The 144,179-nt window shown below is 37.1% G+C and overlaps 1 protein-coding gene across 1 annotated transcript; it reads right to left on the bottom strand.

Annotated features, from left to right (window-relative positions):
* Positions 1-25,696: 25,696 nt before the first annotated feature.
* Positions 25,697-141,656, bottom strand: FCHO2 (FCH and mu domain containing endocytic adaptor 2). Its single transcript, XM_082650906.1, has 26 exons — positions 141,584-141,656; positions 125,923-126,014; positions 112,526-112,600; positions 109,446-109,587; positions 109,208-109,360; positions 101,564-101,668; positions 95,467-95,565; positions 94,647-94,743; positions 81,476-81,520; positions 79,711-79,783; positions 76,577-76,601; positions 69,032-69,089; positions 68,568-68,743; positions 67,136-67,147; positions 66,771-66,795; positions 64,512-64,554; positions 62,216-62,310; positions 56,375-56,478; positions 53,526-53,652; positions 49,140-49,251; positions 45,492-45,647; positions 44,819-44,951; positions 32,959-33,158; positions 32,151-32,215; positions 28,383-28,547; positions 25,697-28,065 (listed from the first exon to the last, which is right to left on the bottom strand). The coding sequence occupies exons 1-26, from the start codon at positions 141,614-141,616 to the stop codon at positions 28,043-28,045; spliced, it is 2,433 nt and encodes an 810-aa protein (XP_082507032.1). The 5' UTR covers positions 141,617-141,656; the 3' UTR covers positions 25,697-28,042.
* Between the last annotated feature and the right edge of the window lie 2,523 nt (positions 141,657-144,179).

The following is a 144,179-nucleotide window of genomic DNA, read 5'->3' as shown; positions in this document are numbered from 1 at the left end:
CCAGGGAAGCCCCCAAAATGTAGAGCTATAAGCAACAAAGATTTATTCTCTCAGTTTCTGAGGGTCAGGTGTCTGGGAACAGCTTAGCGGGGTTGTTCTGGCTTGGGATCTCTCATGAGGCTGCAGTCAAGCAGTTTGCTGGGGCTGCATCGTCTGAAGGCCTGACTGGGGCTGGAGGACCTGTTTCCAAGGTGGCTCTCCCCCATGGCTGTTGGCAGGAGGCCTCAGTTTTTCACTATGTGAACCTCTCCACAGAGCCGCTTGAGCGTTCTCATGATATGGCAGCTGGCTTCCTCTAGGGTGAGTAATCCAAGAGAGAGCAAATGAGGAGGAAGCTGTAGTGCTTTTTATGACAGTCTCTGAAGCCCCACACCATTGCTTCTGCTTTATTCTAGTTCTTAGGATTGAGTCACTAAGTCAAGGAGAGAGGGATTAGGCTCCACCTCTTGAAGGGGAGAGTATCAAAGAATTTGTGAACATATTTTAGAACTGCCACAGAGAACTGTGGTGATATTTGGGGGAAGAGGGGAAGAGCACTTCAGGCAGAGAAAACAGCAAGTGCAAAGGCCCTGAGGCAGGAGCAGGCATAGCATATTCAGGGAAGAACAAGAAGCCAGGGTTGCTGGAGTAGGTGAGCAAGGGAGAGTGGAATAGGAGGAGGTCAGTAGGGCTTGGTGGGCCACTGTAAGTCCTTTTTTATTTCTGGCTGTGCCACGCCACTTACAGGATCTTAGTTCCCTGACCAGGGATTGAACCTGGGCCCTCAGCAGTGAAAGTGCGGAGTCCTAACCACTGGACTGTCAGGGAGTTTCCTGTTGTAAGTAACGTTGAGTAAGATGAGCAGTCTTTGGAGGGTTTTTTAGCTGAATGTGATGTGATCTGACTTATTTTAAAAAAGAAAACAGAGGCTTCTGGGTGAGCATAGCCAGAGGAGGAGGAAGTAGAGATGAAGAGACCATTTAGGAGACTATTATAAATAACCTGGGAGAGAGATGATCGTGGCTTTTGTTTGAAGGTGATAAACACAATTGGATTCTGTATATATCTCATATAATACATCTCGAAGATAGAGTCAACGGGGTTTTCCATGGACTGAATGTGGGTTTTGACTCCAAGGTTTTTGACCTGAAGAACTGGAAACATGGTTCTGGCACTGACCGAGACTAAAGGCAGGACAAGTTTGAGGGGGGAGCTTCACAGTTCGGTTTGGGACATGTTAACTTTGAGATGTCTCCTAGACACCTGAGTGGAGAAGCTGAGTAGGCAATGGAACACATAGGCCTGGAGTTCAGGGATTCTGGAAGGAACAATTTCCTGTGGTCTGCCAGTGACGTTTATTACAAAATCAAGAGGGCTGGGCCCATCCTCTGGAAGAGTTTACACATGTATATGTGGCTACTGAGGGCTCCAAGCAGGCACAAAGCAAGGGGCAGACTGATGCCTGACACTCCCTGGGGCACCGCCAACCTGGAGAAGCAGCTCAGGACCAGTGATTGGCTCAGGGTTCTAGAATTCAGTATGGCCATTTTTCAGGACTCACAAGACTGCAGAAAGACAGTCCATCAGTTGAGTCTGCCAGCTTCTGGTTTCTCGTTTCTCTTTTGGTTGTTCTCTGGTTCTGCCCCCAATTAACCTTGGCACCCAGAGGCATGCATTCCTCTCTTCCAATTCCTGACATCTCTTGAGCCTCCCACGGGGCTGGTGTACAGGAACTTGCTCTCGAGTGCTTGGTCTTGGATCCACGTGCCAGCTGATATTCCCAGGACTCCCAGGGATGCCTTTGAACCGTGCTGGGCCCCCTCCAGCTGCCTGACCCTGCAGAGGGCGCTGCAGTCAGGGGAGGCCGAGGTTCTCGGGGCATCTTCTTCTGCCCCACCCTGATGTTGGATGTAGACCTGGGGCCTGAGAGCTGTGTCTGGGGTGGGATTGACTGATTTAGCAAGCTTGAGTTGAGAGTTTCGATTTGGCCCCTTAGCTGACCTCAAGTGCAAAGATGAATTTTTGGCAGTCATTGTATTGCCTGGATTGGTGCTGTTGATTTTGTGTGGCTGATAACAGCTCCGCTTGAGTGTAGCTAGTCAGAGCCCAGGGTGTGGAGCACAAGGAGTTGTTTGAGACAGAATGAAAGTGAGGATTTCCCACTTGGTCGTCAACAGAGGTGGCAGCATCTGGGCAGCAGACTAGAGGAGACCAGTGTGTTGACAGTAAGAAGTCTATGGAAATGCAGTGGTCTCCTGTCTCCTGGCATCTACTGTTGGCCCCATCAAACACCTACAGCACACTGGGTCCCAAAGAATGAATCATTCCTCCCGGTATTTATAAAAAGGGGATGAGTCAGACCCCAGTTTAGATCTTGGCTTTGCCGTTTACTAGCTGTGTGACCTCAGGCAAGTAAACAACTTTTCTGTGCCTCGGTGCCCTCTTCTGTAATAAGGGAATAAACCGACCTACCTCAAAGGATGCCTGGAGGAGTAAGTTTCTGGCACGTGGCGGGCCGTCAGTGGACGTATTGCGACTAGTCACCTCGTCTCCCATCTGCAGTTCCTCCCCCGTAAACTTCAGGAAGGTTGATCTGATGACGAATCCACAGAGAAGGTATAGAGATAGAAGAGGGAGGTCCGCATACCCAGTGAGAGCAAAGTGAGTTGTGTTGACTTCGAATGCTCAGTTTGCAATGGTTTGAGTCACTGCCAGCTCAGCTCACTTCTTCCTGAAGCATGTCTCCCAGTTATTTCTCAGCATCTTGCGGGTGTGTGTCACGTGATCTCAAAACACTAGCCGTCCAGGTGGTCACCCTGTGTTATCTGCCCTGTCGTTCTGCCTCTGCTCCACGACTGTCTGCAGCCACCCAAGCTTCTGGAAGGCGTCTTTGCTGCTGGTGTCCCTGGAGGGATATGGGGACCCTGCCAGGTGCTCCCCCAGCCAGCCAGTGGCGGGAGTTTGGGGTTCTAACTGCCTAACCTCTCCCAGGTCCGTCTGCATGTCTCAGCCCCATCACTGTGCCCTTGGTTCTGCCCTCCACTTCCTGGCTGCCACTTACGATTCCAGAAAGGATTCAAATCAGTTTACAGTGTTTTGAAAATATAGCCAGATGGAATAAATATGAAAATAAATGAGAAGAAGAAGAGTGAAAGAAAAGGTTAAGTGTATTTCCTGCCTCGTTCAAACAGCTCGCTGCTAATGTGCAGGGCGGGCTGGAAGCCTTTCGATGTTAGGCACTCAAGTCATTTACCCATTTTAGGATGAGATCTGGAAACTTGTCTGAGACACTTAGAGATGGCTCTCCAAATGGCCCAACCCAGACCCCTGGGAGTGGGCCATCTGACCACTGACGGTCCAGCAGGCAGGGTGCAGCCTCCCTGGGTGGCACTGGTCATCGCCTCACAGTCACACACCTGAGCCCTGGCTTCTCCTGCAGCCACTGCTGGCCCAGAAAGTGAAGCAATAAGAATTTGGACACCTGAGAGCCAGGCATCTAAAAAATTCAAGGTGGTTTGGCAGGAAGCCACCTCCTGAGTGCCCCGGTCCCTCGTCAGTCACAGCCACAGGATGCAGGTAAAGCTAGTGTTGATTCCAAAAGAAGGAAAAGAAAGCTGCTCTTTGGGTATTTTCTTGTGACCCTACCTCACAGGGTTATTGAAAGGATTAAGTGAATAGAGAAAGACCTACTGTAATTTGTGCTTGGATGCAATTCGGGGAGAACTATTTCCTCCTGAATAGTGACAACAGCGAACCCCTCCATAAAACCTGCTCTGTGTTTTCGGTGATGTCCATGTCTTAACCCACTTGCCTTTCATGATAAGCCGATGAGGTAGGTATTGCCGTGCCCCACTTTACAGACTCACAGAGAGGTGAGCAGCTCCTGCCTTGCCAGGAAATGGTTGAGCTGGGCTTGACGCATCAAGTTTCTCCCCTCTCATGGTTGAGCCTCAAGAGCTGCCACAGCATCCTTCCTTGCCGTGCGCGGGAGGTGAAATGGCTGTTTTTCAATGTCAGTTTAGAGTCATTCAAGGGCAAGCTAACAAACTCCCATTCATTCTTTAAGTCTCCAATTAAAGGTCATTTCCCCAGAGAGACTTCCTCATCTGAAGCAGCCCTGGTTCCCCACACTGTCTGTTATTTTCATAGTACCTGGTATTTTTCATTCAGGGCACTGATCACAAGCGTAGTTATTTACTATCCCTTTGGAACAACTTCTCCCCCGCCCTTTGCTGTTTAAACCACTGTGTCACCTTCTGTCCTTCCTGTCCCTGTCATTGCTGATCTCCCAAATCTCCTGTCGTCTAGCTAGGGTCTTGGCACCTGGCACTCAGTTCTCCTCCATTTCTAATCCCGCCTTAATCCTGGATGCTTTTACCCTCACATGGATGACACCTGGCCTTCTCCTCTCCGGTTCTTTCTGTCCATCCACCTCAGGGGATGCCTCCCGCCGGCTCACACCAGACCACAGTTGACCTGAAACAGCTCCTCCTGCAAATGCAGGCATTGGACCATTCCTGCTACTACCGTCCTGCACGCGCGCCCGGACCCTGCGCCTGCTCCAGCGGACTCCTCTCCTTTCTTCATGTCTTTCTTGTGTAGTTAGATTCCAAGGCCTGTGAGGTCAGTGGCGCTCTTTCTGTTGCCCTACATTTCCAGGCCTGCATCTTTTCATACACCGTCTGCCAGCACGGCCTTTGCTCACCTGTGTGCTTTGCTCAGAGCCTGCACCTCTGCAGATGAGTGCTGCTGGTGAAAGAACAGCTCTGGACTCGATTGCTATCGGTGTCCCCAAAGCCAAGGGCCCTCGGCAGTGCCTGGCAACCCAACCACATTTTGCTCCTAGATTCACTTTCTGACGACGGTTTCAGCAGGTGGCCCAAGACCCAGGGAGCCTTTTCCTCCCGTCCAGTGACGCCTCTGATGGTCCAAATTCCTGCCTGGCCAGCACGGTTCTTCAAGAGAAGACAACCACGGGTAAACCTTTGGCCAAACGGGCTCCACCTACGACGCCCCTGGCGTGGGGTCCCGGGGTTATAGCTCTTGAATTTGCTCTCAGGTGCTTGGTTCCTAAAGCAGGATGGCTTCTAGGTCAAGTCAGGGGCTTCCAGCCCTAGCCTCCTGCTGTGCCAATGCCAGTTCCCTTCACAGTGACTTTGCCCTGACCCTGGACCCACGTCACCATTCTAGGCTCCCCTCACTTGGATGAGTTCTTCCTTGAGGGCACTAGATATTTCCAGTCGAGGCCTAAGTCAGAAGCACCTCCATCCAACAGCAAGATGTAAGAGAGGAAAGATAATTTTCACTCTACTCTCCTGAGTTCTTGGCTGAAACCCTGTAATAAAAGAACATTAACAAGAGAAAAACAAACAGACGTCTACTATCATGGATACCTCACGGATACATGGGAGATACCCAGGGGAAAATGAGTAAGTCCCCAAGGTGGCCTAGAATGCAGGCTTAAATGCCATCTTAGTAGGGAAAAGGGAGGGGGAACGGTGGCTTCTTTGGGGAGAGTAAATGGTTTTTAGTGGGAGTGAATGGGCCCTTAGAGGAATAGATGGGAGGTGTGATAGTTTGTGACAAAGTTGGTTGGGTTGTGGTGTTAAAAATTCTGGAATTTCTCTTCTATGGTAAGAGTCAATCTTCCCTGACTGATGAAACTCCTGGAAAGGGGATTTATGACAATTGAGTTTCGTTTGGAAGATCTGTCTTCAGGGAGACCAGGGGAGTTCAGAGAAAGCCTCTCTGCGTTTGCTGTTTTTCAAGTGCCTACAGCACTAAGAATGATTTTTACACTTTAAATGGTTGAAAGAATGTTTGAAATGAGAATATTTTGTGATGTGGAAAAATATATACATATGGTGTATATTTTTGCAAAGCAAAATATATTTATTTCAAAGAAATATAGTACGGTGATTAATAAGAAATGCTCTTGTATAAAAATATTACATTAGGATAAAATTCTGTGGGGAGGAAGTATATGGAAATAAAAGTTTACAATAACAAAAAGCATGTAAAATGTATTACTATTAAAGAAAAACTGGGACTTCCTGGTGGTGCAGTGGTTAAAGAATCTGCCTGCCAAGGCAGGGGACACGGGTTCAATCCCTGGTCCGGGAAGATCCCACATGCCACGGAGCAATTAAGCCCGTGTGCCACAACTACTGAGCCCACGTGCCACAACTACTGAAGCCCGTGTGCCTAGAGCCCATGCTCTGCAACAAGAGAAGCCACCGCAATGAGAAGCCTGTGCACCACAGCGAAGAGTAGCCCCTGCTTGCCGCAACTAGAGAAAGCCCGCAAGCAGCAATGCAGACCCAACACGAACAAAAAAAGTAAAAATAAAAATTAAATTTAAGAAAAGAAAAGCTGGATAATTTTTACTAAGAGATTATGATCATGTCATGAACTAATAAGCTAAACCAACTTAATCATATACGCCTCTCAGGTTTAGCTACCAAAGATGTCTGAGGTACCCGAAGGCTAGCTACTCCCTCACAATCCCACTAACAGGTGAAAACAAAGGTCTCAAACATGTCGGATCGAGTTCTGTGAGACATACAGACGCTTATTAAACATTGTTAACAGTCAGGCACAAAGCAGTTTATGCAGCTGCCCACCCATGGGCGTGAGGACACTGACCTCTGGAGGTGGCACCCCAGAGCCAGGATTTTCTGTGCTCAATGAGCATCAGGCCATCGGCCATCCTCGTCCATCGGCCGCTGGCTGCCTTGTCAGGGGATGAGCCTCTGCTGCCTTCCCTCTGGGCACATCGACCTTGCCTGGGTTCACTCTAGGGTAAGGGGTACCTCTAAAATCATAGCCACCCACAGTCCTGCATACCTCTAATTCCCCAAAGAAAAAGCCCATCATCAACATTCATCGTGCCAGTTAACAGGCCACTACTTTCACCAATAAAACCACACTTCGGACCTTTATGCTAATTAGCTGAGTCCAGGTGTGGATTGAGATGAGGATGCAGATACACTTGTGGAAGCCTCCTGGCCTGTGGCCTTTCTGATCTTAGCTGACTTTCTGGTACCCTAGCTGACCTGTTGGAGTTTAACCTGAGTAGCACACACACAGTATCACACTTAACTGCAGAATTTTAAAATAAATCACAGACATTTATCAGTGAGTGTCAAACCACTGATAAGTGTATCCTCTTAGGGATCTTTAAAAATGAGGTATATTTTTATGTTTAAATGTCAATAATTTACAACATGACATAAGTAGAAATCCTGTCTATTTAAATTTATGATGAAAAATTTACATGCCAACTTTAAAGGAGCAAGGGGGTACATAGTTTTTAAGATGACTTCATGGTGACCCTAGGCAGGGCTCTCTTTGGTGGTGGCGAAGATGTCTCCTTGGCCTTCTTGTCCTTTGTTCACCCTCTTCCTGGAGTGCTCAGAGCTCTGCGTTCCCAAAATCAGGTGGAACAGACTTTACAACACAGCCAAGTTCCTGGGACACCTTCTCCCAGCAGAGGGGCCCTTCTGGCCTTACAGTTCACAGCTGAGAGAGGCTCCTTGGCAGATTCTTCCAGAATGAAGATCTGTCCTATGTGGTGTGCTTCCTCCTCTTAAACTGAGTGGCACCGATCACTTAAATAGCAGCTTTTCTCTTTAAAAAAAAAAAAACGTTTTACTTTACCAGTGCCCCCTTCACAAGGCAATTCTACGTGTATTTGTTTTGTTTTAAAGATATATGTGCCTTATTAGACTATAAGCACCGTGAGAGCAGGGATGTGTCCGAATTGCTTCCCACCATATTCCCAGGGTAGAACCATGGTAGGTGCTCAATGAATATTTGCTGAATGAAGAATGAGACGAGGTGAGATGAGATGATGAGATGAGATGGAAATGAAACAGAACCAGGAGATCCCCTGTGTCAAAGCTGACAATGAAGGAGGAGCTAGGCCAGCAGTCAGCCAACCAGATCTGGTGGTTCTAAGGAAACTGGATAAAAAGCCTCTGAGGATGGAAGACAGAAGACAGGCCAGCCAGTCCTGGACCCAAGCAGAGCAGATCAAGAATCCTGGCAATTCATGAGGCTGAGTCTAGATATGAATTTACGTGAATGGCTGAACGGCTTGTGACATAAATAATAATTCCTTCTTACTGGTCCCTCGTCTCCGGGCTTCCGCGTTCCTCCACTGCTCTCTTTAGCTGCGACGGTTCATCTTTCATTTCCTGCTTTCTTAGCCTTACCATGAGCTCCTGCTTGTCTTCATTCTGCTCTTGTTTTATGAAGGTCATGGCTTCATCAAATTTTTAAATTCATAATTTTATATTCGGTCTCATTTTTCATGTTTCTCAAATGTGTTTCATGGAAACCTATTTCAGGTGTCTATACTTCACCTGCTATTTGTTTTCCCTGCCATGCTTCTCAATATTTTGTTCTCTCTCCTTTTTGTTTAACTATCACTACAGAGACATTTTATCTATTTTTATTTTTTTAAGTTAATTTATTTAATTTTAACTGTGTTGGGTCTTCATTGCTGCACACGGGCTTTCTCTAGTTGTGGTGAGCAGGGGCTACTCTTCCTTACGGTACACAAGCTCTGATTGTGGTGGCTTCTCTTGTTGTGGAGTATGGGCTCTAGGTGCACGGGCTTCAGTAGTTGTGGCACGTGGGCTCAGTAGTTGTGGCTCAAGGTCTGTAGAGCACAGGCTCAGTACTGTGGCGCACGGGCTTAGTTGCTCCACAGCATGTGGGATCTTCCTGGACCAGGGCTTGAACCCGTGTCCCCTGCATTGGCAGGTGGATTCTTAACCACTGTGCCACCAGGGAAGTCCCAACATAGAGATTTTAAATCATTACTCTCATTTGGATAAGGTGAGTGTTTCACGGGCAAGATATTTTTAGGAGTTATATATGGAGAGAGGACAGGGCTGTGCTCCAGACGGTAACAAGTATTCTCCTATGACATGATGTGAGGGGTGTGAGTTCATTCTTTTATACTTTACTCCCCCCAAACCAACCAAGATTGCAACTATAGAGCTCAGATGGAGACTTCTGTGCAAATACGGCTTGTACATGTGATTCTCCATATGACCCTTCTTCTCCACATATTCTTGGAGACAAATCAGGTCAGAGAAACTCCTGCTGCCAAGGCACTTGCTTGTTCGCATTGCTAAATATTTCTTTAGTTTTGTCCTCTGAATGGTCGTCACCTGCTTTTGGAGAACCACATATGATCAATTTTATTTGGGAGTTGCACTTACAATCCCAAAGGCACCCTTCCCACTTGAGATGTTTGCTTTCACCTGCTAATGAGGTGATGGGGGAGGAGCTAGCCTTCCCTCACTTCAGCGGCAGGACTATCTGGGATATTCTCATTCTCTGGCTGTAATTGCACTGATAGCTCTTTATTATGTTTTGTGATTTTGAGTTATACGTGTCCTCTAGCTTTGTCAAGGGGGTAATTTGCATTTCTGTTTCTCATTGTCATCACTGTCTGAGGACAGTTTTGAAAGGGAGAAGAGGGCAGCATTTGTTGTGAAGTAGGCATCTCCTTGGGTGGGTAGGGTTTTGAATGTCAGCGATGGAGGGCGGGGAGAGAGAGAGAGAGAGAGATCACAGGTAGAGCAAGAGACCGTGATGGCCAAAGGTCAGGGGTTTGAAGAGCGCTTTGGAGTCAATGACCAGATTGCTTTAGGCTAAAGTATTGCACGAGGTCAGGGGAAATGTGAGAGAAATTTCCTTGGAAAAAGTCAGAGGGATGATACTTTGGAAATCCCTCCCTGCCAGACGTGATATTTTTACTCAATTCTATAGGCAAAGGAGAACGATTGAAAGTTTATAAGTAGTGCATTAGCAGGTGATAGCTTGTAAGACAGATTGAAAGTGGAGGGGGCACCTGGCAGCAGAGACCAGTGATGAGTTGTCGCTGACACTTGGAAGAGAGGCGCTACGGAAGCGACCTCCCGTCCGCCACACACACACACACACACACACACACACACACACACTTAAGAGTTTAACTGATTTATTCACACTATATAGTTCAACAAATATTTAAGCTGGTTTACAAGACATATAATCCGACCATATAAAGTGAAATGACAAATGCCACGCTGTAGTATAGAATCCTGTCCACCCTACCACCCTCCACCTGACTTGAGTTCTTGAAGACCAGACCAATGTGTCTTGTATGTCTTTTTCCTGCCTTGTGGGAGGAGGATGCGTAAGAATGAACGGAGGAAAGCGAGAGCTAGCCTGACAGAAAGCCGCCTGCCGTCTCTCTCCTGCACGGACCTTAGCGGACTTAGCAGGTCAAACAAGGGCCACGGAAGGAGACACTGAGGGAGGCAGTGGACTCCCTTTCCTGGGAGGGACTTAAAAATGAGGCAGCGGAGTCCTCATAGCATCTCCAGGTGCCATTCCATGAGGATGTCTCTTGGACTTGTGGAGGCTGCTCTCGGGTGTTTGAGTTTAGGGGGAGGTGGGCTTAGGGACGCTGAAACTCATGCTTAGCCGGGAGTAGCACACACTGAAGGTGATGGGGTGGAAAACACCTCTCTTCTTGGCCCTGGCCTGCAAAAGGAGCCATTTCTGTGTCTTTTATGCAAACAGATAAATTTCATTTCAGACGTTATCTCTCCACCCCCGCTGGTAGATACTTATCCAGTGGGGCCTGCTTGCCTCAGCTGTATCTTGACCTGCTTAGATCTTTCTGGCCTTTTCAAATTAGGAGCCATTGTCTTTTCCCACGTGAAAACTCTTAGGTGGGATACCAGCGGGGCGGGGGGGAACATCAAACAAACTTGTAAAACCTGTTTCTCTTTGGAGCTAATAAAAGGAACATGGATGGGCCCCAGAAGATGCAGGTCTCATCCTGGCTCTGAGCAGGAGCCAGGGAATTTGTTTAATCTTTCCATGCCTTACTTTCTTCATCTGTAGAGTGCGGGGAGATGATCAGTTTCCTTGTCAGCCTCTACCCTGAGGCCGTGGAAGAGAAGAACGCTTGCTGGCGTGGGAGGGGTGGCAGGAGCCCACCCAGCAGAGAAACCCTCACTGGTCCAGAGACTTTGAAAGGTGGGCCAGGTAGATCCAGGCTTGGGCCTCAGTCCTGTCTGCTGACAATTTGAAGTCATATCAGGAAAGAAACAGAGGGCACCAGTCATGCAGACCATGAACAGAAAGGAGCAGAGGCTCAGGACCCCTAATCCCAACTCTGCTGCTGCCTCACAGGGCGGAGGGGCAGGAAGGGCCCTGGAGCTCAGGAGTGGAAAGTCTTTTTTCAGCCCCAAACCATTTATTCAAGCTCAATCTTGAGTATGGACTACCAGGAAGGCCCAATGTGGAAAACAGATCTTGGGCTGGACTCCTTTGGAATACAGCTCGGTCCTATCTGACCTGCCCTTTTTTACTACACACAAGGAAACTGGGACCCAGAGAAGGCAACGCTTCCCTAAGCTCACACAGCTGGTTCATGACAAAGAACAAAAGAGAAACAGTCCAGACGTCTCCATGTTGATGAAGACAGATTTCAGGACCAGCCAGGAGAAGTGGGAAGACGAACTGAAGAGGCAGCTGGAGGTAAGAAAGAGTGAGGGAAACCTTGCCCAGGGAGGACAAAGTCCTGAGGGAAAGAGGTGACTTGACGGGTCCCTCAGGAAAAGGGGGCCCTGGGAATGGGGCCAAGTCCTTTGAAAGGGGGTGGTGGCAGGAAACAGCTCAACTTTTGCTATCAAGGCAGCTCTGTACTGGGGAAAAAGCTCCAGGACTCTTCCAACTGAGGGTTCCTTTAAGTGCGGGGCTCTTGGAAATTGCAGGGACTGGAGTTTACTATATGATATGCATGAGTTTGGTGGGTCATTAAGTATTATCATGCAAGTAAAGGCTTCCTAGTAGTTAAATACATAAACTTTAATTAAAGCTATTGAGAATTCAGGAAAAGTAAACAAGATCAAAATAATAAATGTGATAAAAGCCATAGTAGGGCTAACACTTATTAAGCCTTGCTCCTCCAATTAAATGAATTAATAGGTGGCCAGCAGTAGTGCTGGCTGTTAGGTATACAGCTAAGGCTGTTGGTTGAATAAACAGCCTAATGGGTTAGATAGTTACTAATGTAGGACTGAGTGGGATGGTTGTCCCTTGGGGCAGGAAATGGGCCATAAAGATGCTTCTGTTTTGTGGGGGAAGCGGTAATTACTGTTCCTGTTCATAAAGGAATAGCGATTCCTAGATTTATTGAGAGCTGTGTAGCAGGTATAAACGAATGTGGTAGAAGGCTTAGTAGATTTTTTGAGCCAATACATAAAATATTGATAAGTGATGTATGAGGGATCACCTTTACTTGCATGATAATGCAGAGTGACCCACCAAACATGCTTATCATGTAGTGAATCCCAGTCCCTGCCCACTTAGCGGAGCCCTGCGCTTACAAGAACCTTCATTTGGAAGCGTCCCGGTGCTTTTTCCCAGTGGCAGAGCTGCCTCGATGGCGAAAGTTGTGCTGCTTCAGACGGCCATTATTTGTTTTGATGTAAGTTGAATTCGTCCTTGTTGGATAGAAATTACGCGGTTATTAATTAGTTGGTGAAGTATGGGAAATAAAACACTTGGGAAACTATTGAAATAACAGTAGGTAATTCTGTTATTGTTTGGGTAGTGAAAGAGGCGAATAAATCTTTGTTCATTTTGTTTCTCAAGGGGTGTAATGTTTTGATGGTTTGTTTGTTTGTTTGTTTTGCGGTACGCCGGCCTCTCACTGTTGTGGCCTCTCCCGTTGCGGAGCACAGGCTCCAGACGCGCAGGCTCAGCGGCCATGGCTCACGGGCCCAGCCGCTCTGCGGCATGTGGGATCTTCCCGGACCGGGGCACGAACCCGTGTCCCCTGTATCGGCAGGCGGACTTTCAACCACTGCGCCACCAGGGAAGCCCTGTTTTGATGTTTTGTTTTCAATTCTGAGTTGAAAGATAAGAATGTTTTGAAAGTTTTAACTGAAATATAAATAGTACTATAATTATAATAGTGATGAGTCAGGTTAATGTTTCTAGTTGTGGAATATCCTCAAGGGAAGGTTAAAATTCTCAGTCTTTAACTTAAAAGGTTTATGCTATTTAGCTTCTTAATGATTTTATAATTTGATGCCGATCATTTTTGAAATATTTTAGTGGAATTAATTCGAGGTCAATAGGCATGAGGCTATGACATAACCCCCAGATTTCTGAATGTTGTCCACAGTATGAGCCTGGTCATGTAGAATTAGGGTTGTTTAAGGTGCCCTGCAATAGCATCTGTCTTGAGGCCTACGGAGGGAATAGCTCATGAGTGTAGGATGTTTTCGGGTGAAATTAGCATTTGGACTGTTATTTCTGTAGGTGAGACTGCTCCATTATATATTTGTAGCAGTTGTACTGGTTTTAGCTCTGTTGTAGGAATTACATAGGAATCAAAATTTAGAACTTCATATTTTGTGCATTCACAGCTTCATTATCATTGGTCACCTGAAGTTTTGACAGTTAGGGAAGGATTATTAATTTCAACTATTATATAAAGAATTTGTGATGATGGTAGAGCACTTAAAATTAGAATAATAGCAGCTAGAATAGTTCAAACTGTTTCTACCTCTTGTGCATCTATTGTACTTGTGTGAGTTAGTTTAGTTGTTAGTAGTGATGAAATGATGTAAATAACCAAAGAACTAACTGGGAAAGCAATTATAAGTGTATAATCGTGAAAATGTAAACGTTCTTCTATAATAGGCAATGTTGAGTCTTGTAAGCTTAGTTGGAATGGATGTGGCATAGAGATGTAAAAGGTTTGAACCCATAATTTAATTTGACAAAGTTATGTAGTTTTTACTAATATCTCACTTATCGAGAAAGACAGTGGTTATGAAGTTGGCTGGAAACCAGCTGGAGAAGTTTCGATTCCTTCCTTTCTTAAATTTATGTAAGTAGGTTCTTCAAATGTATGATATGGTGGGAAATATCCATGCAATCATTTAAGATTGGAAGTTGTTAACTCCACTACTGATACTTCTTGTTTAGATGCGAAAGCTTGTAGTATTATAAAAATTACTGGTATTACTGCTGTTGATGAAAGGAACCTATGGATGAGACGGTATTTCATGTTGTGTATGCATCTGTATATTCAGAGTAACATCTCGGTAGTCCTGAAAGGCCAAGAAAATGCTGTGGAAAGAGATTTATATTAATGCTTACAAATTTAATTGTAAAATGAAGCTTTGCTCAGGCTGAGTTGAGTCTATAGCCTAAAAATAACGAGAATCAGTGGACAAAGCCTCTTATAATGGTGAATACTTGCTTCTGTTGATATGATGTAGTGAAAGTGTCCTGCCGCATAACATGTATCATGAAAAACACTGTCTAAGGATGAATTAGCTAGGACACTTTCTGTTAAACCTCCTACTGTAAATAAGAAAATAAAACCTAAGGCTCATAATATGGCTGGTGATCATTTTATTATCACCTCCATTAGTTGCTAATCAACTAAATACTTTTACTCCTATGGGGATGGCAGTAATTAGAGTAGCTGATGTAATACATGCTCATATCAACATCTGTTCTTACTCTGGACATGTGTTGAGCTCATACAAGAAAGCCTGGGGAGACATTATGGCTCAGACTACTCCTATATACCCCAAAGTTTCTTTTCTTCCCAAATAATATTTGTATTAACATAATTTTTATATTAAGGATTAATTCTACTATTTTATATTTTGTTTTCTGTTTGTTCTATATTTTCTTTTTCCTGCCTCCCTGTGAGTTACTTGAACATTTTTTAGAATTCCATTTTAGTATATCTCTAGTGTTTGTGAGTCTTTCTCCTTGTATCGTTTTTTTAGTGATTGTTTTTAGTATTACATTATATATACATGATGCCAAAATCTCACCCTGTGTACACTGGTGCCAAGTCAAATATCAGAGACAGAGTTTTGGGTGAAGTAGAAAAGAATAGCTATATTGCTTTCCCAGGCAAAGGGGGACACAGCGGGCTCCTGCCCTTGAAAACTATGTGTCCCCCAAATAATATTTGATGGTATGTGATGTTATCCTGAAGCCAGGTAAAAGAAGGATGTAAAAATCTGGGTGGCCAAAGAAATCAGAATAAATGTTGATATAAAATTGGATCACCTCCACCTTCAGGATCAAAGAAAGCTTGATAGACTGTGGTTATTAACAATAGAGTGATTCTGGCTGCTAGAAGTGGGAGTGACAATAGTAATAGTGTGGCCAGAAGTAGGATGGATCAAACAAACAGTGGTGTTTGGTAATGAGATATAGCTGGAGTTTTTATACTAATAATTGTGGTAATAAAATTAATAGAACCTAGAATTGAGTATACACCTGCTAAATGTAGGGGAAAAAATGGTTAGGTCAACAGAAGCTCCCATGTAGGCTAGACTAACAGCTAAACATAGATATACTGTTCAGCCTGTTAGCCTGTTCTAAAAATGGTGGTGGAAGAAGTAAAAAACTTATTTATTGGGAGAAATGCTATATCAGGTGCTCCAGTTATTAGTGGAACTAGTCAGTTTCTGAATCCTCCAATTATAGTGGGTATAACTATGAAATTAGGTATAACTATGAAATTATTACAAATGCATGGGTGGTACAGCTACATTGTAGATTTGATCATCTCCTAGTAAAGCTCCGGGCCTGGTTTGGCATGATTAAAAGGCTTAAGACAGTACCTCTATTCTGGCACCAAAAAAACAGATGCTCAGTGACTATAACTTTATGGTTTGTTGAGAATAATCAGCAGTTTATGAACATAGTGAAATGGCTGAGCAAGCGTTAGACTGTAAATCTAAAGACAGGTTGAGACCTCTTTTTGCCAAGCCCTGTGGTGAATGACATATTGAATTGCAAATTCAAAGAAGCAGCTTTAATTCTGCCTGGCTTCTCCCCTGAATGGAGACAGTAGATTGAAACCAACTGACTAAAGTATTTAGCTGTTAAATAAAATTCTGTGGGGTGAAAGCTCGTCAAATCTAGTAAGAATTTAGTTTAATAAAAGAGTGTGATTTGCATCCAGTTGATGTAAGAGAAAGTCTTGCAATCCTTATTTTCAGGAATTCAGTAAATAATACTTGCTTAGGACTTTGAAGGGTCTTGGTCTGTGCTAACCTAAATTCCTAATCCAGTACTGATAATATAATAGTGAGAATAATTATAGCAATTAAAGGTGTTTAATAAATTAGGAGAAGGATAGCATTGTGGTGGATGAATTATATATAAATAATGTAACGAGTGTTATTATGATATAAGTATAGGATTATTATAGTTGGATTATAAACTATAACAGCTGTTATTCAACCTATGTAACCAATTGATGAGTAGGCTATGATTTTTTGTAGTGGGGTTTGGTTAAGACTTCTTCATCTTCCTCCTATGATTGATTAAAAATATATAGCTCTAAAGAAGATGTGGCACATATATACAATGGAATATTACTCAGCCATAAAAAGAAATGAAATTGAGTTATTTGTAGTGAGGTGGATGGACCTAGAGTCTGTCATACAGAGTGAAGTAAGTCAGAAAGAGAAAAACAAATACCATATGCTAACACATATATATGGAATCTAAGAAAAAAAAAAGGTCATGAAGAACCTAGGGGCAAGACAGGAATAAAGACACAGACCTACTAGAGAATGGACTTGAGGATATGGGGAGGGGGAAAGGTAAGCTGTGACAAAGTGAGAGAGTGGCATGGACATATATACACTATCAAACGTGAAATAGCTAGCTAGTGGGAAAGCAGCCGCATAGCACAGGCAGATCAGCTCGGTGCTTTGTGACCACCTAGAGGGGTGGGATAGGGAGGGCTGGAGGGAGGGAGACACAAGAGGGAAGAGATAGGGGAACATATGTATATGTATGACGGATTCACTTTGTTATAAAGCAGAAACTAACACAGCATTGTAAAGCAATTATACTCTAATAAAGATGTTAAAAAATATCTATATATATAGCTCTAATTAGTAACATGTTTAGATGAATGGATGGTGAAACTCGATATAAAATTGATAGTGGTACAAGTTTCTGTAATGTTAATAAAATTAGGACAGATATTAGTGGAGCTTCGGGCATTCAAAAGTGGAATGGGGAAAAGTCCAAGTTTTATGACAAGGGCTGTTGTGGTAAAGGATGCTGCTGGATTAAACACTTTTATCATTGTTCCTTGGCCAGAATATATTAGAGTAACAAGTACAGATGTGAGGGCTCGCGTCAAAAAATATGTAGTGGATGCTTCTTTGACTCATGGGTTGAATTTTTTAATTAAAACTAGAATAATAGCTAATATGTTTATTTCAGAGCCAATTCAGATTATTAATCCATGTGAGCTTATCATAACAACTGTAGTTCCTGAAATGATAGTGAAATGATAATAAAAATAGGGGATTTATTAGCATGGGAAGGATATAAACCAACATTTTCAGGGTATGGGCCTGATAGCTTACTTAACTGACCTTACTATAGAATATGGTGTAATATGGTAGCATAGAAAATTCTGAATTCTTAGGAGTAGGTTCAATTCCTTAATACTAGAAATAAGAGGATTTAAACCTCTATAATTTACTCCATCAAAGTAACTGTTTTGTCAGACATATTATGTTCAGTGGGATGCTTGATATAATGATCAGTAATGATATATTTCATATTCAAAGAGCTAGTGTTAGTAGTAGGAAGTTTTTCATAGAAGATGTATAAGTTGGTCGTATTGGAATCGTGGATAGAAGGCTTGTACTCATAGGGAAAAAAGGATAGGAAGATGATTTTGATAATAAAATTGAGTATAGTTCTGGTACGTAGGAATAGAATTGTTGTAAAAAATATTTATTATAATAATGTTGGCATATTTTGCTAGGAAGAATAGGGCAAATGGGCCTGCTGCATACTCAACATTGAAGCCAGAGACAAGTTCTGATTCTCTTTTTGTTAGGTCGAATGGAGCTTGGTTGGTTTCTGCTAGGATTGAGAGAAATCATATCATGGTCAGTGGCCAAGATGGAAAAATTAGACATAAGTATTCTTGAGTAGTGATTAACGTTGAGAGGGTAAATGATCCATTAATTAATACAACTGATGATAGAATGATTGCTAGTGTTACTTCATATGAAATTGTTTGCGCTATTGCTCATAGGGTCCCAATTACTGCACATTTTGAATTTGAGGTTCAATCTGACGAGAGACTATAATACAGCTAATAGTATGCCTAGGTTTCTATTGATTAATGGATATGGTGTGGGTAATGGAATTCATATTGTTAGGGCCAATGTAGAGGTGAGGACTGATGCAATAATATAGATATTGATGATGTCAAGGGTCCTTTAATGAAGAGCTGGCCAGCATTGGCAATGGGTTGGAGCAGGCCAGCACATCCAACAATGTTTGGTCCTTCACAGAGTTGTATATAGCCCAGTACTTTTCACTGGATTAGGATAAGGAATGCCATAGCAAGTAGAATGGGAATAATTAATAAAAGAATGTTGATTATAACCAAATTGTTAAGGAAAGTAGTTAAATCTCTGGTTATACAGGTTTAAGTTTTATGCAATTACCAGGCTCTGCCACCTAATAAACCCTGTTCTTGGGCAGGGCTGGTGTAAATTAAGATTATGTCATCCATTAGTTTTGTAAAGTAGGCCTGATTTCTCTTGTCCTTTCATACTGGGAGAAATATGAAATATATAGAAATTGATCTGGATTACTTCAGTCTGAACTCAGCTCACGTAGGACTTTAATCATTGAACAAATGACCCATTAATAGTGGTTACACCATTGGGATGTCCTGATTTAATGAGGTTGTAAACCCTACTGTTGATATGAACTCCAGAATAGGATTATGCTGTTATCCCTAGGGTAACTCGTTCCACTGATGAAGCTTTTGGATCAATAAATGATAAAATACTTTGATTAGTTGGTCTAGGTTTTAATCACTTGTTTTACTCTCCAAGGTCACCCCAACCAAAATTTTAGTCCATTTAAAGTTTTGTTATCCCTTGATTTCGTTAATTTTGGGGGAGGGGGTGTTGGACTAAATTAGTGCTCCATAGGGTCTTATCGTCTTATTCTGTCATTACGCTTCTTCACAGGAAAGTCAATTTCTCTAATTAAAAAGTAAAATACATTGCAACTCCCGCTTTCTTTTCATTTCTGTTTGAATGGATAAACAAGAAGGTCCTACTGTATCGCACAGGGAAATATCTCCAATCTCCTGGGATAAACCATAATGGAAAAGAATATTTTAAAAAATGTATTAATGTGAAAAACTGAGTCCCTTTGTTCTACAGCAAAGATTGGCACAATATTGTAAATCAACTATACTTCAATTAAAAAAAAAAAGTAAGAGACAGTAAAACCCTCGTGTGGCCGTTCATTCAAGTCCGTATTTAAAGAACAAATAATTAAGTTACCTTCGTGTGGTCTGGATACCACAGTGGCTATTAAACATTTGTCACAGAGCAGTCAGTGCCTCTAATACTAGAAATGCTAGAGGTGATAGTTTTGGTAAACAGGCAAGGTTTGTGTTTGCGAGTTCCTTTTACTTTAAAAAATCTTTCCTTAAGCACATACCTGTGTTGGGTTAACAACTGATTTATTAAATAATTATTAGGTTAAATTTATATTTAACTATCAGTGATTATCCATTCTGATACAATCTTATGTGAGGAGAAATAATTCTTGTTATTCATATTAACAGTATTGCTTCTGTTGATAGATTGATCCAGTATTACGTTAGGAGTTAGTTTTTATTAGTGGAATTAAGATAAGTAAACTGTTGGACTTGAATGCTTTCTTATCTGGTGGCTGCTTTTAGGCCAACTATGATATTATTAATATGACAATAACTATGATATTAATAATGATAACAATATTATTAATATAATAATAACTTCCTTCTAAGGAAGTCTGTATCCTGTATGTAAAGAGCTCTACCTATTTAGATTAATATTTAAATTTATGTTAGAATTGTTTCTTAGGTAAACTTAAAGTTGAACCAAAATTCTGTACTGGATAACCAACTGTCACCAGGCTCATTAGGCTCTTCGCCCCTGTCTACAAATCTCATAATTCTGCTACACAGATGAGTCTGTTCCTGAAAAACTATTCATAGGTTTCATCTTACTTCGGGGCATTTGACTTCTTTCTCTTAAATTGTTCTAGTTAAATCATTATGCAAAAACTAAAAGGCGTAAACTTTGCTATTTAATAATTTAAATACTTCTTTCACCATTCCCTTATGGTACTTTGTCTATAGCACTAGTTAAAATCTCTATCGCCTATACTTTTGTTTGTAAATAAATGTTTAATTTATATACTATAATTGAACTTGATTAGTTTGGGCTAGTTTTGGTTCAAAGTGATCATTTAAGATGAAAATCTAGTGGGTGTAAACTACATGATTTTAAGCTACACTTAGATCTGTCCAAGCACTTTCCAGTATGCTTACCTCTGACTGACCTGTCTCCTCTTAGATGTTAAATAGTTATAAATAAGTTGTATACATAGGTTTCGGTATTTGAGGAGGGTGACCATCTATGTGTGCATGCCTCATGGCCTGACTCAAGCCTATTTTTAAATTTACTGCTAAATCCTCCTTTAGTTTTTAATTTTATAAATACTTTTGTGTAAAATTTAATGTTCTTGAAGTAGAAAATGTCGCCCATTTCTTTCTACCCCATAGGCTGCCTACACCTTGAACTCATAGTTTTATGTTGATGTTTGTGCTTACTATGCCTCCTTTTTAGGGTTTGCTGAAGATGGCGATAGTCTGTATTAGCAAGGAATGGTGAGGTTTATCAGAATTTACATCGATAGATTATAGAAAAGGCTCCTCTAGAGGGATAAAAACACCACCAAGTCCTTTGAGTTTTACGCTATTGCAAGTAGTACTCTGGCATATAATTTTGTTCTAATTGTTTGGGTTGAGGGCTAAGCATAATGGAGTATTGGATCCCAGTATGAGTCTCAGCTATCGTGTAATCAGGAATATTAAAGTCATTTTTGTAGTTTATTTTAGCTGCAGCTTTTTACAGCCTAATTAAAATTTAACTTTATTAGAATATCTTTTTTTTTTTTTTTTTTTTTTTGCGGTGTGCGGCCTCTCCCGTTGCGGAGCACAGGCTCCGGACGCGCAGGCTCAGCGGCCATGGCTCACGGGCCCAGCCGCTCCGCGGCATGTAGGATCTTCCCGGACCGGGGCACGAACCTGTGTCCCCTGCATCGGCAGGCGGACTCTCAACCACTGCGCCACCAGGGAAGCCTCCATGAGCTACTTTTTAATGTGCCTGATGCCCGCTTCTTTTAATCATTGCTGATCCAGAGGGCTTTCTCACTTGGATGTGGAATACTTGCATGTGTAATTTTATTAAGAATTAATAGAAAGACTGGGACCAAACCCATGTGTTTATGGACTTAGTAAACTCATCTAGGCATTTTCAGTGCCTTTATTAATTTACAGTAACAAGCTAGATGTAAGGGGATCCCTGTCCATCAAAATTCTGTGAATTTAAGTAGCATGCTAGTGTTTAGTGGAAGTATTTTAAACTACTGGAGAGGGAGTAAGTTTTTCTAGTCCATAGGTTTAAAGTCAGAATTTTTGGTGTTTGAAATTTTCATTTTGTTAAAAATCTTGGCTAAAATATGTCTTAATTTGTGATTTAGATATTTCTTATAGAATGAGGGAAAGTAGGCTTTTGTGTACTGTTATATTTTAATCTTGTTTTGGAAATGTCAAGATTGATATTAAATATATACACTTTGAGGTCTACAGGGGCTAAGGGGAGTTTGCTAATTTTTATTTGGACATGTGAAGGTACACGTGTTTAATCAATTTTCTTATGTATTTTAAGCACTGACTAATACCTTATGGCTGTTGTTGCTGTAAAATAATATTCAGTATAGGCTCAGCTAGATGTTGACTGGCAGTGTTAAGGCCTCAGATGGCCATTGCTGGGTCACAGCGTGCCCCCAAATTTAAAAATATCAAATGTATGATACCACAGTTATGTGTGCACATGGGCTGATTAGTCATTAGTCCATCAAGATGTCTTATTTAAGAGGAAAGCTTGAGAGATTTTAGGTGAGATGGTCTTGAAGTTAAGAACCAGATGCCACATACAGTTCAGTTCTAGAAACCCCCATGTTATGGGCCCAGATTAAGAAGAGCATGTTTGTGGGATAAGCTGCCTATTTCTCAAAGCTTGGGATTAAGGAAAGTCATTGGTTGTGATAAGTATGGTGATTAGAGTTGGTTTGACTTAATGGAATTTGTACAATATTTTGTTCTACATAATCATATAATACTCATAGTTTGTACTCATACACATGGAGTAAACAGTGTATGATTATATATACAATGTATCATACAAGCAAGTATGTATGTACTAATTGTAATGGGGCAGGTCATTTAATACACAAAGTACACAGCAATGGCATCCTCTAGAATTTGTTTTTAATACTGACATAGCACATAACAATAATATTTTACTATTTATGTGCAACTTTCAGGGAATAGTTTAGGAAGACTTTCTGATGGCGGAGTTGGAGCTTCTTCCTTGATGTTGTAGGGAGGTTTTTCTCCTTTTCTGGTTTATAAGACCAGAGTGATAAACTACAAACACTCTTCATTTTAGAAGATTATTTCCAGTTAAGGTTGTGAGTAGCATAAGTAAAGAATAAGAAAATAAAAGATTGATGCTAGTTGACCAATGATAAATGGGTGTTTAAATGGTTGTCCTCCAACTCATGCTAATGTTAGTAGGTCTGCTACTAGTAGAATAAGCATTGGCTGAGGGGTCAGAATACTATGCTTTGATATATGAACTACTGAGATAATTGCTAGAATGAGGATAGAAAATACTAGAGCTTATATACCACCTTATTTATTGGGATGATATTGAGGAGATAACATCCAAGTTTCTGAAATTTAAAAGGCTCTTAATTTTGCCAAAAGCTACCCTGAAGACAGCCTTAACCACATCATACTTACACATTTCCTCTGTCCCTTTTCTGGATCATACTTTTTAAAAGACATTAATTTGGGCAGAAAAAAGAATTGATACTATATTCACTTAGGCAAAAGAAATCAAGGCATTGAGCTTTGAGACCAAAAAAAAAAAAAACAAACAAAAAAAGTAGAGCAGAAATCTACTTCCATACATTAATAAGCAATACAGAACAAAGTAGTTATGTTGGTAGAACCAAGTGGAAGGCTAAGGCAGTGATCAAAATGGGAAGACCCTCATGTAAAGAGATCCTTGTACATTATTTACATCAACAGAAAGTTCATCTTGCACTCTATTTCTAAAACTGTTTTTCAAAATAGAAAGTTTTTATTGTAAATGTAATACCTACCCATTATAAAAAATAAAGTGAAATTTGGACATTAAAGATCCTGTGGAAAGTAAAAATCCCATCACCCAGGAATTACAACTTGGTGCATATTTTTTACAAAGGTTTTTGCGTTAGGTGTATGCACTTTAAAACAAAAAAGAATTACCTTTTACCATCTAACAATCTCATAGCAATATTCCGTATCAATGACTATAAACCTTCATGATTATTTTAATTAATTGAAGTTGACTTACAATGTTGTTAGTTTCTCGTGTACAGCAAAGTGATTCAGTTATACATATACACATACTTTTTCATATTCTTTTCCATTATGGTTTATTACAGGTATTCCCTGTGCTGTACAGTAGGACCTTGTTGTTTATTCATGATTATTTTAAATACCTACATAGTATATCACTATATGGGAGCTATCAACTCATTTAATCCTTCTAATATTTTCATATAATAAACACATCTTTGCTTTTTTGTATCATTGTTTTCTTATGACAAATTCCCAACAGTGATGAATTACTAGCTTAAATGATAAATAAGGTTTTTAAAGGTTTTGAATTCAAATTGCTCTCTAGGAAAGTTACACTGATTCACTCTTCTAAAGATAGAGAAGATTTAGAATACTTTCTCAAGTTCACCCTGCTCATTGCTGGATTAAAATTGTCAAATAAATTGATTGGGCTAAGTGCAGAGATTTAATTGGAAATATGCTATAAGGAAATACGCCTGTACTAGTCAGAAATCTGGTGGCTGACCTGCTGGCCAATTCACCTTCAGCCATTCCCAGCCCCTCTCCTTTACTCACTTAAAAATAAAGGCTACTTGGCTTTCTCTGCCTCTTACACAATTCTGGCCAATAGGAAGCAAGCAGAAATGTGCTGGAAAAGCTTTAAATCTCCTGACAAAAAGGACAGATATACCTGGAACTGCCCCCCTCCCAGCTTTGGATGTAAATATGTAGTTGGAAGCTGTGGCAGCCATATTGCAACCATAAGGAAAAAGCCAAAAGAATCACTTGTTCTGTCCAATACCAGCAACAGATAAACTTGCAGACTTCATGATGCGGGGAAAAAACTTGTGTTTATCTGTTTAAACCATTCTTAGTTTTGTTTTCTGTTACCTGCAGTTAAAAAATTACTGACAGATGAAACACTGCATGCTAAAGATAAGCAGTGGTTTCTGAGTTATCGTAAGTAATCATAAATATCATATATGATTAGAGGAAATATGGAAATAATCAGATATATTTTAAAATAGGGGTAAAATATGTACATATATAGCAAGAGAGGATGGAATGAACCTTTAGTACTGAAAGCCACAGACAGCATTAAACGCACATTTAGGAGAAGGAATAACGAAAGATGACCAAATGGAGAAAGGGCAGGATGCACGCCAGAGGATTACTGTGTTTGTCAAAATATGCTTTCTTTTCCTCCTAGGCACACAACCACACTATGTATTTCCCATCTTTCCTTGCAGTTAGTTAGTTGGAAGCACAGATCAAGTTCTGGCTAGAGGAATGTGAACAAAGGTCATGACGCCAGCTCTGCGCCTGGCCCACAAACTCCCGGTTTCCTTCCTTCCCCATCCAACGGCCAGATGGAGAGGCTTTTGAGTGGAGTCACAAAAATGGAGGGAGCCTGTGTCCTCGAATTACTGTATGGAGCAGAGCTCCTCCTCCAACCTCCTTAGAACCGTGACGTGAGCAACATGCTAGTTCACAGTGTTAAGTTCCCGGGATCTTATTTATCACAGCAGCTAGCATCGTTCACTCTGAACAGGTGGGAGCAGTGCAAGTGGAAATAGAGAATAAAAGAAAAATGATGAGCCTGTGGTATGAATGGTAAGAGTGCTACCTGTTTGGTACACAGGTTCCCCAACCTGACCTAGATGAACTAAACTGCTCCTTTTCATGACACAGATTTAGCAAAATTTTCAATATTTAGGATGAAATCTTTTTTCCAATTCCTTTTTTTTGCTCCTTTCTCAATCTGCTGGTTTTTGAGAGGCTTGATGTTCCTGATTACCTCCTTGAAAGAGTATGGTTTTAAAACTGTGTGATGCTGTGTTCCTAAGCAACTTGTCAGGAGGAAAGTCTTTGCTAAAGCTTAACATCAATATAAGTATATTTAGAAACAAATAAAAATAATCCTTATTAAACAATTTATATACTTTGGGTTATAGTCCAAATGAAGTTTTCCTATATGATCAGTTAAAACTAAATAAGAGACCAATCTATATGTCTGTCTAAATGGTGATAACAAAGTTCAACACCAATTATTCTTTGCTTACCTAGCTTGCCTTGTCCTAAAGTCTATGAAATAGCTATTATTACTATAAACAAGAGTACAAAAACACACAAACCAACTGATAAATTATATATTACATGTTTATTAAGGGCACAACTTTTATGTAAAATTTACATTTTTATGAAAAAATCAAAAATATTTACAAAATTTTGTAAGATTTGCCTTGTTCTAATTACAATTCAAAGTAGTAAATAACAATTCTTAAAAACTCACATTTGTTAGAGTTCTGTGTTTACAAGTTCTTGGTTAAAGAGGCAGCTACAAAGTTTATCACTATACATAAGCAAGAACCAGCTTGCTAAATACATTTCCGATTGAAAATCTATTGGTCTTTTTTACATCATTAGTGGATTTTTAAATGAAAAAATCAATATAAACTCATATGGCTTCAAAATTGTAACCTGCACCCAATACAAATTTATGTATCAGCACTTGGTATGAAGACAGTGGTAATTAGGAAAGTGCAGAAGTTTAACCATTTCACTAGTTTGTACATTGTAAGGTAATACTTGATTAAAAACAAACATGGTGAGTATAATGGTGTCTGAATTCCAACAATAAAGTATTAACTGCCCAATAAAAGCAGTTTGACTGCAAAGCAGTTACAGTTAAGATTCCAGTAAGGGACTGTAATTGGCATTTAAAAGAGTACAATGTAAGTTAGAAATTCTAATTTTTGTCCACTATTTAGTAAAGATGAAAATTTTAGCAAATTCTCTTATGTACTGCTTTAGTCAAATCTAAATTTAGAATTGGGCTAACATGGATATATTAAAAAGCACATTATTGTGTTATATATATTACTAAATGAGTAGATTTTCTGCTGTATTTAATATAGCAAGATGTTACATAAACGTCTAGTAGGAGGGGTTTTATTTTCTGTAAAGCTTAACAGGACAATTAGTGGTTTTATATAAATTATCATATATAACACATTTTATTGCTTCTATGCAAAATGCAGGACACTGGTACTTACAAATAAATTTCCCATTTGTAAATTATGAAACTGTGTCCAAAATATTTAATTCCTTCAATTAATCAGGATTTGCTATAAAGTTAGGATTTTTACTATTTAATATTAGTAATATTAAGAAATGCTTAACCCAATCCATCATTTCAAATAATTTTCCTATTTTTAGCAGGTAGCAATTAAGTAAGAACAAGAACATACAAATTGGTAAATTTTTCCAATTGTTGAAAATGCCAAAACTAATCTTTTCTAAAGTGTTCCTCACAAACTACTACAAAATTCATGCTCACAACACATTCAGGAAATAAATGTACAGATTTCCAATAATAGAGTGAAGGGAAATGTTAAATGGAGAGTTAAAATACCAGTTACCAATTTATCATTACAGTTTTGCAGAACTTTCTGATGAGGTTAAGGTGGAATATCTGAAGGTGATTTTTTCCCCCTGTAAACATATGCCATTAGTTATTTCTCTAGTGGCTACAGTGTATCACTAAAGAAGCGAGCCAGGGTTCTTAAGTATAAATTGTCCTTTAGTTATTCTGAACTCCCTTCCCAATTGTGGCCAAAGGTATTTCTGAAAATTGCAATTATCTTGTAAAAATCCTTGACTACTCTAAGATTCCAAATAGAAGATCCAGACTGTTAGGAAGAAAGTGAGGCACATTAATGAACACAAACTAGATAGGCACATTTCTGGGTTTTGTTATTGTTTTACAAGGCACACATTATGCAATCCATATAAAAATAAATTAAATCTACAGCATTAATTTATCAAAACAATCACAACTTCTATAAAGTTAACTGCAGAAGTAAATTTCTCTGCTGTCTTTTGCAAGCTTATTTTAAAACACATTGCACTTGAGGATTAAAAAAAATCATATAAAACACCATTTACACTTTATTAATATGTTTATATGAGAATCAAATTATAGATTTTGCAAACACCTTGGACTCTGGTCTGATTACCTTATGGCACAAAACTCAATTTGATTGAGTGTTATAAATGAACATTATCCCAAACTTAGAATTCACGTTCTGTCTGTATCCATTCGATATCAAAACTTATAAAATTTCAAAATTATCTCTGACTCGAAAAACTTATGGAAAGCTAAATTATTTTGTGCTTGCTCTCCTGAAATTTCAGGCCTGATATTACACTATAACCACAGACACTGAAGATAATTTAAAATTTCAGCCTATTAAAACTTCACTTTACTGACAATCTGAATAAATGTGTTTCCTGAATATTGCAGTTTATCATTTACAGCCTTGAAAATCATCAGTGCTATTTCTGTCGACGACTCACTTCAAAAGTGCAATTTAATGTTTGTAGTCAGCTCTTAAAGACATAATACAAGTTAGAATAGTGTTTGGAAAGAACAGATAATGCAGAATGGCAGGTCTGTACTACTCCTTTGAGCCAACCACTTTCCCAGGTCCATCAACAATCTGCCAAGTATCGTCCTGAAAAACACCAAGCAGACCTTTGCAATTATAATTTCAAATGAACTCGAAGGAGAATATTTTCACTGTGGTTACAGATACAAACCCCAGTTCCCATCTGCTGTTTACAATACATTAGAATCAGATCACAGGTGTTCAGCTATACTGACCATGAGTACTCTCTCTCCCAGGTGTGTCTCTATCTGGCACCTTGTACCAAAGGTCAAAGAAAAAATTTCCATGCCTTTAGACTATAAACTACTTGACAGTCGTTTAGTAAATGTTAGAATACAAATGTTTCCCATGTACATTATAAAGCTTGAAATCTCCCAACTTACCAGTGGCAAACCGCTTCTTTACTAAGGAAAGCCTATAGCCAGTGCCTACAAGTTCAATATCTACTCCTGAGAGGGTACTTCCCTCGCTGAGGAATTGCACTGCAAGTGTTGTGGGTTTACTGGGTCCTTCTGAAAGATCAAATTTTGCTCTGAGGGACCCAGAACCTACAAGGAAAAGAACAAAGAACTTATACAGGATAATATATTTCACACCAAAAAAGGCAAATGAGCAAGTAAGCTGAACTGTGTCCTATGCCAAATTCGTGAAATGTGTACAGCAAACAAATCAATGTCCTGTTTCCAAATCAGACTTTATTCAGTGAATCTGAATTTTCGTTAAGTAATCTTCATCCATGCTTCTCTTTGACCTAATTAATAATAATCTTCAGAGGCATTTACTATTGAGATTCCTATGCTATATGAATGTTGAAATGAGTCAAAAGACAAGTCTGAGGGCAGCTCAGAAGGAAGCCCTAGCAGGGATGAGTGGGAATAAAGTCAAAAGGAAAGGACTGCTGAGTACCATATCATGGGCGGGAGAGGTAAAGAAGCTAAGACAGCTAAGATTGGGAAGAGCTGTATCAACATTACTATTTTGTATTCACCCTTCTTTTTTTTCCCCGCCTATATATATATATATATATATATATAAACATCTTTATTGGAGTATAATTGCTTTACAATGGTGTGTTTCTGCTTTATGACGAAGTGAATCAGCTAGACATGTACATATATCCCCATATCTCCTCCCTCTTGTGTCTCCCTCCCACCCTCCCTATCCCATGCCTCTAGGTGGACACAAAGCACGGAGCTGATCTCCCTGTGCTATGCAGCTGCTTCCCACTAGCTATCTATTTTACGTTTGGTAGTGTATAAATGGATAAAGAAGATGTGGCACATATATACAATGGAATATTACTCAGTCATAAAAAGAAATGAAATTGAGTTATTTGTAGTGAGGTGGATGGACCTAGAGTCTGTCATACAGAGTAAAGTAAGTCAGAAAGAGAAAAACGAATAGCATATGCTAACACCCTTCGTTTTAAAATTTAACTGGTCTAACATGCCAATTATGTCTGAGGGGCTTTCTTTTCAATATAACCATTTATTCAACATAATTCAGTCTAAAAGTGTGGCAGAAATAGTAAATAATTATGAATATTACAAATGCTGTTAAGAAAAAAAAAAAAGCTATGGGCACATAAAATGGTGTGGGGATGACAGGCCTGTATCTCAGGCAAAGGTGACTACAGGTACAGAGATGGCAGACCTGACAGAGCATGACGCATTTAAGGGAGCTACATCTACACCAGAAGAGCTGGAGAAGAGGGTACAGGTGGAAGAGAGTGGCAGAAGAGGAGACTAGACTGGCAGCAAGGAACGAGCTCTAAATATCTTTACAAACCACCGGAAGAAATAACCATAAGGAACCACCTAAGATATGGAAGACAAACATTTCAGGTAAGTCTCTTAGAAGGGCAGAAAGGTACAAGATGCAACGTAGGGAAACCACCTGAAGGTCAATAAAATAGTCTAGGACTCTAGGTGACAGGAAAAGGGGATCTGAACTAGGCTAAGGGAAAGGAAAGAAAGGAATTAATTTGAAAGATATTTAAGAGTTGAAATCAAGGGGTGAAAAGGAGGAGGAGCCTAGGAGGATTCCCGGGTTTCTGGCTGGGGAAAGGAGAACTGCTGGATAGTAGGAGTGACATTCTGTGATTCCCCGCATAGAAGCTCAACACTACAGAGAGAAATCTGTAAGAAAATATAACAATGACCCATCCTACACTATTGTACCTGGTGGCACAGATCAATTGGGAAGATGAACTGCTGTATAATTCTTAACGCTTGCTCAAGCCCTCCTTAAACTTTTACAGTTCTTGATATGCAAAATTCAATTCTGTGAAAGTTCCACCACAGGCCAAGAGCAGCCACCTTGGCAATCCTTAGACTTTAGAATTATTTCCTGTCCCTCTTCTGGGCATAAAGGCAAAATAGAAATAGATTTCTGTTTTACAGTATTCTAATTTGGAGATGTTTTTTTTAAAGGCTGACTAACAAAATCAGAACCACATTTATAAGATGTTTCCATTTCCTCACACAGACACTCTGATACCTGAACAGCAGAGGGAAACTATTAATATATCTGGTGAGAAAATCTGTGTCTTATTTTTAAGAGAACAAACTCCTTTCTTGGTAAATATTTACAATAATACTGTTTCATTAAATATGGGGAAAATATACCCTTTCTTCCTTGCTAACTGGTTGTAAACCCTCAATTCAAGTAGCATTTCTGGTTTACTTCCAGTTTCAACTAGGAATTTCAGTTTTGTCTCCCATAGCCATACAGTTAGAGTAAAAATCAGTACAGTTTACCACCTGAAAATAGGCAACCTTTAAGTACCAAACAGGAACAAAGGAACTAGAGATTAGCTAGGTTATTTCATACAATGTGTTGTTCTCTAGTAGTAAAAGTCTGGTTCAGCACAGCAGGTCTGAATGAACAGACAATACAAGGTATGTTCCTGGACTTTTATGCAGAAATATCTATGAGAAAAACTACTGATGATATGTTTTACATTTTGATCACATTATGCTTAAAATGTTTAAAAGGAAAAAGCTGAGCAAAACTTGAAACGCCAAAAAACCCTACTTAATAGGAAAAGTAACTGGAGATTAATTAGGCATTCAAAAGAGGGCAGGAGAACTCTCCTTTGATTAAGAGAAACTACAAATAAAATGTTAAAGACTTGGGCTTCTCTGGTGGCACACTGGTTAAGAATCTGCCGGCCAATGCAAGGGGGACAAGCCCTGGTCCGGGGAGATCCCACATGCTGTGGAGCAACTAAGCCAGTGCGCCACAACTACTGAGCCTGCACTCTAGAGCCCACAAGCCACAACTACTTAGCCCACGTGCTGCAACTACTGAAGCCTGCGCGCCTAGAGCCCGTGCTCCACAACAAGAGAAGTCACCGCAATGAGAAGCCTGCGCACCGCAACGAAGAGTATACCCCACTCGCGGCAACTAGAGAAAGCCCGTGCGCAGCAACAAAGACCTAACACAGCCAAAAATAAATTTTGAAAAAAAGTTAAAGTCTTGACTGTCCTGGGAATTGCATTCTAAACTGAGTTAGGGGATATACTAGGAGTGATCAACTAACTCGCAGAGACTTTTTCTTTGCATTGGGAACATAGATGCAGACATGGTGGGAGGAGGCGATTAACTTGCTTCTCCTTAAAATAATGATCACAGAATTAAAGGCTGTTGATGGTTAGTTTTAATAAGGGGAAATGACCAAGGTAAGGTTGTCCTGAGAAAGAAAAGACAGAGGGGCTTTTTAAGGCCGGGAAGCTTCTGCATGATTTCTGGGAGGCCAGGAGGACTCCAAGAATGAGCTAAAGAGTGTGTTAATTAGTATCAATTAGTTTTCAGTTTCAATTATCAGGTTACCTAGACTTCTATAAATTTACTTTATTAGGTATCTTCTCTTAATGGTAGCAATGTGAACATAAGAAGCATTTATATAATATTTATAAAGCTATAGCAAAACATTATTTTTCTCAGAGAAAGCATATTCAATCTAGAAGAAAAAAAATGTGTTCTGAATCTCAACTGGTCCACTCTTATTATAAGGTATTAACTTCCACCTAGTGGTCAGTTTTAGAACTGAAGGCATGAAATTCCAGGAGAAAATTTTCCATAAACATGCCTAAAAAATCCATGTGACATCACATTATAAACAACAAAAAAACCATGCACACACTTACCTCTATTTTCTGATTTTTCTGAAATACCAGAGAGTTTCCAAAAGGCTTTCATCTGTTCTGCATTCCTGTAAGAACAAATGTTTTCAGATAATGTGCCTAGTACAGTACCTTGTACATAAGTGAACACTCAATAAATACATTTTAAATATTCCACTAGAACTATGGTGCTAGATTTACTTTGAATAGTATCACCTGGTGAAAATGTGTTTATGAGTAATACAAATATAGTATTGTCTTTATAAATGGATATTTACCAAATTATGTAAATTCTTTTCATTTCTACTGATCAGAGAAAGGAAAACAATGCATAGGTGACCCAGTACCTTCATTGCTCAAGGAAAACACAGTTTTATTACTAAACGGTGAAGCAAATATCAACGAAGAGTGGTTAGAGTCTATACTAATATTAATGGAGGGAACAAGAGAGGTAGTTAAGAGATGTAAAAAATAATACTAAAGACTAACCAGATAGGTGTTCCTATAGATATGCTAGATGCTATATTTAATCCTATAAAATAATAATTATCTTTATTTTTAAAATGAAAAAAAAAGAAAGTTTAGAGAAATTACATACTTTGCCTAAGGGTAAAGTTGTATTGAATCATTCGAGTCTGGGTGGGGACAGCAAGACTAGTTTACTTTGGGTTGCGGCTACCGTAGTGTGACTAGTAAAATGTACAGTACCTTTTATAGCATGGTTTCTTTGGGAAAGTACACTAACTTATAAGACAACTTTCAGAACTTAGGTTCTAAGACTGAGGGATTGCAACAGAAACTTAGTAGGAATTCAGAAATCTACTTAATTTACCATATTGCAGGGGGAAGGGACTGCATGTTTGTGACTCCTCCATCCACTGGTACCACCACCTGTACGTTGGAAAGCACACTTGGTGTCACCATAGCTTCTGGGTTGTACTTATAATCCACTCTAAGATCTGTGGTGCCGGCACTACATTTCCAATATGTTGCGAGATTTAGAGGAGTGGACTGAATACCATTTGATGATACCTTTAAAGAGAGAAGAAAACAAACAATTGCCTTTGACCTAAAAAAGTAAACAAGTCATGTTAATGACATATACTTGAACACAAGAGCTCACACATTCAAAAATAATAATGAGGGAGCTGTCTTTTGCTAGGCGGAGTGAAGCAGGCTCATCTCACAGGCATAAGTGTGGACCTGGGACTATTTACATCAAAATTTCTGTGGTGCTTGTTTAAAATGCACATCCCACTGGCTCCAAATGCAGAAAATCTGGAGGCACTGGTGATATAGGGGTTAGTATAGCTGCCTTCCAAATGCAGAAGATCTGATTCAACTGCTTAGGTACAGGGCACAGAAATCAGCGTGTTATGTGATTCTTATTTATGCATGTAACGTTTGAGAACCTCTCAACATTCAACATAGAATTCTAAGATTCTTTATAAGAATTCAGATTTAAAACAGTTAGAAAAACTGGATCGCCATGCAGTTCTGCAAGCCTGGAGTTAGAATACTTCCAACTTGAAATGTTTAATTTTAATCACATGAACCACAGTAAATGGTGCAATTCCTTCCAATTCTTCAGTTCCTTGCTCAAATGACTTACTCCTTTTCAATGAGATTTATTATATTGAAAACTGTATTTTCACTCTTCCTTACCTTACTCTACAGACTTTCCTTTCTCCATAGCACAACATACATTATTTACTTACTATGTTTACTGTCTATTTCCCTATGCTACTCACAGCAATTAGCAAGCACTGAATAATAAATATTTGCTGAATGAATGATAAATACTTGGAATAAACTTTAAGCCAACGTTAAGTGGCAGCACTTTTTTATCCTTTAAAGTATTTATTTACTAGAAACATAAGCCATTTTAATACAATTACCCTATTAAAAATTCAAATAAGACATAAATATATGAAATAGGAAATTCTTCTCTTGGCATTCTTACTCCCCACTGTTTTTAATTTTTAAATTTTATTTTTACACAGCAGGTTCTTATTAGTCATCTATTTTATGCACATCAGTGTATACACGTCAATCCCAATCTCCCAATTCATCCCACCACCACCACTTCCCCCTCTTGGTGTCCATACGTTTGTTCTTTACATCTGTGTCTCAATTTCTGCCCTGCAAACTGGTTCATCTGTACCATTTTTCTAGGTTCCACATATGTGCGTTAATATACAGTATTTTTCTCTTTCTGACTTACTTCACTCTGTATGACAGTCTCTAGATCCATCCATGCACGTCTCAACAAATGACTCAATTTCGTTCCTTTTTATGGCTGAGTAATATTCCATTGTATACATGTACCACATCTTCTTTATCCATTTGTCTGTTGATAGGCATTTAGGTTGCTTCCATGACCTGGCTATTGTAAATAGTGCTGCAATGAACATTGGGGTGCATGTGTCTCTTTGAATTATGGTTTTCTCTGGGTATATGCCCAGTAGTGGGATTGCTGGGTCATATGGTAATTCTATTTTTAGTTTTTTAAGGAACCTCCATACTGTTCTCCATAGTGGCTGTATCAATTTACATTCCCACCAACAGTGCAAGAGGGTTCCCTTTTCTCCACACCCTCTCCAGCATTGGTTGTTTGTAGATTTTCTGATGATGCCCATTCTAACTGGTGTGAGGTGATACCTCATTGTAGTTTTGATTTGCATTTCTCTAATAATTAGTGATGTTGAGCAGCTTTTCATGTGCTTCTTGGCCATCTGTATGTCTTCTTTGGAGAAATGTCTATTTAGGTCTTCTGCCCATTTTTGGATTGGGTTGTTTGTTTTTTTAATATTGAGCTGCATGAACTGTTTATATATTTTGGAGATTAATCCTTTGTCCACTGATTCGTTTGCAAATATTTTCTCCCATTTTGAGGGTTGTCTTTTCACCTTGTTTATGGTTTCCTTTGCTGTGCAAAAGCTTTGAAGTTTCATTAGGTCCCATTTGTTTATTTTTGTTTTTATTTCCATTACTCTAGGAGGTGGATCAAAAAAGATCTTGCTGTGATTTATGTCAAAGAGTGTTCTTCCTATGTTTTCCTCTAAGAGTTTGATAGTGTCCAGTCTTACATTTAGGTCTCGAATCCATTTTGAGTTTATTTTTGTGTGTGGTGTTAATCTTACTCCCCACTGTTAACATCATGGTACATATACTTCCAAACTTTCTAGGGATGCAAACATAGATCTGTCTCATTCTTTTAAATGGCCACAATAATTAATTTAATCAATCTCTTCCTCTGTGGATGTGTACTTAGGTGGTTTCCAAGCAATGCTGCAGTGAATATCCTTTCTACCTTCCCCCCACCACCTCCGCCCTCTAATTTGTGTGATTTCCAAAGAACAGATTTCTGGAACTGGAATTGTTGAGTTAAAGGTTACATATACTCAATGATCTAACAGAGTTACCTTCTAAGAGGTTCTATTAATTCGTACTCCTATCAACAAGTGGTCACACCTCTCCTAATAGAGCAGTCTTTTTCATTTTTGTCCATCTAATGAGGACTAAAACTTGTATCTCACTGTTGTCTTAATATTCATTGTTCTGATTACTACTGACATGGAGCATCTTTCCGTAAGGTAGCTACTGAGTTATTCATCTTCTATTTCTAATTTATGAGGGCTCTTCGGTCTATCTTGCAATATTACACATGCTTTTCCCTCAGGTTAAATACTGATTCTGTTTAAGGGTTTGTGTGTTTTAACCAAACATCTTATAAACACACGTATTTCTTTCTTTTTGTCTCAAGTATCTCATTCTCTTATTGCATGACTTCTGGGTTTTGTACTGTATTCAGAAAGGTCTTCCACACTTCAAAATTAAAATATGTAATAAACATTTATAACACATATACAACACACATGCATACATACCCACAGACATATATATATATATATATTCATCCATGCTTTATTTTCGTATCTTTACGGCTTCATTTATTATTATTAAACCTTTGATACATGCAGATTTTATTTTGGTTAAAGGTATAAGCTAGGGATTCAGCTGAATTTTTTTCCCCAAATCTCCAGCCTGCTGCCCCAGTATCATTTACTGAAAAATTCATCATTTCCACATTGTCTTGAAATGCTACTTTGTCGTAGCAAGAATTTTCCATTTATTCTTAGATCTATTTCTGGATACTCTAATCTGTTTCATTCATCTGGCCATCTATTGTTCCAAACTATTTTAAATACTGTTGGCTTACAAAGTTTTCCCATTAAAACTAAAACATTACTCCACACTGCTGTTTAAAACATTTCTTAACTTAATTTTCTGAGCTTTATTCTTCTGAGAACTTGAAAATACTGTCAAGTCTCCAGACACAAATATATAAACACCTCCACTGAGTTTCTGATCAGGATCACATTAAATTTATAAGCTAATTTAGAAACAGCTAAGCTTTCTAGAATATGAGTCTTCCTTTAAATAAAGTATACCATTCTAACTATATTCAAGGCAGCAGAGATGATGTTACGTTTCTTAACCAGTTTAAAAAAATTTTTGTGTCTTCATTGTAGCTACAGGAGAGGATGCTGTAATACATCTTTAAAAAGATTTTTTTTAATTGAAGTATAATTGACACGTAACACTATATTAGTTTCAGGTGTACAGTGTAGTAATTTGATATTTATATACATTGTGAAATGATCACCACAGTAAGTCTAGTTACCCTCTGTCACCATACATACAAAGTATTTTTTTCCTGTGGTGAGAACTTTTAAAATATACTCTTAGCAACTTTGAAATATGCAATACAATATTATTAACTTTGGACACCATGCTGTACATTACATCCCCATCACTTATTTATTTTATAACCATTAGTCTGTAACTTTTGACCCCCTTCATCCATTTCACCCACCCCTAACCCCCTGCGCCTCTAGCAACCACCAATCTGTTCTCTGTATCTATGAACTTGGTCTGGTTTGTTTTTTAGATTCCACACATAAGTGAGATCATACCGATCTCTGTCTTCCCTTTCTGACTCATTTCATTTAGCATAATGCCCTCAAGGTCCATCCATGTGGTTGCAAACGGAAGGTTTCATTCTTTTTTAATGGCTGAATAGTATTCCATTGTATATATACAGCAAATCTTATTTATCCATTCATTTATTGATGAACCCTTGGGTTTTTCCATATCTTGGCTACTGTAAATAACACTGCAATGAACACTGGGGTCCAAAAATCTTTTCAAGTTAGTATTTTCATTTTCCTCGGATAAATACCCAGAAGCGGAATTGCTGGATCATACGGTAGTTCTATTTTTAATTTTTGGAGGAACCTCCAAACTGTCTTCCATAGTGACTACATCAATTTACAATCCCACCAACAGTGCACAAGGGCTCCCTTTTCTCTACATCCTTGTCTTTTTGATGACAGCCATTCTCACAGGTGTGAGATGACAGCTTATTGTGGTTTTGGTTTGCATTTCCTGATCATCAGTGATGTTGAGCAACTTTTCATGTATCTTTTGGCCATCTGTGTGTCTTCTTTGGAAAAATGTCTATTCAGATCCTCTGTCCACTTTTAAAATCAGATTGTTTGTTTTGCTATTGAGTTGTATGTTCTTTATATATTTTGGATATTAACCCCTTATCAGATATATTGTTTGCAAATAATCTTCTCCCATTCAGTACACTGCCTTTCCGTTTTGTTGATGATGTTCTTTGCTGTGCAGAAGCTTTTTAGTTTAATGTAGTCCTGCTTGTTTAATTTTGCTTTTGTTGCCTTTGCTTCTGAAGTCAAATCCAGAAAATGATCACCAAGGCTGATGTTAAGAACCTTACCACCTATGTTTTCTTCTATGAGTTTCAGGGTTTCAGGTCTTGCATTCAAGTCTTTAATTCACTTTGAGTCAGTTTTTGTGTATGGTGTAAGACAGTAGTCTAGTTTCATTCTTTTGCATGTGGCTATTTAGTTTTCCCAATACTATTTTTTTTTTTAACATCTTCCCAATACTGTTTATTGAAGAGAGTGTCCTTTCCCCAATGTTTATTTATTCTTGGCTCCTTTTGTCATAAATTAATTGAGCATGTATGTGTGGGTTTATTTCTGAACTCTCTATTCTGTTCCATTGATCTATTTTTCTATTTTTTTGCCAATACCATCTTTTGATTACTATACCTATGTCATATGGTTTGAAATCAGGGAGTGTGATGCTTTTTGTTCTTTCTCAAGATTGCTTTGGCTATTTGGGGTCTTTTGTGATTCCATACAAATTTTAGGATAGTGCATTCTATTTCTGTGAAAAATTGCCAGTGGAATGTTAACAGTTATTGCATTAAACCTGTGATTGCTTTTGGGTAGTATGGATATCTTAACAATTTTAATTCTATCGATGAGCATGGAATATCTTTTCATTTAGTTTTGTCTTTATTTCATCACCGTCTTATAGTTTTCAGTGTACAGGTCTTTCACCTCTGTGGTTGAATTTATTCCTAAGTATTTTATTCTTTTTGATGCAATTGTAAACGGGATTATTTTCTTAATTTCCTCTGCTAGTTCATTAGTTCATACAGATTTTTATATATTTTGTATTTTGCAACATTACTGAATTCATTTATTATTCAGTTTATTCATTATTCATTATTCTAAGTTTTTTTTCTTATGGAGTCTAAAGGTTTTCTACATATGATATGTCATCTGCAAAGAGTGATAATTTTACTTCTTCCTTTCTAATTTGGATGCCTTTTCTTTTTCTTGCCTAATTTATCTGGCTAGAACTTTAATACTATGTTGAATAAAAGTGGTGAGAGTAGGCATCCGTGTCTTGTTCCTGATCTTAGAAGAAAATCTTTCAGATTTTCACCACTGAGCATATTAAGCTATAGGCTTGTCATATACGGCATTTATTATGTTGAGGTATGTTCCCTCTATACCCACTGTGTTGGGAGTTTTTATCATAAATGGATGTTTATATTTTGTCAAATGCTTTTTCTGTAATCCACTGAGATCATACGATTTTCATCTTCATTTGTTAATGTGGTGTATCATGTTGCTTGATTTCTGGATGTCAAACCATCCTTGCATCCCTGGAATAAATCCCACTTGATCATGGTGTATGACCCTTTTAAAGTATTGTTGCAGTTTGTTCGCTAATATTTTGTTGAGGATTTTTGCATCTATGTTCATCAGGGATATCAGCCCATAATTTTTTCTTGTAGTGTCCTTGTCTGGTTTATCGGGGTAATGCTGGCCTCATAAAATGAGTTTGGAAGTGTTCCCTCCTTTTCTATTTTTTGGGAAGAGTTTGAGAAGAATTGCTATAATTCTTTTAATGTCTGGTAGACTTTGGTAGTTAAACCGTTTGATCCCGGACTTTTGTTTTTGGAAGGTTTCTGATTATGGATTCATATCTCCTTACTAGTAATCTATTCATATTTTCTACTTCTTCATGATTCAGTATTGGAAAACCGGCTGTATGTTCCTAGAAATGTATCCATTTCTTGTAGGTTGTTGGCAATTTGTTGGCATATAATTGTTCATAGTAGTATCTTATGAATCTCTGTATTTCAGTGGTATTAGTTATAACAGCTCCTCCTTCATTTCTGATTTTATTTGAGCCCTCCTTTTTTCTTGGTGAGTCTAGATAAAGGTTTGTCAATTTTGTTTACCTTTTCAAAGAACCAGCTCTTAGTTTCATTGATCTTTTTAGTCTCTAATTATTTCTGCTCTTATCTTTGTTATTACCTTCCTTCAACTAACTTTGGGCTCCGTTTGCTCTTCTTTTTCTAGTTACTTGAGGTGTAAAGTTAAGTTGTTTGAGATTATTCTTGTTTCTTGAGGTAGGCATGTATCACTATGAACTTCCCTCTTAGAAATGCTTCTGCTGCATCCCATGAATTTTTGGTATGTTGTATTCCCATTTTCATCAAAGTATTTTTTGATTTCTCCTTTGATTTCTTCATTGACCTGTTGGTTACTCAGTAGCATACTGTTTAATCTATCCATATTTGTGATTTTTCCAGTCTTCTTCTTGTAACTGATTTCTAGTTTCATACCACTGTGGTCCTAAAAGAGATGCTTGATATGACTCCAATGTTAAATTTATTATGACTGGGCTTCCCTGGTGGCACAGTGGTTGAGAGTCCGCCTGCTGATGCAGGGGACATGGGTTCGTGCCCCAGTCCGGGAAGATCCCACATGCCGCGGAGCGGCTGGGTCCATGAGCCATGGCCACTGAGGCTGCGTGTCCGGAGCCTGTGCTCCGCAGTGGGAGAGGCCACGGCAGTGAGAGGCCCACGTACCGCAAAAAAAAAAAAAAAATTTATTATGACTTGTTTTTTAACCTAATATATGATCCTGGAGAATGTTCCCTATGCAGTTGAGAAGAATGTGCACTCTGCTGCTTTTGGATGGAATGTTTTCTGTATATCTGTTAAGTCCATCTGGTCTAACATGTCATATAAGGCTGATGTTTCCTTACTGATTTCTGTTGGGATAACTTTTCTATTAATAAAAGTGAGTATTAAGGTCCCCTACTATTACTGTATTGCTGTCTATTTCTCCCTTTAGGTCTCTTAATATTTGCTCTATATATTTAGTTGCTCCTATGTAGGGTGCATAATTATTATTTTTTTTGGGGGGGTGCATAATTAATAAATGTTAAACATCTTCTTGTTGAATTGACACCTTTATCAATATGTAATGCCCTTCTTTGTCTCTTATTACAGTCTCTGTTTTAGTCTGTGTTTTTCTGGTATAAGTATAGCTACCCAAGCTTTCATTTGGTTTCTGTTTGCACGGAACATCTTTTTCCATCCCTTCAACTTTCATTCTGTGTGTGTCCTTACATCTGAAGGGAGCATCTTATAGGCAGTATATAAATAGGTCTTATTTTTTTAATCCATTCAGCCACTCTATGTCTTTTGATTGGAGAATTTAGTCCATTTACAATTAAAATAATTATTGACAGGTATGTATTCACTGCATATTGTTAATTATTTTCTGGCTGTTCTGTTCTCTTTCTTTGTGGTTTGATGACTTTAGTGGAATGGTTAATTTCTTTCTCATTATCTTTTGTGTATCTGCTATAGTTTTTGCTTGGTTGTTACCATGAGGCTTACATATAACAACCTACATAACAGTCCATTTTAAGCTGCAAACAACTTAAGTTTGAATGCATTCTAAAGGTCTGCATTTTTACTCCCCCTCTATTTTCTGTTTTTGATGTCACATTTTACATCTTTGTATCTTGTGTATCCCTTCACTAATTATTGGAGTTATTTTTACTATTTTTGTCTTTTTCCTTTTACTATTTTCACTCTACGTGATTAATCCACTACCTCTACTATATATTTACCTTTACCAGTGAGATTTATACTTTCATACTTTTGTTACTAATTGGTGCCCTTTTCAGCAAAGAAGTCCCTTTAACATTTCTTGTAAGGCTGGTTTATTGGTGATGAACTCCTTTAGGTTTTGCTTGCCTGGGAAACTCCTTATCTTTCTTTCAACTCTGAGCAATAACTCTGCCAGGTAGAGTATCCGTGGTTAGAAGTTTACTTTGAATATATCCCTTCTGGCTTGCAAAGTTTCTGCTGAAAAGTCTGCTGATGGTCTTATGAGAGCTCCCTTGGTTTTTCTCTTGCTGCTTTTAAGATTCTTTTTTTAAACTTTTGACATTTTTTTTTTTAATGTTGAGCCTTCTTTTAATTCATTATTATTTTTTTAATTTTTGACTGTGTTGGGTCTTCGTTTCTGTGCAAGGGCTTTCTCTAGTTGTGGCAAGCAGGGGCCTCTCACTGTCATGGCCTCTGTTGTTGAGAAGCACAGGCTCCTGACGCACAGGCTCAGTAGTTGTGGCTCATGGGCCTAGTTGCTCTGCGGCATGGGGGAGCTTCCCAGACCAGGGCTCTAACCTGTGCCCCTTGCATTAGCAGGCAGATTCTCAACCACTGCGCCACCAGGGAAGCCCTAAACTTTTGACATTTTAATTATAATGTGTCTTGGTGTGGGTCTCTGGGCTTCCTGGATCTGAATGTTTGTTTCCTTCCCCAGGTTAGGGAAGTTCTCAGCCATTATTTCTTCAAGTAAGTTTTCAGTCCCTTTATCTCTATTCTCCTTCTGGGACAGTTATAATGTGTATGTTAATTTGCTTGATGTTGTCCCATAAGTCCTGTAAGCTATCTCTGCTTTTTAAAATTCTTTTTTCTTTTTGCTGTTCGGATTAGGTGAGTTCCACTGCCCTGTCTTTGAGTTCACTGATCCTTTCTTTGCTTCATCTAGTCTGCTGTTGAACCCCTCCAGTATATATTTCAGATCAGTTATTGTATTCTTCAGCCCAGTGACTTCCATTTGTTACTTTCTTAGGTTTTCTATTTCTTTGTTGAAGTTCTCACTGTGTTTATCCATCCTTTTTCCAAGTGAGGTGAGCATTTTATGACCATTACTTAGAACTCTTTATAAGGTAAATTACTTATCTCTGTTTCGTTAAGGTGTTTTTCTAAGGTTTTGTCTTGTTCTTTCTTTTAGAATATATTCCTGTTTCCTCATTTTACTTGATTTTCTGCACTTCTTTGTATTAGATGAAATAGCCACCCCTTCCAGTCTTGAAAGAGTAACCTCGTGTAGGAGATGAACCTTATTGTTCAACCTCGCCTTAGCTCTTGGTTGCCTCTCAAACCTCTGTGATCGTCCAAGCAGACTATTTTATATTTAATAGCTCCTAATTGTCAAGGGTGTGCCAAGACCTGGCAGTGTTTCAAAGCAGGAAATCTGCCAGCACATAGATTCAGACTGACTAGGAAGCTAGACCCTCAGGCAGCAGCTTTTAAAGTATGCAAATACATATAGTTCTGTGAGATTGAATACAAATGTTAGCCCTGCTGGCCACCAGAACAGGTGATCTGGAGGTGTCCCCTGGGTGACAGTCATAAAAATCAGGGCTCTAGACGAGTGTGTAAGTTCCTTTCTGGGAGATACTGATGAGCTGTAGCAAGGCAGAGGGAGAGTGAATTGACTGCATTCCCCCAGGCTATGTTCCCTAAGAGCATATCTGGAGATCCCTAGATGTGTGTCAGACCAGAAGCCTGCCCCTTAGGCTGCTGCCCCAGGCCAAGCAAATGGGTCTCTTTCACAGAAACAGTACGGGTGTTTTTCAGTCTGCTTTCTGTGCATTGCCCTGGGGGCAGTAGCCTACCAAAAACTGTCTCACTGATTGTTATAGTCCTGTGGGACCCAGAAATGCAAGCTCCCCTGGCCTCTAGAGCCAGGAGATCAAGGGTGTCCCCTGGGCTGCAGCTGCAAAAACTGGGGCACCAGACATCTATAAAAACTCCCCTCTTGGAGATACTGGTGTCACAGAAGAGAGTGCAAAGATGACACCCACTGAGGAAGGGGGAAAGAGGTCTTGAATAAAAAGCCAGTTTTAGCATGAGAGAGGGAGAGCCCACTGGTTGGAGTGTAAAGATGGCATCCACCAAGAGAAAAGGTCTATAGTAAAAAAATAAATAAAGTGGTGCTTGCTGGCTTTAGCAAAGTAGATGGAGCAAGTAAAAGAGGTGCCCTCCAGCACCTCACTCCCTGGAGAGTATCTCAACACGCCCCGGCCCCTCAAGCCCATGCTTTAAGATCAGCTAATGAATCTCTTTCACATGCAGCCTGTGCACTTCTCAAATGGCCGCTTGCATGCTGGGACCTAGGGTGCTTGAGTTTGCATGCAAGCCCTTTAAAGCCGTTTCTCAGATCTCTACAGCCCTCTGGTTCCTGTGGATACGAGCTCCACTGGTTTTCAAAGCCAGATGTTTTAGGGACTCGTCTATCAAGTGCAGGTCTCAAAAGATGGGGTGTCCATGCGGGTTACAAACTCTTTGTTCCTCAGGGAGAAGCTCCAGATTTGTGAGTTCCATCCAGATGGTGGGTTGCCATGATGGGTTGAAGCTTATGGTGAGACCGTGTCTCAGCCTCTCCTACTCGCCTCAGTGTGGCCCTTTTCTCACTGGCTGATGTGAAGGAGCTGTTTAGCTATCTTTCAGGTCCCTTTCAGAGGGAACTGTTCCACATGTATCTGTATATACACCATGTTGGTGTATCCACGGGAGAAGGTGAGTTCAGGATCTTCCTATACCATCTTGGACTACCTCTCCAGATCTAATTAGTTTTTTTATTGTGAATATCTTTCTCCATTAGTTTTCCTAACTGGTTGTTTTGAAAGCCATTAATTTTTGTATTAATTTTTTAAATGACCACTTTGCTAAATTCTCCTGCATTAGTTTTTCAGTTGATTCTCTTGAGTTTTCCAGAAATATATCACCTGTAATTAATATTATTTTTATATCTTCCTTTCCAATATTTATCACCACTTATTTTATTCTCCTGTCTAACTCTACTAACAAACACATCCAGAAAAATCTTATACACTAACAGGAATAATGACTGTCCTGACTTTCAATGCTTTAGGTATTTCATTATTAAGACTGATATGCTGGTCTTTTCAGGTGAAGGACATTCATATATTTATATTTGCTCAGTAGTTTAATTGGTAATAGATAGACAGTGAATTTGATCAAATTGGCCAAAATCTCCAGAGGCTTATTAAGAGATTTTTTGATTTTGAAACATCCTTGCATTGCTGGAATGAACTTCACTTGGCCATGACATATTATTCATTTAATGATATGCAAGACTGTTTGTTAATATTTTAATTAAGGATTTTTATAAGATGACACTCACCTGATACTTTAATACATCTACATTATAATAAGAAGCAGCTGGATTCTGCTCTGATAGCTTCTTGAGGTAGATAGTAAGAGCTTGCATGTTCATCCAAAAATCTTTTGTGTTAGAATCACATTGTGATGGATCACTGTATATATAAGAAATATTTTCATTATTATTTATTATTATTTCATATTTACTTATTTATTTATCTTTATCCTCTGCCTCTCTGTAGTAATTTGGTGACCTGGCAAAGACCAGTAGAAATGAACCAAAAGATGGGATGAGGTAAAACTAAACTTAGGGGATAAAGAATGGAACATAGCAGAAAGTTGCCTTAAAGATGAGAAGATGTACAGCAGAGAAGGATTTAACAATGGCTACTACCACCCACCAGCACAAACAAAACAAAGACAGCAGAATCCTATTTAATCATAATAAATAATTTTGATAGTCTTCAAATTGAATCACTGTTGCTTTGAAGAAGAAAGAAAAAATTTCTTAAAAAGAAATTTCACCTTCAAAACAAAAGTACACAAGCCTGGGGATTTCCCTGGTGGTCCAGTGGTTAAGACTCTGAACTTCCACCACAGGGGACACAGGTTCGATCCCTAGTCAGGGAACTACAATTCCACATTGCCCCACAGTGTGGCCAAAAAATTTTAAAAAAACTGAAAAGTACACAAACCTGAACACAAGTTGTGCATTTGGAAGAATCTGTTCTAGTCTGTTGATATTTTTCACCCTGAAGCAGAGCACAGCTGGGGATGGATTACTAGTGAAGACTTTAATAACTCCGCTTGGAAATGATATTGTCATGTCACCAGTGATCTTCACAATACACCTGGAAGTAGGCATTTTGAAAAATTTAAATAGTTTAAATAAGGCATTTTAACCTCCATTTAAAGCATATTTAGTTTTAAAAGGGCTTTATATATATAACCTTTTATCATAATTACCATGAATTATTTTTTCAATTATAAAAAATGATTCTATGTGAAATGATATATTCATCTAACACCAGTTTTTCCTAGAATTAAATTCCAAACACAAATGGAAGCACACTGATAATACTCCTTCACTTGTTTGCTAAAACCATCCCTGGCTGTCTCATAAGGACACTGTTTCCCTAGTAACACTATCCCCATTTTTCCTCCAAACCCCACAAAGCACTGAGCCTGATGGTGGCAGTGGTAGATGTCCTCCTTGCTTCTCATTGCCTCTTACAACTCTATATTCCTTCTTCCTTCTGAAAAACCACCAGCTTCATTTGAAACTCACACCATCAGATTACACTACTCGCTATCCCAACCCTCCAAGTCATCTTCAACATTCCCTTTCATTTTCTGAAAATTATAGCTCCTGGCCCACTGTCAGTCTGTCTCTGCACAACTACTCCTATCATAAATTTTTAGTGATTTCAATATCCACACAGATAATCCTTTCAACACCTTGGTCACCCAGTCCTTCAGCCCCTTGCCTTCAATGATCCTGCCTTCCAGCCTACCTCAGCCATACTTCAGCCCCTCCATCATCTCAGCCTGATTCCCCACTCATCGGATAGTCTCTTCCTACTTCTCCAACTCATTCTGTCCAGTACTGCATCTCCAATCTCATCAAAAACCTCCATAATCCATTGTTCCTACCACCTTTTTCACTAATTTTCACTCTTCCTTCATATCCTCACTTCCCCCTATCTTGGGACTTCATGGTCCATCAATATACATACTCCTTTGCATAAACCCTCCCCTTGGTTCTCCCTCACTTGACTATGCTTGTTTGGCAAAACACAGTCTTAGCTAAATCCAGCTCCTCACCTACATCTATATGGCCGAACATGACTAGAGAAAAACATATAATGATATAGCCAAAACTCTCAGTTGGGCCCCCTTAGTATTACCTGGAAATTCTACATCCCCTAGCTCTTTTCATACCTTCTCCTTTCTCCTCTAACTAACTCTAACCTGCAAAATTCCCTCCCCCACCTGCAGTCAACGACTTTCCTTTAAATTTTACGGATGAAATAAAATCAGAAAAGAACTTCCTCATACTCTCACTACTAAAATCCTAATCTCCCTGACTCTAAAGGCATCCATACCTTCTGCCTTCCCTCCTGTTTCAACAGATAATCAGTCTATGCCCCTAAGGTTAACTGTACTGAAGCACATCTCCTCTTACATACTGAAGGACTTCACTCATGCAATTGTCCCCTTTCCTGTAGATTCAGTTTTTTCCATAAATATTGGATTTTTCCCATTAGCATATTGAAATGTATATCATCTTTAAAAAACCCAAAAACTAAAATTAATAAAGGCCTCCTCTGATTCTCCCATCTCTCTCCTGCTACCACCCTGTTTCTCTGCTTCTACTTAGAGCAAAATATCCTAAAAGAATTGCCTAACATTTGCGCTCTTCAAATACAGTTGTCTGTATTTGCATCATCTCCTGCTCCTGAGCGCCCTCGAAGCAGTCTACTAGAGCTGCTCTTGTGAAGGTCATTAATGACCTTCACGTTGTTAATGATCAATTTTTCTTGACCTGACGGATAGCATCAGATACAGCTTCACACCTTCTTTCATGGAAGGGTTTGTTCACTTAGTTTCTGGGACTCTGCTCTACTGGTTCTCTTCTCACCTCTCTTGTTGCTTGCTGTCCCAAACTCCATTGCTGGATGATTCTCATCCTCCTGTTTTTAAACACTGAAGGGGGCCAGGACTTAGGTTCTCATCAGATCTCTTCTCTACACCCTAATGCCCCAGGCTTTAAGTATCATGTACGAATTAATGACTACCAAATATTTTAGCCTGCACCTATCTCTGAACTCCAGAATCATGTATTCAACTATCATCAACTCAACATCCCCACTAAATTGTGTTAATAAGTACTTCAAATTTAACAATCTACTCCCTCAACAAATCTTGACAAATCTGTTTTCAAAATACATTCAGAATCTCATTACTACTCACGATCTCTTCTGCTAATACCATTATACAAGTCACCATCATCTCTCACCTGGACTTCAGTGGTTAACCCTTTCTCTCTGCATCTACTCTGGCTCCTTCTAGTTTATTCTCCATATAGCAGGCAGAGTGCTACTTCAAAAACATAAGTAACCTCATCACTCCTCTACTCAAAAGCCTCTACTTGCTTCCCACCTCACCCACAATAAATTCCAAACTCCTTACCATGGTCTACAATGCCCAGCCTGATCTGTTCCCTCTGTGGACTTATCTTTGACTACTTTCTTCCTTGTTTACTCCTACTCAGTGACATGGTGCTCTTTGCTATTTCATGACTATGCCAAGCATGCTTCTACCTCAGTCCCTTACACTTACTGGAATGCTCTTCACTCACCTATCTGCATGGCTTGCTCCTCCCTCAATGTCTTTCAAAAACAACCTCAAAAAGGTTTTCACTGATCATTCTATCTAAAATAGTAGCCCTCTGTTGTAACTGTCTATCCCCTTACCCTGGTTTATTTTTCTTCATAGCATATATCAATACCTCTCCTTTTCCTAAGTAACATTATTCATTCATCAAATATTTGAGCGCTTACTATGTGTAAGACTCTGTTGTAAGTGCTGAAGGTACTTTAGTAAACAAAAGTTCTTCTCTACAGAGCTTGCATTATCTTAAGTGAAAACTAAGAAACTTTCACAACAATGCAAGCTTATAACAGTCTTACACATATTAAGCACTCAAATATTTAATGAATGAATAATGTTATACATGAAAAATAAGGGTGGGGTGATGGTGGTGGGATGAATTGGGAGATTGGGATTGACATATATACATTAATATATATAAGATAAATAACTAATAAGAACCTGCTGTATGAAAAAATAAAATAAAATTCAAAAAAAAAAAAGAAAAATTAAGGGTGGTCATTCACCCAAAGATCATTTTCTTAATAGAAGGAGGTTAAACCAATCCTTCAAGAGTCTCCTGTAAATAGACATGCACTCTAGGTCTCTCTTGCAAACATCACACTTTCACCAAAGATATACATTAGGCCAAGATTCAGAGTTCTATCCCCATCTACGTCAGCTGCCACAATCCTGTTTTACAGACATGTCAAACAACAGATTTGTCATACTGGTCGTAAAGCCTGGGCAAAAACGTACATAAACTTAGAAAAAAGCCATCACTACTGATTATAGTGACTTCTTAAATTCGAAAGACAATATCTAAATGACTATAATTGACAGCAAAAAGCAGGTAAACAAGTAATAGAAAACTCTAATAGAGAATCAAAATGTAACTCTTAAAATTTACCACCAAGCCCCCTGCCCCTGAAACACACACACACATATACATGTATCTTTTAAAAACTAACTTGGTGGGATCTGCCCCTTTAAAGTAGGCATTAACAGATTCTGTAAGGGCGACTGCCACAGGTAAGGTGTCCTGATTTCCAAGGCTGACAGGACTGGGACCTCGTGACACACCTAGAATAAATACAATTCATTTGTTAAATCCTACAGAAAGATATTTATTAAATACCAAGACAGAGTAGACTCAAAATATTAGCTTGTCACAAGTGACTCTATTACTGGTTTCAAAGATGCCCCAAGTATAAATCTGGTTAAAAAATGGAGCATAAAACAAGTTGGACAAATAAAATATGACAGGAAAATATGTCACAGTGACTTCAATTTTAAATAGAATGACAAAGAAGGGTTGGGTTAAGGAATGTCAGAAGGAAAAAGCCCTTCAGCGGAAGAGCTAAAATTACTAAAATATGGCTTCAAAACCATTCAGATACTAAATTCTTTCAGATTCTACTAATTCACATATGTAAGATCATTAAACTGGATTTTTCTATTTAAGGTATTTCTATACATTAGCTATTTCTAAATTAGCAGTGTAATGTAATCATGCACTACTCATTATTACTGTAATTCTCCTTTACCTCTTCTTTGTCTTATGCTTGTATTATATTCCCATATTACCTTTCCTCAATAAACATGACTAATAACATCATTTTGAGGTAACATTCCTGACATAAAGTTAACTCAGTAAGATACCTTTAGAGTCAAATCATAGAAAGAGCAGTGTTTTAAAAGAGTAATAAAATGTAAACAAATTTAATGTGTATGTTCAGGTGTTTTTTAAAACCTAAAATCTGGTTTATTTCATAACAGACAAATCCCTTAAAACAGTGCATTGCCTTTTTTTTATTTACAAATGTACTCTCTCCATTTATGCCTTACCATTGTTATCGATTGGAAAGTGGAGCATTTCATTTAATATACAATATATGATGAAATTTTGTAAAAATAAGTCAATTGGGTAGTTAATGATGATTATTCATTCTTAAAGAAAAATATGTTGACCTAGGTTATTCATTTATCTCTGAAATCTGAATGTATGTTTTTTGTTACATAAATGTTACACCATGTTCATAGCCATCAGATATTTTTATTTCAGATGTGAGCTACTTTTGAGATACCTAGAGTATTGTTATTTCTAACAAAAATCAGTACTAGCTTTCTTTGCCTCACAACTAAACCTGGGCTCCTACAAATAGTGAGAAAGAGCTTTTGTTACCTTTGGAGGCCAGGAAGATTCTGTACTGTTCAAGATTTTGAAGAATTCTGATTTAGAAGGTTCTTCATAGTTTAAAAAAAAAATGACTCAGTGATTAAAAATACATGGAAACAGGAACTGCTGTTTCTAGGCCACTGGGAAAAGTAAACTCTCCCAAACAAGACAAGTTAAAATTTCATATGAAAATAAACTCAATAATAAAATGTATTCACAAAATCACAACAGCTACTATCTACTAATCACCAATATATACCAGACACTTTGCCAAAGAGGCATGAAAGAAATGGTGCCTTTCTGAACCACAAGTAGTTTTTTTCTGCAAAGCAGGAACATACTTTGTGGGTGATGGGCTGCAACAATGAAAGGACATGAAAATGTGTCTGGAGAAGTGTTTATAACCCAGATCAGGACATGGAAGACCTTTAATTTTATCCTATTGGCACTAAAAGACACTGAAAATGTTTAAAAGAAACATGATTGTGTTTTTCATTTTGTAAGATCACTGAACACAGAGTGAATCCTGGATTGAAAAGAAAAATGACTTGGCAGGGATTCAAGTTTGGATCAGGTGAGAGATAATTAAATGAAAGCTAAGGGCTTGATCAAGAGGCAGTAGTTTCTAGGATATGTGATTACAACTATGCAAATACATGTTTGTGCAGTGGGAAAATTTCACTATAAATCTAAATTAGTTCAATTTTTTAAAAAATATATTCTATACTAGGGTCACTAGAAATTCAGGAAAGCATATTTTCAGAGAAAGATGAAGGCTATAATAATCTTTTATTAGAAAAAATTCTATGCTCTTAAATCTGAAATTAATCTTTTCCCTTAGGTAACCTACACAAGTGGATATCTACACACAGTCATGGGTAACATTAATGCCTGCTAGGACTTTGACATTAAAAATCAAAAGAAACCTACAAAGTTATTCTTTTCAATTATCCAATTTGGGCATATAAAATGAGAATTCTTGAAATAGTTTCCCTGTAAATTGCTAAGCCTGTTACTGAAATATTGGCAAGAAGAAAAAAGTACTGGAAAGTTAGGAAAAAAACTCAAAATCCACTTAACATTTTGGCATATCCCCTTTTGTATATTCCATTGTTTCCAAGATCATATTGTATATGCATCCTTCAAAAAAATGTTTGACACAGGAAATATGTGCTTAAGTCCCTAAAAAAGTCTAAGTGTGTACTATATTATTCAGAATAACTCATTTTTTGGAAAAAATAAATTCCTTGGATGTTCTTCTTTATAAGGATAGTATGCATGCATTCTAATTTTGGTTTAATTGTTGCATATTTACAATTGTGTATGTTTTGAAAATGCAGAGACATAAAGCTGAAATAAAAGGTACCTACCTTTGTAACAATCAGTGAATATTTTTGTGGAATTCCTTTCAGCTCCGGAGTAAAAAACAGGGACTCACCCCCAACTATTTCCTACCTCTTTGCTTCTAACTTCAGCTCACTGTATGAATGGTTTTCGTATGATTGATAGCCTTTGCTTTGTGGTTTTTATATTATAGTTTCTTTTTTTTAACTGACATATTCTTTCTGGTTCTTTCCTAATCACTTTTTCTCTGCTTCTAATAGCTTTAGAGGTAAGATTTGTTGATATTTCTTAATGTTAAGGAGAGAAGAGCAGGAGGGAGATGGAAGATAATGCAAAAATAATGTATGTTTTTATAACTCATCCACTGCTATCAATGGATCCTGTATAGAAACTGGACATAATTAGTACAAAATTGAGACAGTTAAACCTTAGAGTTATTCTTGATTTCTGAGACACCATAAATTGCTGGAAAAGGAAAAATTAGATAACAGAGTATTTTAGATACACTTTAGGGTCATTAGTTAACACATACATCTGCTTTCGATACAATACCTTGTGAAGTCTCACAGTGCTTTTCAATTTCAGAGAGTGTCCCAATCAAATTATCATCTTCTATCATATTTAAATAAAACAAAATATTGCAGGAAAAGAAAATACTTTCAAGAACAAGAAGAATCAAAAACTTAAATCTAAACAGGGAGTTGAATAAACATCACAATAAAGAAAGAAATTTTTAGGAAGATTTAAAGAAACTTTGTCCTATAAAATCCACATTACATCACATCCTGCCTGCCTGTATCATCACCGTCACCTACTTGTCGTTCTCCTATTGCCAGCACTGGCCCAAACTACAAACAAATATGTACCAACTTAATCAAAATTAAAGTTTCCATCACAAATAGAAAACGTTCTGAATAATCTGGAGATAATGGGAAACGACTAAAGCAATTTTGGTTACCAGGACCTGCCTGATTTCTAACAGGACCCATCTATGTTCTTTATGATTAAAATACAGATTCTGTGGAAACAAAAGGTAACAAAACCACATATACAAACAAAATGTAAGAATAAGGTGCTTGTTACAGCAAACAAAAAGACTTATTGAATATATTGTTTACATAAAGTCAGAAGATGGGAAAAACAGTATGTTCACAAAAGTATATAAAATAAGATGGTAACATCACGTTCAGACATTTAGAAAGAAAATCATTTATCTCATTTTAGCCTATACCACTCATGCCGTTTTTACAATGGCTACATACAGAAGGCCCATTTCTCCTGCGTGAGTTTTGACAAATCAAATTAAGTATAATTAAATCAGCTTAATTAGGGCTGGGATTCTTAAACTCAACATGCATCAGAATTGCCTAGAAAGCCTGTTCAACGATTGCTAGCCCCACTCCAGAGTTTCTGCTTTAAAAGGTCTGCATTTCTAGTAAGTTCCAGGTGATACAGACAGATGCTGCATGTCCCAGGACCACACTGCAAGCACAAAACCCCTTCCTTTCACTGAATCAGTTGCTTTTAAAACAAATTTTCTTAGGAATGTAAGTACCAATTCACAGTAGAAAGTACTGCATCATATTCTGCCTTCAACTATTTATATTGGTCTGCAGTTTATAAATTTGATGCATTCTTAATAGTGCTAATCATGGTTAAAATTCTCTATTCAGATAATATAAAATGTGAAAGAGAAAAGGCAAATGTGGCTACTTTGATAATGCCAGGTGTGTTTCCAGAAAACCAAAATGTCTAATGCTTAATTCTTCACTACCCTCAGCCTGATCATATTTTGGATGTTAAATTTTGCATGTAATTTATGATAACCACTTACCTACTGGAGTATTGGCAGCACTTAGTGACGCAGAAGATGAGATAGAGGAAGAACTTTCTGCCCGGGCTAACGGAGCAGCAGGAGGTGGGCTGGTATTGGAAGTTATAGGTGGGCTGAATGGCCTGGGCTTAAAAACAAAATGTCATTTACCAAAATGCTAAAACAATTCCCCAGTTATCAGAAAAGATTTTTAGGTATCAGGAATATTAATTTTAAAATACTAAACCAAATTTATTGTGTTTCTTAAAACTCACAGTTAGAGATGCCTAGGTCAAATCATTTTCAAGAATATATTAAAAGCTGAAAAGCCTATTTTAAAATAATGCCGTCAAGAGAATCTTTGTATATAAAACTTTTTCCGTATTTCAAAAAGTATGCTTAAGACAGATTCTCAGAAGTTAAACTGTTAAACATTATGAAGGCTTTTCATAAATAGTGCCAAACTGCTTCCCATTTGGGTAACTCACTTTACCCTACTGCCTGTAAATATATGAGAATATTTCTCTGCCAGCAATGAACAGATGAGCCTTAGAAGAAGGAAAAATAATAAAATTTAAAACCTTTTAGCTAATTCCGTAGATAAAAATAAAATTGGCATTTCTCTTTTATGAGTTGTCTGTTAGCTTTGCCTGATTTAGTTTGGGGAGGTCTTAGTATTATCCGAGCTTTCACTCCTTTTCTTTATTTGATGCAAATATTTTCTTCCTAAATATTGCTTTACTTTTGGCATTTACAAATCTGTTCACACTTTCCTTATAATTCATTGTAATGCTTCCTCATTGAGAAAGTTTACCCCATTCAGAGGTTTGAGAAAATCTTAATTCTACTGTCTTCCCACTTTTCTGGTTGAAAATAAAAACAAATATGAAAAATATGATTCCAATTCATTTATCTTTTACTTTGGTGAATGTTTCTTTTCCTTCCAAATTCCTAATTGTTCCAATAATACATTAGCAACACTTCCTGAGGTGTTTCATTTTTAAAATATGGAATATTGAGCTTAATTAAAGACAACCTTTTCCTGCTTATAAAAGTTATAAGTAAATGCAGTATTTATTTAGTGCCTATACTGTGTGTCAGGTCTTGGGTACTAGATACAAAGCAGTGAATTAGACACTGTTTCTGTCCCCATCTATTTGAGGAACATGAAAAACAGAAGGCGAGAAACAACCAACAAAACCCTATAAGCATTCATACACTAAAATTATTCAACTCTACTCGCATGAATATAAATTTACAGATATACACTCTTATAAAAATTAGATTATACTGCCCAAAATATTTTACATTTAGTAAACCCTCGTGCCCCCAATTAATTATTTTTAAAGTATTAGTTCCAGAGAATGGCTTTTGGATGACTCATTATTATGGACAGCAGGTTGAAAAAACACAGCAAGGTGTAAAATGTGGCTGTGGAAATATACAGATGGAGGTGGTACAGGACATGAGGTGACAGGCATTATGTAAACTATTAAGGCATTAGCAAAGTATTAAGGATAGAAATTGGCTAAAGCATAGTCCAGTGAAGGAAGCACACACAAAAACAGTACAGTCATCCCTTACACTTTAAATCATCTCTAGATTACTTACAATACCTAATACAATGTAAATTCTATGTAAAAAGTTGTACATGCAATGCAAATACTATGTAAACAGTTGCTAGTGTGTGGCAAATTCAAGTTTTCTTTTTGGAACTTTCTGGACGCCCCCCCAATATTTTTAATCTGTGGATGTGGAACCCATAGATACGGAGAACTGACTGTGGGTCAACTTTATATACAATGTGATTGATGCACTAAAAGAAACACGAGCAAGTGTATGGATATAAGGAAGAGAATGACAGAGGATGATTAAGTCCACTGTGGGGTGGAGAGGAGGAGTAACCATCAAAGAGGGGTTCACCTAGGTGGTGATATGTAGCCGGGTCTTAAAGTGAGCAGTTTCCTACATAGAAAACTGAGCGGTATTTCAGACAAGAGGGAGTACAATAGAGACATGGATATGTAAAAGAGCATGATGTGTTTGGGGAACAGTGGAAAGTTTCAAGTGGCTGGAACCTAGGTTGCAAAGAGGAGAAAACTGGACAGTTAGTATGGTAATGCAGGTTGCTGAGTCAACTTTATGAAGAGTCTTGTAGATTCAGCTGAAATATTCAACCACGTGGATTATAGGTGTACCACTGTAGATGTATATCAGGAGAAAAAGATTAAGCTTGACATTTAGAAATTTAATTCTGGCAATTAAACTGGCAAGTGAAAGATGAAAGTAAACCAGAACAGACTGAAGGAAAGAAGACTGGTTTGGGAGAGCCTGACTCTCAACAGAACCCATATATTTTCTTTCGTTAATCTGACAACTTTCGAAGACCAATGCCTTTTTCTTTTTTTAAGCAATGTGTACTTTTACAAGTCAATTAAGTGATGTGAACTCCAGAATGCTTATGTATAAAATAAAGAAAGCTGGACTAGATGCCCATCAGGACTCCCCTGGCAGTATACTTCTAGGTCTAAGAACAGGCCACCATTTTTTCCTTAATATTTGACTTTAAGCAAAATTATATGAAAATTGCTTCTTAATTATGAAACAATGGGTACTGAATTGTATTTTTATAATGTGCTAACTTTCTCAGGAAATCTCTTTCCTCCTGAACAACGGTCTTGCTCCACAGGTATGATCACTGAGATAATATGGGGAAGTGAAGGAAGTATCAGCAGGGAAAACTTTTCTGTACTTTGAAGACTTGAGTAGAAAATTCCAAGCATTTAGCAGTAAAGGGACATACAGAGAAATATCATTTGCATATTAAATCAAAACAGTTATAATTTTAAAAAAAACACCTGAGTACATACTATTTCATTAATCCCACTGAGTTTTCCTGAAGTAAGCTTTGGTCTGGAAGCAGGCCTTGGAGGTGGGACAATGGTACCTACAGAAAGAGGAGTTGTGGGCCTGGCTGGTGGGTGGAAAAAGAGAATTTGAAGAAAATCATTAGTATGTACCAATCCCTAGATAAAAACATTCTATTACAGAGAAACTATTAGGATTCAAAGCTCATTTTTCAGAAGTTCTTTTTCTTTAAAATGTAATTATAGCTATTTGTGAAATGCTAGGAATGTATCAAGCATGCTTTTTTCGAAGCTACCAATAATATTCCTGAAAAAAAAAATTAACTTTTCAATAAAACTGACATAAATTGTATTCCTGTTTCAATTATTTATACATATAAAAATTAAATCTAATAAGTAAGCTGGTGAAAACCAGTTTAAGGCCTAAGGTCTTTAGTTTACTGCCAATACTTCTACTTTACAGTTATTTGCAAGACCAAGCCTTTGAAGCAACATCTTCAAAATAATAACATGAACTCTAAATAAAAACATTTACCTTAATTAAACTTGTAATCTCACTGTTAAGTTGAAACACACTGTGCCATTTTTTAGTGACAATCAAACATATCTTTATAGTTTACAAAAAAAATTTCCACAAATCACTATAATTAATTTTTGGTAAATATAGAAAATCATATATTGACTTCATAAATCCTACATAAATTTAGTGTTCAATGTTTTTCAACACTATTTGCAAATGTTGCAATTTTAAAACCAGAAATACTAACCTCAGTATTCCTAATTAAAAATAACTCTCCAGGGACTTCCCTGGTGGTGCAGTGGTTAGGAATCCGCCTGCCAATACAGGGGACACGGGTTCAAGCCCTGGTCCAGGAAGAGCCCACATGCCACGGTGCAACAAAGCCCGCGAGCCACAACTACTGAGCCCACGTGCCACAACTACTGAAGCCCACGCGCCTAGGGCCCATGCTCCGCAACAAGAGAAGCCACCACAATGAGGACCCCACGCGCTGCAACGAAGAGTAGCCCCTGCCTGCCACAACTAGAGAAAGCCCACGCACAGCAACAAATAACCAACGCAGCCCAAAAAAAAAAAAAAAACCTCAGCATGGTAGAAATTAATCAGTGAAATTCAAGTGTATATCATCAAAAGTCACACATGTATTAACATAATCAAAGCAAGAGTGTAGAAGCAAATACATTTAAATGATCTTTAATTAAAATGATCCTCAAATTCTTTTGGTCCATTCTAAAAGATAAGTCTATAATTCAGATTGAAGAATATAATATGGGTGTGAAGAAATATGTTTCAGTAAGTTCTATAAGTTTACAGATGTGCAAAGTTAAAAATATAAGAATGGGCCTAAGTATGTACATGGGAAAACAAACAGTAAAGCTGAGGACCCTTGGTCAGCAATGGAGGAGTGAAAGGAAGGAGCACGGAGGTGGTAGCAAGAGACCTAAAGTAAAAGGTAGTCACACCGGAGTGAAAGCAAATGCATGGGGGTATGGAATCATCTAGAAAGCAGATCATATGAAGAGATAAAAGATGCAAGCACCATTCAGGTTGCTTGAAGAAAACAGTAAAAACCTGGTAAGAAATCAAGTTTAGGTTCTAAGCCTGCTGCCTTCTTCCAGTCAGCACCAGTTCTTTCATGCTGCGCCCCTACTTTAAGCTGTACGTTGGAAGAAATGCGCACTAACCTGAAGACTGTTACACTTCCCTGTGCTATGACACATTTACTTTAACGATAGTTCATTATCAATGAAACCAGCACTGACCAATACTCAAGTTATTTCAAGCTTCTGAGGGGGCTTAACATGGTAGGGACGTTTACACCTGAAGCTTCATTACTAATCAAGTGGCCTGTCCAAATGGCATTCAGATTGACTCAATCCAAGCCTGGTAGAAGTGTTAAGTTCACCTTCTTCAAATAATCAGAATTTGCTTTTTGAGAAAAAGTAATAAAAATGCTCATTAATATCACTGTTTATAAATGAATCTATTAATTATAGTAATACATTTATAAATTATAAACAAATCTATCTCCACATGCCAATTAGATACTGCTTCTAGATGCTTCTGAAGGAGATGACTACAACTGTTCACAGGTTTAAGTATCTTAATTGTGTTTTGTGGTGGTGGTGGTGCTCACTTCAAATAAATGTCCACTAGATGCAGTATTTCAAGAACATGAAGTGACTTGTAAAGTATAAAACACAGGCAAAAAGAGCTAACCGGGCTTCCCTGGTGGCGCAGTGGTTGACAGTCCACCTGCTGATGCAGGGGACACAGGTTCATGCCCCAGTGCGGGAAGATCCCACATGCCGCGGAGCGGCTAGGCCCGTGAGCCATGGCCGCTGAGCCTGCGCTCCGCAACGGGAGAGGCCACAACAGTGAGAGGCCCACGTACTGCAAAAAAAAAAAAGCTAACCTACATCTGCTCTCTGACACTACCTAAGAGGAACAGATAAAGCATGTTTCCCATACCACCCTTCATCTGAATAAAGGCACAGACTAATCTAGGATACAGAAGCAATGATGATGATGCAGAAGAAAAACGAGCAGCATTGCTAGCTGCTTCTGTCAGTAGCTTTTCAAAACATTTAATATTATGGCAAAGGTCACGCTGATCCTCAGAGATGCAGCTGTTGGAAAAATCTCTCATCCAAAGCACCAGGGAACCCAAAGGTATTTTCAGCTTTACAATGCAATCTCTGGAATGCCTTCTGAGCTCCACTGGAGTCAGTAATTTTAACAAGTTCATCAGTAAAGGAAATCCACTGACTCTGCAACCATGAAGCAAAAGGACACTTATTGTGCTCGCTGGTGGTGTCGTTACAGCAGGATAGCAGAGAGGCTTGGTGGAAAAGTCTGGTAATGGGTTTTCTAGACCTAAAATCTGACCTGGTTTCAAGTAAAGAACCAATTATCACACCCCCAGACAAATCAGTTTGGGAGAGAAAAGCAGAGTTCCTATTCTGTTCACTAAGGTCAGCGGAAGAAGAATAAAGAAACTGAAAACTAGAAGCAACAGGAAAATTCTAAAACTAAAATATAAATCTGCAGAGCCAAATAGTTCTTATTTCAGGTTAATATTATTTCAATTACTCAAAACTAGAAAAATTTAATAATACATGGAACAAGAGCATGAGCTCAAACTTTATATTAACTGAGGAAAATAATTATGAAAATAAGAAACTTAAAATATGTATGAGTAAAATTTAAGGTCCAAAAATATATAAGGCCAGAATTATTCCTGATTTTCAGAGGAGCAAAAGGTAATGCTAACAGTCAGTAAAAGTCTAAAGAGGTTTGACAAGGTGTCAAAGTGATGCTGCTGGGTACATGTGTTCCTTAACAAAGTGCCTGACTAGTGATAAAACTTAAAAATGTCATAGGAAGTAAGACAGACTAAATCAGTGTTGGAGTTAATATAAAAAACCAGCCTAGTATTTTCAAAAGATAATTTTACAGGGGTTTTACAGAGCACAAGTGCTCAATTAACCCATGGGTAGAGAAGAAATGGTCTATACTAGCACTTATCAAAGGGAAGGAAGATATGAGCTATTTATATTAAATTTTATATACATATACTTTATTACATATAATTTATGTATATGTAAATTGTACATATATGTTTATTTTAAGAAGCAACTGAAAATACTTCTGTACCAAACTTTAAGCATGCTTCTTAAACATATAAAAACACTGAAAGGTTTAACATATTAGTTACTAACTGATAGGAATTATTTTCTTAGACTGGTTTAGCTGAGATGGAGTGATTAATGAATTAAGATTCTGAAAGGGACAAAGGAGAGCAGGGAATAATCTGACAACCTGGCCATTTCTAAAATGTGAAAATGGTACCAGTGTAGACGATGTTAAGGGAGACATGCACTGTAAAAAGCAGTGGAAGAAAATTTAAGACAAAATGGCTATTTCACAATTTCACTTAGGGCCAGTCTTACAAAACAGGAGAATCATCATAATGTATTCATCAGTTTTATCAATAATTATATTCTGTCCAAGTGAAGACTTAATAATAATTACCACACAGCAGAATGTCTCTTTTCAACATGACTAACATTCTTTGAAGGGCAAAATAATCTGACATTTTTAGACTTAATAGGAAGTTTTTAAAAGGCATAGCAAAATAAATTTTAAAATAAGCAAAAAAGAAAAGAAAGTTTTATCATTCCCTACCTACTAAACATCAAATGACAACTAAATGAAACTATCATTTTTTTACCTGAAGTTGAAAGTGATATGGGCAAAACATTCTTTAGATAGGTAGCAAGAGGAAAAGAGAGCACTTTTTTGAAAAGGAGATTGTGCTAAAGAAAATAGAAACAAAGGGTGGAGTTATGAAGAAATTTCTATATAACTAAAACTTCTGTGATAACAAAGTGAAAATTTTTACTAAAGATTAATAAAACCAATTCATAAAAGAATATTATCAAAATTAAAACCTTCTCCATTCTAAAAACAGAACAAAACAGTATTCTGACATTTTTACTAAACAAAAAAAGAGACCTTAATACAACTTCAGTTTTTCCTATACAATTATTTTACTTATAAAATCTATTACTAAGATTAGTTTCCTAAAACTAAATAGTAAACAAATGCCAATTGAGAAAGGCTATAATGCCACTTCAGAATATGTGCAATTACCTAATGACTGCTTCTTGCTGTTCAAAACTCCCAATTGTTTCAGGTTAAGGTTGCCTAAAATCCACTTATAATTTCTTTTTAAAACATTAGTTTCTAAACAGTCCAATTTTAAATACTAGTGTTTATTTTATTATTAACAGTAAAATGTTTCAACATGGCTTATTGTTTTGTTAATCTGCCAGAGTATGACGAATTGAACAAAGATTTTGGAATTAGTAAGATCCAGGTTTGAATCCATGCTTCATTTCCTAGTTATGTGGTGTTAGAGAAGTTCCTGATCTCTCTCAGCTTTACTTTTTCTATTTATAAAACAGGGACAATAAAAAGGACTTCATGCAGCAGTTAATGAGATGAAATCAAACAGAACGTGCATATATCCCAGCAAAGACACAGCAAGAACTGAATTCAAGTTCTCTCCCCAACATTCAAGCATTCCCTTAACCCCAAGTACTGCACGGCATTTCTGAAATCCCCAAGAAGGCTAAGATCAACTTAAAGTGATTTTATTTTCGTTTTTTGAACAAGCAGTTTTATTAAACATGCTTTGATGGTTGACTAGTGGGATTTCATATTTTGAAGAAAAGAAAAATTTAATATATTCTTGCCAAAAGAACAACTAAAACACATTCATAAAGTTATTTCATGTTGGGAAGTGCTAAAGCCTTTCTGGAAAGCAGTTTGGCAAAAAGTAACAATGGGCGTATCTTGTGACTCATAAATCTTGTATTAATAAATTATTATAAGGATATGAGATGTGCACAAAATCTGCTGTATCTATGGATGTCCATAATACTAAAAACTAGATGCAACCTGAATGTCCATCAAGAATGGACTGGTTGTATTAACGCACATCTATGATGTTGAATAATAAAAATTATTATTTGGGCATTGATATAGGAATGATGCCTAGAAATAAATATATTAAGGGAAAAAAAGTTGGTGTTTGATGAATTTTTGTTAAAGCCATATGGTCTTTAAGGTAAGTTAACAAAATCAGTATAAAATCACTTTTATATGGCAATATGATCAGAGGACAAGTTAAATTTTTGATCATTAAGTACAACATACAAGTAATGGATAAATCAATTAGAAAAAAGTAACTACTGCATTCCTTTACAGTTACAAAAAAAAAAAAAAATATATATATATATATATATATATATGTTTACCTGATGATGATGATGAAGTTAGTGAAGTTGAAGAAGATGAATCAAGAGATGGTCCAAACAGGGGGTCCCAAGCAAGTAAATCACTGGTCCCTTTCCTACCATAACATTTTAAAAATAAGGATTTTAGCAAATGAGTATTTTATTAGTATAAAATATAGTAACTTATCTTTATTTCATAGAAAGCTCAATATATATGATTAAAGAGTTGGACATTGTGCTTCACATATGATTGAATATGTGAAGAACTTAATTAGCAGGTTTAATAAACTGATATTTGTTAACTGCTATAAGCAGAACCCACAATAACATTAAGTTCGCAAAGGAGAGGAGATTAATCCCCACTGATTAAACCTTGTTATATTCTAATAAACGTAGGGGCTGTCAGAATAGAAATAATTTCAGTTTTACAAATGAAAAGCAGCATGGAGAGTCTATGTGAGCTGCCTAAGGACACACAGCTAATTAATTCTGTGGCACTATCAGATGTGCTAATTCACATCTGGAGCCCAGTCTTGGACAGATAATTTCTGAAGTGATATGAAATCAGATAGAATTTTTATAAGGCCATACTTATTATCAAAGATGAAGAAAAAGGGTAAAGGATTTTTTTCAAAGTACTTTTTAAGTACAGGATGGTGGCTTAAGCTCCATGTATATAAACGACTGTATACAAACTTCAAAGATCTGATCACTGCAGTAGATCATGCACAGGAGGAATTCTCCCTAGGTAACCCACTACATGGGCTACTAAGGTTGGCTCGCAAAATGTATGGGTCATACATGTCTCTTTATGAGAGGTTACCAAGACTATGGACAAAATCAAGAGCATGAACATTCTCATTTCAAAAAACTCAATGTGCTGCATAACCAAAGATTTTCTTCCACTGACCTCTTGGAATCCTTCAAACTAGTTACTCTCAGGATTCAACTCTTGGCTCTTTAATGCAAACATACATGTTTCTCTTTTCCATCTTAGTCATATACCCTTTTAGGATGCTTAATCTCTAGGATCTTGAGGACCTGACCTTTGCCACCCCGTCTTTTTTTCAAGTTAACTGCCCCAACTTTATTGAGGTATGTTTGACAAATAAAAATTGTACATATTTATGGTATAAAAAAAGAAAATCCCCATTTAAAAATAATCTAATGTATCAAACTACCATTATTTAAAATATTTTTTAGAAATCCTAGAAAACAGGCCCACTATAATGAAAATATTACAATTACCTATAAGCACATATCTAGTATCTCAACATGCACCCACATGGAAGCACACTTACGATAAAGTATAGAATCACAACTGTATAAATGATTCCTAAAAACAAAGTCTTAAAACACTAAACTTATCTTTAAAAATGATAAATCAAATGAATGCCTCCACTCTGCTCGATTAGTGCTTAGCTTTCAAAGTTTCCATTTTAAACTATTCATTTAGTTAAGGCTACTTTTACTCATACAAAAAACATTAAAATAAAGTATTCTTGTTAATAAATACAGAAGTGAAAAAGGACCCATGCAACACTGGCTTAAAATATTTTTCTCTTTTTAAGAAGAACTGGCAACATGTCTTCTAGACCTCTCCTTTTTCAATTAAGTTGAAAAGGTTCATAAAGTATACAGTCTACTTTACAAGGTCACAGACAAAATTGAAGGAAAACAGTGAGAGAATTTCCATGTGAATAACTAGTTGAAATATAGACATGTATGAATTTGGGATACTATCATTTATTTAGAAGCAGTGAGGACACCAAGGCCAAATACAGCTAAATGGATTTTTTACAAATTATCATAGAAAGAAATACTGTCAAATGAGAAAATAATTTAAAACTTCTAAAAACTCTATATGATGTTTCACAGCTTAGGAAACAGGATGATTAAAAACAGTGTACTGGAATTAAAACTACAGAGATAATACAACGAAGGATACTTAAAATTTAAATGTAGTGGGGAGGGAATAATAAATAGGTGGAGGACACAGGATTTTTAGGGCAGTGAAATTATTCTGTATGATACTATAATGGTGGACACATATCAATATCCGTTTGTCAAAACTCATAGGATATAGAACACCAAGAGTTAATCCTAATGTAAACCATGGACTTTGGGTGACAATGATGTGTCAGTGTAGCAAATGTGCTACTCTGGTGGGGGATTCTGATAGTGGGGAAGGTTTGGCATATGTAGAGGCTAAATGTATATGTAAAAATCTCCATACCTTCCACTCAGTTTTGCTGTGAACTTAAATTTCTCTAAAAAATAAAGTCTATTTAAAAAAAATTTTTAACGTGGAACTTACTCATTGGATGCAGCAGATGGCTTTGATTTTGTTAACTCTTCACCTAATTAAAAAGTTGAAATATTATGAAAAAATTAATAATCTGAGTAATAAAATATTTTAATGTAAGGAGAACTACTACACATACATCAATTTTTAAATTCTGGCATTAATAACATATATAAACAATTATGAAGAAAAGGAAAATAAGCCTTTAACAAGTCTTCTACCATGCTTAAAAATATAAAAATAGGGCTTCCCTGGTGGCACAGTGGTTGAGAGTCATCCTGCCGATGCAGGGGACACGGGTTCGTGCCCCGGTCCGGGAGGATCCCACATGCCGCGGAGCGGCTGGGCCCGTGAGCCATGGCCGTGAGCCTGCACGTCTGGAGCCTGTGCTCCGCAACGGGAGAGGCCACAACCGTGAGAAGCCCGCATACCGCAAAAAAAAAAAATTTTAAAAAAAATAGCTGAATTTCTGTTAAATATTCATTTCTTCTAATATCTTTGATGAGAAACAACTTAAGTCAACTAAACTAATGAATAGTCAACTATTCATTAAACTGCTGTTCATAAAAAAAACGGGCTACAACTTTAAAAATCAGAACAAATGTTTAAATACTTATGTATTTAAATAATGTATGTAATAACTCAAGAATTTTAACTGATGAATCATGAAAACATTTTTCAAGTTCTGATGATATTATTAATGATTATTTTATTGACCAAAAGTAGTTATTAATTCTTGAAGGACACCCTATTTTTTTTTTTTTTTTTTTTTTTTTTGTGGTACGCGGGCCCCTCACTGTTGTGGCCTCTCCCGTTGCAGAGCACAGGCTCCTGACGCGCAGGCTCAGCGGCCATGGCTCATGGGCCCAGCCGCTCCGTGGCATGTGGGATCTTCCCGGACCGGGGCACGAACCCGTGTCCCCTGCATTGGCAGGCGGACTCTCAACCACTGCGCCACCAGGGAAGCCCTGGGACACCCTATTTTGAAAAATAAAATTTTTATAACAACAAAGGTCTCTTTATAAGGTAGTCTATTTTGCTACCTTCTGCATTTATAACATGAATCATTTCATAAGCAATTGGTACATGGAGGAACAGTGTCAGTAATACAAAAGTCCTGCTGGTTAGTAAGCAATTTTCATTGCATCTTAATGTTTTGCATCACCAAGCAATAGCTGATGAATGCAAAATACATCAACATGGGTAATTACAGCAAACTATGAGGAATACAACAGTGTACATAATGCCCATTCACATCACATTCTCCCATTTGGCTCATTTCAGCTGTTTGTTTTGCCTCATGGTGCTTACTGTGGTGTCTGTCATCTTTTTGCATTTTGCCCTCATCTTGATAACTCAGTAGCCCCCTTTTATACTCATTTTCCTCACATCCCCTTATCATCAAGCTACTTACCATTTATGTTTTGAAAGTAAAAGCCTACTTTTAGTTTGGTATTTATTATGAATTTAATAGGTCTTTTTAATTGTGCTAGAATTTTTAATTACAATTGATGTCATGGTTTTTATTAAGCACTGTGTTCACAAAATTGCATAGCTTTTGTGTGGGCTGCCTCAACTCTATTTTCCCCACAACTCTTGTTATGTTTAATACATGATTCTGCAAATGGTGTTAATACCCCAAAAACATTTTTAGTATAATTTGAGTTACTGTACTAAAAATCTTATACTAGAAGTTGCAATTGTGATACGACTTAAAAATAGATCAAGCTAAAACTCATCTTTCTGGGGACTTCCCTGGTGGTCCAGTGACTAAGACTCTGTGCTCCCAATGCAGGGGGCCCAGGTTCAATCCCTGGTCAGGGAACTATATCCCACATGCCACAACTAAGGGTTTGTATGCCACAACTAAAGATCCCTCACGACACAACGAACACCCTGCATGCCGCAACTAAGACCTGGCGCAGCCAAATAAATAAATAAATATTAAAAAAAAAAAGTGCCTTCTGGCTCATGAGGATGAGTTATGCTAATTAAACAGTTTTACGTGCTTAATCAGAAGCTGCTCTTTGGCTTTGTTGATTTCTGAAAAACGTTGTAGCCACGTATTCAAGTTTAAAGCATATCTCAAAACTAAAAGAAATAGTATAGATAAGTTGTCTTCTGTTGCAAAACAAGTATCCTTCTAGTCTGTCGTTATGGCTCATGATGAAAAAAACCATTTCTACAACTACATATGTTAGGCTACAAGCTTAGCAAATTCCCTGATAAATTTTAATAGACTTAAATAACCAATTTAAATGTCAAACTTACTAGATGAATTCCGATTCATCTGCACCTGAAATAGAAATGCAAAAACTAAGTATCATTAAATAATTTAATGCGGTAATAAAATATTTGATAAAATGTTAATACTGGGAACATAATTTTAAGTTTTTAATATACCTGCTCAATTATAAACCGTATTTACATAAAAAGATTACAGAAAAAACTTTTTTGTAGTCAAAAAAATAATACATGTACCTTTAAATCATTCAATAAAATGCTTTAAAATACCAGTATCTACAGCAACATACTATGACTTGCTGATTTAAAAACACAAATATTTTGAAAATCAATGTTCAAATATACAATTTCTTTTTAAGTCAATAGGTAAAAATATAAAATCTTGCACTTACTGGGCTGTGTCTCTAGTAGTACATGGAAGGAAAAAGAAAAACATAGTGTTTAAAAAAAAGGAAAAAGAAAAACATAGTATTTGCTTTAGAATTTAAAATATATTTCCTTGCTCTAATAAGCATGTCTTAATCATGTCTATTGATAAAATCTATATACCTTAAAACACATACACTGTTGGAGGGAAAAACAACTTAAGCTAGATAAGCGAACTGGGCAACAAAATATACTCTCAAGACCCCTCTTTTCAAATATTAACAATTAAAAATTTTCTGATTATTATTTATTTTCTGAGTATGAAGTTAACACGTTTACTTTTTTAAAAAAAATAGAAAAGAGCACAAAGCATCAATTATCTTACTACCCAAAGACAGATGCTTAACATTTTGATATATATATGTCCTCTAGGCTTTTATTTATTTACATATATATTTTAAATTAGTTATGCTCTTTACACAATAAAAAATGTTTAATGGCTTCACAACTTCCTACTTCAAATATAAACCATAATTTAATCTTGGCATTAATGTTAAATAGTAATGGTAGAATAAAACCTCACTTCAGAAATTTGGTGGAAAAAAGTTCTCAAATTAAATTCAACAAGTGTATGACTGGGAGAAAAACACTTTTTCTAAACAAATACATAAAGTCTACTTAAAATATGTAATTAAATAAAATACAAAATGGTGAGAACTTTTATTCTCCATCAGCTACAATAAGTATGTGCAGATAAACTAAACTGACATTCTAAGACATGCTTTTTTCCCATCATTTAACATTTCTAAATTTAAGAGTATGACATCGATAGAAAGATTACGGTGATTTTTTTCTCCCTCAAAAGCTATCAAGTTTAGTATCTCAGAATTGAGGAATTAACCACTACCACTACGAATTCTTCTTTGCCTTTTCCTGTATGAAAAGTATGGAAAAACAACCATTAATTACAGTGACAGAAAAAAAAAAAGCAAAGATATAATTTAATTTCACTTGAAATTGATTTTTATGGAATTCCTTTTACATAAAGTTCACCAAAAAAATGGATGAAAAACTTTAACATTAGATGAGGAAAAGGTTAATACTGTAGTTCACAAAACTCTGCCTGAGACATACAGCACTATTTATAAAATACATCAAATGGCAGAAATAGTGCATTTTCCACATTTTTGTTTAAAACACATTCAAAAGGAAGCAAAACTAAACCAAACTCAAAAATTCATCTGCCTGTATAAAAATTATAAACTGTGTACCTCAATAAAGCTGAAAAAATTATAAGTATTTCCTCAGCCAACATGCTTAACTATTTACTATGTGATGTTTTAATTTTCGTTAGTCCTAAAATTAATCAGATGCAGGTAGATGAGGTTAAAAAACCAAAAAACAAAACCCCAAAGGCTTCTGTATAATGAGTGCAAACTTGCTTATTTTCTTACTTACAGATATTGCTGGGGAGAGCGTTATATTTCCTATAGATACTTTTAATTCATCCAAGGAAGCCATTGTGTGATGTGAGTTATTCGGATGCATAGGTTTGATTTCTATCCGATACTTCTTTGGTTCTTCATCTTCAGAATCAGAATCACTAGACGAGTAGAAATGGTTCTCTTTGGTATGTGAGTATCAGTTAAAGAATTGAGTTTTTAAATTATCTTAATGCACAACCAGTTTTTCACACATTTATAAAAAGGAACAAAAAAACTCTGAGATAAGATGGACTTTATCAGAAATGTAACTACTAACTTTTATTCATAGCATGTCAAATAAAGATCACAGAGGCACATTTTATTACAATTAATTAAAAATTTGAAGAGTCTTTATTAAATAATAGATTATTTTGTTTTAACTGTCTACTTATATATGCCAACACAATCCATAAGACTATCCAGATGATGAAAGGATATCATTCTGATTTGCTTCTGGTTTTATACTATAGCCTTCTTCATCCACATCAGGAATGTTCTATGGGGAAGAAGAAAAACTTTACTGTAACAATGCCTCCAACTGCAAAAACATTAAAGGTTAGCAAAACAGCCTTAACTATTACCGAGGAGCTTTATCATTTATCAAATATCACAGATTAACAAAATTATTAACACTGGGAAATTATGTGTTTTTAGATAATTAGCTTCAAATGACACTCCACGCTTCAGACGTCTGAAAGAGAAAAGCACTGCAAAACAAACAGGATAAACACTGAAAGGAAGAGAATAGGTGTTTGGCTAGGCATGCCAGCAGTTCTGTGAATAACCAAATTTTTACCTAAATCTTCAAAGTGAAGAAATAAAAGCAAAAGATTGTATGCATCCACGGAAGACAGGTGGTAAAACCAGAGGACTGACAGCTTAAGTAAATGGAAAAACATATCAAAAATATAGAACAGGGCTTCCCTGGTGGCGCAGTGGTTGAGAGTCCGCCTGCCGATGCAGGGGACACGCGTTCGTGCCCTGGTCCGGGAAGATCCCACACGCCGCGGAGCGGCTGGGCCCGTGAGCCATGGCCGCTGAGCCTGCGCGTCCGGAGCCTGTGCTCCGCAACGGGAGAGGCCACAACAGTGAGAGGCCCGTGTACCGCAAAAACAAAAACAAAAACAAAAACCAAAAAAAATATAGAACAGGGACTTCTCTGGTGATGCAGGGGTTAAGAATCCGCCTGCCAATGCAGGGGACACGGGTTTGAGCCCTGGTCCTGGAAGATCCCACACACTGCGGAGCAACTAAGCCCGTGCGCCACAACGACTGAGCCTGCGCTCTAGAGCCTGCATGCCACAACTACTGAGCCCACATGCTGCAACTACTGAAGCCCACACGCCTAGAGCCCGTTCTCCGCAGCAAGAGAAACCACCACAGTGTGAAAGAGTAGCCCTGCTTGCTGCAACTAGAGAAAGCCCATGCGCAGGAACAAAGACCCAACACAGCCAAAAATAAATTAATTAATTAAAAAATATATTGAGAGAGAACAAAAAAAACAGAAATAAAAGACTACCAAGGGGCTTCCCTGGTGGCGCAGTGGTTGAGAGTCCGCCTGCTGATGCAGGGGACACGGGTTCGTGCCCCGGTCCGGGAAGATCCTACATGCTGCGGAGCGGCTGGACCCGTGAGCCATGGCCGCTGAGCCTGCGCGTCCGGAGACTGTGCTCCGCAACGCGAGAGGCCACAACAGTGAGACGCCCGCGTACAGCAAAAAACAAACAAACAAAGAACAAAACAAAACAAAAAGACTACCAAGAAAATTTAAACTATACTAAAATACCACCTCTTTTCCATGAGACTGGCAAAAACTCAAGTTAAAAAATATACTCTGTTGGCAAAGCTGTGAGGAAATGTACTCTTATACTTTATTGGTATACATACAAAATAGTACAATTCCTACAGAGATAAATTTAGCAATATCTAACAAAAAATTTACGTGTTTACCCTTCTACCCAGGAGTTCCTTTTCTAGGAATTTACTCTGAAGATATGCCCCCAAGAATTAAAAAATACATATGCAACAAGGTTATTCACCAGAGATTATTTGTAACTCAAAATTATTGGAAAATACTAAATGTCCAAGCATAGCTGAATAAACTATGGTGCATACACAAAGTGAAGTACTATGCAGCTATTTAAAAAAAAAAAAAAAGAGAAAAGTTTCCATGAACTGATAATGGAGTGACTTCCAGGAAATACTGCTAACTGAAAAAAGCCAAGTACAAAAGAATATATATAGTATACTACCTTTTAAGTAAGAAAGAAGGGGAAATTTAAAAACCATATAGATATCTGCTATCTTTATGAAAAAAAATTAAAAACAAAAAAACACTGCAAAGATAAATCAGAACACAATAAAGCTGGTTACCTAAGAAGGAAGGGTGGTGGAGCAGAAGGGATACAGAAGGGACACTTCTCTAAAAATGCTTTTGTGGTTAAGTAAGAGAATATAAAATTTATGCTCAAATGGATCAGAAAAAAATATACACATGCACATACACAGGGAGAATGGAACTGTTAAAGCAAATGTAGTAAAAAGTTAAAGGTATACAAGTGTTCTTTATACTATTTTATTCTTGTATTTCTTTGTAGGTTACAACATATTTCTAAATAAAAACATTTTTTAAATGGGGGAGAAAAAGAACTGCCAAGAAAAGACAGGGTGTACCAGTTGGATATAACTGGGCAGCTAGTATCATTCTACTCCTAGAGTTTCCCATTCTTCCTCCAATCACTTGCTAAAGCTCAGCAAGAGAAATATGAAGGAATGCTAACCTGACAGGCACAGCACAAGGTTTACATAGTTATAGTTTCCAAGCTGAATAAACAGTCTAACGTAGTTAGCAGTGAGTTAACAGACTGGGTTAAAGTTTAGAAGTGAAATATCTAATATAGGGTAAAGAACAGATTCCACAGATAAAAAGATGACAAGTGATGTAGTTATGACCCTAGAAGTAGAGCACTTTCTTTGAGTTCTATATGCTGCTTACTAATATGCAAATAATACTTTAAAATACTTAAAAAATAAAGAAACTGGGGACTTCCCTGGTGGTGCAGTGCTTAAGAATCCGCCTGCCAATGCAGGGGACACGGGTTTGAGCCCTGGTCTGGGAAGAGTCCACATGCCGTGGAGCAACTAAGCCTGTGTGCCACAACTACTGAGCCTGTGCTCTAGAGCCCGTGAGCCACAACTACTGAGCCCACGTGCCACAACTACTGAGCCCATGCTCCTAGAGCCCGTGCTGCACAACAAGAGAAGCCACCTCAGTGAGAAGCCCTCGCACCGCAACGAAGAGTAGCCCCCACTCAAAACTAGAGAAAGCCTGCGCACAGCAACGAAGACCCAATGCAGCCAAAAATAAATTAATTAATTAAAAAATAAAATAAAGAAACCATTAGAAATCAGAATAAAAAAAGTTTTTTTCAAAATACTTTCTTCCTATTCCTGGTACCCTAGAACATACCAGATATTTAATATCCTAGAGGTTCTTTTCATTTTGGCCACACCAAGTAGTATGCAGGGTATTAGTTCCCTGACCAGGGATCGAACCCATGCCCCGTGCAGTGGAAGCACAGTGTCTTAACCACTGGACCGCCAGGGAAGTCCCTCTCCTAGAGATTCTATCTGGGATCTGCTACTGACACTATTTTTAAATTTGTTTACAGTACACTGTACTATATGTTGTACTAATTTAAAATAATACTGAGCTGTTTTCTGTAAGACCAAATAAACTGCTTTTGAATCAATCTCCTGCAGATTACATCTATAAACTCTGGTCAAAATAAACATAAACAACTATCTGAACTTACTGGAGAGTGACCCACAGCGACTATCTAAAAAGATATACAAAGTTATATACTCAAAAAAACAAAAAAAAAAACCTATAAATAAATCAAATTCTAAAAAAGGTTCAAATAACCCACAGAAAGGCAGGAAAAATAAAACAATATTCTGAGAGGGAAAGAGAGAGAGAGGAACAAATAGAGAACAAAAAATTAAGTGGCAGACAAACCCCAACATGTCAATAATTACATTAAATATAAATGGTCTATGTATAACAAAAGACAGATTGGCAGAATGAATTAAAAAAACATGACCCGGCCATATGCTACGTGTGAAAAACTCATTTCAAACATAACAACATAGGTAGGTTGAAAGGAAAATGATAGAAAAAATATACCATGCAAACATTAATTTAAAAAATAAAAGACAGTGACTACCTTACTATTAGATAAAACAGACTTCAGAAAGAAAGTGACCAGTGTCGCGAGTGACCTTATGCCCACACAAAAACTTGTACACAACTGTTCAAAGTAACTTATTTCTAACAGCCAAAAATTGGAAACAACTAAACGTCCCACAATAGGTGAACAAATTTTGGTATACCTACATCGTGGAATACTATTCAGCAATAAAAAGGAATGAACTATTCATGTATGCAACAACCTGGAATAATCTCTAGAAAAGGGTGCTGAGCGAAAAAAGCCAATCTCAAAAGGTTACATACAGTATGATTCCACTTAAATAACATTCCTGAAATGACAAATATATAGAAATCGAGAAAAGAGTAGTGGTTGCCAGAGGTGTGTGTGTGTGTGTGTGTGTGTGTGTGTGTGTGTGTAGGGAGGGGGCGGAACAGAACAAAAGTGACTGAAAAGGAGCAATCAAAATGAAAGATCCTTCCAGCAATCACAGTCCTAGGTATTTACCCAGTTGATCTGAAAACTTATTTTTGCACAAAAACCTGCACACAAATGTTATTAAGCTGCTTTATTCATAATCACCTAAAAGAAGAAGCAACCAAAACATCCTTCAATAAGTGAATGGATAAGTAAACTATGATACATCTATACAATGGGATACCCTTCAGTGATAAAAAAGGAATGAACAATCAAGTCATGCAACAATATGAATAAATCTTAAATGCATATTTAATATTCCTGGTAAAGGAATCCAGTTTGAAAAGGCTATATCCTGTATGATCCCATTTATACGACATTCTGGAAAGGGCAAACATATAGAGGTGATAAACAGATCAGTGACTTCCAGGGATTTGAGCACTGGGAGAGGGTTAAATAGGTGAAAGGAAAAAAAAAAAAAAAGATCCTTGGTTAATGGAAATGTTCTATTTTGACTGTGTGAGTATCAATATCCTAGTTACAATACTGTACCAAAGTTTTGCAAGATGTTACCATCAAGAGAAACGAGATGAAAGGTATATGGGACTGCTCTGTACTATCTCTGTAATGTTCTGTAAATTGACAATTATTTCAAAATAAAACGCTTTTTTGGTGTGTGTTTAAAAAAAAAAAAAAAAGCAATGATGCTCACTGTACCAGGTTTTCAATGCTAGAACTATTCATGATATTAATAAAAACTTACACATTACCTGTTTACATCTTTGTCCATTCAATCCATGGTTTCTATATTAGGGCCCCATACTGCTGGAGCAAAGCATTAAGTCAAAAGCAGTACAAGAAGAAGAAAAGAGCATGTAACTTCAGCCAACAATCTTAAAGGCAGTTTTGGTGGATAGTGGTGGTAGTAACTTTAACAAAATATTGGGATAGAGCTTGCAAATCAATGGTATGTTTCTCAGTCTCAGTTTGGAGAGAGGAAATTGGTTAAAACTAAGAGAGCGATTTACACTTCCTTGGTCAACTTTCAAAAGATGTAGTCACTCAAAATAATTTTTTTAAATTACATACATAGACTTTTTAAAAAAGGAATAGAAAATGATGGATAATTTCCCTACCAAAGTAGCCTGTTGATGTTTGAATAATAGTAAGACTAGCCATGAACAGGCCATAAATAAAAGGAAACAACAAAAAATGAAAGCCTCCTTTCCCTGCTGACCCCACTGTAATCCTTCTCCTCAAAGGTAACCACAATTCAGTGTCTTGTAACTCATTCTTTTAAAAAAAGAGAATACATATAATAGACACACATTTATTTATTTTAAAAAACAGTTACTTAAAAGATCACACTTGCTTTTATTTAGTAAGTTCTTCCCATTTCAACCGACACGAGCAACCTAGATCTATAACATCTATTTATTCAAGTGAATGTTTAATAATTTAACCAATCCCCATTTTAATGGATGCTTTAGTGTTTCCAATTTTTTGCTAACATAGACAATGTTGAAATGAACATCTATCCCTGTCCACCTTTTCTCCCTCCCCCTCTATATAAGCATATATCTTGGTCAAGCATACACACACACACATAAAGTTTGTGAATATAGCTGTAACAGTAAAGCCCTAGCAGCAGGATTGCAGAGTCAAAAAGAATATACATTTCTTATTTGGGAGATACTGCCAACTATCCACAAGACAGATTATACCAATTTACATTCCTACCAACAGTATGAGTGTATCAAAACTTTTGCCAATATGATAGGTGAATATAGTAATTTCATTCTAATCTGCATCAGAATTAGGCTACTATTTTGAACAACATTTATGATTATTCACTACAACCTTTTATTTCTTCTTATGAAAATTGCCTGTTTTTATCTTAATGCCCTTTTCCTACTAGGATGCTTGCTTACCTTTTAAACTAATTTGTATCAAAACTTTACAAAGGAAAATAATTAGCCCCTTGTTAAACATCTTGCAAATACACTCTGCCCAACTATCTTTAGTGATTCAACTCCTTCTATGGTGTATTTTTTCTAATTCTGTAAGTTTTTCATTTCTATACAGTCAAATTTATCAATCATTTCTTATATAGCAGTAGAATTTCGTGTCCTCTTTAAAAGTCCTTTTCTAATTCCAGATAAATACTGGCTGAAGTTCAAAATTGTTTAATATTGATCATTATAGAATAGTATCAATTAACTGAGAAAATTTTAAATATTTTATTTAAAGGAGTGCATATAAAACATGAAGTATTAAAATTTTTATTCAATTTTGCAATCAAATAAATGCTATAAATAATTCAGAAATAAAATGCATGATGAACACTAAAGTAAATCCCAAACACATCTGCTGACTTTTTCATTAATTAGTAAACCAAGGGTATCAAAACATGCAAGTGGTAAGGTAAATGTTACAACTCCAAAAACACTGATGATTTTAAGCCTAGAACTCATCAGAAGTCTATTTCCTTATTTTCATTATAAATTTATTAATGAATAGTAATTTTCTTACTTTAAAGCTGAAATATGAAAAAAAATACTAGTTTTATCTTAATTAACATAAAACATAATGTTTTACAAAATATGTAGTTCTTTATTTTGGTACACCAATATGCTGTAAAAGACCATAATGTTTTGGAGCCAAAAGAAACAAGTTACACAAGTAAGAACAATAAAAGAGACAGCCTGACTCTACTACACTTACCAACATGATCAGTGTTTAATGACCAATCTGCAAAACATATCTGTCTACACACTACTTCCATCATTTGGTAAATCTATTCTCTCACTGTAACCACAGGGAGCTCCATTTGATGTCTTCTTTCATTATATATGAAGAAATATATTTAAACAAGAAATATAAACAAACTTTCTTTAAAACAAAACAAAATAAAAAGCACAGAAAAGTACTAACCACGGTTGTTGCTACTTTTTCTAAAATGACAGTCCCCTAAACAAACCTTAAACACATGAACAGTTATAGTAGTATTTTAATAGATCTAAGAATCAATTAGTAAGAGCACATTTTAAAATAAAGTTGGCAGGTTTGAAATCTGACATATTTCCCAAGAAAAAAGCAATACGCTATGGCTCCACTCCAATTTTAAAAGTAAAATGTCCACTTTTCAAAAGTAGTTAGAAATACCTTCTATTTAATAGGAAAGCATCTGGCAATGTAAAGCCAAAAATACATTTGTAAAATAATTTTAATAGGGAATTTCTAATAACATGGTTAGTATTTTTCTTGGAAAGATTTGTAAACAAACTCAACCCAAATATGCTGGGTATTTCCTAATGAAAATAGCTAAACTGTTTATACCAAAGTAAAATCTACTTACAAGTGAATCTGCATCAGGGCATTCCCTATTAAAACAAACAAAATATCAGACATATTCAACTATTAGAACTATCTGGTAAATATACTATATCAAAAGTGTTTGCCTTGGTATTTAAACATAACTTTCATTTAAACTCTATAAAAATATTTAGAGAAATCAAATCATGAATATTAAAATATACCAAATGATTTTAAAATTCAAACAAAGACATTCCCCTATACTGATACTGCAAGACAAAATAAAACAAACAGCTTATAAATATTTGTAAAACTACTTTCAAAAATAGTTCTTTTCCATGAATATACACGTGTCATGTCAAGGAAGCTGTCAGTCCTACGATTTCTAGTGGCTTTTAATCCTTCAGGTAGAGAAAGTTAAAAAAAAATTTTAACGTATTTCCTTTGAGGTACTTTCCATAAGCTAGTATATATAGAAGTGAAACCACTTTTTTCCAAATATGTTAGGTGAGTAGCTAGACTTCCAGCTGGAATAGTTGTTAGTCTAATGTAATATGCAGTTGAGCACTGATACTTTATCATTTCACTGATAAGCAAATACAAATTTGGACATAATCTATTGAAAACTATTATTTTAAAAGTAAAACTAAAACATAAAGAAGACCAGCCTTCTCAACTAACCAAATAAAGCACTAGATATATAAAATTAAAGGCATTGAAGCCATGAGGAACAAGCTTAGAAGAATATATATGTATACATTCTAAAAGAAGTTCACAAACAAAAATTAGCATATTTAAAAGGCATTGGATTAGGTATACTCTTTGGCTTGAGACAGTTATTACATACAGTATCAAATTCTGCCACTTTAATAACAGCCTGAAAACACACATATTAGGTACACCTTAAGAGCCAAATGAACAAAATAAAAAATACTAAATTAATACTAAATTATATAAGATAAACAGGTAATCTGTATCAATCCAGATACAGGTAATCTGTATCAATCCAGATATAGGGAAATCTATAAATTAAAGAACTTTGTTAAATATAGGATGGAATAGACTGAAAAAATGAAAAAAGAGGGAGATGACTATTCTGCCCTTAATTCAAATGGGAGCACCAGGGTAAATGCAAACCCCACATGTCTTTATAGCTACTTAAAATTGCAAATTTTGAAAAAGAGCTTCCTTATAAGGAATATTATGTCAAAAAAACCTATGCATACGCTGAGGAAATGATCCAGAAAAGCTACTGTAATAATATTCAATCCCTGTACAGAATCAAATTAAGATGTTTGAACATTTCTTTCTTCTTTTTTTAAAAGATAAAGTTTAAATATAAAAGTAAGTATAGGAGTTCCAAACCATTTATTCTCTGGCTTTAAGCCAGAACTCTCCAGTCTTTGTGGTAAAGCACTCATCTGTTTGCCTTCACAGTGCGCAGTATGAGACCTGCAGATGAAGCCCCAGGAAGACCAAGCTCTGAGCAGGACCCCTTGTCCACAATTGCTGGCATTTCAAAAACCTTCAGGCTATGAGAAGAAGCATGCCAAGAGCCTCGAACATTTCAAGCAAAGTGAATTCTAACATTTTTCCTGCCAGGGAGTGTTGAAAGAAGGCAATAATGATGCAGTGATTTAGGCATTAGTTTTCTGACCTAGTATTCTTATTGGTTAAAATATTCCAATATCCAAGTGCCCTAATGATCATACTGGGAAATTACTGATCATGAAAAGCTATTTTAAAAACATGGAATATACAAAAATATTATAAGCTCCCTAAATGAACAGCTGTGAAAACCATCAATTATAAAAACATCTTAACTCTTTATAATGTAGCCACTAACAGATAAACTGGCTACATTTTAAAAATTTACTTACAAATCAATTGTTCAGACTTCAATTTCCAATGTTATAAAAGAGCTATTAGGTTCCATTCCCTTAGCAAAATACCCCTCTTCACAATGCTCAAAAAAGACATCTGCAGAAGAGACAGTAGCTATAGGCATAAATCACTTTGCAAACAGTCTTAATTTGTTAAACCAAGTATCAATACAACTAGGGAGGAGGAAAGAAAGAGACATTCAGAATGGCAGAAACTCCAAGAAACTCAGATGATAAGCGTATAACCAGGGAGGAGGCAAGACCACCCAAAGCACAAATTGTTCTCTTATATTGAAAATATGAATGGCCATCAAAATATTAAACCTCGTGAGAGTTCTGCTGATTATGCTAGAGAAGCAGGGACTTGAAACAAATTTTCAGTCAATGTTACTGGGTCAACAAATCACTCAAGACTTTTGATTAGTGCCTCTTCATTCTAAATGGGTTGAATAATTAAGCAAAGAAAAGTTCCTTTATTTCCAATTTGTCTCCAGTTAATCACAGAGTTCAATGATTCTCAACCCCAGGTGTATATTAAGAATCACACAGGCTGCTTAGAACAAAACAAAAACTATGCTGGGGCCTCCCGCCCCAAGAATCTGATTTAATGGGTCTGAAGCAGGGCCTGGCATAGATATATTTAATTTCTCAGGTAGTTCTAATGTATAGCCAAGGCAGAAAACTTGACTTAGCTAATACTAGTTTAATTCTTATATTCTAATTATATTTCTTTGTATACCAATTTATTTTTTAAAAAAGGTAAATGATATTTATACTCCATCTTCCATCTAAAAATGACGAATTAATATAAATGTTTAAAATATGTTAGGACTTCTTTCTCCCCCACTTAACATTTTCCATTTATGTACACATATATCACTAATTTACTATATGGTTAGAGTTGTCTTGAAAGATTTTCATCAAATTGCTGACCATGGTGTTTTTCTTAGGTTATTAAGACTTAGAACAATTTTTAGTTCTCTCTGTACTTTTGCTTGATTTTTAAAAATATGCATGTATCACTTTATAAAATAAGAGTATCTTTAAAGTTTCAATTTCAAAACGCTAAAGCGTTCATCTTGAAATTTTAAAATAATAAGAAAAGTTAACACTTTTAACTAAAACTAGAGGAGCTGGCAAATGTTCTCAGAAAAGTTTGTATTTTTCACATCTTAGCCATATGTACTTTGGGTTATTTCCAAAAGAATTTTTTCTTTTCAAATTCATAACAATAGTCTTATTCTTAATTATTTATAACCATAGAAAGGATTTTGACAATATTTAATATACTTACACAGACTCTGTATCCTTTTCCTTTTTAATTATTCCTGGTAAACCAAAAGTCTTTCTTTTCCTTGGTCTTATACCTTAAAATAAATGTATATTGTTACAGAAACATAACTGTTCCTGATAAATATATTAAACTTATGAATGCATCTTGTATCTTGACACACAATTTGCTCATAACTGTTGATACTAAATTTGGATGAAAGAAAGTATCAACTGCTAAACCCTAATATTTAAATAAGTCATAGTCTGTTTAAATTTTTCTTATGTTGATATAATATAGCCTTTTATTCACCAAAAGGTTATACACAGAACATTGATTAGATCAGTGAAATTCTCTCTTCCCCTAAATCACCTCAGGCAAAATAAGCACTTGCAGATATCTTAAGACTTCAAAGAAAGTACATTATTCACTATATTAGATTTTGTTATAAATGCAGGTCAAATCATGTTCCCGGTATAAAGGGTCACAAAATATAAACGTGTTGTTTTAAATGAAAAGTTGACAACAGATCCATTAACAGTACGACATGGGAAACTTATAATACGGCATTCTTTTGTCCATATGTTATCTCTAATACAAATAACGTTATAAATGGATCTAACCATAAATGAGGAACAAATACCATCTCTATTTTGCCAAATATGGCAGTTCTTCCTCTTCTTCTTGCATGACAAATTATTTTTTAAACGTCAGTCATGCTATCAATCGTTAACAGAATTCAGCACTTAAAGCTTAGCTACTGAACTCTTTGAGAACTAGAGTACACCTAAGCTAACCTCTCACCTTATAGATGAGGAAACTCAGAGTATTATTTTTGTTTTTTTAACTCAGTGTTATACAACTAGTTAACACTACAGCCAGGATTATAATCCAGATGTCTTAGAATAATGTACTTGCTTTCATGCAAAACTAACTCCCTGAACCATTTATTTGCAAAGCATGTTATAATATTTTAAAAATAAATACATTTTTATTCTCACAGAGTGTTATTTATTATAAATATTTTTAAAGAACTTTTAAAATTCTTTTAAACTTCTGAAGAACTTTTAAAGTTTGAGTACACAGAACTTAAATAAGTACTGCTCTTAGTCAAACAGATGGTAATTATAAAAAGTCTAGGCCCCAGAGCTCGTTGACTGCTCAGTTAATAACCTTACACACAACAGCAAACCATTCCTCCATATTCTCACACAGGTCTTGGAAAAAAACAGAAGACTGCTTTCAAATTATTTCTAGAAGCTCACAAAGTAACATTATAAAACATAACAAAAATTGCAGACATTTCTTGGGTTTCAGACTATGAAAAACATCAATTTAAATAGGAAGGGTTGTGGATCCTTGCTCTAAGTCAAATCATCGCCTATTTTGAATGACAGTAACATAAGCATTAATACATAACCTTATTAATTACTAAAATGTTACCCATTGTAGAATAAGCAGTATACATCAATATGTAGTGATGAGTTTCATATTTATGACATTAGAATGTTTAAAGATTGATATCAGTGGAGAAAACAATCTCAATGCATATCTGCAAACAAATACATGTTATATTTAATCTTTTAAAAAATCTATATTCTAACACACTAATATTCCTTTGGGCAAACCTATTTTTATTAAGTAAACATTAATATCTGCAGGTCTTCAAACCACATTCACATTTTTTACATCACTCCATAGACATGCTAACACCAATGGATAGCAGCCCCTCTATTCAGTAAACAGAAGCTATTAGCTAGCTCCCACACATTACAACTAGTCAATTTACCTTCAACTGCACTAGCAGGGTCACATTCTTCAAATTCAATAAGGCCTAAAAAGAAAAAACATGAACAAGTACTGGTTTAAAAAAAAAAAAAAAAGCTGGTAGAAAACAATCACATCAGATCCCATTACATGTTTTTAATTGTTCTGAAACATGTTCCAGTGTTACCTGATAGTGTTAATTAAAATATCAGCAATAATTTAAAAATCAAATAAGCCTAACACTGAAAAAAGACCGAGACTAGCCTATATCATGAACACAATTTACTGACAACCCTTTATATATGATACCACAGAACTGGAGACACAGAGATTTAACATGTAGTTTCTGTTTTCAATAAATATCAGACTAAAAATGTATGTTCCACTAAATGGTCACTTTAGCCCTGCCTGATTAAATGGTAACTGGTACAACCTGCTACATCAAGAAATTTAAAAACAGAGCCTGAAGTAACGAGTGGATAATAGGGACTTCCCTGGTGGTGCAGTGGTTAAGAATCCGCCTGCTGATGCAGGGGACACGGGTTTGAGCCCTGGTCCGGGAAGATCCCATATGCTGCAGAGCAACTAAGCCCGTGTGCCACAACTACTGAGCCTTTGCTCTAGAGCCCGCGTGCCTAGGGCCTGTGCTCCGCAGCAAGAGAAGCCACCGCAATGAGAAGCCCGTGCACAGCAATGAAGAGTAGCCCCCGCTCGCCACAACTAGAGAAAATCCGCACACAGCAACAAAGACCCAACGCAGCCAAAAATAATAAATAAATAAATTTATTTTAAAAAAACCCAAACAGTGGATAATAGAGGATTTCACTACTGGTCCTTCTGAGATGTTAAGCTTAACTATAACTACATGCAAATTCACGATCAGAGTTCTCATTGATCATTCCATTATGAAAGAAAACCACTAATGAAGAAGAAAAATTTCTCTATTAAGTAGGAGCATTTAAAGTATTGGCTAAAGTGTCCTGCTTCTTACCCCCAAATCAAAGATTTACTTCCTCAGTTCCAGTTTTTATTCAAAAAGAGTAGATTAACATTTAGTGATAAACAGAATAAAAGTCATAAATGTGAGTTGATAAACAAGGTCTTAATCAATTAACTGGCAATACCTTCCCTACTGGGGCATTCTTATGACATATATCATATGACTAAAAAAAAAAAACACTCACTACTTCCAACCAAAAAATTCTTAGAGTCAGAAAACAGCCCAATTAAAATTTCAAGGAACTTCAAGTCCACTCTGTAAATCTTTAAGCTAAGAATTCTTTAAATGAAAGGGTAATGAGCTTGTTCTTAGAATCCTTTAAAGGCCTACATTAACAGTTTACAAAGAGATGAGAACTGAAAGATCAATAAAGATAAAGAATTTTAGTAGTATGTGCATCTGATAAACAGCAACTTTTTGCTTGGTGTAAGAATTATTAAGAATGAAAAATTTCTACTTAAATTACCAACAGCTTATTATGTGTTATTAGTTTTATCACTTACTAACAAAGCTTGAGAAAATATAACCACCCATCAAAAAAATATATAGTATATATTAAGATCTTTGGATGTTATCATATATATGAAAATAGTAAAGGCGTCCATTAACTCTATAAACATCAGTCCCTTCAAACAAAATTCTACATTTTTTCCTCACAAAACATCTCTCCTATACCAGGTATCTTGATCACTGTTCTCTTTATCTTTTAAAAACATCCTCTTAAAATCCATTTGAAACAGAAAAATATCCAATAAAAATAAGCTATTCAAAATGACATTTTTGAAATATAAGGTGCCAAATCCTTTCAAATTGTAAAATATATATTAAAACATTTTAACTGAGTTCCATCCACACATAAGCTTTTCTATTAAAAACAGAAACACTAACAGTTTCTAGAAAAATAAAACTAAATATATACTCTTAAAAAAACCATTAAATCATGCATGAAAAAGATTTTGTTTTTCAAATGGCATACGCTCCACATGCTGCTTCACATGGCAAAGCTCTGCGTGCCTGGCTCAGTGCCAGCTGACAGCTCAGCTGGATATCAATGCACATTCTGACCCCCCTTGTAGCATGTCACTTCTGAACTGTTTCACAAGTAGAAAGTTTATTCACCATTTCCCCCAAATGCAGTACACCGCCCATCATTCTGCTATTTAATCATAAGACAAGTTACTTTTTTTGAAAGTACCAAAGCCAGAGTGAGAGTCAGAAAGAATAGTTTGCTACCACTGGAATTTCAACTGTTTTAGGCTCAATTAATTCTGTTGTCAAAATAAATAAGTGTTCTTAGTGCTTAGATTTTATGCTGGGCTGCAAGGGCAATTTAGTTTGTATAAAAGCAAATAAGACCATTTTGGCTCTGTCTCCTGATGCTCTTTCATACATTATCTAAAAATGCCATCATGAGTTCAATTAAAAGCAGAAGAAATTAAAAGCAGACCTCAAAGAGGGCAACGATCCAAAGCAAGACAATTCTTACACATGATGCTTTAATCATATGTAGGAATAAATTATTGCTAGCAAAAGAAAAAGAGAAAGTCAATAACCTAAACAATTCATCCAAACCTAATTTGGATCAAAATTTTTAAGAAATGTTACAGAAGGAAAGAATTTATTTAACAGTAATCTTTAATCACTGCATGTATTTAATCACTACATGAATGAGGTAGAGTATTAAAAAATGTTAAATACTGGGCTTCCCTGGTGGCGCAGTGGTTGAGAGTCCGCCTGCCGATGCAGGGGACACGGGTTCGTGCCCCGGTCCGGAAAGATCCCACATGCCGCGGAGCGGCTGGGCCTGTGAGCCAAAAATTAAATATTTAATTAATAGTTTCCATTGTTTTGGAATCAATTCCAAATCTCAGGTCATCAATAAAATCTGCAACTTTGTCTAGCTATAAACTGGCCTCAGAACTCAAATAAGAAGTCTGGGCTACCCAAATCAAGTATATTTCTGCATATATCCAACTAAAACCACAGAACACCAGTTCTAATTAAAAGCCAAAGTAAAACATACAAACATGACCAGATCTAACAAAGTCTAACAAAAAGTGATGATAATGGGGGAGGGGTGGGGGAGAGAGGAGGGAGAGGAAGGGACAAAGAGAAAGAGGGTGGGGGGAGGGTGACTCCAACAATGGGAGTCAGTGACATTTTCAAGCTTGCTCCTGGGCCTATGGAACAGAACACAGGCACATTGCTAGGTACCTGGGATGATGAACCGGGCAAGCTAACATGAAAAAGAACATCAAAGTCTAACTTGTGGTGGTGTGCAAAGGGCACGGAAGTTCAAGTCCTGGTTTTGCCACTTGCTTTTTGGCTGATTACCTTGGCCTAGTTACCCTTTTGAACCTAGGTCTTACCATTTTTATGAATGTTATGGGGGGTGATAATAATACTTTTTGTTATATTTGCTCTCTCTTTCTCCCTCTATACATACTCATACTTGTAGTTTTTTTTTTTCTTTCACTTGTTAAATCATTTGAAAGTAAGTTGCAACATCAATGCTACTTCATTTCAGGAGTATTTATTTTAATAGCGGGCTTGTAACAACAATTTCCTCAGTCCAGTGGTTCCAAATCCCAAGTCCTAGCTGAATCTTCTAGAGCAATGCTTCCTGTATCAGAAACACCAGGAGGGCTTGTTAAACCACGAATTGTTGGGCCCCACCTGCAGAGTGTCCTTTACAGAAGGTCTAGGTTGGCGCTCAGGAATTTGCATTTTAAACAAACTCCCAGGTGATGTGGATGGTCCTAGGATCACACTTTGAGAACTACAGCCCTAGGGATTCCCTGGGTCCACTGCCAGATATTCAGTAAGTCTAGACAGTGCTTCTCCAATTTTACTGCACATACAAACTGCCTAGGGATCTCACTGAAGTGCAGCTTCTAGTTCAGTAGGTCTGGGGTAGGGCTTGAGAGTCTACACTTATAACAAGCATCCACTGATGTAATGCTACAGGTTCTCAACAATGGCTGCATGTTAGAATCAGATGAGTTTTAAAATATAGTGATACCAAGGACCCACCCTAAACCAATGACATCAAAATTTCTGGGATAGTGCACTGGCTGTTCGTTTTTAAATTTTTATTATTATTTTTTATAAAGCATTTAAAAATATATATATTTATTTATTTATTTATTTATTTTTGGCTGTGTTGGGTCTTCATTGCTGTGCGTGGGCTTTCTCTAGTTGTGGTGAGCAGGGGCTACTCTTCATTGCGGTGCACAGGCTTCTCACTGCGGTGGCTTCACTTTTTGCGGAGCACGGGCTCTAGGCACACGGGCTTCAGTAGTTGTGGCACACAGCCTCAGCAGTTGTGGCTCACGGGCTCTAGAGCGCAGGCTCAGTAGTTGTGGCACACAGGCTTAGTTGCTCCATGGCATGTGGGATCTTCCCAGACCAGGGCTCAAACCCATGTCCCCTGCTTTGGCAGGTGGATTCTTTTTTTGTTTGTTTTGTTTTTTTTGTTTGTTTTTGTTTTTTTTAGTCTGACAAAGTTTTTATTTCAGACAGATTTTTAAAACCCGATGTCTCATCTTCATTCTTTTTCTTCTTGTATTAGACCATAGAGTGTATTCCAGCTTTACTGTTATCCAACCCAACCAATACTTTGTTTTTTGGCCTTTATTTTTCCCTCATCCACTTGCCTTATGGTGGAGAGAAACATATCTGTGTTGCATATTCAGGTCTCTTTCAAGTTTTTTATCACAACATACACATTCTATTTCATTAAACATTCAAGCAATTCTGAGTTAAGTGGACACCATAACATTATTCTATTTATTTCTCACAGTATCAGGCTTAATTCTTTGGCAGTGGTGTTTGCAATTATCTATGTTTAATCCATTATGATCTAATGACTTCTCTCAACATAAATTTAATTAAATGTTCATAGCGTGACAACTGTGTGTGAAGCATGATGCAAGGGGGAACAAAGATCAATTTCATGTTTGCCCCAATTTCAAGCAGCATATCAGTAGTGAAGGAGACATGGGATACAATTATAGAAAAGACTATGATACAAGTTGTGTTACAAGTGATGTAATAAATGCACAGCTCCTTGGAAGCAGAGAAAAGAGAAACTAATTCTGGCAGGTGCCGTTAGGAAGAAAATTGTGTAGACTCTGGAGAACTGGCGAAATCTGGCAGGCGGATTCTTAACCACTGCGCCACCAGGGAAGACCCTGTTCGTTTTTTTAAAAAAAGAGAAATTAAAAGGAAAGGGAAAATATTTTCAACGAATGATTCTCACAGGTATCCAAGGCTTGAGAAGCAGTGATGAGACAAACTTAGGAACCATGGTCTTAAATCAAAGGAATGGGTTTTCAACCATGGAATTTCAGTCACTGTTAAACCTTCTAAATTTTCATCTAGTTCTCCAAACACAGCATCTTGGCAGTGAAATATAATCTCCTCCTACATCGGAAATCTGACACTGCCTCCATACCCCCAGACTGAGTCATGTTTTCACTTTCTGTGATCCTGATGAAACCTTTAAGGCTTATACTCTGCTCACTATAATCTCTTTTCTCTGGGAACTTCCCCCTTCCTCAGGAGTGGTACAGAAGCCATGACCTAGTCAGAACAGACTGGATTAGAAAGAAGGTTACCCCAATCCAAGACTACCTAGACCAGTTTCTTTCTGGTCTAGAAGAGGGATAAAAACCTGGGTTAATTCTGAGCTGTGGCTACAATTAAGGAACAAGTGAAAATACCCAGAAATTACTAGGCGATCACTTTACATCATATACCTGGAGAAGCAAAGAAAGCTATTCTGCAAAGAAAAAAATAAATAAATAAATAAAGCAGTAAAATGCAGAGACTCAATAAAGGAAAAATGATACCTAGTGTTCCTACTGGTGTGGGTTTCCTTCTGCAGCCTGGCTATATCCCTGATTTTGAATCCTTGGGATACCTCAGTTTCTTTCCCATAAACTTCCTTTTAAGTTCAGATTGATTTAACTTCTTTTACGTACTGCAAAAACCTCAAACTCTGTCCTAATTCTTATGCATATGTAAAAATTGTAATCAGCTTACTTTTTTACTTCTATTTTTTTGTCAGTGTTTATACTTCAAGTTAATGAACTGAGCTTTCCTTAAAGCCTGCACAAAACAGTTTAATCTTTACTTCACAATTTAGGATTCTTATTATGATGATCAGTTACTGTGCTGTGATACGACTGCAGATGTAGTTAGTGCAGGATATCAGATTAAATGATTTCTGAATCCAAGAAGAACAGCAGAATCAACTTTTGAAAAAAGATTACATATTGTTATGAGCTTCACAATTCTAACGTATTATGACATACCTGCTACTATACTACACAAGAAGTACATTCCCTAACAAAGAGTTAGGCAAAGGTCTTCTGTAAAAAGTCAAGATGGTAAATATTTTGGACATTGTAGGTCATAAAGTCTGTCACAACTAGTGACCTCTGCTGTTGTAGTGTGAAAGCAGTCACAGACAGTACATAAACAAGTGTGGCTGTGTTCAAAAAAACTTTCATGGATGCTGATATCTGAATTTTACAATTTTATGTATCACAAAATACTGTCCCGTCCCCGCCCCCGCCCCCACCCCACTGCCAATCATTCTTTGCTGTAGGCCTCAAAAAAGAGGCAAAGCTCAATGTGGCTCGGTGGCCACAGTCTGCAGACTCCTGCTCTAAAAGATAATCACTATCAGGAGGCATATGCGTCCCACAGGGCAGAGTTCTATGCCTCTGTCCTAGGTGGTTAGGACGCAACAGGTGAAGGTGTACTCCTTCATAAAGTGAAGCTTCTCTGTGTTATTTTCTTTGGGAGTTCTCCTCTTTTACTCTATGTGGGCTAATCTACATTATCCTCTTCACTAATCATCATCCATTCTTCTTTTCTCTTTCTCTAGTCATCCCCACTTGCTATCAAATAGAAAAACCAAGTAATCACAAAATATCTGGTGTGGTTTGTGGGTCTTTGATCTTCTTGGCTATTTTTAATTTTGCTTTCTACGAAAGGGTTTCTACTCCTCTGAATTAAAAAAAAAAAATTCATGGAGGGAGTGGAAGGAGGTTCCATTTATAGGTTTGGCATTACTCTTAATCCTTGAGGGGTCTGGAAAGATGATCACTAGTTTTTTTGTTTTTTTTTTTTTTAATCTATATACTTGTACCCTATACTTTATTCTTTTTTCTTTTATTTCCCATTTTTATTGAGATGTAATTGACATACAGCTCTGTATAAGTCTGTTATACCACATAATGACCTGACATACGTATACTGTGAAATGACTGCCACAATAAATTTAGTTAATATTCATCTCCTCATACAGTTAATCCCCCCAATTGTTTCCCTTGTGGTGAGACCTTTTAGGGATTACTCCCTTAGCAACTTACAGATACACCATGCTGCAGTGTTAGCCAGAGTCATCATCTTGTGCATTACATCCCCAAGACTTATTTATCTTATAACTGAAAGTTCGTACCTTTTGACCACCTGCATTCAGTTCCCCAGCCCCACACCCCCTGTCCCCCTGACACTGGTAACCACTGATCTAATCTCTTTTCACTTTTTTTGAATTTTATTTTTTTTATACAGCAGGTTATTGGTTATCTATTTTATACATATTAGTGTATATATGCCAACCCCAATCTCCCAATTCATCCCACTGCCACCACCACCCCCATACTTTAAAATAATATACCTAATGTAGAAGCTAGAATATTCCAAATATCTAAACTAATAAATTAATTTCACATTTAGCCAGTCTGACCACAAGAATCTCATTTTTCCCTTTCTCTTTGTGGTTGGCTGTTTCAATATTTTATGTCTACCTTTCTGGGGCTTTTTCTATTTGTATCTTTAAACACATTATAGTCCCTGGAAGTCCTCAAATGGAAGCTATAAACTTATATTATCATATAATGAAAATATAAATAAACTCTGCAAAAAAATATTTTATTTAAACATATTAGACAATGGCCTACCAACTTTTTAAGTTATCTATCCTTGTTTCTTATAAATGGAAACTTGCTTAACTTCTATGAAAAGTATACAGTGAAATTAGCGGAATGACTGTAAAACAGGAAATTTCAAAAATATGGATTTTAATCTCCTTTTACAACTAAAACATATGAGAATGGGTAGAAATACTAGGATAATGTTGTTAGAACATAACAAGACATTCAAAATTAGAAAACACCTGTTTATTCATGACTGTTTCAGACCACAGGTGCTTTGATATACTCAAAGCATACACTTAAAGTGACTCAAATTCCAGAAGGCAAGGCACTACAACACTGAAAAAGTAACGACAAAAACAGTCTGGAGGTTCCTCAAAAAATTAAAAATAGAACTACCATATGATCTAGCAATTCCACTTCTGCATATTTATCTGAAGAAAAATCACCATCTCAAAAAAATATCTGCACTACCATGTTCAGTGTGGCATTATTTATAATAGCAAAGGCATGGAAACAACCTGTCTACTGACAGATGAATGGATAAAGAAAATACGGTGTGTGTCTATATATACATATATATATGTGTGTGTGTGTATATATACACACACACATACAAACAAAATATTCAGCCATAAAAAGGAAGGAAATCCTGCCGTTTGTGACAGCACAGATGGACCTTGAGGGCATTATGCTAAGTGAAATAAGTCAGAGAAAGACAAATATTGTATGATCTCACTTACATGTGGAATCTAAAAAAAACCTGGACTTACAGATACAGAGTACAGATGGGGGGTGTCCCCCACTAGGCAAAACGGGTAAAGGTGGTCGAAACATACACACTTCCAGTTATAAGACAAAGTAAGTCCTGCAGATGTAATGCACAGCATGGTGACTTTAGTAAACAATACTATATTATGTATTTGAAAGCCGCTAAAAGAGTACAGTCATCCCTCAGTATCCAAAGGCAATTGGTTCTAGGATCCCTGCAGATACTAAGTTTCGAAGACGCTCAAGTCCCTTACATGGCATAATGCAGTCAGCCCTCCATATCCGTGGATGTGGAATCCTCGGACAGACAGGGCCAACTGTAGTCCTTAAAAGTTCTTAACACAAGAAAAAAAAATTTTTAACTATGTGTGGGAATAGATGTTAACTAAACTTACTTTGGTAATCATTTTGCATTACATACATATATCAAGTCATTATGTTACATACCTTAAAGCTAATACAATGTTATACGTCACTTATATCTCAATAAAAAAAAGTAATGACAAAAATGACACTACATATAATTAGTATAAAATAGTCTCAATGAATAGGAAAAAAAATTAATGCTCTCAAAGTGTTTGATTTACATAGGAGAACTGAAGACATAAAGTTAGAGGTTATATATCTCAACAGATAACTGACTAAAGAAATTTTTCAGTGCAAGAGAAATAGGTTAACTTTCAGTTATACAAAGTTTTTAAAGAACTGGGCCTCTTGTTTTCTTTTTAAAATGTGTATCCCGTAGGCCTAAAACCAGTTTACAGAGGAACTCATCCACCAGAGGGAGCCCTTACAAAACAGGAGAAAAAAATGTTAACAGTAAAATAGTATATACAACTCAAGGTTAGAATACTTCTTACAAAACAAAATCCACAATCACGTGTTATTTTTCTGAGAAACACAAAATTTCCATCACTGTAATGGACTCCCCTCTAGTGACATAAATAGAACAAATATGTACGAAAGAGCTGTAACTCTTCACCCACAAGTCAACTGGAGAAGTAATACTTATTCTTTCCATTCCACACCCACACCACTCCCTTTTTTCCCCTTAAATTAGTTCTAGGATCACTTATTTTGAAAATCAGTCACATATACACAATGTCAACAGTCAGCCTGAAACAGTCACCTAATTCTGGGTTCAGTAATTCTAGGAAAGTCCATGTCACCACAATCTTCACTTCCCTCTTACCATTTAGTTACAGAAATTTTCTACATGCCATATATCTTAAGGCCATTAAATTTAAATTTATAAACAATAACCAAGAGTAGCTAACTATTAATCAGGTATGTATTAATTTTTAGAAAATACCATTTATTAAGTACTCAATAAAAACCTCACAACCACCCCATGAGGTAGGTACTATTATTATCCTCACTTTATAGATGAGGGTACTGAGGCTTATAGGTCTCACGGGTAGTAAAGAATAGACCACAAACCACAGGGCTAAGTAGTGTGCTACACCACAGATAAGAAAGTAACTGAACTTTTTCTTGAGATAATTGTAGATCCACAGTACAGTTCTAAAAAAAGAAAAAAGAAAAGAAATACAGCAAGATTCCTTGTATACTTTGCCCAGTTTCCTGCAATGATAACATTTTGCAAAACTACAATACAATGTCACAAACAGGATACTGATAATGATACAATCTATCAACCTTATTCAGTTCTGTCTAAGGCATTTTTAACCAGCCAATACACATTTGCTTTTATTCTATCAATACTTCTAAATGCTCTATATAAAAATTCTTCAATTGTTTTTACCTCTCTTAACTGGTTTTCACTTACAATTTAATCTTTACAATGAATTTTAGGGTTTCACGCTATTTTGTAGTTATGTATCTCAGCATCCTCATTCTCCTACATATGTAAATTTAGGTAGTTCTTTTCTAATTTCTCCAAAGCATGGGCCTTGAGGTCAAGGATCCTGAAATTTAATCCCAGTATTCTGGCATGTACTTAGCTTTGGCAAGTAATTTAACCTCTCAATATCTCCATCATCTGTAAAATGGGAATAACAGTACCTACTTCAAAGAGTTCCTGAAGATCAAAGTTTGCCTGCAAAGCAGTTGACATAGTACATGGCACAAAGTAAGTATTCACTAAATTTAACCATAATTACTTACTATTCCTTCACCAAGACTTATCTAATAGCAAATCCATCCATTCCAACCTCTTTAACATGCTAACCTTACCATATATGCCCATCTGTTCATTCATTCAACAAAAATGTACTGTTTACACATAATAAAGATAAACACATGAATCAAAAACAGAACTTTTCTTCATAAAAGCACAATTACTAAAATTTAAGGTAGACAACAACGCCAAAAAAAGGTACAAAGTTCTCTGTCTGATGGTGGAAGTAACACATGACCTGGCTTTTTAAGAATTTATTCATTTGAAAAATGAGTGGGATATAGCATTTTCTAGAGCAGACGTAAGGGCAACTAAGGTACCAAGGGCAAAAGCGGGGTATGGATAGGAAACAACAAGCGATTCAGGTTGGCTGCAATGGAGGGTGCCAGAAAAGAAAAATGGCAAGTAAGACTAAAGATTGGACAAGGGCAGGGGCTTCCCTGTTGGCGCAGTGGTTAAAAATCCGCCTGCCAATGCAGGAGACATAGGTTTGAGACCTGGTCCAGGAAGATCCCACATGCCGCAGAGCAACTAAGCCCGTGCGCCACAACTACTAAGGCTGCGCTCTAGAGCCTTTGAGCCACAGCAACTAAAGCACGCACGCCTAGAGCCCGTGCTCTGCAACAAGAGAAGCCACTGCAATGAGAAGCCCACGCACCGCAACCAGGAGTAGCCCCTGCTCGCCACAACTAGAGAAAGCCTGCACGCAGCAATGAAGACCCAACGCAGCCAAAAATAAATAGATAAATAAATAAATCTATTAAAAAAAAAAAAAGATTGGGCAAGGGCAGATCCCAAAAAGCTTTGAATCTAAGTCCAGAATCTAAATTTCATTCTGTCTATAATGAAAAGTCAAAGATTTATGAGTAATGCCATTATGAGTTCATAATTATATACCCAAACCATTAATGTGCTACAACATGTAAAACAGACTAGAGAAATCTCTACTGTGCCAGTATTTAGAAACCTGCTGCTGTATTCAATGAGGTAGGTAAGAAGGAAGGTCTGAAGGGAAAAATACTAATGGAATTGAAACAATACAATTTGAAACTTAACGAAACGTGTGAAAAAGGAAGTGAAGATGATTTAGGTTTCAAGCCTTAGCTGTGAACTGCACTGAAGAAAAATGGCTCCCAGACTTCTCTACAAATCACATATTCATTTTTCTGAATTCTAAACTATACTTTAACTTCTTTACTGGACTGAATAATTTTTACCTGTGGAATGAAAACAAGTATCTTGCACGAATATGGTAGAGTAACCAATAGATTCAAGAAATCTAGAAGACTTGGGACTTCCCTGGTGGCACAGTGGTTGAGAATCTGCCTGCCAACACAGAGGACCTGGGTTCGATCCCTGGTCCGGGAAAATCCCACATGCCGTGGAGTAACTAAGCCTGTGCGCCACAACTACTGAGCCTGCGCACCACAACTACTGAAGCCTACACACCCTAGAGCCTGTGCACCGCAACTACTGAGCCCACGTGCCGCAACTACTGAAGCCCGCATGCTCTATGGCCCACGTGTTGCAACTACTGAGTCCGCGTGCTGCAACTACTGAAGCCCACATGCCTAGAGCCCACGTTCAGCAACAAGAGAAGCCACCGCAGTGAGAAGCCCGTGCACCACAAAGAGTAGACCTCACTCGCCGCAACTAGAGAAAAGCCTGTGCGCAGCAATGAAGACCCAGTGCAGCCAAAAATAAATAAAACAAAACAAAACAAAACAAATCTAGAAGACTGTAAGTATGCTGAGCAGGAGAAGAGAATGGTGCTTATTATATTTGATATAACATAACATGCTTATTAAAAGTAAGATTAAGGAAACCCATAATCATTTGTTCATAAAATAGGAGCCAGGATGCCTATAGTCACTGGTATATTCCCCAGTGTCTAAAATGGTACCCAGAATACTATTAGCACCCAATAAATAAATTTGTTGAATATATATGTGAATGAGGAAAGAAAAAAGTTATTAAATTTTACGAAATGTTCTCCACTGGCCTCAATGCTCTGAGGGCTTAATATTCTCTCCCACTCTTTGTCTCGTTAAAATGGGCTTCTGTTGCTAACTCTACTTTTGAAAATATAAACTGTAATATATTAATTTAGTAAAGGTATGATAACCACTTTAAGTAGTACTAAATTATTAACTACTGAAGGTCAAAACAAAAACCTAACATACCATCAGACACAAAGTAAATGATATCTGAGATTTCACACAGATTTTTAAGTATCTCCCAAGCTCCATTTTGCAATTTTGGAATTTAAAGGCAAACACATTTGTTACTGGATGGGAAATGTGAATATGTTTCCTTGCAAAGTTTGTCATCTTACCAGGTCTTTCCTTCCCAGTGCCTTTTGACTCAGCAAATTTTTGTATCAAGCTTTCAACTGTAGTGTTAGCCATGTTATTCATAAATTCTTCATGGACCTATTAAAATGAAATAAAGATAAATTTTTTTCACTTTCCATAAATATTCTTACTGTATTTCAGACAAAACTTCCACAAAACAATTAAAATTCATTATACCAAAATATATATTTTTTGACCCAGAGCGTTTAAGAACTTTCATTTGCCTAATATGCTCTGTTACCTAATTCTGTTAGTAGATCTATGGATACAAACCACTTTTTACATGAACCCTTAACGTACGGTCTCACAGCCTTAGAAGTCAAGGCAGTGTCCTCTTCCTATCTTTGAGTGTTTTAGGGACATAAATCTTACGATAAATAAAACTTATACAGCAATGAAAATAGTATTAGAATTTTAGTAACCAAGAATAACAGAATTCATCTTTCTCTACTATATTTCAATGCACCCCAAATGTCATCGTTAAGGCACTTTTATATTTTTGGAAATTTTCTAAGCACAAGCTCTATAACTTATTGAAGTTGCTATGCTAAATTTTAAAATAGTAAAACTTTGTAATAAAGAAATATTCAAAAATTGTTAACTTCAGAATTTTAACTCCATAATTAATTTAAATTATCATCCTTCATAGGATGGTAAAATCCAGGTTATTCTGTATTTAATACATGTAAATACATATTCTTTACCTGAAATAATTCAGTATCATGTTATGAGTTATGATTTTTAGAGTCAGAAGTGAACATAAAATTCTCATGAATCAGTTCAATAAAAGTAAAAACGTACCTGGCCTATTTGTAAATGAATTTCCTTTATAGCATTTGACAAGGATCCTATAATTTCTTTTATATGAATGAGATGAGTTTCTTCAATATCTTGAAATTTCTGGGTAGCGAATATAAAAAATTACACACACACAGATATATTCTGAAATCAAAACACTTTTTAGAAGTCATCTTAATACAGCTAACCAAATTTGTCAAGTTATCATTAATATTTAACAATGCATCGAAAAATACAGCATTGAAAAAAGTTAACTTTTTGTTACATCATTTCTCAGGCAAATATGACTTTTTCAGAATCAGAAGATACCACAAATTAAAATCTATAATCATGGCCAGAAAATTAGAAGGAGACCCAGAAGAGAATAGTGTCAAAAAACCAAGTATTTCAAAAACTGAGAAACAATTAGTTTGCAGAGCTAAAACTACAGTTTACTTCTTAAGACTTTACAATCTAGCCCATAGACTTTCAAAAAGGTCTAATTCTGGAAATGTTAATACATAGTCTCCAAAAGAGACAGTCTATGGTCAAAGAAATCTGGGAAAGCCTGTATGTATACTCTGTCCCAGCAGTTCTCAACTGAAGGTAGAGATGATTCAGATGACCTGGAGAATGTTTTCAAACTATAAAACAAATAGATCCTCCATGACTACTTAGGCAATGGGCTGGAAAGAGGTAAGAATGTTGTTTGGAAAAAAAATCCCAGGTTATTCTGATATTTACTCCCCAGGAAGAAAACCACTGCTAGACTTGGCTTCACAATAAATGTATTAAAAACTGAAGTAACTGAGAAATACTAAAGTATCAAAACTTGTTTCACTCTGCTTAACCCAGTGTGTTCCAAATTTCTTTGACCATACAACCCTTTTTTCTTCTTCTCTGAATATCTATTAATATCTCACAGAACAATAATATTCCTCAAAACAGGATTTGGGAAATGTTGAACTAGTCATTTTCAAACAAAAATACATTTGTCATTTCCAGTGCACAAACCTGATTACCCACTTTCTTGCCAAATTACATCAGTTCTAAGGAGCAGGCCTAAATGTTTGCTATTTTTCCCTAGTTTATCAAATTAAATTCCCTCACCCCATATTTAATGTCCAATTTTCTTCAGCACTGAGTTACGTGATCAGAAATCACTAAGCCAAATAATCATGTCTATATTTGTGTAAAGGGTCTGAACTTCTAAAAAAAAATCAATTATGGTGAAATTAGTTTTGGCAGTAATGCAACAAAGTCCAAAAACTTAAATCCATTTTATTCATGAGGAATGATGAGTTAAAATAGAGTGCTTGTCTTGACTAATTCTGACCAAGTCCAATGAGAATACCAATACTGCAAGATCCTGAATTACCCTTAAGAACTGAGGAACATTCAGGAGAAGCATGATCCTATTTTACGTTCATATTATAAGAATTCACCCTCTGCTTAAATTTCTGCAATTTAATGAACAAGATATTTTCTCATAGACAGGTAGTCCCAAATCCAGGAAAGCTTGGTCAAACAGGCACTAATTTCAAATGGATGATCCCTAATTCCAAGGAAACTTGTGCCTTCTTCTTATTCTCTTTTGAAACACCTACATTGAATAAGTCAGATCCTTAATAATTGAGAAATATCTTGAAGCATGAAGCCAAACAGAAACTAAAAGCATGATTCAGCTACAATCTTGAAACTGTGCTTTATTTTTGGTGGGAGGACTGCTAAATATCAGAATTCCTCAAAATTAGTGACTACGAAATAAGTTCAGAGTTATTCAGCAATGGGAATATAGTATCAAGTGTTTGAATATAAATGAATAAATCTTCTTGAACAAATCAGAGTTCTTCCTCCTTGCAATTTCAAATCCACTGTGTTCATATGTACTGTTATATTAGATTTTTTAAAAAGTACAATTTTGTCAGCCAGGAGAGGTATAGAAAAGCACTCTAATACTAAAACTCCTTAATCTGAGGGTGTTGCTCAAGCAAATCTCAAATTTCCTTGAACTAGCCATCTAACTGTTCAAAGTAAACAAAATCTCCCTACTGTTTCAAGTTTTTTAAGTGTCATTAACTGACAGTGGTGAAAAGCATAAGCACAGAGTCACAATTTTAATAATGCTTATTCTCAACTCAAATGCAAAAACTTACATCACAAGTACTCCAAGTAAATTCTAACTTCTTTCACCCCAGGTAAATATATGTCCTGCCACCCAAATTTCATTCTCACTAGATTGACAGGCCCCTTCCCACTAGGATTAAGTCAACCCGCTTGGCCTGGAACAAAAGGAAAGTAGAGAAGCAAAAGAATTCTTTTCCCTTCTAAATAACCCAAAATAAAGTCTACTGTCTATCAAGAAACAAAAGTTCACCTGTCCTACAGTTGTGCGTGTGTGACAGACAGAGAGAGACAAAGAGGGAACATGCGAGAGAACACACATACACATCAGCACAGTATACCATCAACTTTAAAAGCACCATGGTTAAACATCTGCTCAAACAAATTAATGTTTCCATCTTGGAACTGGCAAGATAAACAGTTAAAATGCAATTTGAAAAAATGTAATGAGGAAGCAGAAAGAGATAAGGAGAGGGAAAGATGAGTGCTGAAGATTCTTTATAAGGTAATATATACAAACAAAAAACACTGACTCTGGGCTTCCCTGGTGGCACAGTGGTTGAGAGTCCACCTGCCGATGCAGGGGACATGGGTTCGTGCCCCGGTCCGGGAAGATCCCACTTGCCGCGGAGCGGCTGGGCCCATGAGCCATGGCCGCAACGGGAGAGGCTACAGCAGTGAGAGGCCCGCGTACCACAGAAAGAAAAAAACAAAAAAACACAAAAAAAAACACTGACTCTAACAAATTCTAATTTGTTTTTTCAAATTAAATAACTGAAAGGCAAACATTTTCACTGACAGAAATTAATCATTTTGATAGGAAATTAACAAATCAATAATAACTGCCTTATAAATGAGTGTTCCTAATGATTTAAAAGATAAAAGAGAACTTGCTGAAGTCTACAATGACCTCAGTTGCTATAGAAATTGAAACGTTTTATCTCACTAGAGATGGAGCCTCATTTAACACAACTAAACCCTTCTTGAAACATTATCATTTCCGAGCTGCCATGACATTACATTTCCCAGTTTTATTCCTTCTCTGGCTTCTCCTACTTGGGTTTCAGCATCTCTTCCTCTCCCAAACTGACAATGATGAACCTCTCAGAGCTTGGCCATTATTTCCCCACACTCTATCCAAAGGTGATGTCATTATGGCTGTGTGTACTGTCCAGCCCCTATTTTATAAAGTCCCAATCCTTTATTCAAAACCTTTGGGACCAGCTGTTTTGGAATTTAAATATTTTGGATTTTTAAAAATAAAGATAACGTGGTGTTACCATATATCTCATAATACTACCAACAGGATCTGCAGTGGCATCTGTTTATCAAACACTAAAGGAAAACATGTATATTCAGTCTAAGTAGGATAAAGAGACTACAAATTAGCCTCACATCGGTTCAAGTTTTGCTGCCAACTGAGTTCCAGGAAAAAGATTCTTGGTTTTCAGAGCTTTTGGAATTCAGAATTGTGGATAAGGGATGTGAATATTATGTCCAGGCAAGATTACTTACAGCCTCCAAAACTGCCCATTTGATGTCTCCACTTAGGTATACACAGCTCAAAATTAACATGTTCAAAACTGAGCATCTCATGCTCTTCCGATCCCTCAAACTAACAGCTCTTCATCTAGCCTTTGCCATTCATCACTATACACATAGGCTTACAAGCCAAAACCTGGAAGAGATCTTGAATCCCTTTAGAATTCTCCCATTCACCCTACCCCTGCCATCTCCAAATGCATTCACTTGTCTCCTTCTACAAGGCCACCACACTGACCCTCATCCTTCTCACTGGACTATGATACTGCCTTCCAAATTGGACTCTTTTTTTTTTTTTTTTTTTTGGTAGTACGCGGGCCTCTCACTGTTGTGGCCTCTCCCGTTGCGGAGCACAGGCTCCAGACGCGCAGGCTCACGGGCCCGGCCATGGCTCACGGGCCCAGCCGCTCCGCGGCATGTGGGATCTTCCCGGACCGGGGCACGAACCCGTGTCCCCTGCATTGGCAGGCGGACTCTCAACCACTGCGCCACCAGGGAAGCCCCAAATTGGACTCTTGATTCTCCTTTGGCCTCACTATAATTCATTCTTCATGAAACTGTCAGAATTAGCTTTAAAAATGCAGACCATATCCTGTCACGTCCCTGCATACAGCTCTTCAATGTATTCCAACTGCTCTTGGAAGAAAACCTAAACCCTTACTAAAGCCTGGTCCTTGATTATCTCTTTAACCTCATTTCTAACCACCATCTCTCCTTACTCAGTTTCAGTAAGCATTTTTTACTTTCTAGAATGTGATCTCTCTTTTACACATCTGGGTCTTCACATCCATGGTCTCCAATGCCTAGAACACTCCTGCCCTAGAATGAGTCTCTTACTGATGCTTCAAGTCTCAGTTTTAAATGTTACTTCTCCAAAATGGACTTTCGTTAACTCCCTAATCCAAATTAGGTCAACCCCATTATTCTATCCCATGGAAGCTTGTTCTTTTCCTTTGTAACATTTCTAGTAATTTGTAACTTTATATTTAAGCATATATTTAATGTCTGTCTCCCTCCCCTACACTGTATACTCCATGTAGAGCAGAGAGGATTTGTTTTATTTACATATATATTGTATACACCCAGCGTCTAGCACAGTGCCCACAGCATGGTAAGTACAGATGGATGCATGATGCCTGCACACAAGCACGCAAGCCGTCTGTTTCTGAGGTGTGAATCATTCACCACTCCAAGCAAGAAGACTCCCTAGAATCCACAAAGTCAGACTCATGGTCCTTCTTCACACTTACAGAGTGTCTACCATGAGCTGAAAACTGTTTTAAGTGCTGAGGAGACAGCAGTAAACAAATCAATCCCTGCTCTTACAGAACTTATATTTTAGTGGGGGGAAGACAGACAACAAAATATGTGGGTGGAAGAGCCAGTGTGCCTCACCATATTTCTAGCCCCTCGAACATGATGACTAAGAATGTTCTAAGAAGAGGTTCTTCCACCAGCCTCAGGGCCAGAGTGAAGAGCTAAGCCATGATGAACAAGTAGCATGATAAAAAATAAACACTTGCTATTGTAAGCCACTGAGATTTTGGGGGTTCTCTGTCACAGCAGCATACCATCCTATCCTGTCTGACACAGTAAATTAAATGCATGGTGTCAGATGATGACAGGTGCTAAGGAGAAAAACAAAACAAGAAAAGAGGACAAGAGGTGAAGGTAGAAGTTTTGCGTATAATTCATAAAAGGCACCCATCTTAAATCTAGGCCTTTAACTAAGGCTCTAAGAACATCAAATTGAATATAATTTATCCCAAGCTTACAGAGACAGATTTTTTTTTTTTCCCCCGGTATGCGGGGCTCTCACTGTTGTGGCCTCTCCCGTTGCGGAGCACAGGCTCTGGACGCACAGGCTCAGCGGCCATGGCTCACGGGCCCAGCCACTCTGCGGCATGTGGGATCTTCCCGGACCGGGGCACAAACTCGTGTCCCCTGCATTGACAGGCGGACTCTCAACCACTGCGCCACCAGGGAAGCCCGAGACAGACGTTTTTTAACTGATTGTCTGTCTTCCCTTACTAAAATGGAAGTTCTATGAGAGCAGGGATTCTTGACTGTTTTGTTAACCACTATATCCTCAGCACTGAGTCATTTCCAGTTTTCTTCTTAAGTCAATTTTAAAACCCATACATAATCATTACTGTCTTCATCATCTACCAATGTCCTCATTTTCTCCAATGCTCCTTAAACATTCTAGTCAATCTGAATAATCCCTTATGATATTATAACTATTGATTCTTGGTCTTCAATCTCCAAAACAAGATGTATATTTTTAAAACAGCATTATTAAAACACTGAGATTGTGCATTTTAACATTTTTTAATACTAAAAAATTTTATGACAGAAAAATTATATTATTTTTATCACTAATATAATTTATTATAATTTACAAACAATAAACACAAATATCCTGTTTTAGATTTAAAGCCTTAAAAATACCAACCTGAGCTGTTTCTGTCATTTTCTGTTCAAAATCAGCTTTTCCTAATGCATATTTTTCCACATAGAGTTTATAGGTATCTGTAGCTTTCTTAGATTTAACAGTTGCCTGTAACAAAACAGAAACATTTTGAACTATACAAAATATTTTTTATTTCCTGATATAAGTTTATATGAAATAATAATTTAAGTGCATTTTAAGAAATGAGGCCTATGTTGAGTTCAAGATGACAAAAACTAATACCTTTTTTTAAGTCCTCCTTAGTGGTATTTTTTGTTACAGTCACACAATAATGCAGAAATTAAATGCTAATTCTCTTGTCTGATGGAACGTGTTTTAAAAAGTTAAAATACTTTCATTTTATAACCCAGAGTAAGATCACACAACCACATAATAGTACAATGTTACTAAAAATTCAACAAACAATACTGTGACAATACCCTCAGAATATGCTTGACACTCCTTTACACACCTGTGAGTCTTTCTTCCTTCCACAACAGATATTCCATTTAATGTCTGATCAGTGACTATAAAGCTAGCTCAAAAGTTGAAAAAAAAAAATCAATTTTCCTTGAGGTTTCTCAGTTTCCATTGTGCTCCGGAAAATCTATAAATTTGTTTTTAATCATTGCCTATTTTTCAAGAAATTGTTACTGCATTATTATAGTTCTAATTTTATCAAAGTTACTTACTCAATAAAAACTTAATAATATGTTAAATATTAGGCAGTGACGAATATGAATACAAATTATATAGAGATCGTTTCTTCAGGGACTTCATAGAAGAAGTATAACCCATATACATAAACAGCTAGAAACTGGTGGAAAGTAACAAAGAAGTAAAAACAAATTTTATGGAAGATGGACATTAAGGAAGAAGAAAAACTATGTGTCACTTGTAGGTTGGGGCAGACATGTGGCTATCAAGAAATCTGATTATTCTCAAAGGATTGATCAATTTGGATACAGGAAGTTTGAAGGGAAGGGGTGTTGCAGTAAATAAGAGTTTAAAGAAGATCAAAAAAAGAAAAGCTATAGGATTTCAAGATAAAAGATCTCCACTTTCTTGATGAGGTAAGAGGGGGTCTGCTACGAGTGAAGAAGAGTAGGGTAGGGTTGGGAACTTCAGGAGAATAAAGAAAGTTTCAAACCATGGTTGTGGAGGATGCAACTGGTAATAACTACAGGAGTAAAAGTCTTGCAAAGAGCCACTGAGGGCTAAGCTGCAAAACTTGGAATTTGTGCAGAGCCAATCAGAGCCAGTAGGTAATTATCTCCAGCTATGTTCAGGAGTCTAAGAATAAGTATTTGAAACAGAAAGTTGGGTTTACCTGGAGGTTTGGGGTTGGCAAGCGATGCATACAGTCTTATTCTTTAAAAAGGCAACTCTGTACTCTCTCTAAAATATAATTGCATATATTATATTAAACATATATGCTTTATGCTTGTGGGCCTTCTTAAATAAAGAATATAGGATGCCACTTTATCTTGTAGTGTATCAAAACGGTATCTTGTATCAGAACTGGTTTCGGAGCCAAAAGAAACTGGATTCAACTTTTAGCTCTACAATTTACTACCCAGTTGACTTTCAGTTTTATATAGTTCTCTCATTCCTAAAATGGAAATACCACATATTTTTTTTAGAGCTTTGGCACAGATGAAATGTAATTTATGTAAATGCTTGGGACAGGGACTACAAAATAAATAGTATCTGCTATTAAACATCAACAGGAACATACATCATTATATTTTGCTGTTACACTTTGCTGTTATTATATCTAAGAGCTGTTCTAAGCTCTACCCCTAGAGTAAGTGTCTAAAACCTACAATGATTTTCTAGTTTGCTCCTACGGACCTTTTTTTAAACTCTCTTCCCATTGTATAGCCGTATGACATTATTTTATACTACCGTTAATATACTTCCTCTAACATCCTTGCCCTTTCAAACATTTAACAATTAGATGAGATGGATATTTAGACTTGAAAAACTACCTTCACGGGAAGTCCAGATAACCAAGTTTGCTAGAATTTATTTTAAAAACAATTTTAATGCCATGGTTATCTGCGTTTCCTTTTGGATTTTGTTATGCCAAGAGACTTGGAAGAAGAGAATTTCTTCCAGCTACCTAAATTTTCAGTCTATACAAGAGTAACAAGCAACCCACAGTCCATGGAGTGATTTTTAATGACATAGTCTAGCAAAATGATATATTCCCACTGGGAGCCCCTTCTTCTTTGCTTCTTCTTCATCCTAACACTACTCTTTTCCTCTGCTGCCTATTAAGTTATTGCCTTATAATTTATGTGTCGGCTGTTGATAAATACATAAGCATTTGAAATTTGAAAGGAAATTCATAAACAATGGAAAAGTCCCTCAAAATATAACTATAATGATTGTGTCCATACTTTTTTTAAAGTAATTTATTCCATTACAGGTTCTACACAAAATAAGACACCTCCCTTTCTAAACTTACCATTAAAACCTTTCTCTAGTAGCCTCTTGTTCTGTACTATTCAATAAGTCTTAGCTCCTCAAAAAGAAGGAAGCTTCTTGAAGACAGAGGAGATAATATGTACTCAGCCTTTAAGAACCTTCATAACAACTAGCATGATGACAGGCATACAAATTCATAATCCAACCATCAGAAAATATGTGAATGAACCATTTAAAAGGGAAGAACTGAGTCTATAGCCTATATTTAAAGTAAACTCTTAATTTTTATTATATTAATAAACAGGAAAAGTTCAAATAATTTTGCTGATATTTCCTAGTAGACACATGTTGCACTGTAGACAACATAATGGTTTCTCACTTACAAAAAAAGAAAGAAGATACCCTTTATAAGTTCTAATATATTTTTTACATCAGCTTTCACTCTTCAAAGGTAAACATCATATGTCAGAATAAGGAAATTACATACCAACTTAAAGAAGCATCTTAGAAAACTGGCAAAAGTAGTACTTAATCATGAATAAATTTCTTTAAAGAGTTTATTGATTAACAAGGTATTTTAAGTAATGACAAAAAAATTTAAAGAAAACTAAGGGTATCCTATAAAAGAATATAGAGGCCACTTTAGAATGTAATCATATTCTGGACTTCCCTGGTGGTGCAGTGGTTAAGAATCTGCCTGCCAATGCAGGAGACACGGGTTCGAGCCCTGGTCCAGGAAGATCCCACGTGCTGCGGAGCAACTAAGCCCGTGCACCACAACTACTGAGCCTGCGCTCTAGAGTCCATGAGCCACAACTACCGAGCCTGTGTGCTGCAACTACTTAAGCCCATGAGCCTAGAGCCCGTGCTCCGCAATAAGAGAAGCCACTGCAATGAGAAGCCTGCGCACCACAACGAAGAGTAGACCCCGCTCACTGCAAACAGAGAAAGCCCGTGCACGGCAACAAAGACCCAACACAGCCAAAAATTAAACGAATAAATAAATAAATAAATTTATTTTTAAAAAGAATGTAATCGTGGGCTTCCCTGGTGGCACAGTGGTTGAGAGTCCGCCTGCCGATGCAGGGGACACAGGTTCGTGCCCCGGTCTGGGAAGATCCCACATGCCATGGAGCGGCTGGGCCCGTGAGCCATGGCCGCTGAGTCTGTGTGTCCGGAGCCTGTGCTCCACAACGGGAGAGGCCACAACAGTGAGAGGCCCGTGTACCGCAAAAAAAAAAAAAAAAAAAAAAAAAGAATGTAATCGTATTGGGAATATATATATTTTTTGAAAGCAAGAAACATCTCTCATAGGAAATGACTATACAGCAACACTCAGTTAAGTCAAAATGACTTTCTAATAGTATCTTTGCTTAGTAAAACTATAAATTCTTAGGGTAGACTCACAGAAACTAAATGCCCCAGTAGTAACAAACTTGACCACTTTTGTAAAGTGATTATTAAAAGGGATGTTGGAGCATAGCAACTTATGCTTTAAAAGCAATAGCTACATTTCTTCTCATAAACAAAAGACTGGCCTTAATAGATTACCTACTGATAACAAAATAAATCTTACATTTTATTCATTTCCTTAGCATTATAAATAAGTTTACTGATGTACTACCAGAAATATTTCTGTTTAAGTGTCTATAATTTTTATAGTAAACTCCTATGAATCAAATATATACATATAAAATAAGTACTCTGTCATAGTCCACAAATATGAGTAACTTCTAAATGGTGCTTTATAAAAATAAGGGTTTGTGAATGAAGATGAGAAGCGTACTATGTCATAATAGCCAATAAGTGTTTATGTTTTCAAGTTCACCAAAGGAAAAACAGTTCAAAGATCTATGTTTAAAAAAAATCTACATTCATGTTAATAAAGAGCTTATTTATTACAGGCCAAAATAAATTTACTTAGGCTTGGATTTGAATATATATAAATCAGAGACCCATTAACACATCTAGTATCACAAGCAAAGATGTCACCTCTGAGCAGAACAATTAGAAAAAAGCACCCCTTCCTCTTCTTTTCTTTTTGCTGATTGAGAAGATTTAGACTATACTTCTATTCTCTCAGTAGTTATGCTTAATGTTCATCCTTGCAAAATGAACTTTCGAGATACTCCTGAATCTCTTTTCACAGTCAGATTCTGACCCTTCTCAGTTACTTCCAATTCAGGGACTGCTGAGGTCTGCTTTTTTCCCCACATAGTATTATCTTCAATGTCACCAAAAGCATTACTGACAGAGCATTTCTTAAAAGTGTTCCACTATCATCTCTAGATTTTCTTCCAAACATTGGTGCTCACATTTTCTTGATCTTACCAGGTTTCAACAAAAGGTTTTCAGACAACAATCAGAACTAATCCTTCCTCAATGCTCTTAAAGTGGTCTGTTAATTGAAACATCAACGTGTTGCAGTTGTCCAATCATGCCACTAGGTATATAACAACCAAGTTCACAGAGGCAGTGAAACTACACCACAAATGCCACCATGCCAACAGTGATTATATGATACTATCATTTGATGATGCATTCTGATTTCAGAGATGTGAGGAAAAAGATATACCCGGTAGCTTTTAATATTCTCTTTTTCTCTGGTGCCTCGTTCTGAATTTATCTTTATTTAACCTGCTTAATACCAAGAATGTACTTTTGATCTAAGAACTCCTGAGTTTTTTTCATTCTGAAATATTCTGATCTGTTAACTCTTCAAATATTACCTGTCTACCATCCTCTCCATTTTTTTTTCTTCTGAAATCCACATCAGATGAATGTTGGTAACCTTTATTCTCTGTACTATGTTATGGGTGAGTGCCCAAATTCAATCTTTCACTATATTAGCTCTAAAGTTTGTCTTCTCTGTTGTTTTTTTAAAAATTTCAATAACCATATATTTCATTGCCAAATTTTCTGGTTAGCTGTTTTCCCATCTACTAGATCTTATTTCATTATCTCTCTTAATTTCTTTAATATAAATTTATATTCGTTTGCATATCTGAACATCCTCAACAAACACGAACGTTTCTGATCATCTATTTTATAAATCTAAATTTTATTTGGAGTGAATTCTTATTCTAATTGTTAAATTTATTGCCACCTGTCTTAGCAGAGGTATCCCCTGCTTTTCAAAAGTTTGTCTTACAAGTTTGTTTGCTTTTACAAAAGAATTATATTAGTTCCTGTTTTCACGAACTGAAAAACATTCAAAGAGGATTTTCACTTTTACAAAAACAGGTGAAAAGAAAAATAGCATTCAGCGTTTGCTTTGCAGGAGCCGTTACAGAGGCAGCGCACACCCTGAGAAGCAGTGAAAGTGGCACCACCAAGCTCCTTCCCAGGATCTACACTCAGCATCGGTCTCCAAAGCTTTGAACTGTGTCTGTAAGCATCTGTGCTTTATCTCAATTTATTTTGTGCATGCATTAGCAAGATGTGTTCTAAGGTACTTGCTTCTCTGCTTACGCCATTTTGGCTTATGAAAGGTTTCACAGGAACACTCTACTGTTGTATAGCAGGGAAAGCTATATTAGCTATATTAGATTCCTTAAGATGTGCTTTTGCTCATTTCAGGTGGGAGGTTTCTTGTTTTTTCCCCTCTCTCTTCTCTCTCTCCCTCCATCAGTGATGCTGGAAAAACTCTATAGAATACAAGGTAAACATCACCTCCTAGAATTGTGTTATATTCTATCATTTATGCTCACCCATCCTCATTTAGCAGTTTCAGGTTATCTCCTGCCAGCCCTCCAAGGCCCCAATTTAGTATTAGTCTTATAAAGGTAGCTTTTAATTAATTCCCTGGAAGAATATAGGGGATATGAACGAAACAGTCATGAACTGGTTCCTTGGCCTGACTGCCAGTCAGAACTGCATCCTTAAACCCCAACTTCCAATAATGCTTTAGCCCTTCAGCAGCTCAACAGTCTTTTTTCACTACTTATAGTTTCACCAAGTGAGTGGGGTTCCTTGGGCTTCATCTCAAGTGGGGAATATTTAGTCCCCTTTGCCACACAAGAGCTAAATTCCACTGCCTAACTTAGGACTTTGGGTCCAACAGCCCTGCATAATCAATCTCTACATGCCCTTCTGAGTTTCTGTTCCATTTCTGGTTCATTATGAAGATAATAGTCTTCTTTTTGGAGCATGTTATTTTGCTTTATTTTCCCTTTTCATATATTTTATTCTTAACTGCTATGCCTGGAATGAAGAGCATTTTAAAATCATGAACTTACTGTGCCTCATTTTTTACCCCCTCCCAATTTTTATTTATCACACAAAACACTAAAGGAAACATATTACCCCAAATTCCATTGACTGTTTTGATTTTTCCAGATGCTCTTCTGGTTTTTGCCCATGTATATACACTTTTATAATTATTATAACTGCAACATAATTACAGTTTTGTTATTTTTTAATGGCAATTTCAAATATTCTACAAAGCTTTCAAAATTATCACTCCCTATGGCTGATTCCTAAATGATATATACCACATCAAACAAGTGGATAGTTAAACTGTTTTGAAAGGGGAAAAATATCTACTTTTAATCAAAATGAGAGTGGGGGAAAAGGTTGTGGTTTACCACGATACTACATACATGGGCTCAAAGTCAGCAATAAATCACCCACAACATATATTTAAAGTTTATCTCAAGTAACTATTGCCTTGCTAAATCTACCAAAGTCTTGCTTCAAAAAAATTTTTACCTCATTATTAAATCTTACACCAAGCAGCATCTCACCAATTATCTTATAAAAATATCCTGCAGGGCTTCCCTGGTGGCACAGTGGTTGAGAGTCCGCCTGCCTATGCAGGGGACACGGGTTCGTGCCCCGGTCCGGGAAGATCCCACATGCCATGGAGTGGCTGGGCCCGTGAGCCATGGGTGCTGAGCCTGTGCGTCCGGAGCCTCTGCTCTGCGACGGGAGAGGCCACAACACTGAGAGGCCCGCGTACCGCAAAAAAAAAAATCCTGCAAATGTGTCACCAATATAAAGAAATCATTCCTTTTTATGTATTTGCTAATCTATCTACCAGATACAACATATTTTGTAAACCTACTTCTGTTTCACTTAGGTAAATCACTAACATTCAGAGGCACAGTGACTTCATCTTTAATATGAGATCATTCTTGAGTGTTTAAAGATTAAAGGCAGTCTTGTATTTGAAAATGCTTGAAACCACAGAGGTATTATTTTTATTACAATTACCTTTTCTATTTCTCTTTGTGTAGCTCCTTCCTTTTTCAAACGTTCCTGTTCGACACATTTGGCATTGTAATTTTCCTTGGATTTCTGGAGGGCTTGAGTTATGCTCTGAATGGTTTGAACAGCTTCCAGAGTTCCTGCAACTTCTTCTTTAGTCTGTTTGGTATGAAATGATTCATCAAAATGCAGAACTACAAAGCATTCAATATCTGACCAATCAATCCTTTAACAAAACTGATACCTTTTTATGCGATTTTACTTGTTCTTCTCCATACTTCTGAACTTCTTTTATTAATTCTTGTAATTTTCTAACAAGATCCAAGTGACAATTTGCTAATTTCTCTGTAGACGTTTTGAACACATCCCACACTGGTGCAAATGTTCTAAAGCAAAGAAAACATGGGAATAATTTACTAACAGGAAGAAAAAGTTTAAGGTTCCAGAATAGAACCAATGGAAATAATGTTATATTCAGTAATTTTAATTAGTCAAAAGATGAAATTAAATTAAATCACAAATGAAACGACTGACAGCCTGACCTTGATTTTTTTTAAAATCCTTGGTTAATTAGTTAAAATATTTTTATACCTCAGATACAGAGAAATGAGTTAACTCATATCACAGGTCTGGCCATGACCCTCCCTTAATTATAACGTGTCATTTTCTGAGTTGATTTGGTTATTTAGATTTGTATCAGAAGCCCTTCTAATCACTGTCTACTGTTTAAAACTAACTTATTATCAAATCTAAATTTTAGACTCTTCAGTGCTCCATTTAAAATGCTTCATCAAAAATAAAAGCTCCTGCAAATTCCCTGGCAGTCCAGTGGTTAGGACTCCGTGCTTCCAATGCAGGGTCACAGGTTCGATCCCTGGTCGGGGAACTAAGATCCCGCATGCCTGCAGTGCGGCCAAAAAAACCAAATAAATAAAATTAAGAAGATAAAAGCTCCTCTGAATTTAAACATGCAAAAGTCAAATTTGTACATGATTTTTTAAGTGCCTTCATCATTAAAATTTATTGAAGAATGACTTTAAAACTGTTATCTGAAACTTTGTTTCAGATTTTACCCGTGTACTTCAACAAACACTGAGAGTCCCCTTTCTACTACACTTGGTATAGAATGTATGACATACTTTCCTACCACTTCTTCTCAACATTGAGAATTTAATATTTTCAACAGGTTCAACTACTTCCAAGAGTTACTACATTATAATATTTTGAATAATACTTAGGATGCCAAAGGTTAGTTTAAACTAATCTGGTCAGTAGGGAATGATATAAGAATAATTTTATCCTATGCTTTCCTCAGGTACTTCCTCAGAGATTTTCAACAGCACGTGCTTTGCTCTATGATAAAACAAAAACAAATAGCAACAATGATCACTAACGCAAGACGGTAGAGACAGAAATTACTTACCCTAATATGTACTCTGTGCCCGTTACTGCATTTCCTACCCAGTAGGAAAGCTAACTGACAACAATCATTTTAAGCAATAACAAAAAGTTCAAAGAGAATAATTAAAATACTTAAATAGGACTATTCTGATTAGATCTTACCTCACACTTTTAAATCTAATCAGCACTAAATGTGGCAAGTAGTTAGATGGAAAATTTTGAGAGAAAAAAGGACACCTGAAAAGTATCCACTCACTACAGCACCAAAATACATGTACATCACTTCAGGTAAACCTGATACATGATAGTCTAGACTTTACAAAACAGGTAAGATGAGAGTGTCCCTTTACTTTACCCAAGGATTATTTACACTGAAAGGAGGTTCAACATAAGATTTCTTTAAATACAGGTTTCTTTAAGGAATTCTAAGTATCATTCCATTTTTTAAAGTTTGACATACACAACTTTTTTCTGGTCAGGTAATACAAGTTAATGTACAATGAGCATTAAGAAAGGAAATTGACCAATCCAAAATATGTTTAAATGCAACTAAATACAGAAAGATAAAATTCAATTCTTGCCTAAATATGTATCAGTAAACAAAAACATTAATATTTAAAATCTTTATAATCTTAAGTAACAACACTAACACAAAAAATAAAATATCACCTATTATTCATGAAAGACACATATTCCAAAGACAGAAATGTTTTCAGTAACTTTATTAGAAAACACATGTTTTTTTCTACCTCCCACCTGGTAACTAAAAATAAGAATTTCCTATATTAAAACCATGGCCTCATACTGAGTGAAATAAGTCAGACACAGAAAGACAAATATCATATGATATTGCTTATATGTGGAATCTGAAAAAAAGGGGGGGGTACAAATGAACTTATTTACAAATCAGAAATGGAGTCACGGATGTAGAAAACAAACTTACGGTTCCCAAGGGATGGGGGGAGGGATAAATTGGGAGACTGGGACTGACATATACACTCTACTATATATAAAACAGATAACTAACAATAGCCTGCTGAATAGCACAGGGAACTCTACTCACTACTTTGTAATGGCCTACATGGGAAAAGAATCTTAAAAAAAACAAAAACAGAAGTAGAGTCACAGATGTAGAAAACAAACTTATGGTTACCAAGGGATGGGGTGAGAGGGGGAGAACTGGGAGATTGGGGTTGACGTATACATACTAGTATATCTAAAATAGATAACTAATAAGAACCTATTGTATAGCACAGGAAACTCTGCTCAATACGCTGTAATGGCCTACTTGGGAAAAGAATCTAAAAAAAGAGTGGATATTTGTATATGTATAACTGACTCACTTTGCTGTACACCTGAAACTAATACAACATTGTAAATCAACTCTACTCCAATAAAAAGTTTTTAAAAATAATAAATAAATATTTCTAAAGTATCAATCATACTGGACACTTAAAAGAATGAGTATATGAGAGAAAAATAAATTATTTATTAAAAACAACAAAACATGGTCAATTGGTTAAAGCTAGGTTCTGTTATTCCAGTTACTTTCTGGCCCTTCTACTGTGGTCAATAAAGAAGAAATTATGTTTTAGAAGAGGCACGTCTACATGGAGGAGTTAGAAACAGGAGGCTGCCAGAAAAGTGAGGAGAGATATGGAAAAAAGAAGGAAGAATGAAGTTGTATTGTGTAGTTTAACAAAGGGAAAAAAGTAAGTTTCATTTACTTTGTGTTAACTGATTCAGCAAATTCAATTATACTTTCTATCAAGTCGAGAATATATTCACATATAGACGCATTTTGAATAAACACATTACGTACTATTATATTTATGAACCATTTTATCCTCAATGGGAACCTACTATTCTCATAAACTTTGCCTAAATCAACATTGAAAGAGTTCTTCGAAGAAATTAACTCACCCAAGTTGTGAATAATTGCTTGCAGATTTTGCTAGTTTTGTCATTGACCTGGAGTACGCCTCTTCTATTGTAGCTCTGTTAAATCAAATTTCCATATTATAATAGCTCTTGTTTAATGACCAAACACATAGCAAAATTATTAAAATACAGTCACAACTGTAGAAACAAAAAAATAACTCAAAGTATATATTAAAAATAAGTAGGTATGTGGTCATGAATTTCTAGCTTATCTTTAAATGGCCTTTGTGCACATCTACTTAAAGAACTAGTCTGGTATAGAACTAAAATAATGTATTGATATACCACCAAAAAAACTTTAGTGAAGTCACTCCTCTTCTTACCTTTAGTATCAATGGTTATCGGAACAGGAAGTACAAAAGTACTGTTTCTTGCATTCTCTCTATATACAAACTGATTCAGTATGAAAGTCATTTGTGTTTAATATTTCCTTGGTGTACTTAATATAGTTTTATTATTCTTTAACATTGTGAATTCATTATTATGCACATTTAATGGAACAAGAGATTGAGGACAGTCATTTGCACAAAACTAAGTATGAATTATTAGCAAGTCTGAGATCCTGAACTTCAGTACTTAATCTAGTCTGTGATTAGATCTAAAACACTAACAAGTATTTCACACTAGGATACTGTGCTTTATATAGCTGCTATTCAGCATACAGAATTTTAGGCTAAAAAAATTAAACCATTAAATATAGAATAGAAAAAAATTTTCCTATAGGCACGTAACTTACAAATGAAAACTATGACGTTGTCTTGGCCTTCATAACACTACAAAAATTAAGTTCTATCTTACCTCACCCATAATTACCCTGTCCCTTCTCAATCTGTGCTACCCTTAACAAAGAAACAGTCTACAACCACCACTGCCTTCCAGTTACTTTGATAGCTTCAACTAACATTCAGAGATCAACAAATCCAGATCTCCACCCTGCTCTTGAAGCAAATCATCTGTTTAATATCTAAATGCCTCAAGCATAACTCTAGCTAGACATCTTAATCATCTCAAGGTCAGAATATCCAAACTAAGCTTATCTCCAGACTCTTCCCCAACCCCACAAAAGGTAGCTCTTTAACAAAAAGCAACTATTAACAGTAACTGCCTCTCACTGACGGCACTGTGATTTTTTTCTGCTCCTTTAAACTTCCGGGTGTCTTTTTAATATACTATATTACAAGGGTAGTACTTTGATACTTTTTAGAAAGTTAATACAGAAATAGTATCTCAATGAATAAGTTTAACAGCAAGGAAAAAATGGTTCATTTCCAGTACTAGTAAATTGATCCAAAAACCTTCCAATGAGAAAAAGCTGGAGAGGTGGTGGGTGTGCCTAAAAGGCATCAGAGAACTAAAGAGGCAGTTAAGAATCAGCAGGCCAAGACCCAAGAGAAGGCTATCCAGAGAAGAGAGACAGAGAGGTAGGGCAGCTTTTCCCCTGGGGCATCTACAAGCGGCAGCTGACCCTGAGAAGCGGAGCAAAGCCTCACAAGGTAAAGGAGACAAAACTAGCTTCAGACTTGCCAAAGGTGGGAAGCATGGAAAATCCCATACCCTTTAAACTGAGACTCAAAGAGTAAGGATATAAGGAGTTAAGGATGAACCGTAAGTGGGCAAGCTCTCAAAGGGACTGCAAACATTATCTTTTCAAACTGATATTGGATCCTGGATGGTTGTCTTATATACATTCATACAACCACCAGGTACATAAGGAAACAAGACAAGACGAACCACCAGCGGAAGCAAATTTAACAATGTTCCACACGCTAAGATTATAAAACTTAGACTTTATGAGTTTATGCATTATGATCAAGGAGCCAGTCGATTAAATCAAGAATTTCACTAGAGAGCTAAAAATCATTTTTCAAAAGTGGGGGAAAGCACAGCAAATTTGAAAAAAATATAAATTCTATATCTGAAAAATACAATAACCAAAATTAATATCTCAATGGATGCAGTTTAACTATAGATTCAATACACTGTAGTGAGCCGTAAAGTAGAGAGAGGTGAGAAGATCTGGATTCTGGATTAAAGCTCAGTGAAACATAAACTAACATAACATGGTAAATCAACTACACTCCAATAAAAATTAATTAAAAAAAGGGAAAAAGCTCAGTGAAACAAAAGAATGGAAAACAGAAGAGAAATAAAAGACAAAGGACAGCAAAAAGGTCTAACATATGTGTAAAGAAAGTAAGAATGGGTCAGAAGAAATATATCTTTGCAGAGATAATGACAGAGGATTTTCCAAAACTGACCACAGATATCAAACCACAGGTTCAAGTAGCCCAACAAACCCTAAGAGGATAAATAAAGAGGTATGTACATCTAGTCACATCATAGTAAAACTGCTGAAAGTCAAAGACAAAAGGAAAAGCTTAAAAGCAGCTAAACCTTTCCCACCATCAGACGTTACCTTCAAAGGAACAATAATTAGCCTGACAGCTAACGTCTCAACAGTAGATAATGCAATGGTCTTCAAAGAATTTTTTTTTTAATCTAGTAAAAGGCAAAACTATAAAACTCCTTTAAAATAACATAGGAGAAAACTTAGATGACCTTGGGTATGGCAATGTCTTTTTAGATAGAACACTATAGACATGGCCTATGAAAGAACTCATTGATAAGCTGGACTTCATTAAAATTAAAAACTGCTCTGTGAAAGATGATGTCAAGAAAATAAGAGGACAAGCCACAGACTGGGAGAAATTATTTGCAAAAGACAAACGAGAAAAAGAAATGTTATCCCAAATACACACAGAACTCTTAAAACTCAACAATAAGAAAACAAACAACCTGATTAAAAAATGGGCCAGGGGGCTTCCCTGGTGGCGCAGTGGTTGAGAATCTGCCTGCTATTGCAGGGGACACAGGTTCGAGTCCTGGTCTGGGAGGATCCCACATGCCGCAGAGCAACTAGGCCCGTGAGCCACAACTACTGAGCCTGTGCGTCTGGAGCCTGTGCTCCGCAACAAGAGAGGCCGCGATAGTGAGAGGCCCGCGCACCGCGATGAAGAGTGGCCCCTGCTTGCCACAACTAGGGAAAGCCCTCGCACAGAAACGAAGACCCAACACTGCAAAAATAAATCAAATAAATTAATAAACTCCTACCCCCAACATCTTCTTTAAAAAAAAAAAAAAAATGGGCCAGGGCTTCCCTGGTGGCACAGTGGTTGAGAATTTGCCTGCCGATGCAGGGGACAAGGGTTCGCACCCCGGTCCGGGAAGATCCCACATGCCGCAGAGCGGCTGGGCCCGTGAGCCATGGCCACGGAGCCTGCGCATCGGGAGCCTGTGCTCCACAACGGGAGAGGCCACAACACTGAGAGGCCCGCGTACCGCAAAAAAACAAACAAACAAAAAATGGGCCCAAAACTTTGACACCTCACCAAAGACGATATACCGATGACAGATAAGCATATGAAAAGATGCTCCACATCATATGTCATCAGGGAAATGTAAATTAAAACAAGATACCACTACATACCTATTAGAATGGCCAAAGTGTGGAACACTGACAACACCAAATACCAGCAAGGATGTGGACCAACAGAAATTCTCATTCATTGCTGGTGAGAATGCAAAGTGATACAGCCACTTTGGAAGACTGTTTCACAGTTTCTTACAAAACTAAACTTATTCGTACCCTACAATCTAGGAATTGTGTTCTTTCCTATATACTCAGAGGAGTTGAAAACTTATGTTCACACAAAAACACGCACAAGCATGTTTATAGCAGCTTTATTCATAACTGCCAAAACTCAAAAGCAACCAAGATGTCCTTCAGTAGATGAATGGATAGATGATGGATAAATAATTCATATCCAGACAACAGAATATTATTCAGCACATTACTAAGTGAAAGAAACCAACCTGAAAATGCTATTACATACTGTATGATTCCAACTAAGGCTGACCTTTGAACAACATGGGTTTGAACTGTGCGGGTCCACTTATACACAGATTTTTTTTCAACAAATACATACTATAGTACTAAATGGTCCACAGTTGGTTGAATCCACGGATACAGAACAGCAGATATGAAGTGCCCACTGTAAAGTTATATACAGACATTCGACTGCATAGAGGGTTGGCACCCCTAACCCCTGTGCTATTTAAGGATCAACTACATATGACATTCTGGAAAAGGCAAAACTATGGAGACATAAAAACAGAGCACAGACGATTCTAGGGCTGTGAAAATACTCTGCAAAATATTATAATGATGGATATATGTCATCATACATTTGACCAACCCATAGAATGTATAACACCAAGAGTGAACCCCAAGGTAAATGATGGATTTTGGGTGATTAGGATGTATCAATGCAGGTTCATCCTTGGTTAAAAAAAAAAAAAAGGTACCATTCTGGTGAGTAATGTTGATAATGGGGGAGGCTATGCGTGTCTGGGGGCAGGGGACATATGGAAAATCTCTGTACCTTCCTCTCAATTTTGTTGTAAACCTAAAACTGCTCCAAAAAAATGACTTTAAAAGAAACCTACCAACTAGAATTCCATACCCAGCAAAAATATAAATGAAAGTAAACCCCTAATAAAATAACAGATCTAGGTGATGAGCGTCAATGGCTACTAACATCACAAAAGAGATATAACCAGATACTATACGCCTCTGATGGAAGTACACACCACCACTGATGAAGTATTCTTGTCAAAATATTGAACTGAATTTGATCTAGTTACTACATTCAAATAAAAATTTATAAGAAATACAGGAGTAAAGGAAAATGTTAAATAAAACTATGAATATGCAATTAGCATGTTCCAGGATTTGGGACCCTCTATAGAACAAATAATTTGGTTTCTTAAACAAAAAAATAAAGTAAGGAAGGAGTGAGGAGAACTACAGATTAAGAGACTCAAAAATCACATCCATCAAACATAGTGTATAACTCTTGCTGGGATCTTGATTAGAGGAAATCAATTATGTGTATCGTTGTGTGTATATGGCAATTGAGAAAAAGTGAGCACTGACTGGATATGTGGTGATATTAGGAATTAATACTACATTTTTAGATAAGGTAACATACTGCAGCTATGTTTTTTAAACAGCCCTTATCTTTCACAGACACAAATGAAATGCTAATGGATGAAATGCAATGTTTCTGAATCTGAGATCCACTTTATAACTATTCAAAAGTAGTGGTATGGGACTTCCCTGGTGGCGCAGTGGTTAAGAATCCGCCTGCCAATGCAGGGGACACGGGTTCGAGCCCTGGTCCGGGAAGATCCCACATGCCACGGAGAAACTAAGCCCGTGTGCCACAACTACCGAGCCTGCGCTCCAGAGCCTGCAAGCCACAACTACTGAGCCTATGCACCACCAACTGCTGAAGCCTGCGCACCTAGAGCCCATGCTCCACAACAAGAGAAGCCACTGCAATGAGAAGCCCCCGCGCCGCAACGAAGAGTAGCCCCCGCTTGCCATAACTAGAGAAAGCCCGTGCGCGGCAATGAAGACCCAACGCAGCCAAAAATAAATAAAATAAATAAATTTTTAAAAAAATGATTAAAAGAAAAAGAGTAGTGGTATGGAATGGATGGAACAAGCCTGGCCATGATTTGACAATGTTGAAGCTCAGTGATTGCAACATGGAAGTTCATTATATTAAGTTCCTAACTTCTGAGTAAGTTTTATATATGTTTGAAAGTGTCCATAATAAAAAGTTTTTAAAATAAAGATAAATTAAAGATATGATCAGACTAACAAAAACTGAGAATTCATCACCAGAAAATCCACATTAAGGAATATTAAAAGAAGTTTTTTAAAGAGAAGAAAAATGATCCAGGACAAAATATCAGAGAAAAAGTAAATAATTTTAATAAATCTAAAAAATAACTATATAGGGACTTGCCTGGTGGCACAGTGGTTAAGAACCCGCCTGCCAGTGCAGGGGACATGGGTTTGATCCCTGCTTCGGGAAGATTCAACATGCCGCGGAGCAACTAAGCCCTTGCGCCACAACTACTGAACCTGCGCTCTAGAGCCCACAAGCCACAACTACTGAGCCTGCATGCCACTGAAGCCTGTGTACCTAGAGCACGTGCTCTGCAACAAGAGAAGCCACTGCAATGAGAAGCCTGCACACCGCAACAAAGAGTAGACCCCGCTCACCACAACTAGAGAGAGCCCACGCAGAGCAATGAACATCCAACGCAGACAAAAAAAATTAATTTTAAAAAAAGATCAACTAGGTTAGATACTAAAAATATTTTTTAATTACCATTAATTTTGTTAGATGGGTAATATTATTGTCTTCTAAGTCATTAGCTGTTAGAAATACATACATAGGGACTTCCCTAGTGGCGCAGTGGTTAAGAATCCACCTGCCAACGCAGAGGACACGGGTTTGATCCCTGGTCCGGGAGGATCCCACATGGCGTGGAGCAACGAAGCCCGTGCGCCACAACTACTGAGCCTGTGGTCTAGAGCCGAGCCACAACTACTGAACCCACGTGCTGCAACTACTGAAGCCCATGCACCTAGAGCCCGTGCTCCGCAACAAGAGAAGCCCACGCACTGCAATGAAGAGTAGCCCCCACTTGCCGCAACTAGAGAAAGCCCACGTGCAGCAACGAAGACCCAACACAGCCAAAAAAGAAAAAGAAAAAAAAAAAAACTCTGGCGTACAGACCTGTCCATAGGATCAAGCTGCACATTTAAAAAAAAAAAAAAAACACACATACGTAAGTATCTATGGATGCAATAATTTGATGTCAGGGAACTGTTTCAAACAAGACTGTCAAAATACTAAAAACTGTTGAAACTATATTATAGTTCATTACTTAGTGGTTTGTAATACTTTCTCTATTTTTTTGGCTAAGTTTGAAATTTTTCAAATAAAAAGCTAAAGAAACACACAACAAAAATGGCATATATGTGTATATTTCCACAATAAAAAGTGTTTTAAAAATAGAAAACTTTTAATTTCCAGAGTAAAAAGTTAAACACACACACACACAAATGGCATATAAAGCATGTAAGTCAGTAGGTGGTAGTGTTCTCAGGTTCCTGCATTTTCAGGAAGATGATAAAAGTACCAATTATTATTAGAAATTAATACATCAAGGAAATATGTTATAATCTCTAGGATAACTACTAAAAGAATGAGGCTATTACTTCTAAGGTGATAGAAGAAAAAAAATTAATAGAATAAAAGAAAACTTTTTAAGGCCAGAAGGCAAGAAAGAGGACAAAATATAAAACAAGTAGGATAAATAGAAAAAAAATACTAAAGGGGTTAGCAAACTGCAGCACCGTCAGCAAATCTAGCCAATTGTTTGTCTTCATAAATAAAGATTAGAATACATCCATGCTCATTTATTTACGTGTTGGTTACAGCTGCTTTTGTACTAAAAGAACAGAGCTGAATAGTTGCAACAGAGACCAGACCACACACAAAGGCTTTACACAAAAAGTTTGACAACCTCTGACACAACGAATTTGAACCCAAATATATCTGCAAATATACTGTATGTAAAGGACTAAATGCTCCAGTTAAACAATATAGATTTTGAAAATGGCTTTAAAAACAAGAGAGAAACATATCTACACCACAAAAACACAGCTAAGGAAAAAAATGCAAACACTAACCAAAAGCAAACAGATGACACTTTAATAACAACAAAGAAGACTTCAAGGCAAAAACACTGCTAGAGACATAAAAGGACACTGCATAATGAATGAAAAAAAGAAGTTCAAATCACCTGAAGATGTCATAGTTCTAAATTTCTATCCATCGACTAACATGGCCCCAAATATATAAATCAAAAATTGGCAGTACTACATGGATGAACATTCACAATCAATATGAAAGATCTTCAAAACAGCTCTTTCAGGAACTGATAAAATGAGCAGGATTAAAAAACAAAAACCAGTGAGGATATATTAGAATTAAACAACAGAATTCACAAACTTACCATAATAAATACATATAGAACTCAATACCCAACAGATACAAAATATTTTCAGGTACATAGAGATATTTAGTAAACTGACTCTACCCTGGTCCATAAACCAAGTGTCAACAAAAATTTCCAAACATTGAAATCATACAGGTATGTTCTCTAATCACAACGTAATTAAGCTTGAAATCAACAGGAAGAATATACCTTTACAAATCAACACATATTTGGAAATTAAGAAATGCACTTCTAAATAACCCACAGAGGCAAGAAAGAAAACACAATGAAACTTTAAAAATTTAAACAAAGTATAATGAAAATCCTATTTCTCAAAACTAGTGGAGTAGAACAAAAGCTATGCTTGAGAGAAATTTATAGAGTTAAATGAATATGTCAGAAAAGAAAAAAAGTTGAAAATCATTAAGTTAAGCATCCATCCCCCAAATTTAAAGAACAGAAAACTGAACGCAAAGTTGAAGGAAATACAGAAGTTAATGAAACAGAATATAAATATACAAAAAGAGACAAAGTCCATAATTGGTTCTTTGTACACACTATTAAAAACAACAGGGCTCCCCTGGTGGCGCAGTGGTTGAGAGTCCACCTGCCGATGCAGGGGACACGGGTTCGTGCCCGGGTCCGGGAAGATCCCACATACCGCAGAGCGGCTAGGCCCGTGAGCCATGGCCACTGAGCCTGCGCGTCCGGAGCCTGTGCTCCGCAACGGGAGAGGCCACAACAGTGAGAGGCCCGCGTACCAAAAAAAAAAAAAAAACAAACATCAAATGAGACTGATCATGAAAAAAGGGAGAAGGCACAAATAACCAATATCAGGAATAAAGTGGGATGTCAGTACAGATCCTGTAGACATTTTTAAAACTTCACTGAAGAATATTAAGAATAACTTTTTGGCAATAAATTTGAAAATTTACATGAGATAGGAAAACTCCTTAAAATATAACTTATCAAACTCACAGAAGAGCTGCAATATCTGAATAGTCCTGTAACTATTTAAAAAATTAAATATGTGATTTAAAACCTTCCTACAAAGACAGTTTCAAGCCCAGATGGATTTACCAGCAAATTCTATAAAACACATAAGGAAGAAACTATAATCTCCCACAAATTTTTCCAGAGAATACAAAAATAGGGTATACTCCCCAACCCCTTTTAATGAAGCCAACAAACCTTGATTAGTAAAACGTAAGAAGGATATTTAGAGAAAGGAAATTTTCAGGCCAATCTCACTGATAAATACAGATGCAAACATAAGAAATAAAATAGTAGCAAACTGTTCTACTAATGTATAAAAACAATAATACATCTCCACAAAGTTTGGTTTATACCAGGAAAGGGAAGTTAGTTTAACATTCAAAATTCAACGTAATTCAGACTAACAAAAGAAAACAAAAGAAAGAAAACATCCATTCATGATTTTTTTAGAAAGGAAAACAAAAGCCTTACCAAAATAGTATGTAGAATTTCCATAATCTGATAAATAGCAGGGAAAAAAACTAGAATAAATATTTAAGAGTGAAATGTGAGACTGGGAACAAGATAAGGATGCCTATCATCACCATTTCTATTCAGCATTACACTGGAGGTATTTGCCAGGGCAATAAGAAAAAGAAATAAAAGGTATAAAAAGGTATTAAAAAGGGAGAGATTAAACTGTCATTTTCACAAGATGATTGCACACACAGAAAATCCAAAAGAATGTACAGATAAATAAAATTAACAGAATAAACAATCACCAGGCTGCTAGACGACATATAAAACTCAAACTCATTTACATAAATTTGCAACACATAATTTACAAACTGCTTTTATCTAGAATATATAAAGAATTCCTTCAATTTATTTTTTAAAAGGAAGAAAAAAAACAGAAAAATAGGCAGAAGATGAAGAGATACTTCATAAAAGAAAAGATGCAAATGGCCATCTTTTCATAAAAGAAAAGATGCAAAAAGGAAAGATGCAAAGAAAAGACGCAAATGGCCATAAAAGAAAAGATGCAATATGAAAGGATGTTCAATCTCATTATTCATCAGGGAAACACAAATTAAAACCACAATGAGAGAGTACTACTTATCAAAATGGCTCAAATTAAAGGACAGACAAAACCAAGTGTTGATGAGGACATGCAGCAACTGGAACCCTCCGACAAGGCTGCTGTTGGTGTAAACTGGTACAACCACCTTGGAAAATTCTTTGGCATTAACTACTAGAGTTGAACATACACATGCTCTAAGACCTGGCAATTCTACTCCAGGGTAAATCACTAATCTAAATATGTGTATACTGAGACACGTGTGCAAGAATATTCAAAGCAGTATTACTTGTAACAGTAAAAAAACTGGTAACATCCCAAATGTCTGTCAACAATAGTAGATAAATACATTTAGTAAATTTACATAATTTAATATTAAACAGCATTGTAAATAAATTATACCAAATTCAACACGAATCTCACAAAAGTGCTGAGTAACAGGAGTCAGAAAAAATATCTACTCTATGATTAAATTGATACACTCATTACAAAGTTCAAAAAATAGATACAACTAACTTCCTTCAACAGATAAATTACAATATATCCATAAATGGAATATTACTCAATAACAAAAAAGAATGAATTACTGATACATGCAACAACATGGACCAATCTCAAAATAATTATACTGAGTGAAAGCACTGGACAACCAAGTATATCCTATATGACTCTATTTACATAAAATTCTAGAAAATGCAAACTAACCAAAGTGTCGAAAGCAGATGAGTAGTTGCTTATGGATGGGGGGGGACAGAAGGAAGGTATTACAAAGGAGAGATGAATATGTTCACTATCTTGATTGTGGTGATGGTCATGAGTGCATGCATATGTCAAAATGTATGAAATTGTACACTTTAAATATGTGCAGCATATTGTGTGTCAATTATACCTCAATAAAGCTGTAGGGAGGGAAGAAAGAAAGGAGCAAAGGAAAAAGGGAGGAGAAATGAAGGGAGCATGGAAGTGGGGAGGAGAGGATGAGGATATGAGAGAAAGAAAGTCTGAATGACTAAGTTAAGAAGTTATTTAACCTTTCTGGGTCCCAATTTTCTTATCTATAAAATAGGACTTAAGAGTTTTGACAGTTAAATGAGATAATGTATGCAAAGTCCTTAGTGCATAGCATATGCTTATGTCTATCTTTTCTTCCTTTCTTTATCATTCGCTCCTTCAAGAAATATGAGTATCCAATTGTGCCAGGCTCTGTGCTAGGCACTGGGTACAACAGAATTTTGTATACTGTTCCCCTATAAGGAACAGAAACAGTAACAAATAACAAAAATGAGTATTACAACATTTTATAAATACTACAAAGAGATATATGATGTTGAGAGAGATTACAATAAGTGATTTTGACCTAGTCAGAGAGATTAGGAAAGGCATCCGTGGAGAAGTGAGCACACTGCTGACCTCGGAAGGTCAGCATGTACAAACAAGGACTAAGCATGTACAAAATCTGGACTGAAAAAAAGCCTGCCAATAAAATAGCCAATGTCTCTGGAGAGGAAAAAGGAGTCTGAATAAAGAGGAGTCTAGTGTGAGCTAAAGCTTGAAAGGCAATTTGGGATCAGACCACACAGTTCTGTCTTAAGAGCAATAGGAAGCTTCTGAAATGGTTTAAACAAGGAGTAACAAACTGATCTGTAGTTTGAAGAAAACAAAAAACACTCCAATTACAGTACAGAGAATAAGTTGCAGGAAAACAAGAATGAATGTAGATAGGCCAGTTAGGTGCTACTGCTGCAGTCCAGGCAATAATAATGATAGCTTGGATTAGGACAGTGATGTTAGAAATTCATTCTATCAAAAAATCTTTACTGAGGGCCTACTAAGGGCTGAGCTCTATCCTAAGTGCAGGAGAATGAACAATAAGCAAAAAAGACAAAAAAAGAAAATCCCTGACCTTGTGGGGTTTACAGTCTAGTGGGGAGAAACAGACAGACAAATAAATAAGTAAAATATCACTTGTATCTGGTGGTTGTTAAGTGCTATGAAGAAAAATAAAGTAGGGAAGGGGGAGTGAAAGGAGGTGTCTCACTGCCCACAGAATCATTAAGGGGTCAGATTCTGAGCAAAGGAGGGATGACCCGGGAGTCTTGGACTTCTTAACTGACATAAATAGGGCTAAAAAGCATAATTACCACTGCTCTGTTGGTCTCAAGGTAGATAATTATAGTAGTGATGTAAGTATTGGGGGAGAAGGAGGCTAGGGGATGTGCCGGGAGATGCAGAGTACTAGAGTCTCTCCTTTTACTTTTACTATTGGCTAGTGATGAAAAGTGAGCCAGTGAGGGACAACTTTATCCATAGCACTTAGGGCTTTATGGTCCCCCTTTTAACTCCAGTAGAAAGATGGAAGTCAAAGAGGATTTGTCTAACATGGAATAGTTTGTTCCCCAATTCCTACCAGCTGACAAACTCCATGAAGCAGAAGCTGCCTCTTTAACCCCAAAATCCAGACAAGTGCCTGGCACACAGCAGACATGGGATATATATTGAAAAAATAAATGAATGAAGTACTGTATCTAAAGGCAAAGTATCCCTATGTTAGCAACGTAAAGATTTTAAATGTGTTCACATAAAAATTACCAAGCGGGTCCAGCCACAAAATAGCCTTAATCAAATCAAATTATACTGATTTTATCATATATTAACGCATATATGTGGAATCTAGAAAAAACTGTACAGATGAACTGCTTTGCAAGGCAGAAACAGAGACACAGATGTAGAGAACAAACATATGGACACCAAGGAGGGAAAGCAGGGTGGTGGTGGTGCAATGAATTGGGAGGTTAGGACTGACATATATACACTAATATATATAAAATAATAACTAATAAGAGCTTGCTGTATAAAAAAATAGAATTCAAAAAAAAATTATACTGATTTTAATGGGTGGTAATTGACTATTGTATTCTAAGAGTAATAAAAAATTATGTTTCTAAATTTACACAATTTAAAAACATGTACTTAGGACTCTTTAAATATAAAAGTTATAATAATACATAATTAAACTACAAGTTCAGAAAACAGTCTTTTCAAATTATTTGAAAAGTTTGTTTAGCGACATATTTGTTTAGAGAAATGGTAATATCTTATCCTACAAAATTCCTCAGTTTTTCTACTGTATCACCTTGCTAGCATATTCAATGAAAAATATATAGATAATATTTTCAAGCAGTGATTTGCAAATCAGGAGTTTATCAACGCCACTGACAGCCACTATTTAGTCCTCAGTGTGTAGATGACAGAGAACCACTACTTTAAAGTATAACTATAGTATACTTTTTAAAAGTGTAACTGATTACTTTTATCTAAATCCAACTAAAATTTTCTCAATTATTTATATTCTGAAATTTATCTTGATAATGAATTGTTAAATGACTTATTAAAAAATACATACCTTTCTCTTACAAAATCTGCTAGTTCTTTTGTCGATATCTGTCCATATTTCATATTATGGTAAAGGACATCAAAGCCACTATTTTTTTCCCCCTAAAATTTAAAAAGATTTTTAGTTTAACAAAGAGATCAAAATGACTTAAGAATAACTAACACGCAATTCTAATGCTCAAATGAGCTGTTTTTCCTTAATTTAACCATTGTTGCTCTAACTGTATAACTTTAAACTGTATCAAAGGAATACTGTATGCTTTGATACAGTTTACAATATATTATATACACATATACACACAATACACACATAATACATTCTATAATTACTCATAAAGATATATTAATGAAATTCATCTGAATTTTTAATAAATAAATGCAGCATAATTTAGAAAAGATAAACATGGACCTTTTAAAATACATTACCAAATCCCATGTCAATTCCTTTAACCTGCATTGAGAGATTCCTGATTATTTAACTCAGAGTCTGTACTTTAAAATAACTGAATCTTGACTTCTGAGTCAAGACAGAATTTACTAATCACATAAGCACTAAATACCACAAAACACTTTATAATCACTAATCTAAGTCTTTCAATAAACTTAAACAACTTGAGATGTGAGAAAGGAGATAAAATTTTAATAAAAGAGCAGTAACAGTCTATTGGCTAGTCCTCAACTAATGGGAAATTAACACAACTAGACTACTACACAACCCTAGAAAATCCTAATGCCATTTAATCCAATATAAAGCTAAATTAGCAAGTCATAACACAGAAAACATCAGAAATATCAATTTTATACGTGAAATGAAAGACTATTTATAAACTAAGCTCAACAACTCTTTTTACAGTTAGCAGTTTTTATTTTTCTTCAGTGACGATAATGAAGAATTGAATATATTTGTTGGAAATAGAAAGCAATGCCGTAAGCAAGTGTTATGCAAACTGAAACTTAATTTTCCACAGTCCACCAAAAACAGGAAACATATTATAGGAACTTCCCGCTAAGCTGAAGTGATCCCTAATAAACCTGTCAGCTAATATAGCAAGTAATTAGACTGTTATACATACAATGAATTAAAACATCATATTTGTAATAATACAAATAATATCCCTAGCATTTGAACATCCATTTCCATTTATCAAGAATATAAAATAGGGCTTCCCCGGTGGCGCAGTGGTTGAGAATCCGCCTGCCAATGCAGGGGACACGGGTTCGATCCCGGGTCCAGGAAGATCCCACATGCCGCAGAGCAACTAAGCTCGTGTGCCACAACTACTGAGCCTGTGCTCTAGAGCCCGTGAGCCACAACTACTGAGCCCGCATGCTGCAACTACTGAAGCCCGCGCGCCTAGAGCCCGTGCTCCACAATGAGAGAAGCCACTGCAATGAGAAGCCCGTGCACCGCAACGAAGAGTAGACCCTGCTCGCCGCAACTAGAGAAAGTCCGCGCGCAGCAACGAAGACCCAACACAGCCAAAAATAAATAAATTAAAAAAAAAAAGAATATAAAATAAAACTACAGTCTCCTATAAATCTAAACACATCCATTTGGCTTCTACAATTTTTCATGTTTAAAATAAAGAAAAAATCTGTGATCTAACTTTAGTTATTTACTTTCTCTGGGTTTTTCATGCAAATTTATTCCAGTCAAAATAATATTTTCTGAAATAACGATTAATACTAGTCTATAGCAAGCAAAAATAACATCATCATGAAGATTAGTAAATTTATAGACAAAATAATCAAGGGCCTGAATCCTCCAAGGGATCCATTCCATTACTTGAATATAATAAAGAAACTACAAATAATTAAACTATCCACCAACTCCCATAACATAGTCATGAACCCTGAAAAAAACAAATCTGAAATCTAAAACTATAAAATCCAAAGCCTGGAGCTCTCAGTCCCCAAAGTTCTCCCCTGACAACTACCAGTCTTCATTTGCACATAATTCTAACAAGTCAGGTTACCTGGGTTCCCAATGTGTATTATGCATATTCATCATGCATATTCAAATTAGAAATGAGCTGGTACTGAAGGGCTATTCACACAAGCACACAGATAGAAGAAATAATATTTACCATCTCTCTTTTTAAAAGAAAACAAGAAAACTTGGAGATCATCTAGTAACTGGGGCAATAAGGTCCTGAGCATTTTGTTTCACTGTTACAGTACTGTAAACATTAATCAATCAAGGAAAGGTTAAAAAAAAAGGGGGGGGGGGGGGAATTCCCTGGCGGTCCAGTGGTTAGGACTCCACGTTTCCACTGCAAGGGGCCCAGGCTGGATCCCTGGTTGGAGAACTAAGATCCCGCAAGCCGCGCAACCACAGCCAAAAAACAATGGTTAAATTACATTCAGAAATCTAGGTTCTTATTAAGAAGTTCTCAAAAAGTAAGCTCTTTATTTGGGAAGTTCAGATATGCAAATAGCATATTACTTGAAATTACCAAGAGAGGAAATGAGATTTATTAATTTCTTTACCATTCAATATAACAATATTATTACAGTAACAGTAATATAATATACCTTAGGAAACAGTACTAGCTATTCCATCCCTCAGGTCTTCACTTGGAAAGAGAAGGAAAAATACCAATGAGGATGTGAAGCTGAAAAGGTCTGCTTCAAGAGGCACTAACGACTACCCATAAACATGCTGCATGATTACAAATCCATGTGTCATTTCTTCCTATTTGGGTATTCATCCATTTACTGAGTTCTAAAAAATGTAATACGCCTGATTCTAGGCACTGTTTTCTTAATTTCATAAATCTATTAACACAAACATTTATTGATCATTAACTTTTTCTCTGGCACAAACTAAACAAAAATTGTAATACTTCAAATAGCTCTCTCTCTCCACATACACACACACACACACACACACACAAATATACATGTATCTTTAAAAAGAAAAAACTTCAAAGTCAAATACCAAGAACCCAGGCCTATTGTCACCTTGTCAAAAACTTACTTTACAGCTTTTCATAAGAGATGACAGTGTATTAAATACACACATATACATACATACATACATATGTCAAAATACATACATATGTCAAAAAATACAGTAGGAGACAAGTGGCTTCAGTGTCTTCACCTGAAAAAAAAAATGGAAATTCTGGGGAAATGGGGAAGACCACTCTTGAAACTGGCAATCGTAACTCATATTTCTGTCACCATCTGCAATTACCCAGGTTTTTTTAACTAAAAGTACCCCCATGTAGGTTCTATTAATTTTTTAATAGCCATCAATGTTTTTAGTCTAATTCAAAGACAAGTAAAATAACAGTAAATATTTCTGAATTACATATCCATTTCATCACCCTTGACCTTGAAGTGGATATGTTCCTATCATTTTCTCTTTTTTTAATTTAATTTTTATTTTATATTGGGGTATAGTTGATTTACACTGTTGTGTTAGTTTCAGGTGTACAGAAAAGTGGTTCAGTTATACATATAACTATACCCATTCTTTTTCAGCTTCTTTTCCTGTATAGATTATTTCGGAATATTGAGTAGAGTTCTCTGGGCTATACAGTAGGTCCTTGTTGATTATCTATTTTATATATAGTAGTGTGTGTATGTTAATCCCAAACTCCTAATTTATCCCCCCCACACACACACCTTTCCCCTTTGGTAACCACAAGTTTATCATTTTCGACACAAAAAATTTTTTTTCTTAACATATTCTGTTAACTCAAGCAAGCAGAACTTGCTTTTTCTTGGCTAACTAAAATACACAAATGTACAAGTAAGTTGATGACAGAGTTTTATTATCAAAAAGAATTATAGCTAAAGATGTTTCTGGTCTTCAATATTTTACTAAAACTGTAAATGTGCACACCCTTTAATCCAGCAATTCCACTTTTAGAAATCTATACCACAAAAACACACATACAAAGATAAATGTGGAAAAATATGCACTGCAGTACTGTTTATAATTGTGAAAAAACAGAACTCAGAAACATCCATTAACATTACTGGTTAAACAAATGATAGTATATCCTACAATGAAATACATATAGTGTTTTTTAACTGCAGTAAAAAAAAATTGCAGTACATTTTTAAGTATTAATTTCTTAAATCTGCCCAGATATACATAATATCAGTGAGAAAAAGAGCAAGTTGTAATTATTCATAAAAGCCAAAAATAATCTAATGTTGGGAGCAACCTAAATGTCCCAAACTGATGAATGGAGAAACAAAATGAGGTAGAGCCACACAATGGAATACAAACCAGCAATAAACAGGAAAAAACACTGACACATATGACTTTATGGATTAACCTCATAAAAACTTTACTAACTGAAAGAAGCCAGACACAAGAGACCGTATATTGTATGATTCCATTTATACGAAATGTTCAGAACAGGCAAATCTATAGAGAAAGAAAGTGGATTAGTGGCCACCTAGAGCTGAGGGTAGAAAAGAGCATTAACTGTCTGTCAATGGACATGAGGGATCTAATTATTGGGAGGATGATCATGTTCCAAAATTAATGATTGCTGCACCACTCGGTAAAGTTACTAAAAATCAACGAATTGTACACTTAAATTGGGTAGATTTTATGATATGTAAAATGTGCTTCAATAAATTTTGTTTTAAAGCATGGTATGAAACAGTATACGTAAAATTTCATTTCCATTGAAAAAATAACAGGTTGCATATATGCATACAAACAGAATCTGAAGGCATATACAGCAAACTATTAACAGCAAATTATCTCTGGAAAATGGAATAATTTCATTTCAGAGCATAGGTTAACTTTCTAATAAAAAAAATAATAAACAGGTCAAGTCTTTAATACAGGAGTAACAGAGCTAAAAGCTATACTGACAAGCAGTTGTAAAATGCTATTTTCTCCCAAGTACACTACAACTGTTGATATAAAATCTTGATTATCAACGGCCAATATTTTTTCTTCTACTGATCAAATTTTTATTCTTTTTTTTTTTTGGCAGTACGCGGGCCTCGCACTGTTGTGGCCTCTCCCGTTGAGGAGCACAGGCTCCCGACACGCAGGCTCAGCAGCCATGGCTCACGGGTCTAGCCACTCCGCGGCATGTGGGATCTTCCCGGACCAGGGCACGAACCCGTGTCCCCTGCATCGGCAGGCGGACTCTCAAACCACTGCGCCACCAGGGAAGCCGTATTCTTTTTAATAACAATTTTATTGAGATATAATTCACACACCATACAATTTGGCCATTTAAAGTGTACAAGGCAAAACATGTTAGCATATTTACAGACTTGTGCCACCATCACTGCAATCAATTTTAGAACACCAAAAAGAAATCCAAACCTGAATAGCTAGATTTTTAAGAGTAGGTATTTACTCATCAGTGATGAGCTTATTTTCAGCTAGCTTATTCATTAATCAACATGTAAGAAATTACGTATGTCCACAAAAAAATCAGTACACTAATGTTTATAGCAGCATTATTCATAATAAAGGTGAAAACAACCCAAATGTCCATCAACTAACAAATGGATAAGCAATGTGATATACCCATGCACTGGAATTTACTCAGCCATAAAAGAAATGAAACATTCGGGTTCGAGCCTGGTCCAAGAAGATCTCACATGCCGCGGAGGAACTAAGCCCGTGTGCCACAACTACTGAGCCTGCGCTGTAGAGCCCGCGTGCCACAACTACTGAAGCCCGCGCGCCTAGAGCCCGTGCTCCGCAACGAGAAACCACCGCAATGAGAAGCCAGCGCACCACAACGAAGAGTAGCCCCTGCTCACCGCAACTAGAGAAAGCCCGCGCGCAGCAATGAAGACCCAACGCAGCCAAAAATAAAATAAATTTATAAAAAAGAAAACAAAAAATGAAATATTGATACATGCTATAATATTGATGAACCTTGAAAACATTATGCTAAGAGAAAGAAGCCAGTCACAAAAGACCATATACTATATGATTCCCCTCATATTCAAGTCCAGAATAGAGAAATCTATAGAAACAGAAAGTAGATTAGTGTATTGCTTGAGGTGGGGTGAAGGTGAGACATGGGGTGATAAAAGGTACGGGATTTCTTTTTGAGGTAATGAAAATTTTTGAGGTAATTTAAGACTGACTGTGATGATGGTTTCCACGTATCTGTGAACATTACCAAAACCACTAAACTATACACTTTAAATGATGAACTGTATGGTTCACAAAATATATTTCACTAAAGTTGTCAAAAAAGTTAAATAAATAATATTTTTAATCAATAAATTCTAGCAGGGAAATTTTCAGTATTAACTGACAAAAACAGCTACTAACACCACTGCTGACCCAAGGAGGACAATTACAATGAAGGTTTACACCAAGACAGGATCTTTTCTCTGCCAATCTCAAGGCACTTTGCAAACAGGTAGCATTTCCATACAAAGCTTCCCGCATGTGACTTGAGCTAAATAAAATCTTGTTATAATCCAATATAAACAGGTGTAAAAATCTTTTTAATAATTCCTAATATGAAGTGGAAAAAAAAAGTTTTATCATCCTTTAAAGATGGAAATCCAGAATCATACAGGTCCTTTAAGAGAACACAAACTTAGTACCTTTGTGTCCCCTAAATACTCTAATTGAAGTAAGATGACTGCAATTAACAGTTTGATGTATATCAGTCCAGATTCCTTTTTGCATACATATAGAAATATTTTACTGCTTAATATGAAAATGAGATCATGTTATGCATATTGTTTTGCATCTAAATTATCAATTAAAGTGAAATTTAGCTGAAAAGATAACTAAGTTATAAGTAAGGTCACCAAGTCACTAATAATGTACAGATTTTTTTCTGGTCTAATATAGAGTCGACAAGTGAGATATCCTTGAAATTTCAAGTTAAAAAGTTTAAGTCATCAAATCTATTTTGGTAACTCAAAACATCTTTTTCTGGTTGATCTTATAACTTTATACTTTAAAAAAATTTTAATAGACATAAAATACAATCAAAATATTTCCACTTGAAGAAAAAAATGCACTCCTCTATTAACAATGCTATGAAATTCCTATTTTAAAGAAAATGGAACTGTTAACATATCTGGGTTTTAGAGAGCCACAGAAAGTAATAGTGTAAAAGCACAAAACTATAAATCCCATAGATTTTAATTAAGGCTTTGAAACTTCTCCTTCAAAAACCTTTTAAGAGCAACAGTAAAACCAACACTAAAATTAAGAACATGGATATTCTTCACTTTTGATAAGTCCGAGAACTAGAAAAACAGGCAAAAGATTAAGTGTGTACACTGTATAATCAGGCTATTCATTAAAACGTTGATTTTACCTCGTTTCCTTTTTAATCAAAAAAAATTTTTTTTGGAAGGAGAAAAGAAGGGTCAGGAGGTACTATCATGTGAATAGCAGTAACATGCCTAAGCTTCCTCTCAACTCTAAACTGCCTCAAAAATAAATAAATAAATATCATCATTTCCTACCTCTCTACATTTTCCTTTTACTCTAGCTCTTACTAACATTTATTAGGTAACCTTGGACAAGTCACTGTAAAATATACCATTAATATGTGTTTGATGTAATCTCACTTTATCCTGCCTTCTCTGAAAAAACATGATGAAACATTTAACTAATTCTGGAGATATTTTTTTGCTTTGAAGAATGGCCCCTCTAGTGAAGAATCTTCTAGACATTTTGATAGGAATTCAACAAATATGCAATGACAGCCCTCCAGGTCTATTTCTGCCTTGAAAACTGCTAGGAAGAAAAGAATAAAATACATGCACACAGTTTTTCTACAGGCAAACAGGACATTCAACCACAAGTTATAATCTCTTCTAATCAATGTTCTATTTACGTATTAAAATTTTCACACAAGATCACTAAAACTATTCTTCAGAACTCTTGGCAAGATACTGCTAAAGCAGAAAACAGTGATTAAAACCTAGAATGAACATTGCTCAGCAGTCGGAACAAAGGTGACTCAAACACATCTGTCAACTGAGTGAAGGAAACAAATATTATTACTTAAAAAAAATCATTTTCTCACCCCTCAAATACTCCTCCCTAATCTTTTAAATTACAACTCAGCTCTTCCAATTAGTTAAACCCTTCAAGCCATCTAAAAAGATACCATATAGACACAACAAAAATAGCAGAAGCAAATAGTTTTGAGCTAATTTTTTATCTTGCAAATTTTCTGTAATATTCTGTAAATAAATGTAGTTTTCATACTTTCAAAATGAAAAATAAAATAAAACAACAATTTCAGCTTTCTCAAAAACTTTTCAATCTATGCTTGGAAAGACACACAAGGCTACCTTCTTAATCTGACATTCTGTTCACCTTAACACTTAAATCTCCAGTCCTCATAATTCATAAATGGAAAAAACAAAAACTGCAAGTAACCTAAATGTCCAAAAGGGGAATGCTATAAAAAAATTACATCTTATCCATTCCATGAAACCTATACTGAAAATATTTTCAGAGAATACTTAATCACATGAGAAAAATATTTTGATGTTAATATCATTTGAAATTACCAAGATACAGAACTATATAGTAGAACCTGTTTTGAATTTTACACTTCCAAAGAAAATCTTAGAGGACAGAGTAAAAGGCTTTAGGTAATTTTTATTTTCTTATGTGTTTTAACGAGCACATAATAAGTTATAAATAAAAAAGGAAAACATCTTCACTGGCTGTTATTTCAACCAACTAAAAACTAACACTTCTTATTTAAGGCCCCAGCACCACCAATTTGCTTTACTTACATCATACCTTCCTATCTTATCCCTAAAGTCAAACAAACATGCTTGTCATATCTTCCATAATTTTACTCCTGCAATTCCACTAAGGAGCATGTGCCTGATGGAAATGAGGGAATTGTGTACCTCAACTTCATCACACAGTTCACTAATCACTTCCCAATTTAATCCTCTCTGCCTCTGGCCATTCCAGCAACATTCTCTAGCCTCTTTACCAATAGACAGACAGCTGACCCTTGAGCAACATAGGTTTGAACTGCGCAGGTCCACTTACACGTGGATTTTTTCCAACAGTAAATACTACAGTACTACTTGAATCCGCAGATGTGGAATCGCAGTTATGGGGGAACCACGGATAGGAAGGGCCAACTATAATAACTATAAGTTATACTCTGATCTTCAACTGCACAGGGGTCAGCACCCCTAACCCTCACATTGTTCAAGGGTCAACTGTAATTACAGGTCTCCATTACTGTTTTGCTTTTGTTTTCCCTCACATCTGACCAATTTTTGCTTATCTCTCTGGACCAGATTCCTACTAAAATTCTTCCAATTCAAATATCTTTTCATTTTTCCACACTAGATAAATTGAGAGCCAAGCCTTTATTCCTTTTTCTGTATGTCTCCATGCCATTATATTTGTATACAGACTTCTTAGGGTGCTTCTGTTAATTGTTTGAGAATTATAAAATCAAGATGTGGATAATCTCAGGAGATATCCCGTGACTCAAAAAACTCCTTCCAAAATATGTGTGTGTATGTGTGTATAAAATATGTATTTCCGGAGGCCTCCCTGGTGGCGCAGTGGTTGAGAGTACGCCTGCCGGTGCAGGGGACACGGGTTCATGCCCTGGTCCGGGAAGATCCCACATGCTAGGCCCGTGAGCCATGGCCGCTGAGCCTGCGCGTCCGGAGCCTGTGCTCCGCAACGGGAGAGACCACAACAGTGAGAGGCCCGCGTACCACAAAAAAATATATACATATATATGTATTTCCAAAGGGCTTATGGTAATCAAAAGTGCAGGATGACACAAAGCATACTCTTCTCCCATGCGTTTGCCAAAATAATTTAAGTAGCTCTGAAAGGATTAGAACCTTTAGGATTTCGTCTGTAGGGCTGGAAAAGAACCCAGACAGCAAATTTTTATCACTCCATATCAGTCCTCTAAAATCCTCCCCCTAAATTAAACTTATGCACACTAAATCAGCATCAATTTCTCAATTTCAATGATTAAGGCAAAAACAAACAAAAGCACCCTTCCACCGCCCCCCCCCCCCCAAAAAAACCTAACAGCCTGACAATAACATTTAGTTCCATCTAAAATACTATAATTTTCGGCTTCCCTGGTGGCGCAGTGGTTAAGAATCCACCTGTCAATGCAGAGGACACAGGTTCAAGCCCTGGTCTGGGAAGATCCCATATGCCGCAGAGCAACTAAGCCTGTGTGCCACAACTACTGAGCCTGCGCTCTAGAGCCTGCGAGCCACAACTACTGAGCCCACGAGCCACAACTACTGAAGCCCGCGTGCCTGGAGCCCATGCTCCGCAACAAGAGAAGCCACCGCGATGAGAAGCCTGCACACCGCAACGAAGAGTAGCCCCCGCTCACCACAACTAGAGAAAGCCTGAGTACAGCAACAAAGACCCAATGCAGTCAAAAATAAAATTTTAAAATAAAGAAGTAAATTAAATACTATAGTTTTATAATATCTACCTGTCAAGTCTATTTGAACCAAGTTAGATGAATCTGTAGTTTGAATTTTCATAGCTTGTTGCAGTTGAAAATAGTTTGGGCATGGCTAACTGGCTTACAGTTATACAATAACACATTTTAACATGTATGTTATTTGCTTGTATATACAGAGGTTATTTCTGGAAAGCTACATAAGAAATTGGTAACAGTGATTACCTTTTGAGAGATCTTGATGGGTGGATAAAAGGGAGATTTTATACTACATTCCCTTTTGTACCTTTTAAATACTAAACCACGTAAATTTTGCAAATTTGTTAATTACTGTATATATGTAAATATACAAACCTACACACTTTAAAAATTTTAGTATATCATCTGATGGGATCAGATCCTAAGCAGGTACCCCAAACTACAATATTTGGAAATTTCAAGTAATAAAAAGTCTATATTCTGGGTTTCTATGGTTGCCTCAACTAATTTTTTAAAGATGTATATTTTAAAATTTTCATATGGATAAATAACCCCAAAGAATATGTGTGTGTGGGGGGGCTGTTAGTCTCTCATGTAGGATACTAAATTTCGACTAAATAACCAAGCAAAAATATAATAACGTTTTGCATTCCAAAGTCCTATTAATAGCAACTCCAGATTTTTAAAAACATTTTAATCCTCCCAGTTTATCCATGTAATGACAGATCAAATTTTGGATATACGGTATTATGCCTCTTATATAAGGGACTTGGGCATCATGTCGATTTTGGTATTGGTCCTGGAACCAATCTCCCAAGGATACCAACAGAGAACTGTATAACCTAGTGCTCTGAATTTATTTAAAAGTAAAGCATGACAATACCAGTGAAATCAATAGATAAATGGTATGAGACTTCTGTACTGGTTAATCAGAAAAAAAAATTTTTTTAAAAAGAAATAAGGAAAAACTTCAGAACAAAAATACTGAAGATAATTATTCATTCATTCTTGATGTGCTGAATGGAGATCTTTGGAAAAAGTCACCTAACTAAAAATGTCACTTCATTACAATGTGATGTATGCTAAAGAATACCTGGTGTCTTTGGGGGAATACTTTATATCTTATATAGACTGGGATTACTATGTAAAATGAGGCTTATAAGGTATTTAAATCAGGTATGCTGTGCTCACTTGTTTTCTCCCCTTAAGTAATTATCGCTATGAAATCCATTCCTTAAAAAAAACTTTTTAACTCTTGAATTAAATAATTTGGACTTATATAAAAATATATAAAGCCATTTTAATCACTATACTGTAAGGCTGACATATATAATCAAGAGTATTATAAACTAGTACTTGACTCTTTGAGAAAGCAGCAGCAGATGGAGAAACTTCTTCAGTGCAATATTTGTCAATACCTTTTTGAAGTTAAATAATCTTTTGAAGGACTAACTGTTCTTATATATTAAAGGTAACTGTGGATTTCTGTTATCAACATTATTTTTGCTGTCCAATTTTAATAGAAAGAAAAACATTTTAAACTTGATTATCTTTGTGACACTATACTTTGTGGCAAAAACTGACTTATCAGCAACAAAACACCTGCTGTGTAGGAAGTTCGGGATATTTTTTTTTCTTCAAAGTATAGTATTAGGTAAAGGAATTTGTAATGTAGCACATAGTTTTACTTTAAGAAAGCTATAAAGAAACAGGCAGGATGTGCTGCTTTCAAAATAACTTGAAGAGAGTTTGAATGATTCAAATTTTCCTCTAATAAAATGCCACAACAAAAAGATCTGTCTTTTTATATGTAGGGAAAAAAACAATTAACAGCTTGTTTGGTTAGAAACCTAAAATTTTAAAGGTTCCCATTACCTCACTTTGACAAGTTTTATTTTGTTTTGACAGTGCCACTTTAAATATTAGGGGAGAAAAGTGAAATTAATATTACAAATTCTTTAAGAAATTTTTTATAAATGATTCAGAAATAGGTAAATTTTTAAGTTGTCTTAAATAGACAGCTAACAAATTCTGAGAAGTTATTTAGTTCCCAGGGTTTCCTAATTCATTTAGTCCTCCTTTGGAGCTTTATAAGATCCAATTTAGAGCCTTCATCCCCAACCAGGAAGTAAAATAAAATGCAGTATATTTTAACTATTTGTACTCAATATTGGAAGTGAAGGCAAACACTAAAACACAAACTAGACTTGGGATTCTCTCTAGATTTCAGATAACCAAATTTATTTCCATGCCTCTACTAAGAGGGAAAACAAGGGGCACACAAAAACCTGCAAAAAATGTTCATAAAGCATTATTCATAAAATAGCCAAAACATCAAAAAAGGCTATGTTCAAAACTCAATGAACACAAAACAAAAGATAACCTTAAAATGTTAACGTGCAATTTTGAATTAAGTTAGCAAATTTCAAAAACACATTCATGCATCCAAAAATACAAAACAGGACTTCCCTGGTGGTGCAGTGGTTAAGAATCCACCTGCCAATGCAGGCGACACGGGTTCAAGCCCTGGTCCTGGAAGATCTCACATGCCACGGAACAACTAAGCCCATGTGCCACAACTACTGAGCCTGTGCTCTAGAGCCTGCGACCCACAACTACGGAGCCCATGTGCCACAACTACTGAAGTCTAGAGCCTGAGCACTGCAACAAAGAGTAGCTCCCACTCACCGCAACTAGAGAAAGCCCGCCTGCGGCAACTAAGACCCAACGCACCCATAAATTAATTTAAAAAAAATACAAAACATTCTAACAACATCAAATTTTAAGTAATCCTTATAGAAGTTTTACAAATTGCCATTGTAAAACCTGAAGTCTAAAATCAATAGGCTAAATATAAAATTCATATGGAAAATCAAGGGACCCAGGAGAGCCAAAATAATCTTGAAAAAGAAGAACAAAGTTGGAGCACTTGCACTTCCCCATTCCAAACTTACTACAAAGCTACAGTAATCGAAACAGTGTGGTATTAGCATAAGGATAGATGATGGGATACCAATGAAAATCCAGAAATAAACTCATACATCTATCGTCAACTGATTTTTGAAAGGAGTGCCAAAACTATCCAATGGAAAAAGAAGAGCCTTTTCAACAAATAGTGCTGGGACAACTAGACCCACAGGCAAAAAACGAAGCTGTACCTCTTCCAGCACCGTACACAAAAATTAACTTCAAATGGATCATAAGCCTAAATGTAAGAACTAAAACTATATATAAAATCCATAGAAATAACATAGAAGTAAACCTTTGTGATCCTGGGTTAGGAAAGACTTCTTAGATATGACAACAAAAGCATACGTGACAACAGAAAAATTAGACAAATTGGACTTCATCAAAATTTAAAACTTCTGTGCTTCAAATAATACCATCAAAAGAGTGAAAAAGACAACCCACAGAATGGGAGAAAATACTTACAAAATCATGTATTGTAAATCAAAACCACAATGAGATATTACTTCACACCCAACGCTACAATAAAAAAGATAACAAGTGTTGTCCAGCACGTGGAAAAACTGGAAACCTCAGACATTGCTAACGGGATTGTAAAATGGTGCAACCACTTTGGAAAATGTTTGGCCCTTCCTCAAAACATTCAACAGAGTTACCATATGACCCAGCAATCCCATTCCCAGAAGAAATTAAGACATATATCCACATAAAAACTTGTACAGAAATGTTCATAGCAGCATTATTCATGATAGCCAAAAAGCACAACCAACCAAATGTCTACCACTGATGTATGGATAAATACAATGTGAGATAGATAGATACAAAGACACACCCACACACCCACACATGCAATGGAACACTATTTGGCCATAAAATGGAATTAAGTGCTGCATGCTACACCCTGGATGAACCTTGGAAACATGCTAAGTAAAAGAAGCCAGTCACAAAGGACCACATGTATGAACCCATTTATATGATTATGTCCAGAACAGACAAATCTACATAGGCAGAAATCTACAGATTAGTTGCCTAGGACTGAGGCAAAAAGGAAATGTAGACTGATTGCTTATGAACACTGGTATTCTTCCTGAGATGATGAAATTGTTCTAAAAGCGTGGTGACATTTGCACAATTCTATGAACAGACGAAAAATCCTTGAATGGTTAACTTAAATGGGTGTATTATACGGCAGGTGAATTGTACCTCAATAAATCTCCTAAAAAAGGGAAAAAAAACACCCTAACGTCTAGTATTTATGTCGATTGTGGAAAACAAGGAACATTCAAAACAAATAACTATGAACTGATTTCAATACTAAGCAGGACCATGCTTGAAACACTCAGAAATTAAGAACTTAAGACATACCTTATTCACTTTAAGAGTACCACTTTAAATATTTCTACGTCTTAACTAAAATGGAATTGTGGCACTCGCAACTGTCAAGCCATAAAATGGGATTCCTGAGATACCTGAGTACACATACTACTTTCATGTACATGGCTGAACTGTGCTTCCCATTACAGCAAACAATAACTGCAGAAAAACACTCCACAGGGAGACTGGGAACTCATTCTCAGAGAACCACCTAACGCTAATACTGAGTTAAAAGGAGGGTGTGGAAAGAATGAGGAAGGGGAAGGAGCACGGAGAACAGGGAGACGTATCGGCGCATTTAAGCTCAAGGAATCCAGTTCCATTAAATTCAACTTTTAAACGCTTTGTGAACAGGCCCAGAGGCAAAGTCCTGGGCGCAGACCAACGAGCCGAGCTGCGAGGCCGAGAGGAAGTGCTGATCCAGCCCAAGCCCGCCCGGGAATTCGTGGGGAAATGGTGGGGGGCCAAAGGGCTAAGATGGGGGCTGCGGGGTGGGAATGAGGGGAGCCCCTCCGCCCGGCTCCAACCCGCACTCGCCGGCAGCGCGCAGCTGGGGGCGGCCGCGCCGCGGGCCCGTCGTCCGCGTCCGAGCCGCGGAGCGCGCCCGGCGCCCGGAGTCTCCGGCGGGGCCGGGTGCCGTCTCCCGCCCCATCCGGCGCTTTGTCCCAGCGCGGGCGGCGGGCGGCCCCTCGGCGTCCCCACCGCGGGCTGAGGGGCCGCGCTGACAGCCCCCGCCCCCCGCAAGGGCGGCAAGCCAGCGAATCGCCCGACGGGTTTCATCCAGGCGGGACGCAGCAGGCGGCGGTCGGAGGACGCCGGCCCTGCCCGCGGAGCCGCCGCCGCCGCCGCCGCCGCCGCCGCCCGAAGCGCACGCAGGCCGAGGTCAGGCGCAGAAACCCTCCGACTCCGAAACCCACACAATGTCCAACATCCTTCTCTTACCCAAAAATTCTCAACGAAATGCGCCATGACCATCCTGCCGCCGCCGCGCTGGGTTCCGCGTCCGCGCCCTCCCGCCGCTCCGTAAACACTGGCCCGGCCCCCACGGCGCCCCCGCCTTTCGCCGCCGCGGCTGCCGCCGCCGCCGCCGCCGCCGCCGCCGCCGCCGCCGCCGCCGCCGCCGCCGCCGCCGCCGTCGCCTTCTTCCCAGAGGCCGACCCGCACCCTCCAGGACGCATGCGCCACCTAGCGGCCGCCGCTGCGGAGCGAACACTCAAACGCCTAGGCTGGGTTGCGCATGCGCCTCGGGCCCCATTGCCGGGTCTTAGTCCGGTCCTTCCCCCTCCAGCGCGGGCTTGTCTGAGAAAGAGTATTTTCTTGGGAACGGTGGAGAACGCCGCACCGGAGCAGTCACCCGGGAGACTGTTCGCACCCTTCGCGGTGCGATGGGTACTGGCTGAGGGACGGAGCGAAGAGAGGGGCCGGCCAGGAACAGTGGAACCCACAGCCAGGCTGCCCCCTCTATTCCTCCTCGCCAAGACTCGCTTCCTGAGCTTTCGAGTATCTCGAAGGTTCCCAAAGTCGGTGCAAGCTGGAATGGGGGAAACTTGGCCTCTAGCCAACATGAGGAGACGCTGAGAAATGGTCAACAGGGTGCCTTTCCTTGATAGGGAATTAAGAACCAAAACAAAACTTTCCGAGGCCGGAAAAGGAGGAAACGCCCTGTCGCCTGAGAGCCCTGGGAGCTGCGCGAGACCCAGGCAGCAAGTCCTCGGCGGAGGCCGCTGACCTCTAGCACGCCCGGAGCAAACCAGCCGGGACTGCCGACAGCAGGAACGTGACCCGAAACCAACGAATTTCCCTAACTCAGCCAGTTTTGCCTTTTTTTGTTGTTGTTAAGTCTCTTGCAGGACTTGTTCATATAAATCCATGGTTCTCCTAGCAACTTGTACATTTTGGAAAAAGAAACAAGTTCAAACACGCCTCGGCATAACAGAGACACTAAATCCCCTTCCCACGCCTTACTTTCCAGAGGTTAAGGGGCAAAAATTAAACCAGATCATTTAGGTCCAAAATATGCAGTTCTTGAAGCCAAGACCGACAGATAGATTTAGTGTAGCTTAAACTGCCCATGCACATCACATCTCCTCGGGTCTTGTGACTTCAAACACGGTGAACACTGTACCACTGTTTCTTCATGGCAGATTATTTCCATCCTCAAAAGTAAAAACCAGACAGTGGGGCTTCCCTGGTGGCGCAGTGGTTGAGAGTCCGCCTGCCAATGCAGGGGACACGGGTTTGTGCCCCGGTCCGGGAAGATCCCACATGCCGCAGAGCGGCTGGGCCCGTGAGCCATGGCCGCTGAGCCTGTGCGTCTGGAGCCTGTGCTCCGCAACGGGAGAGGCCACAACAGTGAGAGGCCCGCGTACCGCAAAAAAAAAAAAACAAAAACCAGACAGTGCCTTTCACATGGATGAAGCTGTAAAGTGTTTGTTTAATAGGAATCATTGGATAATGGTATTGTGATTATATCTTTTTAAGAATATCTTTTAGGAATATATAGGCTGTAATAATACGACATCTAGGATTTGCTTTAAAATGAGTCATTGAGGGGCTTCCCTGGTGGCGCAGTGGTTGAGAGTCCGCCTGCCGATGCAGGGGACACGGGTTCGTGCCCCGGGCCGGGAAGATCCCACATGCCGTGGAGCAGCTGGGCCCGTGAGCCGTGGCTGCTGAGCCTGCGCGTCTGGAGTCTGTGCTCCGCAGCAGGAGAGGCCACAACAGTGAGAGGCCCGCCTACTGCCAAAAAAAAAAAAAAAAAAAAAAGAGTCATTGAGGGAGGAGGAATGGGTAGGGGTAAAAATGAAACAAGATTGACCATGAATTGGTCATTCTAGGAGCTAGGCAATGGAAACGTGGTTCACAATATTACCATCTTTTTGGTATATGTCTGCTTTTTCCTTTCTTTAAAAAGTCTTCATAATGCTATCATTTACACTAGTTTTGGGGAAAGTCAAACTTAGAAATTTGCTACAATTGTCTAAGCCATTAGTCTAGCATTGTCTTTTTTTTTTTAATTTATTTTTGGCTGCATTGGGTCTTCGTTGCTGCGTGTGGGCTTTCTCTAGTTGTGGTGAGCGGGGGCTACTCTTCCTTGTGGTGCACAGACTTCTCGTGGTGGCTTCTCTTGTTGCGGAGCACGGGCTCTAGGTGCGCCGGCTTCAGTAGTTGTGGCACACAGGCTCTAGAGCACAGGCTCAGTAGTTGTGGCGCACGGGCTTAGTTGCTCCGCGGCATGTGGGATCTTCCCCGACCAGAGCTCGAACCCATGTCCCCTGCATTGGCAGGCGGATTCTTAACCTCTGTGCCACCAGGGAAGCCCCAGCACTATCTTTCTTGATGCTGAAGAAATTCTAAGAAAAATACAGCCATCTAGATCACCCGGCCGATGAGCTTGGCATTAAATTCCCAGCATCACTAAGCACTACTGCACTTAGACCTGGGCAGGAGAGGCCCCTATCCTGCACCCCATGCTTTAAAGGACCTTACAGATCACAAATACACACATTAATTTATTTTAAAAAACTCATGAGTGCCT

This window comes from Grampus griseus (assembly GCF_964374135.1).
Source record: "Grampus griseus genome assembly, chromosome: 3".
Classification (NCBI taxonomy): Eukaryota; Metazoa; Chordata; class Mammalia; order Artiodactyla; family Delphinidae; genus Grampus; species Grampus griseus.
Note: the sequence above shows the minus strand (reverse complement) of the source record. Positions and strands in the feature narration are given on the sequence as shown.

What these genes read in the sequence shown, in the direction of transcription:
- FCHO2 (XM_082650906.1), bottom strand. Translation starts at nt 141,616, where the DNA reads ATGGTCATGGCGCATTTCGTTGAGAATTTTTGG. An exon ending in CCCTGCTAGTGCAGTTGAAG is followed by an intron (nt 79,784 to 81,475) that starts GTAAATTGACTA and finishes ATTTATTTTAAG; the next exon opens with GTATAAGACCAAGGAAAAGA. An exon ending in AATGCACAACTTGTGTTCAG is followed by an intron (nt 44,952 to 45,491) that starts GTTTGTGTACTT and finishes TTATATATACAG; the next exon opens with TGATCCATCACAATGTGATT.